This window comes from Coffea arabica, chromosome 8e, assembly GCF_036785885.1.
Source record: "Coffea arabica cultivar ET-39 chromosome 8e, Coffea Arabica ET-39 HiFi, whole genome shotgun sequence".
Lineage (NCBI taxonomy): Eukaryota > Viridiplantae > Streptophyta > Magnoliopsida > Gentianales > Rubiaceae > Coffea > Coffea arabica.
In genome coordinates, this window is record NC_092324.1 from 48667862 (window position 1) to 48788486 (window position 120625).

The following is a 120625-nucleotide window of genomic DNA, read 5'->3' on the forward strand; positions in this document are numbered from 1 at the left end:
GAAATTCTTCACCTAACGTTTATGGCAGACTTTGCCGTCTCGAGGGAAGACTGGAATTTTGGTTCTTTCCAATCCTGAAGTTGGTTTCGAAAACTCTGGATTGACTTTTACGTTTCAAGTACTAAAAAAGCATAAAAAGGAAAAAAAAAAAAAAGGAAGAAGAAGAAGAGGAAGAAAAACTACGCGCTCAACACAAATTGTGAGATGTTATAATTTAGCACTAACCACCATTTTCTAATTTGATCCTGCGTTTTACTAATAAAAATAGCAAGGGAATCGAAGTTCTTTAAAAATTTTCGATTCATCAAGTCTTTTTCTTTCAGTTTTCCCCTTCGCCTTCAACATTCATGCCCAAAAATGAGGAATTGAAAATAGAACAAAAAAGTTAATTGGATATCCAACAAAATTGCACCACAAGAAGACAAAGTACAACTAGTTGAGTAAGACTTGTCCAAGAAAAAGGTTGATCTGCATGAAGGTGAAGGATTACCACTTATTTTCTCGGCCGAATAGTCAACTTTAAACTTTATAAAACAAGTCAAGGATTGGAAACTGGATCCAAGAAGGGGGAAAAAAAAAGAAGTAAAGGATTGCAAACTCGATTAAAGGCGTGCCTTTTTGACAACGTAATAGTAAAACACAGAAACGCGCCTTCATGGAAGAGTGCGCATATTTGTAACTTCTAATTGAAAGCTAAATTTGCATTCATGTTATAGTTCGTTCCGCTATCCTTGGTTGCTATCCGTTTTAAAATTACACAGGAAGTAGATCGGTTTGGTCTATGATGCGATCTTCTGGCATCGGAAGCAACTGAACTGAAACCAGTGTTCGTGCAATTACTCCAGGTGCTGTACTTGTTTGCCGCTGAAGAAATTTCCTGACAATAACTGCTCGTAGCCAGTCCCATATTTTCTTAATCCGGGCTCCAGGTAATCGAAAGAACATCAAGAAAATGGCTAGTGAATACAACACTGGAGAAAGTGATTCAGGGACAAGAAGAGATAATATAGACGCCAACGACAGCGATCCAAAAAATGCCATGCTGCTGTTTACTAGGTAGCAGTAGTAGGTATAGTAGTTTGAAGTACTTTCGGGATGCTGATGATTCTGAGAGATTCTCAAATCAGCATGGTATGAGAGACAATATAGGAGCAGACTTGCAGCGGCTAAGAAGGTGGTCTTTGGATTAGTTTCAAATGGTGATTGATGGTTGCCTTGATACTTCACTTGAAGAAAATTAAGCAACACTGAAACAATGAAGGCAAAAGCGGCCTGGCTAGAGGACACGATCAATTCTCGAGACTGAGGAAAATAATAGTAGTAATAATATCTCACATCTGAATTCGAGTTTGTGTGTTGTTGGATGTTGTAGAAGTTTGAGGTCGTAGCCTGTGCCATGGGGTAGATGACTAGAAGCAGAACAAGAAGAGAGCGAGAACGTACGATACAAGAGAAAAACCTGCCTCTTTTTGGAGATAGTTCCTGCTGTCTTTTAGAACTTCTCCTTTTATAGAGCCTAACAACGAAAAGGCTATGAGTCTGAACCTGTGTTACAGCTTACAACAATTGACCCATTTTCATTGTTTAATTGAAGCTGACCCTTTCATTATTTAATCACAATTGATGATGAGAATAAAAAAAACCCGGTTGGCGGGTTTAATTTGATCTCAGGTCTGCTCTGCTATAGACTATAGTAGGTACGAGTACGATTGATCTATTGCGCTCTAACGTAGGCAAATTTGTACCTAATGCTCCATCACAAGGGCCGGGTTACTTGCGCTTGCTAACTCGGCTTTGACGAATTTCATCTCGAAATCTGCTGGCAGTGGTAGGTAGGACTAGGACTGTTAATATTTGCTTGAATTCAATTCAAGGGAGCCAAGAAAGGGCAGCATTGAGCTTAGGCCATGCTTAGCTCGGCAATCCCAGCCAAGACGTCATGGATCCTTTCCTGACTGAACAACTGGATGGCAACCAACTGGCAAATTAAGCACCTAATTACCCCATGAGGAAATTACTTAAAAGTCATTGCTCATAATCACGTATAACCTCAGCATCTTACATCGTTGATAACCTCATTGACAAATTTTTTTTTCTGTTGCTCAGAACCTCATTGGAACTTTGATATGGTTAAGAAGATTTCCCACACAAAGTAAGTTTATTCTTTTTCGTTTCTATTTATAATAATACTTGCATATATTAATCGGCAATTTCTTAGTTATTTAGTCATACTTAGTGCAATTATGGTCAATCGTACGTCGGAATAGAATATTTTCAGGTCTTTGATGAAAATCACGTAGATCATATGCAAGTTGGTATAGTTTTAAAGAATGTATTAATTTTTGGATTAGTTTTTTGTATAAGAAATAACTTGGCTAAAAAAGTGAGCTCAGGTAATTAATCCAAACTCAGCTTGAAATCCAATTTATTATGTGCGCTCAATATTGGCCAATAAGGCAAATATATCGTCAGCTTTCCTAACCAAAGTTAGGCAAGGATTTGGGGCAGGAACTGTTGCAATAGCAACGGTTCGTGATAGGTTTACGGTCAAGATTTGTTAAGAAAAAGAAAAATGTGCGATTTAAATTAGAAATTGTAAATCAATTTTAACAATATGTGTTGGTCCTATATAAGAAAAACGTAACTTACATCATGTTTAAAATGATTTACATCCAAAACAAGGCACATTTACTTCTTATTGAGATTCAAATAATTATTATTCAAGAACTATCACGATTACATTGGTAACCGTTCCAATTCCTGGTTCATCTTACAATATCCGGAGATCAGATTTGTCAGTGCCTGGTCTACAGAGATTGATTGACATCCTTAACGGTAGGAATGACATGGATGTCGATAAAATCTGGTTCCTGCTGGCTGCTTGTCTCCTGTGTCAAATAAAGTCCTGCTCAGTTTCTGTAGCACAAGCAACAAAGGTAATAAAATGATTGAAAAGAATGATAAGGGAAAAAAAAAAAAAAAAAAAAGGTCTCCCTGGCCGGCCATGGCACCATCTAAGTAAGTTGAAAATTTTATTATGAATTTGAAATTTGACGGCATATTATTCTATTGGTCATACATGGAAGTTTAGCAGTGAGCGTGCGTGGAAGCTTTTTCATTCAGGGAGTTGACCGTGTAATTAAAATGAGTTTTCTGTTTCAGGAAAACCCTCCTTAATCTTCCCTGGATGCATCAACTAATAAACATTTCATTCATCCGATCCGTGTGAACTTAACCTCTGAAAGCAACATCAGAATTCAATTCAAAGGCATTTTTAATCCTCTTTAGTCTGATTGGTGAGTCACATGATATGGTAGGGTTGGCCGTTTGGCCGGTTTGTGATCAGTGGCGTAAAAATGATTAAGCAGAAGACATGCCATCAATTTGTCCAACATTACATGGTTGACTTTCCATGACAAAGGAATGGGATACTTGATATTGTAAATAAGTTAAGACTTGAGAATAATTTGATTTTGGAATTTGAGAATCATTAATGTTGCATTTGAAGCCATTGCAATGCAAGAAAAGATTGCCAAAAGAATTGAACTTTTTACGATTCTATTTCGAGTAAAAATAACTTTTACTAATTCAAAACAATAAAGCGTACCTCGAGATCAATTACTATTTACTGCTGAGAGTGACAAAAGGAGAATGGAGGCAGAAGAAGAAAAAAAATAGTACCATCTGCTTTTGGAAAAAAATTGCTGCCGAGGATATGCATGCAGGGTGGCAACCTACTGCCTTGCGTTTTGAATTACTAATGAAATACGCTACAACCTCCTTCATGGGGGATGACTCCGGGGTCAAAAAACCTCATTGAAAGAAAATTAAAAAAAAGAGCAGATATAATTGGCTTGTGCTTCATTCCATTCGTTGACTTGAGATGATTTTTATGGGCTAAGTGACGATTGTGAGCTCTTGCATGCATGAAAGAGATTGTGGAAGTACGGCAGAGCAGATGAGTTCAGTACTCTTCTTCTGTTTGTTTTTGTTTTTTCATTGTGATCCTCTACGACTGATGCTGTGTAACCACATAAATATTGTTCGTAGATTTCGATTGATGATGTGCGAGATTATGGAGCAGCAATTTTTTATGGGTTTGTAACTTCAGTGCATAAAATAACCAAGATAATAATTTATGGCATTAGAGAAAATACAATAGAAGGTGGAATGAGACACCCTTAAAGTACAAAATGTCAAGAACCAAAGTTCACAGTGCAAATAGATACTTGTTGGAAACGTCCAAAGTGCAAAGTGAAATTAATCCAAATATAAGGTATATCCACTCCTTGTCTTCTTAAACTTTAGATTATATTATATATTCAGCACAATTTTTAAACGCAGGCAGTCAGTCATCGAATTGAGTAGTCACAATCCTAGTTAATTAGTAAAGCTCATTTATAAACTCCTATTGTAGAGCGTAGTCCATGCAACGTAGTAGATTGATTACATTGGCAACTAACTGGAACTTCTCCAACAGCAAATTAGTTTATAAACTAGTACATAAAAGTGCACGGTTCACATGTCCATGCATGACGAAACTCGCAAATGGTTTGTGTTTTCCAGTTGAAATCCTCCAAAAAAAAACTGATGGCTTAAAGGAAAAAGAATTTAAACTGTATAGAATCTTTGGCAGTGTTTGATTTTTGTAATCTTCCAACTCCGACGAAGCATGCATTACAATTTCATGGGTGGACTGACTCTGGCATTATTCAATTGAGCGGTCAGATGTGTTCTAACATGTGTTGTGTTTGGAGACGGGGATGACGTTCAATAAATTTGATTTATTCTATAATACTTATTTTATAGAGATTCATTCCTGAATTTTTCTTTCTCTCTCTCTCTCTGTTTTATAAACGATGAATTTTATAAACATTCCTTCACGTAGTAATTTTAACGGCAAACTTTGCCAAACCTTGGGTCCTTGCCATTCGTTGGAATCCTCTATGTCATTACTCGGTATCAAATCCAGTGTCAATCCCATTTATCACGTGATGGTAGAAGAAATTTAAATAAATAATACAGGACAAATTAAATAAACATGACACTTGACATAAATATAGAAGTGACACTGAATTGCCACTCAAAAAATGACACTGAGGATCCCGTATGCCTTGCCATAGCCCAGAGGTGGTGCTGCAAGAATGTTGAAAATGGTGGTGTTCACATTGAACAGAATTAGGAGTATTACCCAAGAAATGTCTCCAAAAGTCAAGCATCTCATGAATTGATGATACAAAGCCTAGTGGAAAATCGTTTTGTTGGTTGTTAATCCTGATTGATTATTTCCTGGAAGCAGCGTTAGAGGTCAATGCGAGGGGGGGGACAGCTGATGGTTTAATAAATTTGGTCGTTTGTAATCAATGACAGTGAGGGACAAAAGATTAACAATCAATTTTCACAGACTTAATTTTGTTGATTTTCGTGATCAGAGACCCTTTTTTAATTCATTCTACATTAACTAAGTACGGGTCTTAGATCACGTGACAAAGATAAAATGTATTGTAAGCGATAGATTTTGAATTTAAAATCTTATCGTAAAAAACAAAACATGGAGGACCAGATGCAGGCTGGCGTTTGGGCCAAAAAGACCAAATAAAAGTTATGGGCTGCTGAGGCTTTTAAAAGCCGTGCAGGCTCAGGTCGCAAGTGCTAGTTTTACAGGTAGGCGGGGATTTAGGCATTCCCTTTTGTACAAAAGTGAGTCGATCATTGAGTCTTAAAAAAAATAGCTTTGCACATCTTTATTGCGATGATGACAGAAATTTCGTTTCATACTATCATCTTATACATTATTTAGACAGCATTTGTTTTAAATCTGAGGCTATGGTACCCCAAAATGTTCTTAAAACTGGTGTTGCTTTTGAGCGAAATTCGATTGGACTCACTTAATTTTAGCAATCCAAAAATCGGTTAATCGAAATTTAATTTACATATTGTTGAAACTACACTAAATTTCCAGTTTTCATGGAGCATTCGTCCGTGATTGTGAGATTTATTTACTCTACAGAGTCTGTGCATTACATAATTTACATTCAAATTCAGCTAAGTTACTAATGAATAATTGAGATTTGATGTAGGACAAAGACTCGTTACTTTTATGGATGCATTATTCTAGTAACAGGAATTTAAGATGCTTTTTCGGGCTTAATGAAAGTATCTGTGGGGGAAATCCCAAAAATCCCGTTTTAGTCAACAACAAAATATGATGATCATATCATACCTTTGCAGTTTCTATATTTGCCCTTTTCTTCTCTCTCTCTCTCTCTCTCTTTACACAGACAATTGGATGAGTTACTTTTTCTACTATAAGCAGAGGGCTGACCTGTTATGTATGTACCATACTTTACCCTAAAATCGCAAAGATAATAGATTACGCCCAGGAAGTGTTCCTTTGAGAATGCTGTTCAAGGCACAGGTGAATTTATTTATTTTTTGAACGGCACAGTTGAATTTAAAGCTTTCCACTTCTTTTGTGTATAACTCTACTCGTTACTTGATTAAGAGAACCTACCATCGATGGATTGTTAGAACCTACTTGATAAGATGCACTTGTTAAGTAACACGACAAAAGAAGAAAAACCCTATAAGCTCCGGGAGGGTAGGGAAAAATGAATTTTGAATCAAATCGAGAAAAAAAAAAAAAAGAATTGAATCGTCATACAACAAGAAAGGTAGCAAAATGCTGCCATACAAGTTTGATTAAAAATGAATGCGAAAGTCGAAGAGACGTATACATTGAAAGACGCTGGAGGCAATATCAACACAGGGTAATACACAAGTTTGATTAAAAGTGGAGGTGATCATATCAAAAGACGCTAGAAGCAAATATCAACACACATTCCACTGCACATGTAGTTTTACACGATAAGGTAGATTTTATAGGAAGGGGTTCAGTGGAAGAGGGTTTTTTGTGTCCATTGTAAAGTACTTGCTCTAAAGGTCCATGTAGACTTGAATCATTTGTTACGGAGTCATTTCCACCACCTCCGTGCATTATTTTTCAGCTAAGCAGGATGTTGCTGCTCCAGTCATTTCCACCACCTCCGTGCATTTTCTGATATGATCATGATCTGAAACATGATCTGTAGCTTCAGTGGTCGTTGTTGCTGCTGCAGTTCGGGGTTGATTAGTGTATCTGCTCATGATGACTGCTTGTAATTTCTTCCACATTCTTTTAATTTGGGATAGCAGCAGTCGAGAGATTGCAATCAGAACCCACAGTGAAACTAAGAGCGAGCAAACCGGCACAGGGACAAGGAAGGAGAGCAAAGATGTCACCGAAATGAGCCCAAAAATGAACGTGATGCTTTGAACAAAGCAGTAGTAAATGTTCTTTCTTGGGGAAGAGGGAAGTCCAGCAGAAATCCTTAACCTGGCGTAAAATGACAAACAGGAAATAAAGAAGCTTGAGATAGCCAACTCCATGGTCTTTGGGTGGGTTACAAATGGGGATTTAACTATTCCTTGGTACTTAATTTGAAGAAGACCAAGCAACGCGGGGAAAATGAAGATGAAAATAGCCTGTGGAGCATAGAGGTCTCGTTTAGTACTGATAGTGGTTTCCTCGGCGTCCATTAATGGCATGAGATATAGATATGCGCCAGCAGAAGAAAATAAATGAATAAGCTAGAGTTAGAGATCTGAATAGGGTAGGAAAACTTCGAATCCTAGCTTTATTTATAGCCTAGCTTTGACGAGGAAAACCATTCTTGCTCTTTTGTAAATTTGCAAATTTTACTACTGTTATTGATTTCGTTGATTATTGTAGAGACTATATTAGTGTTTTTTTTTTTTTTGGGTTTGTAGGAATATTAGTGCTTTATTAATTAGGAAAACCCTAGATTTTTAGATCCAGAAAAACCCTAGAAGTAGAAAGTACCCCTTCTTCGACATGAAAGAAGTGGGTGCACTTTCTTTGCGGGAAATTGAGTACAAATGTACAATGAGAAACATACAAGGAACAAATCGAAAATCCATTCCATACAAGTTTAGTTGGTAAAAAATATCTGAATTTTAATTACACAAACTGTTATAGTTTGCAGTATGCCTTAACTCGTACAGTTTTCTTTTTGCACATAAACTAGAATATCTTAGCAACCATTTAAGAGAGAGAGATGTATATATGGATATACAAAATAGAAAAAAAAAATCTCTTTTTTAGTATAAGTGAAAGATCTCGACCCGAAATCTCTCACTTACACCTTCTCTCTTCATGTCATTTCACACAACTTTCTCCCCAAAATAAAAAAACTTTGTAAAGTTTTTTTTTTATTATTATCTATATAAAAGTTGGGGAAATTTTGGGTGATGGTAATAGGAAGAATTGAACCTTTCTATTACCATCACCGAAATTGTCTGAGTAGAGGTCTCACACTAAAATGCACTTTGTCGTTTTGTTTTTGGGCACTTCCAATGCTTTTCAGGATGGGTTCCAAAAACAAAAGTTGTACAGAAGACCTTCACGAAAATGCTTTTTTGTCGCCGGTCCAATGCCTTTTAGGAGGTGTTCAGAACAAATTTGTGATCTTAAACGGTCATAGCTGTTTGTCATGAGATTGGTCCATGAATATATATAGAGTGCGGGTTTCTATTGCCAACTTATAATAGTCTATTACGCTTGTCCAAACAAGAGAAACACTGATTACTATTATTAGTAGTATAAATTGTTTTTATATGCCTTCACGGGCACCAATCTGAGAAATAGATTGTCATCTTAGTATTTTGCTCTTTCTAAGTACCATCAGAAAATTTTCCCTAAATTCTAGGTGACCTATTTCTAAGCCTTGAATTCACAATCTTTCCTCTGGGATGTAAATAATCAATTAAAACATTTTTCTTCTAGTACATTTATATACACTTAATTTTGTCATGTGATGTGAGTGTACACATTATATAATAACTGTTATTTATATTTATGTAATTTTTTTATCTAATAATTTTTTTTAAAAAAATATTTAACACCTGAACTACATTTTAATGAGACACTCATCAGACAAATCAATAATTACATGCACTAATCCTAATCAGTTGATCTTCACAAAGTATAAATGTTTCTATGAACATAAAGTCCCGGTCGGAAGTCGGAACAAAGTCCATACGAAGTCTTCCTAGGATTCGACCACATGGTCCTCCTCAAACTACAGGAGGGCTTTGCCGCAACTTGTGCTGTGCTACGTGCCTTGGATTGGAATGCTCAAGGTTCAAGGATCCCCTTTTTTTTTTTTTTTTCTTTTTTGGGTAATAATCGGATTACATAGATAATAAAATAAGAAGACAGGAATTTTTTTTTTTCTAGGATCCAAATGGAGCAATTATTTTTCCATATTCCATCGAAAAAGAAAATTTTCTCTAGCTAGATTTTAAATGAAATCACGTCATATATTTCTTTTTCCCCATAAATCGCGTACATCTAGTTACAATTTACAATAGTTTCATCATATCTTATCTCTACAAAAGCATTGAAGTTTCATATCTTATCATTACTTGTACAACCTGCCGCAACTTTTAGACATATAGTCAAATTGGCATTGGGAATTGGGAATTGGAAGCTCCATTTCCATCTCAATCTGGTCAAAAGGAGTATACAACTAACAACCAACAAAAAAGCCGATTTGACTATTCAGTTCAATTCGGGAATTATTTGGATTTCCTTTTGCATTTTTCATGTGACGATTCAGTAGGCTCTATCTTGATGGTCATTGCTGTCGAAATGATGAGCAAAATAGATATGATTCTCCATTTTATGTCTAAGACATGGGACTAGCTATTTATTAGTATTAGTTTTAATCAACTTTGAGCTGCATTCATGCTTCTCTTACCAATAGTTCCCTACCAAGTTCAGATGGATTGAACATAAAAATGAATTACTTCAAAATTTTGGTGTGGACTAAGAATTATGATGTTGCTACCACGAAAAACCCAGAACAAATTGTTTAATGGCTTTAAAGTTAAGATTGCAATACTCACAGCAAATGGAGCAATCAATTAAGGGTCTACTTTCCTGGCTTTTTTTTTATCCAATAAAAGATATATATTCTTTAATTAATTCAGAAAAATTCTTCCAAGCATATCTCCTCGCCATGAGGCCCATGACAGCAATGGCTATTTTGGAGAACAGAAAGGTAGGAGTTAACTGGCGCAAGGGAACAAGGCGGCAAAAGAGGGAGCAAGGAGAGAGAGAGAGAGAGAGAAGGAGATGGGTAGGTTGCAGAGGGAGAGAGAAAGAGAGCAGGTATAAGCAATGGCGGGGTTAGCATCTTTATTCAGGGGTGCAATAATATTAATTTAGATTTATAAGATGTTTGTTTGGCTTGTAGATTTCTAGGACAACTAATAAATATTTGTTATAGTAAACCAATGCTATAGTTTGAAATTTATTATTTTTCGGATCATTCAATGATATAAAAATATGCATAAGAATACAAGATGTATATACTAATTAACGTATACGGTAGGCAAATAATTTGTACACAATCACTGTTTGGTTGGCTTGTAGTAATTCATATAAACAGGAGAAAAGTTAAATACGAAATAAATAAATAAATATTTGCTTACAGAATAAGGTAAATTACATTTAATAGAGAGGGGAAAAAAATAGCATCATGTCATATACTTCAGTTCGAGATTCACCATTGTAGAAATAGTGAGGATAATTGTAAAAACATCTCAGCTATGTTTGGAATTAGGAGTTTCCCTTGCTGCATTCTTTTGTAAACAATATAGTTTAGCAATAGTGTTGGATTACCGTTCAATCTGTGATGTAAATTGGTACGGGAGCCCTCAATCCTTGTGTAAACTCATCAGCTTAATTATCAATAAAAGTATGAAAGCGTAAAAACAAATTGTAAAAACATCTCGACACTTTTGGGGACAAGTGTGAGTTTGAAGAAAATACGTACCACCAAAATTCAGGAGGACAAGACTAGAATAAAAATAATGCTCTTTGCCTTTTGTTCTTCGGCATCATCTGATGGTGAAGCGGCCAGCAATGATCACCATCATCGGTATCCTATGTTTACGATCAGTTAGCATGCTAAACTTCACTTTCAATCTTATGTTTTGTAGAGAAGAGTCTAACAATTTTCTTGAATGAAATCAGTACAACACTTTTTTAAGACCACGGCACGCATAAAGAATACAATAATATTCCAATGTTTTTACTTTGCTGAGTTCGGTGGCAGTGGTGGATGACGGTAGCAACCACACCCTCGCTTCTGGTTGCTTTTTCACTTTCCAGTTAATTTCCTCTTTTCTTTTTTGCCTCGGTGATTATTTAAAAGTCTATTTAATGTTATCAACCGATGAATGTGCAGCTGACATGTTGAAGTCAACCGCTAGTTTTCCAAACAGTGTCTGCCAAAGAAAGGGTGTAAACTGCCTATTAATTGTAAAGTGCAATTCAAGTAGAAGTGCGCAAGGGTTTTCTGCAATCAACCCAACCCTTGAGCAAATTAAGCAGGGGAAGATGATACGCATAACTATTGACGGTAATTAGATATGTCCGTAATTCTAAGAGAGTTGCGGACCGTTGTATTTTCCATGTACAGAAGACTTATTAAGGTTCTTGGATTGTTGTTGTGATGTTTTTTCATTTGATTAGGATGAAACTTTTCTATTTAGTTAACGGGTAATGAATGATAATTAACTGGCCCAGTTCCAAATTCTCTTAAAACATTTTGGTCCAAGAAACAAGCTTGCAGGTTCCAGGAAAGTCTTCGCGAATCAATTCAGTTTTAGACAATGTCCAAAATGATTCACTTTTGCCATTTCCACAAAAAGATGCAAGAGGTAACTAACACCAGTCTTGGTCTTTTTGGCTTTCAAGCCTCAAGTATTCTTCTTTTTTGAGTTTTTGTCGATGGATAGCCTCTTTTCATCTTTTCTTCTCGTGTGTAGAGCAAAACAATGCCAAAAGGTAACATCAGTAGTATCATTTCATCTTTTCCCCTTTTCACATCTTCTTCTCGTGTAAAGCAAGGTATTATTTTGAATACATATCCCCAGTTATTTCTTCCAAAGAAGATTAGCATCTTGGCAGCTTAAACTAGATTCTTCAATCACTTAAATTGAGGAGTTTTCAGGCTCTTGATTAGAGAATCAAATAAATCTGTCGTAGCAAGAGGTGGAGAAACCTTTCGGTGCATTGTATTTTAGGCTTCTTCACACTTCATTCCCTTTAATCAGGCTCTTCATACACTCTGTTGTCTGTCCTACACTCCTCTATGTTTTACTGTAGCCCAGTGACTGCCAAAGACATTATTGAAGTTTCGTGGAAATAGATGTTTAGGCCAGGGAAAAGACCCGTATACAAGCATATATATATACACACACACATACAAACGAAAGTTACAAAAAAACCCAAATTAAGCTAAGCGAAGCCAAGTTTGTCTGTTATAAATTTTTTAAAAACTTTAACTACAGTAACCTCAAAAAAATTTTCAAAGTTTTTAGACTTTGTACTTCAAAATATTAAAAAAAAACACACTTCAAAATTTTTTTAAAAAACTTCTACAGTAAGGTACAGTAAAATTTTAGACAAACACTCGTAAAATTCACTTGTCAAACGGGGAGTGCAGGGCTTAGGTGTCAAACTTTCAACCGTCTGCGGGCTGTCTCAGTCTGTTGAATATATCAAATTTTGCGGCAAAGGCGCACGTACTTGAAATGATGTTCTGCTTCTGCCACATCTCATGGAACGAGTGTGCAATTCTTGTATATGTCCCATATATATTGGAGTATCTTATTGGAATTTCATTTTTTTTTTTTTTTTGCATTTGTGGTTTTAGTTGTGTATAAACGTTTAGGGTATTAACACCATTTCAGTAGAATAGGATGAACTGAGAAAAGCAGAATAATTTTCAAGACAATTAGCAAAAGTCTTCATCAAAGAAAGTTGTACATGTCCCAAATTCAGGATAGGTGTCCTCTGCCAGGTAATATGTTTGTCATCTCTCTAGTGATATTCATCTCGTTTAGATCTGGTTAACATATTTTATGTGCACTAACAGTCGTAGCATATTGGTATTTAGTTACATTTGGAGTGTATTTAGATAGGAGATTATTTGGGATAATTTTTTGGAAAAAAAAATATTATAGCATTTTTTTGATATGACATATGTAAGATAAAAAGATGACTGAAAAATTTGTTTATGTTGCAAGGAATATTTTGTTCTCACATAAATAGAGATTCTTCCAAAAAAGAATTATCATTGGCTCCTTGAGTTTTCGACGTCCTCTTTGCAAATCCCACGAATATTTGGGCGATTAATGGGTGGAAAATTCTATTGTCTCTTTAGGGAATCATTCTCTTCCCTCAATGTATGTCCCTCAATGTCAATGATGATATTGGTTAGGGCGGAAATCTAGATCCAAAGGTTTTGAGTTCAAATTTCTCTTCTCATTTTCTAGATCCAAAGCCGAGCAAGATATATGAGGACTTTTGAAAAAAAATTGCAATTATGTACCCTTCTCAATTTTAAATTGTCAGAACATGGATGGCTATTCAGTTTCTCCAATTCTTTTGACAAGAGAAGGCAAAAGTAGGGCTCAAAACTGAAGAATCCAATTGATTATTCCAAGATGATGCAGAGCCTCTTTTTGTGTGTGTGGATGAAATGTAGCTTAACAATACCGGTTATAAGGACGTCGACTTCATTTGCTAGCATTCGGATACACAAAGCCCGTATAAATCTATGTAATGAATATTTGCTCAGTATTTTTTACCAAAAAAAAAATTGATGGAAAAATAGGCAATCCTTTTACATTAATAGGAAAGCATTAAATCTTAAAATTAATTCATCAACTTGATGATAAATTCACGGTCATCTATCTAAGCGGACAATGATCACCGGCTACAACTTGCAGGAAGGACAATCGCTCGGAGAAATGGAGCTTGGGGTATATGCTCCTAATTTAACAAAAAAAATCTATATATATATATATATATATATATTTTTCACTTAGGAGTATTCCAGTCTTTCGATCAGACCAATTCTTTAATACTGTGTAGAGTTTTTTTTCAAGAATACACAGCGAAACAGCACACTGGGATCGATTACGAAATTTGCTGGTAACTACCAGACTACGAAATTGGTCGAACTACTTGCGGATGCACGAGGATATCAAGTGTGTGGACTTCTTGGCATTACAAAGCGATATTTGACATATACAGTTCATGAAAACTTCCCCCTAATGGCTCCTCAATTGATGTCCCCGTTAACTCAAGTTAGGAGCTGTTTGGTTGGAATTTCACAATCGCTGTCACTATTGGTATATGATAATGGATTTTAATAAAAAAACCTGCAGCATATTTGTTAACGGCACAGGTAAATTTATTTATCTTTTAAACGGCACAGTTGAATTTAAAACTTTCCACTTCTGTTAATTCACTTTTTCAACGAACCAGTGTTGAAAGGACTAAAAGGCTGGGGAAAAAAGAAAATGGAATAGAGCCAATCAAATTGGAAGTTTTTTCCTTTTTTAGGGAAAAAAAGGAAGAAAAACGAGATATTCAATTCATCCAGAGCACAATAAACGAGTAAAAAAAAAACGAAAAAAGTATACCACAAATGAAAAAAAAAAAGAAAAAAGAGTGCGCTGTTGTGTGTGTTTTCAGTTTCACATTACAGCGTGTGTATTCCTATACGTATCTGACTGTATAGGTGTGTGTATTTGGGCTAGATACAGAGACCCAATTGACTCTCAAAAAAAAAAACACACACATTCTACTGCACATGTAGTTTTACACGATAAGGTAGATTTATACGAAGGGGTTTAGTGGAAGAGGGTTTTATGTGTCCATTGTGAAGTACTTACTCTAAAGGTCCATGTAGACTTGAATCATTTGTTACGGAGTCATTTACACCACCTCCGTGCATTTACTGATATGATCATGATCTGAAACATGATCTATAGCTTCTGTGGTCGTTGTTGCTGCTGCAGTCATTTCCACCACCTCCGTGCGTTTGCTGATATGATCATGATCTGTAGCTTCAGTGGTCGTTGTTGCTGCTGCAGTTCGGGGTTGATTAGTGTATCTGCTCATGATGACTGCTTGTAATTTCTTCCACATTCTTTTAATTTGGGATAGCAGCAGTCGAGAGATTGCAATCAGAACCCACAGTGAAACTAAGAGCGAGCAAACCGGCACAGGGACAAGGAAGGAGAGCAAAGATGTCACCGAAATGAGCCCAAAAATGAACGTGATGCTTTGAACAAAGCAGTAGTAAATGTTCTTTCTTGGGGAAGAGGGAAGTCCAGCAGAAATCCTTAACCTGGCGTAAAATGACAAACAGGAAATAAAGAAGCTTGAGATAGCCAACTCCATGGTCTTTGGGTGGGTTTCAAATGGGGATTTAGCTATTCCTTGGTACTTAATTTGAAGAAGACCAAGCAACGCGGGGAAAATGAAGATGAAAATAGCCTGTGGAGCATAGAGGTCTCTTTTAGTACTGATAGTGGTTTCCTCGATATCCATTAATGGCATGAGATATAGATATGCGCCAGCAGAAGAAAATAAATGAATAAGGTAGAGTTAGAGATCTGAATAGGGTAGGAAAACTTCGAATCCTAGCTTTATTTATATCTGAATTTAGAGATCTGAATTTAGTAGTTAAATATCTCAGACAGATAAATACATCAGCAATACATCAGCTAATTTGATATAGGTAGGTACACATGAGGATTGGGAATATTCAACTAGACAAAAGTGTCTTGTGTTGTTGGTTTCAGGCAAATAAATTCCTGATCATCTTTATTTCAGGCAAGAGTTTTATCTGATTTATTACTCACAAATTATGATTTTTGTTGAGTTTATAGTCAACATGGCGGTTTCCAACATTGAAAACTGGTCATGCACTTGACTGATTCTGAAAAAGAATTGCTTTTACCGAGTCTGGTTTCCCCCTTGTTTAGGGATGAAAATTATCACTCAGTTGTCCTCCTGAATGGAGGTTGATAGATTCTAGTCAACTCCTTTTTTTTTTTTGCCCCCTTCAATTTTAAGGTACAAATGAATATCGAGTTGTGAGTCTTGTGACTGCCTGCTGTTAATGACTGTTGGTGGCTCCTCTCAAGTTGGGGTAGGCGGAGAATAGCAGCATTTCTTGTTATGTGTTCTTGATATTTTTCCCCCAAAAATTAACAATCGGAACAGGGCCGAATTATTTATGATAATTGCATATACAAGACTTCTAATTTCTGAACTGAAGATATAATTTTTTTTTTGTAAACTGAAGACTTAATGAAGTGCAATAAACATGATTTAGGAAATTTAAGTTGACGAAAAATATATTACGTTGCCAAACGATATATCTTCTAAATGGTAATTATTTAACCCAATTAACGAGCAAGGTATCCTAGCCAAGTACATGTTAAATCATTAATGAAGTCCACGGCGCGTAACAAAAGTCCGATACTGACCAGCAAATTTCACGGCCATTTCCTAAACAAAAATTGTAAACTTTCTTGCATCATACATGATCTGTTATATTGAAAAATCAACTGTTAGTTCACCTCAGCATAAAATTGATGTTTCCTGGATTCGTATCTATTTTATGCGATGTTGATAGAAAAAAATTGGCATGCATTTTTTTATAACTAATTGCCCATCAACATCAGCATGATCATGCTGATGTTGATAGAAAAAAATTGGCATGCTTTTCAGACTAGAATTAAATTGATGTTCTATCATGTTTAAACTCCTGTACACGTACGGAAGCTAAATGAGAAGGGTTCAAACTCTCATTCCCATTATTCCTTAGGAGTCAAAGCATTACAAGGTAATGAGATTTTTCAGTGGAATAATAATATTACTAGTTTTATAATAATATGCTTTAAGGCCAAAACAAATTTCAACAAGTTTGTAAATTTTTTGACAATTTTTATTGGATAATAGGAATGTTACAAATAACCATTACTTTGAGGTGAAAAGGTATGGCCTCTGTTGGTTCGACCATCAAATTTGGAATTCCTTATAATATCCGAACGGTATTTTTTTTTTCGAAATGTTTTTTGGCAGCCCGAGAAAATTTTGCATACCCGACTCAAGTTCAAGAACATACCCGAGGGGGTCTTAGGCCCTGTTCCGATTGTTAATTTTTGGGGAAAAAATGCTGCTATTCTCCTGTACAGGTATATTTTCCTTTATGTCTTGTCTAAAGCAAGTTTATTCTTTTCTATTGTCCTGAATGGAGGTTGATAGATTCTAGTCTACTCCTTTTTTTTTTTTTTTTTTTTTGCCCCCTTCAATTTTAAGGTACAAATGAATATCGAGTTGTGAGTCTTGTGACTGCCTGCTGTTAATGACTGCTGGTGGCTCCTCTCAAGTTGGGGTTGTCATAAATCCCATTATAGAAAGTTCAGTCGTACGAGTAAAAGGTCCTTTTTTGAATAGCAACAAGTCTCAATTTGTACACGTTTTTGTTGGCCCGCTAAGGAGATTCCTCACAGCTCATGGCTGATGGCACTCAAAAAATAAAATGCCGCTGGTTCACAATACTCCGCAGGGGAATACAAAAGTCAACAATACAAACCGCTGATTCACATTTCACAATACTCCGCAGTGCATGTGGAAGTCGGACTGACAATACAAACCGCTAACAATACAAACTGCCGATCGCTCATTCATCATTCATCAATAGGATGGGAGGCAAATGGCAGTCAGTCAGTAGCGTGTCTCAACTTCAGCAAGCTTCTTTGTACCATGGACTGCAGCTGGATCATCATTCATCAATCTCATGTCTTTTTTTTTTTTTCATTTGTGGTTTACTTTTTTCGTTTTTTTTCCGGTTTATTGTGCTCTGGATGAATTGAATATCTCGTTGCTCTTCCTTTTTTTTTCCCTAAAAAAGGAAAAAACTTCCAATTTGATTGGCTCTATTCCATTTTCTTTTTTCCCCAGCCTTTTAATGATTGTGGGAGTGTGCCATTTGGTTTATCATACAACTTAATAAATTAAAATTATATGATTAAAATGATAGTGGGAGTGTAATTAATAAAAATGAGAGTGCAAATAGCATTTTTCTTTGATCAATTAACATGTTCTAATTTTTTTCATCAAATACGTCTAAATATATTGAGGTCCAAAACCATTAAATTTAAATAGTGAATTGAGCTAATAAATAGGGTCTTAGTTTGCACGATCGGATCTATATAGAAAAGCAGAGAAAGGAAGGGAAAAATCTTCACTGATTGGGGAAGAAGGCATTTGCACTTAATGAAAAGAAAGCAAGAAAGAAGGAATAATGAGTTCGAAGGATTTTGATTTGGTAGGACACTAAATGGGGCGTTTGGTAAAAGAGTATCGGAATGAGGGAATGGAATGAACTCCATAATTGGTGTTTGGTTCACTGGAATGGAAATTGAAATCTTGGAATGATTTCTAAAAATTTGGTGTCTCTCCATTCCTTAGTAGAAGGGTGGGTTTTGTTCAAAACCCAAGTGTGATTCCAAGATTTCTTTACCGATTACATATTATTTAGTATAATTAATATTTATATATATTATATATTATAATATATACATCAGCGTCAAATTTATTTTAAGTTTTTCAAATTATTTTTCTAAGTTTTTTTAGTTTAATACAATTCTGGTGGCATTCATTTTTTATAACTAAATAGAAATTGTGGCATGTGGCTGTAATTGCCCATCAACATCAGCGTCAAATTTATTTTATGCGATGTTCTATCATGTTTAAACTCCTGTACACGGAAGTTAAATGAGAAGGGTTCAAAATCTCATTTCCATTATTCCTTAGATATATTTTCTACTACTAAATTATCGAACCAAAATTCAATAAGTGTCACGGTGGATTATTTTCAGTGATAATTTTTGACCATGGGATTATGGTGGAGCTCCTATCTTGAGTACATTATTCTATCTAAATCGTCCAGTTGCATAGATCCATTCCATCTCCAATTTGGATATAGACGCAGGTTCCCAAGTAATGATAGACTTGGTTTAACTCGAAGAAATTGGGAGAAATTTCGAGTGGCCATTTTAGAATTTTTCTAACATTTTCTCAATTTGGATAATTTTTCTAACATTTCGAGTGGTAAAAAATTTTAGAATTTTTCTAACATTAAAAAAGAATTTGGATATAGACGCAGGTTCCCAAGTATTGATAGACTTGGTTTAACTCGAAGAAATTGGGAGAAATTTCGAGTGGCCATTTTAGAATTTTTCTAACATTTTCTCAATTTGGATAATTTTTCTAACATTTCGAGTGGTAAAAAATTTTAGAATTTTTCTAACATTAAAGAAGAATTTGGATATAGACGCAGGTTCCCAAGTATTGATAGACTTGGTTTAACTCGAAGAAATTGGGAGAAATTTCGAGTGGCCATTCTTGTACGTAATTGCCCTCATCCTCTCCGGATCTCTTCTAATTGGTATTATAATTTTTCTCAACTACAGGAAAGACGGTAAAAAATTTTAGAATTTTTCTAACATTAAAGAAGAATATCTCAAATGAAACCCAAGGGCGCTTTTTTTTTTTTCCTTTTCTTTTTTTGCTTCGTTGCAAAGTCCAAACTGAAACAAAAAAAGCATAAAAGAAATAAAAATTCAGTGATGATTCACTAGTTTAATTTAGTCCTCCTTTAATACAAAAAAATTGGGAACCCTAAACGGGAAAACAAAAAAGAAGGTAATATGGTCATAGGTAGTAGTCAAAGGTTCACTCAATAGAGATATTGGTCTAATATAGTTCAATTAACAACAAAAATATAAACAATCTCAAATACAACTCGCAAAAATAAAAATAAAAATAAATTATCAAATCCTTAAAATTTTTCTTTTTCACTCACTACCACCACCTGCCACCCACCACCTCCACCACCTCTCCTCTCTTCTCTCCTCCACCACCATCCATCGTCACCGCCCACCGCCACCGCCACCACCAAATCCTAAAACATTGCATGCTCATTTTCTTCTCTTTTGGAGGAGCAGTAGCATATTCTGAGGAAAAAACTTGCGTAGAAGGATCTTTTTTATTAACAATTTATTTCGATCCGTGAATTGACCAATCATTGAGGATGTCCATCTTTTTGATCGAGCTACATGTGAAGAATATGTACTTCATCACCAGCTGGATGTTGTGACCGCCTCCTAGGGAGTTAAACCGGAAGGAGGCGTCTTCTTCTTCTTATTCTTTCATGCAGATCAGGAAGCAAAGGTTTCTGATCAGGAAGCAAAATTTGACAAAAGAAAATATTAAATAGTACATACTAGAAAGAGATGGTAAGAGCAAAAAATCATGAATCATGACAGGTGCCGAACCTGTGCAATAATAAGTACCTACTCGAGAAAAATACAGATTTTGTATATAGCGGTGAGTAGGGTCGAATCCACAGGACTGGGGATAATTCGTTTCTTCTAGAGTCCAAGATATGGGGGGTTTTGGATTAAATGCTAACTAAATAAATTAAATGCAGAAAATAAATAAAAGGAATAATTATTGGAGAAACTCTAGCCAAGGGTACACTTCAGAAATGGTTCAGGCACTGATCATTGATTCACAGATAATTCCACATTTATTAATAGATTAGTTATAGTTGTCATGCATGCGATAAACAACCAACCCTTCCTTAATTTGTCGATAGCCAAGGTACGACCGTTGACTATTTCTCTAATCAGGAAACAACCCTAGGTACGACCGTAGGATTTAATTTCTAGATTTGCATTAATAATTAGAAAGGCCCAATCCTAACTAACAAACACGCTACGAGGGTTTGTTTAAGTTAGATCGTATGTTCCTCTGTCATAAAACCAATTACGCCAGTTGCTACTGAGATAGGGATAGCGAACAATTACGGATTCAATTACCCCTATTTAGCAAAATAGCCTATATGAATAATTAAATATTGCGCATCTATTCAATCACTCACACGAGCTATAGCAATTAAAAGCAGGAAACATATAAATACCAATAAATTAAGGAAGCAATTAAAATAAATTAGATCTCACAGTAATTGTTGAACCAAATCTTTAGTTGTCCCCTTGACTAGAAAAGCTTAACCACGCCTCATGAGAAAATCTCCCCGTTGGGGAATATTGTCGAATACCTGGCGTGTGTCAGAGGCCAGTCCAAAGAAAGAAAACTATAACTAAACTAAAAAACTAAAACTAAAGCCCTAATATCTTTTGCTTCTGTACGTTGTCCCCTTTTAAAGCAACAAAAGAAAGATGAGTAAAAGCTATCTAGGTGGTCCCCACACATGTGGACAAAGCCTCCCAAGTACTTCTTGTTCCAAGTCTCTCTACGTTACTTTCTTTGAAGCCCAAATGACCAAATGCCTTTCACTAGCTTGTGGTCCCCCACCAATTCAAGGGCCCAAGATTGAAACCCTTAGAAGTCTCCATATTTTTCACAAAGTCCCTCCTTTTTGGTAGTTTTCTGCTTCATTCCTGAAATTGATTCCAAATACCAAATATGAGTAAATATCAGCAATTAACACAATATTTGTCAGGGATAGAAGGGAAAATTAATAATAAAAATACTAACAAATTATACCCTATCAAATCATGATTATTAGACTAAGCAAGAAAGGAAATATCAAATCCATCCTTGATCTCCAGCAACGAAATCATTCATTTAGTTAATTACAAACAAAATTGAAAGAAAATGCATCAACTAAAACAATAGAGAAAAAAAAAAGAGCACATAATGGAAATTAACTGAGGAAATTGCAATGTAGATGATGGTTTGTTTAGTTGTCTTTAACCAAAAAAAAAAGAGAGAGGAAATAAGGTAAATAGAAAAAAAATGAATAAAGGAAAAAATGAAGATAGCTTTCTCGAATGAAAAATATGCCACGTGTCAAATTGAATGGGAGCCACTTGATAATCATTAGAACTGTTACAGTAACTCCACTTTTTCTTATATAATAAGTTGAAAAAATTCATTATGGTGAAAAAAACAACATAAGAGTCAAACTTATTTGGTTTGGTATGAACAAAGAGGGAATAAAAAAAACGATGTGCAAGGGATAAAAAATATTAGAGTCATACTACTTGTCAAATTATTAGGAAACCATATGACAAGAAAAGAGCTAGAGGCAAATAACTACACCTCCCTTTTTTCTCATACACAAGGTAGACATATAAATATATATATAAATATATATATAAACATCCATCAATCATCACTTGTATGTTTTAAAATGTTAAAAACTCATAAAGTGTTTAAAGTTTGCCGGCAAAAATATTTATAATATAAATAATAAAAGGATAATGATAGATTTAAAATTTTTAGTGGCGAAGAGTAGCCTATTGCACTATCTGTAACATTCCTATCATCCAATAAAAATTGTCACAAAATTTACGAACTTGTTGAAATTTGTTTTGGCCTTAAAACATTATAAAACTAGTAATATTCCACTAAAAAATCTCATTTTTCGGCAGGAACCTTGTAATGCTTTGAATTCTATTTTCTTCTCGTCGCAAAATTCAAATTTTCTACTATCAATTTGCCAAATATTGGTTAACGAAATATCAGAATATCTGATAAGCATTAAAGAGGTTATGTTATTGAACTTGAAACAACCTCGACCATGCCAAGAATTAAATATAGTTAATTTACACCCAAATTTCTTAAAATCATTCTTAACGTCTTACTGTCTCTAGCACTTTGCTCCAAAATTCCATGTTAATGATACACCTAAGTAATCGAGCGTATCTTTCCAGGGCAACAATTAGTTTAATAAGCACTCAAGCATCCTCAATAATAAAAAAAAGAGTCCTTAATTTAATTAAGAAATATAAGTAGCAATTTAAGGCCCAAAATTAAGTCGAACCTTCCATGAAGATATCAAGAGTGTGGACTTCTTGGCATGACAAAATGATTATTAACTTGTACAAAACATGAAAACTGCCCGAACAGGAATGACCTTCTTTCTTAATTTTTTTTCCTCTTTTTGTTGGGACCTACGCCCTTTTATAATAGCATCATAACAGACTAGCAACCCTACTAAATTAGAGAAACATTCGCTTATTACAATTGAAATCTATACCAATTAAAGAAGTCTTGCTACTTCCTTCTCGTACCCTATTCTTTTCCCCTTCCTTCTCATACTTTGTTTTTTTTTTTTTTTTCAACACTGTGGGTATCTGGATTCATGGACTGGTTACCGTACAACCCAACTAATCCCACAGCGTGGTTGGAAGAGGCCTGCCCAAGCATCACCAACCAAGTCAGTACCGGGAGTCGAAGCCGCGACGATGGTACTCATCCAACTGGACTACTACCACCAAGCTACAACCCCGGAGGGCTACTTCTCATACTTTGTGCCCTTGCAATTAATTATGTACAACTGTGCAAACCGTCACACATTGCGGGTAAAGAAGATTGTGATTTTGAAATCACATGGGCCAATAGTTTGGATTTATGTTGGATCAAGTTGCTTCAATCTTTTGTATGTTGGACCTAAAAAAATAAAAAATTTTAGAAATTGAGGGACCAAATGAACAGAGGATTTAAAATGCCCAGGTCCAGGAAAGGGTGTAGGACTTAGAAGTTGAAAGTTCTCTTCTGATCCAATTTTCTTGATCCGACTTGTATGAACTTATGAACAGCTGACGACCAACCCAAACCTTTTTGATTCTTCCTAGATGGAAATATGGAACCACTGAATCCCATCAGAACCAACAAATGGAGAAAAAGAGAGAATCAAAATCAGTGTCCTACCATGTCAAAATCCTTCGCACTCATTATTCCTTCTTTCGTGCTTTCTTTTCATTACGTGCAATTGCCTTCTTCCCCAAAGTGCTTTCAACAAATGTAGCAAGGAAAGATTTTTCCCTTCCTTTCTCTGTTCTTCTCTTTAGATCCGATCGTGCAAACTGAGACCCTATTTGTTATCTCAATTCAGTATTTAAACTTAATACTTTTGGACCTCAATATATTTAGATGTGTTTGATGACAAAAATTAGAACATGTTAATTAATCAAAGGAAAATGTTATTTGCACTCTACTATCTTTTTGTTAATTACACTCTACTATCTTTTTAATCATATAGTTTTAATTTATTAAACTGTATGATAAAACAAATGTCGCACTCCCACTATCATTTTAATCATATAGTTTTTATTTATTAGACTGAATGACAAAACAAATGGCAGGAATGTAAATAACAAAAAATGGAGTGCAAATAACATTTTTCTTAATTAAGTGGCTCTAAATTGTCCAAGTAAAACTTATTTCAAAAAATAAGTGATAAACTATTCACTTATCATTTAATGCAAAATGTGCTCAAATGCTAACAATTCAATACTTAATAATTTAGCAACTTAAATTTCAGATTCCAGTTTTCTAAGCCTAAATGAGTATGTTAGTGCGGTTGTTTGTTTGGAAATGAAAAAGAAAGAGTATATATATATATATATATATATATATATATATATATATATAAACAAAAAAAAAGGAACAAAGTAAGGTATGTTATCTTAGGCTTTTAGCAACGGAGGGAAGCGAGGGTGAAAGCCAAAACCCACATTGAACTCTCTTTGAGGGCTAACCGCGGCATTTCAACACTAAGAGTAGAAACAGCGGTAGAACGTGTGAAACAAAGAATGGTCGAAGCCAATAAAACCTTTCAACGAAAAAAGAAAAAAAAAGTGTCTCCTTCTTTGTTTAGTCAAATTTATTTTATGCGATGTTCTATCATGTTTAAACTCCTGTACACGGAAGCTAAATGAGAAGGGTTCAAAATCTCATTTCCATTATTCCTTAGATATATTTTCTACTACTAAATTATCGAACCAAAATTCAATAAGTGTCACGGTGGATTATTTTCAGTGATAATTATTTGGCGGTGGGACTATGGTGGAACTCCTGTCTTTAGTACATTATTCTATCTAAATCGTCCAGTCAAATAGATCCATTCCATCTCCATTTTGGATATAGAAGCAGGTTTCCAGGAGAAAAACTCCTAAAAGAAAATAAGAAAACAAGTGACAAGGGTTCACTCTCTGTATTTTTTTCATTATTGGTTGAAACCAAAAAGATCCTAAACATTAATTAAGCAACAAGAAAAGGGAACGCTAAACCGGAAACAGAAAAGACAGTAATGTGGTCATAGGTAGTAGTCAAAGGTTCACTCGATGGGAGATACTACTATGTCGTGCTCGTTTCCTTCTGTTGGAGGATCTAATGGCACGTTCTGAGGAATTGACCAATCATTGAGGATGTCCATCTTTTTGATCGAGCTACAGGGGAAGGATATGTACTTGATCACCAGCAGAACGTTGTGATAGCCTAGGTAGTTCAACTGAAAAGCGGCTTCTTCTTCTTCTTCCTTCATGGTGGCGTAGCTGACTGCAGAAATTGTCCCTGACATCAATGGCTTTTTTTACTAGCCAGTCCCAGATTGTACTAACCCGGGATCTTAGTAATCGACACGGTGAAAACAATATAGCTAGTGAAAACAGAAGGGGGCAAAGTGAGTACGGGAGGAGGACGGATGTTATGGATGACAATAGCAGGGGAGCAAAGACAACCATGCTGCCATGCAAGAAGCAGGTATATCTTGAGGAAGTAGAAGATGAATGCTGATGATCGGAAGAAATTCTCAACATGGCGTAGTAGGACAAACAATACAGAGACAAACTGGTAATAGCTGCCAACGTGGTCAGTGGATGCGTTTCAAATGGAGATTCTACCTTCCTTTGACACTTGAGTTGGAGAAAGTTAAGCAACATGGTGAGAATGAAAGCAAATAGGGCCTGGTCAGAAGACACTGCTCTATCATTCATGTGATTGCAAAAAATGTTCATGTTTCTCGTGTAGCTCAAAGTGTTGTCCCTGAATTCAGCATGAAACTGAATGACAAAAGTTGTCCTTGCGTGCTCTCCCATTGGGTTAATCACTGATGTCCGTACCTATATATATAGGAAAGAAATGGGCATGAGATGATGAGCAAGCAAGATTGAATTAGAAAATAACCAAAAAAAAAAATCTGCCACAAACCAAAACTTAACAGCCAAAAATGAATAGCAAGAACTATGTCGTACTCGTACCTGTGTGGTTTGAGGCATTGCGAACTTTTTTATAGGGTTACTAATTAACTAGGGTTCCACTCCAAAGGCCGTGCAACTCTACCAGGGTTAGGTGTCAAAGTGAGAAAGTTCTGAGTAAAGAGTGGTCGAAGGGCGGTAGTCTGCTGTGTGCACTGTTCACTAATTAATGCTTGTATGTGTGTAGCAAGTTTTCGATTGCTGTAAATGTCCATAATGTCCATAACATATTGGAGTATCTTGTTGTGGATAGATTTTTCATTTTGACTACAATCGAAAGAATTCTGGGAAAATAAAAAGGGTAAATTACACTTTGCCCCCCTATGGTTTAGTATTTTTGTACATAATTCCCCTATAGTTTCAAAAGTTATACATAACCCCCTCATGTTTTGGATTAAAGTGTTAAAGTGACGTAAATAGTCATTCGTAACGGAACCTTTGAAAATGTTGAAACGATCTTGTTTAAAAATTAAAATGGCTGAATTGATCAAAATATATAAACATAATATACACAACACACTAACCCCATATGATTTTATATTTTACCATATAACCCCCTTATGATTTTCAAAATATACACATAACCCCCCCTGGTGGTGAATAAATAATTTTCAACTTTACATAGGAGTATTTTTGGCATTTTAGGTGAATCAGTTATGGATTGTAAATTCCGTTATTTTGACATTTTAATTCAAATCATGAGAGGGTTATGTATAGTTTTTGAAACTATAGGGGGATTACGTACAAAAACACTAAATTGGTAAAATGTAATTTGCCCAAAAAAAAAAGAAGAAAAGCTTTAAAATGAATTATTACATAAATGTAGATTTTTCCTTTTTTTTTTTTGAGAAGAAAAGAAGTAATAATTCTTGCATTATGAAATTCTGGTTACATTTGCAAAGGCATGAGCTTTAGCTACAGTCTTCCTACTAACCTTGACTATTCGAACTAAAGAGAAAAAACTACAAAAACATAAGTTATCTTCCCCAGTAGCCCGCACTAGCCGGGGAGACTTGGCCGGATCCTCGATGTATTGCAATAACAAAAGGGAGTCAATTTTAATGTCCACGGAAGTACAGGGAATAGTTCGAAGACAGCTGAGAACATGTAAACAGGCCATAATGAATTATCGCTGGCTTCTCTAGTCCATGAAGTGTCTTCCCTTTGCCGATCCATCTAAAATCATAAAGCTAAAAGAGGTCGACAGAAAATTTATGTACATGCACCAACTCGAAGCCTATTTTTATTATTACATAAATGCAGATTCTTCCAAAATATCTCCTCTGGTACAGCAAGTGTCTTGCCGATCCCACTAAAATCACAAGGCTAAAAGAGAATTTATACAAAGCAAGCCTATCTTATCATTAATCTATTAGGGGGTCATAGATGTTACTTGGTAGTTCTTGATTGGTCGATGGCTAAGGGAGGATGTGGTTTGTTTAGTCTTGGGTCGTACTAGCGCCTAAAAAAAAAAAGTCTTGGGTCATTGTTGTTACTTGGTAGTTAATTCTTAATTGTTCCATGACTGGGGGAGGATGGGGCTTATTCAGTCTTGGGTCATAGTTGTTAGTTATTTGTTCTTGATTGGTCGATGAATTAGGGGAGGCTTTGGTCTATTTACTTGCACTGGTTACTTGTCGATGAATTGCTAGTTACGTGTTCTTGGTTGCATGCGATAAAGCTTAGACAAGGTGTATGATTTGTTGCTGTTCAGTGTGCAGGTGCAGCCGCAATTCCGCGTAAGAGCTTTTCTTCCGCAATTCCGCGGAAGAGCATTTAGGAAGAAGCGGAAAAACTTGAGTAAACCCGGCGTATGGCCTCACTTATACGCCTTCTTTGGATGGTTACAAGCCGGCCTGGTTTGAAATGCAAATTTTCCTCTTAGTGGACTGGAATTAGTATCCATTGTCCTTGAAGAAAAGCAAAATTATATGGATTTGGTTCCAACGTCCGATTAGGGAATATGAAGGAGACAAGGAGGGGATCCGTAGCTAATAGAGGATATTCAATGTTCATGCTCCTCAATTCATGTCCCGCTAACTCAATTTAGGAGCTGTTTGTTTCCAATTTCACAATCATTATCACTATTGGTATCACAGGATGGTCAATGATAATGAATTTTGATGAAAATCTGTAGTGTATTTGTTAATGTACAATGGGTTTTACAGTTTATTATTTTCTTTTTCATTTTTTCTTTTTTCTTTTCCGTTTGTTGAAACTAGCAAAAATGGTGGCATTTTATTTTCTTATGTTTTACATTTAAGGAGAATAAGATGGGTAATTAAGATGGCATTTTGATTTCTAATTTTTACATTTAAGGAGAATAAGGTGGATAAATAAGATGATTCCCTAGTAAAGGTGGTTAATCAGAAAATCCATAGAAGAGGCCTATCATTCCCATTGATTTATTCCTATTGGCCCTAAGCGAGCATCATGTATGAGCATAATTGAATTTGAAATCTGCAGTAAGCGTTGAAACCCCATTTATCAAACATCCCCTCAGTAGTTGCTTGCCTGTGGCGGTTGGTAAAGGTCTTTGGTCCTTTTGGACTTGCTCGGAAAATAGTTACATAGAAGTCTTTTTGTCCATTAACACGTTTTATGTCAAATATGAGGATACAAATAAAAGTTTATATTAATTGCTGCAATTTAAAAATCCTGCACATGGAGGTGTAAGTATGGATGAAACTCTGTATTTCGCCTTTCACATATTCTCATATTACTTCATTAAAAGTCCTCAATAAAGGTAAGGGAGGATGGCGATATTACACTCTCACCTAAAACAATAGGAAAAAAAATAAAGATATAAGCAATCTAAAATCTATATTGACCTTTTTTTTTTCAATTATGAATCGACTAAGGGGACAAAATCAATTGAACTCAATTGCAAACTCCCAATTTTAGTGTATGTAAGACTACGTGGCTCCGTTTGGATTGATCATTTTTTGAAAAACAACTTTTTTATATACAATACTACAATAATATACAAATAAAAATAACTTCAAAAACAACCTCAAAAATACCAAAATCTCATCTATCGTAAAAAATTTTCACCTACATTGCTAGAGTAAAATATTTTATAAACACCCTAAAACAGTTAATCCAAATGAATGTAAAACCTAACAACCGGAAGCCCAACTGTATTGTTGGGGCGAAAACCACGGATTGGTTGATATGTTCGGGCGTCTTAGGAGAATTGAATTTCATGCTAAAACGCCCAACTGTACATGCTTTGCACTTTCTGAGTTTTGCTGAGAGGAAGCTTGAGACAATTTTGGGCAGGAACATTTTCCAGGAAGGAAAATCCGGGCTTACGTACGTGATGTGACTTTTGTGGGATCGATCGGTGGGCATGGATATTGCAGACGCCCCCTCCAGTCCAATCCTTATTAAGAATTCGATCCCTCTTTTGAGCCAAAAGAGAAAAAAAAAACTTATTACACTCCTGCAGTCCAACGACAAACAAGAAGAAACGGTGTAGGTCTGATAAACGGCCAGCCACGTGTTTGCCGATAGGGCGAGAGGAACGAAGTATTTTGTACGACGAATTGACAATGACTGACAGAGTCTGTAATACTCCCTCCCTTTTTTTATAACTGACGTTTAAGGTTTTGCACACCAATTAAGAAAAGTTTTTCATTGTTTAAATCTATACACTACTTTCCTTTTGTACCCTCATTAATTATCCAATTCACCCATGTTTTCTCTCACTAGAGTACTAAATGGTGCTGTTTTACTAGGCCAAAAGCAATGCAAACTAACTAGGAGTAGTAATTAAGAACCCTGTATTGGAAAAGAGAGATAAAAGGGTAAAATTGTGAAAAAATAATTAATGCTGCATGGGGATAGTAAAACGACAGATAAAAGTACTTAAGAGCAAATTTTCTTAAACGTCAGTTATAAAAAAAGGGAGGGAGTACAACTGCTCCTAGAATAGTTGCTCACGAGTAGGAGCCTTAAATAATTTCTTGGATGTAGGTCTGTACTCTAATTCAGAATTTCTTGAAAATTTCACCAATCGGTGCAAAGATACCTGTCGTGGCAATTCAGCTCCTTCCGATTCCCTATTGATCTCATTGGATCCACTCCTTCCTCTTAATGTAGAGTAGAAGTACCAACTGGGGTTGGGCCAAGTTGTAAGCAGCTTGGTTCCGCTTAAACAGGTCTCGGGTTCGAAACCTGGCATATGCAGTTACCCTTGTTGGGAGACTCACCCACCACAGCCAGGTGTGCGACCCGGGTCGACCAACGAATTAGTCAGGGCAAAAGCCCTGGATACCGTGGCAGGCAACCAAAAAAAAAAAATGTAGAGTAGAAGTAGGTTTAAAATAATATTTATCATATCTCGAAAAAAAAAAAAAGACAAAGTCTATAATAGTCCACACCTGCCCATGGCACCCATTCATTTGGGAGGGCTAAGAATGCTTGTACCTGGGGTTCGAGAATCTTCGGAGTTCGCCTCCGAAGACATCATCTTCAGCAAATACTACATAGTATAGTACTGATTTGATTAGAAAAAAAAAGAAAATGATCAGCCTCATTGGCCATCTCGATACTGACAAAATTGGTAAAAAACCTCCAAGCTGCTTGAAACTGGTTTCGGCCTCAAAGAATACACTATAAAACTAGGATTAATGCGTCCTCCAAACGTCATGATTTGCTCCCGTGTAACCTTGACAATAATTATAAAAACCAAATTGATCATAATTTAGCAGCGCATACAGCGGTTACGTGGATTGCAAAAGAAACAAGGATACAGAAATCTCATGTCATGGCACTTGCTTCACTTCTTTTACTATTAATTTAATGCGTAAATAACAAGCGTTCGCATGTAGAATTGTTAACATGGCTGTTATTGGTCGGATATCCAAACATGGCTGTTACTATCAGAGTTGGAATAGTTAAGCAAAGTTCTTTAATCCCCTTTTAATGAAAGGCTGAGCAAGAAACCGTTTCCACCAATCCAAGCTCTATCCATCTCTCGGTCGATTATGCAAATGTAGAGGGGACCACTACGGTTAATGGGGTGACAGTTGGCCACGAAGAGAACCGGCAGATGAAAGAAAGGAAACAGCCTACGGCCCAACAACCAACTGCCCTTTTAGTCGTTGGTCATCGCCAAAGTCTCTGATGAGATGGGAAGTTAAAAGTTTAAATTTTATTTTTCATCAATGTATCGTTATATGTATTTTTTTTAAATGTATACGGATGCACAGTACATCCATCTAATTCGATGGTGATTCAATTCCATCGGTTTCTCTAGGTCCCATCGGATCTCTCCCTCACCTAATGTAAGCTAGAGCAAAAGTATGTTAGACTAACTATTGCCGTCTGATAAAAAAACAAAAGACAGAAGAAAGGAAACACATTTTGAAAGATAAGTACGTGCTAGAGTCTCTAGCAGCCATACACCAAAATGAAGATGTTCTAACTTTGAAAGTTAAAATTAGCTATAAACTTAGTGGAATACATAGTAACAAATCTTTTTGAAACAACTAAAATTTGCTATGAAGAGAAATTTCATTTATGGAATTAGACCCCAATTTATTCTAATTTAGACAAAGATTTTTTAATCAATATTATATGTACGTAATGATACCCAAAAAAAAAAAAAAAAAGCAAATCCATTATGAGTGCATTGTCGGTATAATAGCAGTATAGTTTTAGTTGTAACTAAACAAAAAGTAGTCGGAATGTTTTTAGCACTTTGATAATTAAAAAAAAACTTAGAAAGCCACCAAAATCTGTCGCAATTTTCAACATCAATATAACATACAAACTTGCACATTTTTTCTTTCTTTGTGAGAGAAAAAGTGAGTCAATCCATTCATTTAAATCCTGCCTAATAGCGTTACAAATAGGTGAGAACATTATTTTACCAAACAACTCTAAAATACAAATAGCAATTTTAGATGAAAATATGAACTGCCATGTTTTCATATCTACATATATAAATTCGAAATCAACAATTTGTTTGATTGCAAAAATGTCTTCTTAATTAAAATTAAATTTTCTAATAATATTTTGTCAAGTGACATTCAAGGTTGAAAGTCTTGATGCTAACTTCCACCACCAATTGCAATCCTTTGATAACCGCAATCATTTCAACTAGTTAAATCGACAAAGTATTACCAATTCCTTCAGCCAAATAGTAATGATATGTCCAGTTACATGCCAAGCAATCACCTCAAATTCTAATTAAATTATCTATCATTAGGGACAATAAAAAAGGATAAGAACACAAAACCATATAGAGCCAATTTAAACAAAAGATTCTAAAATCTAATTTTACATTTCTTTTATTCTCAAGCTATCATTTGCTAAAATTAATAACCATGAAAATAAACTACCTATCATGGATATAGGCTAGTAATTCAAAACGAATAGATATGAAATATTTCCTTCACATCCTAAATTGTTGGTCCCAAATATTATTTTACACATCATCTATCTTATCCAATAAATAAGCACTTTTCACTATTAACAAACTTTATATAAATCAAAAGATCAAAATATAATTATCTATCCATAAAGTAAGAGACTTTGATTAATTTTAATTCAACAGGCCTCACCATTTCCTTCCTGATCATTGTTTATCTTGGATCTTCACATCTCAGATTCTTCCTTCTTTACTTTAACATTATCACGCTATTATTAAATAAAAATTTTAATAAATAAAAAATTAAATTTTGAATGAATATGTATAATGGTGTTTATTATTTTATGGGAGGAAAGTAATTACAATTCTTTCATTGTCAGCCTAAAGATTTTTCATATAATCACCAGTTTCACCACCCATCCTCTTGTCAGCCTTAGGAAATTTCTTTAAAAAAATAAAAATGGCCAAAAAATATTTTTAGAATAAATAGAATTTTTTAAAAATTTGAAAAAAAACACGCTTCTTTAGATTTATGGAGAAAAAGTATTCACAACAATACATAAAACTTCAACTTGCCTCTTTTAGAGAGAAAAAGAAAGCGAGATGAAGGAGGAAACAGCGAACAAAGGAATAAGCAAAGGTTTCTGATCAGAAAGCAAAATTTGACAAAAAAATTAAATAGTATATACTAGAGAGAGACGGTAAGAGCAGAAAATCATGAATCATGATTATTAGACTATGCAAGAAAGGAAATATCAAATCCATCCTTGATCTCCTGCAATGAGACCATTCATTTAGTTAATTACAGACAAAATTAAAAGAAAATGCATAAACAAATCCACTAGAGAAAAAAAGTAGAGTAAACAATTAGGATGAAGGAAAAAAAAGAAAGGAGTACATAATGGAAATAAAATGAGGAAACTGCAGTGTAGACGAGGGTTTGTTTAGTTGTCTTTAACCAAAAAAAAGATAGTGAATAGAAAAAAAAAAGAATAAAGGAAAATTTGAAGTTAGCTTTCTTGAAGGAGGAATGTGCCACGCGCCAAAATGAATGAATGCCACTTGATAATCATTAGAATTGTTACAGTAACTCCACTTTCTTCTTATATAATAGATAGAAAAAATTCATTGGGGTCAAAAAAGACAACATAAGAGTCAGACTTATTTGATTTGGCATGAACAAAAGAGAATAAAAAAAATGATATGCAAAGGATAAAAAATATTAGAGTCATACCGCTTGTCAAACTATTAGGAAGCTACATGGCAAAAAGAGAGGCAAAGAACTACACCTCCCTTCTTTCTCATATATAAGGTAGACATACATATATAAACATCTATCAATCATTACTTGTACGTTTTGAAATGTTAAAAACTCATAAAGTGTTTAAAGTTTGCAGACAAAAATATTTAAAACTAGTTAATTTATGCCTCGCGCGTGGCATGAGGTTGCCCGGATATGACAATTGGTATATGCTCAAAAGCATGATGATAAATTAAAAATACAGCATTGCTGCAGTTCAATGCATTAAAGTTAAAAAGAAATAGAGATTATCCAGGCTAATAGTAAACTATTATATTTACATACATAAGAGTCTTTCTACGTATACTTTCACACTAATACTTGCACTAATGGAGCTTTATGATTCCTAGTATAGACTTTTAAGTAGGCTAGTAGCCTGTTTGTAGTAGGTGGATTTGCACCACGCGCGCAGCAGCGAGGATGCTCAAATTTAGATTCATAGCTATGGAATATCCACAATCATATAAAAGGAATATTTACATATATTTATATTCATACATAAGGAATATTTACTTCATAGCGAGTATATGAAATAATAATCAAGTGCAAGTAATAATAGAATCAAGATTATTAACTTTAGATAATGATTAAAATGAACACTAAGTGATTGCCATGATATTAAATTTATGAACAAATTAACTAACTGATACCAAATGACGTTAGAGGTAAAAGTGAAGGATAATTTTTTATACTAAATTTAAGAGCAAATAAGTAACTAATTAATATTAAGTGTACTTAATGTTAGAAGTGAACACTAAGCACACAAACTTAAAAAGAAATAGATAAAAAGAAATACACAACACTATTAATTAATACTGACCATGCTGATAAGATAAGACTGAAAATCACACTTCTTTTTCGTATCTAATCAGTCAATGAATGGCACAATTGGCATTGAACGGCACTATAGTGAAAACACAGTTGAGAAATAAATTCCAGCCATTCAATGCACCAAAGGCACCGCTGCATGGAATTGGTTATTGTTCTGAAATTACGATGCTGCCCACACAATCATGGTGCCAATGAGGGACGAAATTCACTGTTCATTTCTTCTTTCGTATCTAATCAGTGAATGAATGGCACAATTGGCATTGAACGGCACTATAGTCAAAACACAGTAGAGAAATAAATTCCAGCCATTCAATGCACCAAAGGCATCGCTGCATGGAGTTGGTCATTGATGTGAAATTACGATGCTGCCCACACAATCATGGGGCCAATGAGGGACGAAATTCACTGTTCCTAACTCCATTCCCGCTTTTATTCTTTTATTAGGAAGGATATGAGTAATAAAAAGATAGGATAATGATATAGATTAAAATCATTAATGGCTAAGAGTAGCCTATTGCACCATGTATAACATTCCTATCATCCAATAAAATTTGTCACAAAATTTACAAACTTGTTGAAATTTGTTTTGGCCTTAAAACATTATAAAACTAGTAATATTATTCCACTGAAAAATCTCATTTTTCAGCTGGAACCTTGTAATGCTTTGAATTCTATTTTCTTCTCCTCGCAAAATCCAAATTTTCTACTATGAATTTGCCAAATATTGGTTAATGAAATATCAGAATATCTGATAAGCATTATAGAGGTTATGTTATTGAACTTGAAACAACCTCGACCACGCCAATAATTAAATATAGCTAATTTACACCCAAATTTCTTAAAATCATTCTTAACGTCTTACTGTCTCTAGCTCTTTGCTCCAAAATCCCATGCTCACTAATTTTCATTCAACAAATAATGATACGCCTAAGTAATCGTGTGTATCTTTCTAGGGCAACAATTAGTTTAATAAGCGCTCAAGCATCCTCAATAATAAAAAAGGAGTACTTAATTTAATTAAGAAATATAAGTAGCAATTTGAGGCCGAAAATTAAGTCGAACCCTCCAGGAAGATATCAAGTGTGTGGACTTCTTGGCATGTCAAAATCATTATTAACTTGTACAGAACATGAAACTACCCCGAACAGGAATGACCTTCTTTCTTAATTTTTTTTTTCCCTCTTTTTGTTGGGAGCTGCGCTCTTTCATGTTAGTATCATAACAGACTAGCAGTCCTACTGAATTAGACTTACATTCGAGTATTACAATTGAAATCTGTACCAATTAAAGAAGTCTTGCTACTTCCTTCTCATACGTTGTGCCCTTGTAGTCAAATATGTCCGACCGTGACAAACCGTCACAAATTGTGGGAATAGATGATTGTGATTTTGAAATCATATGGCCTAACAACTTGGATTTGTGTTGGGTCTAATTGCTTCAATCTTTCGTATGTTGGAAATAAAAATATATATATATATATAATTTTAGAAATTGAGGGACCAAATGAACAGGCGATTTTAAATGCTCCAGGTCCAGGAAAAGGGTGTTGGACTTAGAACTTGAAAGTTCTTTTCTGATCCAATTTTCTTGATCCAATGTAGTACTACTACATCGCGACTTGTATGAATATATGAACAGCTAACGACCAACCCAAACATTCGAGTATCTTTTTTTTGTTTTTTTTTTTTGTCAAAATGGTGGAACTGCTATCTTGAGTACATTGTCCATTCCATCTCCAATTTGGATATAGAAGCAGGTTCCCAAGTGTTGGTTGACTTGGTTTACCTCGAAGAAATTGGGAGAAATTTCGAGTGGCCACTCTTGTACGTAATTGCCCTCGTCCTCTCCGGATCTCTTCTAATTGATAGTATAATTTTTCTCAACTACATAAAAGACAGTCAAAACTTTTCGAATTTTTCTAACACTACAGAAGACAATCTCCAATGAAATGTGTTTTTTTTTTTTTCTTTATTGCAAAGCCCAGACACAAAAAAAAAAAAAGATAAAAGAAATAGAGATTCAGTGATGACTCACTAGTCTAATTTAGTCCTCCTTCAATCAACAAGTTCTTTTCCTTCTTCTTCTTCTTTTTCAATTCGTTGAAAGCAAAAAGATCTTCAACAACAAACAACAATGAAAGGGAACACTAAACCGGAAACAGAAAAGACGGCAATATGGTCATAATTGTCAAATAGCGTGTTCTTTTTCTTCTTTTTGTGCTACACGTGAAGGACAAGCACTTGATCACCAGCAGAATGCTGTGGCAGCCTAGGTACTTCAACTGAAAGGCGTCTCATTCTACTTCTTTCCTGCTGGTATGGCTGATAACAGAATTTGTGCATGATATCTATGGCTGTTTTCGCTAGCCAGTCCCAGATTGTCTGAACCAGCTGGGATCCTAATAGTCGACACAGTGAAAACAATATAGATACTGAGAACAGAAATGGGCAAAGCGAGTATGGGAGGAGGACGGATGTTATGGATGCCAATAAAAGGGAAGCAAAGACAGCCATGCAGCCATGCAAGAAGCAGGTATATCTCGGAGAAGGAGAAGGAGGATGCCGATGATTGGAAGAAATTCTTAACGTTGCCTAGTAGGATAAGCGATACAGAGACAAACTGGTAATAGCTGCCAGCATGGTCAGTGGATGTGTTTCAAATGGAGATCCTAGTTTGCCTTGATACTTGCGTTGGAGAAAGTTAAGCAACACAGCGAGAATGAAGGCAAATAGGCCTGGTCAGAAGACACCATATCATTCATGTGAATGCCAAAAGCATTCAAGTTTCTCGTGGAGCTGAAGGTGCTGTCCTTGAATTCTTCATGAATCTGAACAATATAATTTGTCCTTGCGTCCTCTGCCATTGGCCTACTACTAACTGATGTCCGCACCTATATTTAGAAAAGAAAGGAGATGAAGAGGCAAGCATCAAAAAAATTCTGTGACCAGCATGAAACTGAAACTAAGATGATGAATACCCAAACTTACAGCTTAATCAAGTGTGTAGCAAGAACTATCGAGCCTGGGATGTGAGCTCCATATACTTGTGTAGCTAGCTGTGGTGAAATTTCTAATTTTGTGATGAATTTTAAAAAAATTCTACAAAAGGAGTGATTTTGGTAATGGATTCCGTCTGGGGGGTCTTCGCATTCGTGAAATGCGAGCTCAGTAGAGCTCGCATTTCACGGATGCGAGGTTAGAATAGAGCTCGCATTCGCGAAATGCGAGCTCTACTTATTGAGCTCGCATTCCACAAATGCGAACTCTAATTTAATGTTTCTTTGCATGAACTCCTAGTTTGCTGGTTCAGACTTGCGGCTTTGAAACTTTATCTACTTCAGTTGCTGTTTGGTTGTCTTTGTTTGGCCGCAAGTTCTGATCTGCTGAGATTTGTGTTTATAATCAATAACCCTGGTTTCATTTGAAGTGTTCAGTGTTAAGGGGTATTTGGGGTGATAGGTTCACTAGTTTTGTTTGAAGCTTTGCATGATTTTTCTGCATCGAAATTTGCAGAAGCATTGTTGTTGAAGAAAAAACTGTTCTTTGATGCTCGCATGATCCTTTCGTCTAATTTGTTTTGTGCTTAAACATAAGGATTTTTGCGGCTAAAAGATGGAAAATGTTTAGAATTTTTATTACTATAGTCTAAGTGTTGATTGTTCAAGTCATTAGTTGCAGTCGGATGAAAGGAAACTACATCAGACACCATAAAGGCTGTGCCGCGAGCCTGCTGCCGAACCATCTTGCATGAAGTATTTTCAATATTTGCATGATTTCCTGCTTGTCTTGGCTCTCAGTGAACTCGCATTTCCGGAATGCGAAGACCCCTATTTGCAGAATACACTCCAAGAATCGCCCTCGTTGTAGAATTCTTTTTTTTTTTTTCCATCATAAACTAAGAATTCACCCGCTAGCTGTGTGGTGCCATCATATTGTTTCATTTCTTTTAAAGACGTCGAGTACCTGGATTTACGGAACTAATTAACTAGGATACTGGTTTAAGAAAAAAGATAAAAGTAATTTGAGGCTTAATTACGGTGCCAGTTAGGTTTCCACTGCAAAAGACATAAAACTAAACCAGGGTTCGGAGTCTGAGCGTGGGTCTTCGTGAAAGTTCTTGGCCAAAATAATAATGCTTTTGCACCTTTTTATTGGCACTTTTTTGAGTTTTGCTGCAAGGAAACGTGTCAACGGAATCACTGAAGTGATCGAGGTAGCTCCGTCAGTTTCAGTTAAGTGTGTAATAGACTTCAAAATTTTCTTTTTTTTTTGAAGAACTGTGTAATAGACTTCTAGCATCAAGGGAAGCACCTGAGTCAGAGAAAAAGGTATGATTGGAGGGGCATTTGGGAATGGTTATAGTATGATTTTTGGTCATTGTTCTTTACTCTTTCCCAGGTCTTGAAGGTTTTAAGTCATTACACATCATCCTGAGTCAGACAAAAAACTTCTGCTTTGTTCAAAAAGAGATGGTCCCTGAAAGTGCCTAAAGAGCTTAAAAGTACTAACCTACTTTTGGAGGATGGCCAAGCACAACTTGGTGGTGGAAACTCTTGCTGCTATTTATTGAATTCACATTTAATTGATCCAAAGTTGTACTTATTGAAGGGCCATGTAATTAAATGGGATCAACCAACTAATAAAAAGGTTTAGCAGCTAAAATACCGAGTTGATGTGATGGAACTACCTGGCTTTTAAACTTGTACAAAATGGTATAAAAGAAAGGGAAATTGTAGTAGCCATTCTCATCATGGTTTTGTCTTTTGTGAAGGACAGCAAACCCCCTTGGGATTTTGGAGATTTTAAGCAGTGCAATTGCAGTCCTAACTTGGTACTCCATTAGGTGGTTAAAATCCAGTCATGTCTTCAAAACTTCTAAAAATTGCCCAAAGACAATAATGTTCTTACAACCCACTACTTTTGGCCCCCATGTAGCATGAGGATCATGGTCAATCTAAGCCCCCATGACAGCGATGTCCTTTCTTATTCTTGCAGTAATATAGAAGAAGCACTTTGCTTCGTTACTATAGGATTAAGCTTCATTTTGTAACCAAGCTGGAAATAGCCGCCTACGCTGAAGCAATATCAGGTGATCTTCTTAATTTTTTGTACTTCATTTTTTCTAACCTTCTGGTGTTTCTATTAACTTCGGCTGTTGTTAAATCTTTGTATCCTACTTTTGCTGCTGTTAAGGATATTTTTAGCTACTCTTTTTTTTTCTCCCTGTTAAGGCCCTTTTTTAGTCTATTGTTTTGTTAGCTGATTATACAAAAGATATTCATTGATTTTGTTTCGGTTCTGTTATATCATGTTGATATCAGGAATTGTGATCGTGTCTCCAAACTTGTTTTCCACTTAGTTGTTGTTCAAGTTATCTTTTGTTCACTCTACTTCTTTTTTCTGTTCTTTTTTTTTCCTTTTTTTACATGCATGCATTCATTTTTCTTTCTTACAATGCATGCTCATGCATTATTCAAGTCTAGTCGTTTGTTGAAAGGTATTTAGTTCTTTCGCCTTTTTTTTTTTGGCCCCCTTTTTCTGTTTTTTACGCTATTGCTTTGTAAGTTACTTGTATAAAGGATGTTGTTTCCTTTTCCTTTTATTTTCCTCCTATGGATTTTTTACTTGCTGTTTTATGTTTTTTACATGTGTCTTGTTGGTATAAACGACTGCTATGGTGATTTTATGTGTACATGTTTACCCGCTTAGTTCTTCTTTAAATAACGTCTCCTTCACTCTGTTGTCTTCTTTTTGGGGGGCTTTTTTCTTTTAATAATGCTCATACGTTGCTCATGCTGCATGTTAGTATGAAGATTGTTTCTTGCTCTCATGATCTTCAAATTTATGCTTGGTAATTACTGTTCTCATATTCTTCAGCAGCTATTTCACCTTGTTCTTTTGGGCTTGCTTGTTTCATCAATGGATATTCTGCTACATTCTTAATCACTTATCGTTGCAGTTAATAAGCCATCCTTAATGGTATATCAAGTTATATTTTGATCATGCTTTGTAATTTACTGCTGTGTTTGTTTTTGCATCTTCTTGTGTGATCATTGCTTTGTATAATTTGTTTGATTGACAGTCTCAATCTCACGTGTCTTTATTTTTTGAGCTGGAACCTTGTGATGCCTTGAGTTCTATTTTCTTCTCCTAGTAAAATCCAAAGTTTCAGCTATCAATTTCCCAAATATTGGCAAATAAATATCAAAATAGCTGATAAACATCATGGAGGTTGTGTTATTGAACTTGAAAAAACCTCGACCATGCCAAGAATTAAAAATAGCCAATCTACACCCCACATTTCTTAATGACTTGTATAATCTCTAGCACTTTGCTCCAAAATTCCGTATTCAGCAGTTTTCGTTCTGCATATAATGATAGTACACCTAAGTAATCGTGCTTAACTTTCTTAGGGCAACAATTAGTTTAATAACCACTTTAGCATCCTCAATGAAACAAAGCACTTGATTTAATTAAAGAAACATAAGTGGCAGTTAAAGGCTCATAACTAAGTCAAACCTTCCATGAGGATATCTTCTTCTTCTTCTTTTTTTCACTTAGGGGTATCCCAATCTTTCGTCTAAACTCATTCTCTAATATTATGTAGAGTCTTGCCTCAAAAATACACAACGAAACAGCACATAAGGAGATCAATTACAGAACTTATTGGTAACCATCAGACTATGGAACGAGTCGAACCACCGCGGGTGCACGAGGATATCTAGTGTATGGACTTCTTGGCATGACAAAGCGATATTTGACATATACAGTTCATGAAAACTCCCCCGTAATGGCTAAGATCTTCTATGATGGTATCATAAAAGATTAATAATATGTTTGAATTGTTATTTTTTAAAATTTTTATAAAAAAAAATATATTATAATAATTTGATATATATAAAATAAAAATATAACTGGAAAATGTATTTATAAAAAATATAAAAAAAAATTTAGAGAGAAATTGCGATGCTAACAAGGCCTAACAGTCGCCTAAAATTAGAGTTACTTTTGCTTATTACTATTGAAATCTACACACTCAAAGAAGTCTTGCTATTTCCTTCTAATACTTTGTGCCCTTGCAATTAATTATGTCTGACTGTGACAATTGACAAACCATCACCCATTATGGGGGCAAAATGATCGTGATTTTGAAATCACATGGGCTAACAACTTGGATTTGTGTTGGATCAAATTGCTTCGATCTTTCGTACGTTGGAACCAAATATATCAATTTAGAACTTGAAAGTTCCTTTCTGATCCATTTTTCTTGATCCAATGTAGTACTACTTCATTGCGACTTATGTGAATTTATGAACAGCTAACTAACGAGTAACGACCAATCCAAAACCTTTTGATTCTTCCCAAGAGGAAATATGGAGCCACTGAATCCCATCAGAAGCAACAAATGGAGAAAAAGAGAGAATCAAAATCAGCGTCCCAAATCAAAATCCTTCTCACTCTTTATCCTTCTTTCTTGCTCTCTTCTTCTTTTCATTACGTACAAGCGCCTTCTTCCCCCATCCGTGCTTTCAATTTCAGGTAATTCCGAACAAGTCCTCGTTCCTCCACAATGCACAAGTTCAGAAGAATTCAGGGGAGAAAAGTTCCTCTGGTACGCACCTCACAGTGGCTTCAGCAACCAGTTGTCGGAGTTCAAGAACGCGATTCTAATGGCTGCGATTCTCAATCGAACGCTAATTGTGCCTCCCATTCTAGATCACCACGCTGTTGTTCTCGGTAGCTGCCCCAAGTTTAGGGTTTTAAGCCCTAGTGATCTCAGATTTTCTGTCTGGAATCACTCTCTCGATCTCTTACGAAATCATAGGCAAGTTCGAATTTTTATCCAGATGAAAATGTGGGATGACGTTTTCTATTATTACAATTACTATTATTTAATGATAGTGCCTTTTTGTTTGAGAAAAAGGATTTGTGGGTTTTAGTTCAAGTTAGAAAAAGAAAAAAAGAGTAAATTCCTGTTACAATTGCCTGTGGGCTAACGTTTGTTTTCATATGATTTTTTTATAGGAAAATGTTTATTGGTTTAGCTTGAATTAGAGAAAACAAAAAGGAGGAATTTCATTATATATATTTCTGAACTGTGCACTATATGCTTTTTGTGAAAAAGGGTTTTATTTATGGATTTAATTTATGATTTTGGAAATACCTTTTTTAAGTAGAATATGTATGTTTGTTGTGATTTCTTCCTAATATGTACTAGTGATTAACTGGAGTCAAAATTAAATGCGGTTGTTGCTGAAGATGGTATCGTATGTAAAGATAGAGTTTGGCCATTTGTTGACTGCTAATTCGAGTGTTTAATCAGCATCTTTGTTCTATTTCTCTGGTTTTTCAGGTATATTTCCATGACTGATATAATAGATATTTCATCAATAGTGTCTGATTCAACAGTTAGAGTCATTGACTTCAGAGTTTTTGTATCTAAGTGGTGTGGTTGGAGCATAGATGGTGTGTGCCATGAGAGTTATCGGACTCGCCAACGTGGTGGGAACAATTTAGGTCTTGAGCGTACTTTGTTTGAGGATATAAGGAAATGTGGGTTGTTACTGTCTGGTTATAATGGTAGTATGAGTAATTGTGTGTATGCTGTAGATGAAGATTGCAGAACAACAGTTTGGACATATCAAAAAGATGTTGAAGATGGGATTTTGGATCCATTCCAACCAGATGATCAACTTAAGAAGAAAAAGAAAATTTCTTTTGTTAGGAGAAGAAGAGATGTATATAGGGCACTTGGTCCTGGGTCTGAAGCAGAATCAGCCAAAGTTCTTGCATTTGGAACCCTCTTCACAGCCCCATATAAGGGCTCTGAGTCATATATAGATATCCATGAAGCTAGAAAAGATCCTAGGATACAGTCCGTGATGCAGAAGACTGAGTTTCTTCCTTTTGTCCCTGAAATTTTAGAGGCTGGGAAAGAGTTTGCTCTTCAGAAAATTAAGGCTCCTTTTCTTTGTGCACAACTTAGATTACTGGATGGGCAATTTAAGAACCACTGGAAAGGGACGTTTCTTGTGCTGAAGCAAAAATTAGAGTCTCTGAAACTGAATGGTCCTCCACTGATTCATATTTTTGTGATGACTGATCTTCCGATGAGTAATTGGACAGGAACCTACTTGGGCGATTTACTCAAAGATTCTGATGCTTTTAAGATATCTGTTCTAAGAGGAGATGATAATTTAATTGTAGAAACTGCTAACAAGCTCATGGATATTGCTCGAGGGAAGAATTTGGAGTCTGTTTCTAAGAGGTCATATACGGTAGATAATCACTGTGATCCCCAGTCATTTACTGATATATTGTTATATGTAGAACAAACAGTTTGCAGCTGTGCTTCTCTTGGCTTTGTCGGCACTACTGGATCAACAATTGCAGAAACTATAGAGTTGATGAGAAAATATAAGGCATGTTCAGGCTGAATCTTTTTTGGGTAGGTATCAGGCTGAAGCTTTCCTATCACAATTGCTGACTTCCTATTAATTGGATTGAGATTCTTTGAGAACTTCATCAGCCTACCTGGGGGTCAAGTGTCACATCATGCATTCAGTTCACCCTTGGAAACCAAGTTGCACTCCTGGGCATTGTTTTGTTTTTATTCATAATTTGGAATCTGAGCTCTTTCATTTGGTTGTGGAAATGGAGGATGAAATTTGACAATCCTGCTGGTTGGACTTAATCGAATTGAGTGCGGAACTGGGAATTTGCAATATTGTAGAATTTGTGACATATTGATGGAGTGATACCCACATGGGTTATACTTGTCAGTTTGGTGAAAAAGTTCTCAAGACTGCAGCAAGTTTGTCTTTACCAAGCATTATGGTGCTCAATAGATTTGAAGTTTAATTTTTCGCCTGCACACATGATAAACTCTTAGATGCAAATGTGTGAAGAATACTTTCTTAATTCAACAATCGTACCTGCTCCTTGATACTAAGTATCATGTCTTGTGACTTCAAAGGAGATAACAGATGTATAAATAAGACATATTATGTGGGAAGTGGGAACTATGGTTCATTGACGATGTTCTTTTTCACAGTTTTACACATTGAGGGCAGCCAAGGGCTGCATGATTCATTTTTTGGTGTACTTTGTATTAAAAGTGGTACCCTCCGTTAAAATTGAAGTGGAGAGCTGACTATTGTTGATTGTTCCTTTTATCCATCTTCCTAAACTTTCATAGATTAGTTTGCAGCAAACTTGATTGTATCTTTACTTGATGTTTCCTTTTCTGAAATGAGGTCATAAATAGTGGCTTTGAATATTTATGTTGTAGTAGGATGTATTGTGCCTTATTGTTCCTTATTTATATGGTTTCTCATCTCAAAATCACATTTACATTTAATTGCTCGTGTTTTAGGTTGTTAATATGTTGTTTCAGATGCAGTTAATTTGCCAGCACTGTAGTGTTCTTTTGCTGATGTTAGCTGCTTTCCTGTTTCCTAATCTTGGACTCTTGTTTAGGTTGGTTGTGACTGTGTCATGTCCTACACTCGCCTCCTGTAGTTTGCTGTCATTCTAGGAGTCCCCTGATGTTTAGGAAATTTCAGTAACCTCATTTCCTTCTCTTTTTGCCTGTGTATTCTATTTTCATGACCTCCCTCCTCTATGATTTCCTGAACGGTATTTTTCAACGAGGAATACAGTTGGGTAAGATTTACCTAACGTGCAAAAAATTGTGGAGAAGTCATTCTAATTCAAAGGAAGACTAGCATTTGCTGTCATGGTTTATCATATTTGAAGAGCTCGGAATGTTGCTTTGTTTCAATTGAAACCAGTGATAAATGTGGGTATTCTGATGGAAATTGTGGATGAAATCCAACATGTGATGCATCCCTGGGGGAAAAATTCCAAAGAACTCAAGAAACCTGGAAGTTGGGCCTTGAATGGGGCTTATCCCCAAAATGTTTCTCCTAGTTCTTGCTGTACATAGTTTGCGTTCCTGTACTTGAGGTTCTTATTTCTCTTTTAAAGCTAAAATTTCTTACATCAATAAAAGTTTGCAATTTTGCCTTAAATAAAAATTCAAAGGAAGACCTTCTGGGGAGGTCTTTTTATATTATGGCACTGTTTGATTTACCTTATTCAATCTTGTGTTTGTGTTTTTTTGGCATGCTTGGTTCTATCCAACTCCTTGTGTTTGTTTGGCATGGTTGTAGGGGCCTATGTTTGCCTTGTTTTGTAAATATTAAGCAATTATTCTGTCTATGCACTGCCTTTCTTCCGGGAAAAAATGAAAAAAAAAATAGCTTCAACGAATTCCTTGTATATCTTACGAAATCGAAGGATGTATAGGAGATATGCTTTTCAAATCCTTAGATGAACAATGAATAAACCCAATGGATAAGCAATCGATGTGCAAACTGCAAAGTTTCATATACCTTATCTTCAACAAATTAGCATCAATCAATCCTTGTGTTTGTTTGGTATGCTTGGTTCTATCCAACGTCTAGTCACATGAGTTGGTTGCTTGGTTCTATCCAACGTCTAGTCACATAAGAAAGTAGTTCAACTTCTGGCAACATGAAAACGAACTTCAATTTATTGAGGATGGTTGTAGGGGCCTATATTTGCCTCATTTTGTAAACTCTTAACCGGTTGTTCTATCTATGCACCGTCTTTCTGACCCCTAGGTAGGATTATAAACCATCCGTACTCTTCACGAACAGTTCAGACTCAATTCTTAAGACTCGTTCGTTAAGAGTTGGACTCGAGTTCAAGTTATTCGAGTTTGATTTTTAATGAACTTGAACTCGAATTCAAATTTGAATCAAAATTATAATTCATTTATAATATCAAATTAAGTTCGAACTTGTAGATATTCGACTTGTTAAAACTCAATTCGATTGGAATAATTTTTAATATTTTTTTATTTAAAGTATGTGTTAATACTTTATATAAAATTATACACTTATTATTTCATTATATAGATATTATATACGTATTAGTGATAATTTAATATTAAAATTGAAGAATTAAATAAAATTTTGACCTTTTGAATCGAGTTCGAACTGTGGAAAGTTCGAATCGATTCGATTCGTTTAATGCACTACCCCACCCCCCCCCCCTCCCCTAAAAGAAAAAGAAAAGAAAAAAGACAAACTTCAACGAATTTCTTGTATATCTAATGAATACGAAGGATGTATGCTTTTCAAATCGTTAGATGCAGTGAATAAACCCATTGTATTTGTTGATAAGCTAGAATTTTTTTACAACTATGGGTTTATTGATTGCATTTATCAATAAACCCCTTTGGGCAAGTCACAATTCAACTACCATCCGTAGAAACACATAGTTAATTAAAAAAAAAATTCTAGCTTACCAACTAATATAACCTGCTATTTTGTTGCTTCCATCCTTGAGATGTTTGAAGTTTCAACAAGAAATCTTGATTTATTTCGACAGATGGATCTCCTAAACGTCCCTTCTTTTGTCAAGTTTTGATTAGTTGAAAGAGGGCTTTGCTTATGCTCTATGTTTTTGACGAGGAGCATGGCCATTCCAACGCAAACACGCAGAAAACTAGAGACAATGACGGCTCTTCCTTTGGTTGGCAACATAATAAATAGGGAAAAATCCACTTTTTCGTCTTTAAACTTTGAGTTAGGAATATATTTCATCCCCAAACTTTTAGACTCATTCAAAATAAACGGCCACGTAGGCCTCCTCTATTCAAATTGAATATTTTATCGTTTTTGGACTAAATGTAGCTCAAAATAATTAATTCATGTACTAAATGTGGTGCGTCTAAAAGTTTGGCGACAAAATGTGTCCCTAAAGTTCCATTGTTTGATAGTATGAGTGACCTAATTTTGTCTACTTTTGTTCAATGAATTTCTTCTAGACTTACATCCAGCTTTCTCTTCTAGTTCTATTGGATTGCCATTTTCTGCCAGAAAATTGCATCGTTTTTCGTAATCATATTTCCCTATTATCTTTTTCCCTCACATATATCAAATCGCTACAGTAATTTTCTCATGAAAAATGACGGAAAATGCAATCCAAATGAGGCCTTAGATGAACTCCCAAGCAAATCAAGCAAAGCCGCTAGCTATGACATGTTTCTCCAAGTGCACGAACGCTTTCACACTCTGTCTTTGTACGTTAGATTTTTAGAAATAAGGGTCACATAATCATCTAATGTGACTTGCCATCTTAATTAAGAAATTGTTGTTTTGCCCCAGTAACTTTGAGAAAACAATAGTCCGACAAAAGGATTTGATTTAATTGGATGCTCAATTAAACACGCCTGCTAGCATTATTGTAATTTGGAATCGATTCTTTATCGAGAATTAAAAAAAAAATTTGGTTAGAAACACGTAAAAGTCGTAATTTTAGTTAGCTGAGTTTCTTATTTTGCAATTCATAGTAACATTAATCTATCATATTTGATATTTTTTTTCCAAGTTTTTATTGATTTTACGATTTTATCCGGTATGAATGTATTTTCTTGATATAACAATAAGTTATTCAATGGAGCAAGTCACCATATCCACAACCCAGTGCGTGAATACTTCTGCCAACCCAACTAAGTACAAAAAAATTACTTCACTTAAATGCCCAAAACCTCAAGCATATAATTCAGGATTCTTTAATTAATATGTCTGATAAATGACAAGAATAACAACAACAAAAAAAGAAAAAGAAAACAAAAGCACCAAAACAATGCAAAAACACAACGAAATAATTGAGCATCATTTGATGGTCTCACTCGCTATCCATTCGCCGGGGCAGTCGGGGCAGAATTTTCACGTGTCAAATGTGTTTGGAAAAATGAATGAATGGCAGCCCTCAAATGGCGACAATTCCTTCTCGGCAATTTAGAGGTTTGAAACCATATAATACGAAATAAACACTTGAGGGAAACAAACCAATCAATTAGGGGGTAGGATCAGGGAACCAAGCAAGAAAGAAAGTTCCAAAAGAGTTTTCCTTTCCTTTTTTGTAAGTAGGGATTGTTCCCGTTGAGTATTTGAATTGATTATAGATTCAAATTTTGGATAATCAATTTTTAGGACGTTTTCAGTTGATTTTGTATTTATGATTATAGATTTCTAAAGATTAATCTGAATCAGCAAAAGCTACTCCTTAAGTGATTATAGATTTTAACTTTTTAGAACATTAAAGACAGTTTATAATTAGAATACAAAATCAACTAAGAACGCCATGAAAACTGATTATTCAAATTTAGGATTTGAAATGAGTTAAAATAATTAACTGATAATAAGCCTAAAATTTATAATCGCCTAAAGAGTTGTCTTGTTTTTGCTCATTTGATTATTCTCTATAATTAGTTATCAAATTTTATAAAATCTAAAGCAACTGAGAATAAGGCCACAGTTAATCTACAATAGCTCATTTTTAGAAGTTATAATAAGCAAGTGCTATTAATATTTTTCTTTTCATATTTTGTACATTCAATGGACAAAAGAAGTTATCATATAATCACGCCATTATCTGCATCTTAAGTTTCAATATTCTTTCAATGCACAGAATAAATTATAAAAATGTTTATATATATATGTATGTATATATATATATATATATAAGCAATACAGGCAAGAATGGTATAAATACATCAATTTATAAATAAAAAGAAAAGAAAATCCAAATCTTCTTTTGTTAAAAACCACAAATACAAGTCAATGCTGACCTGTCTGACGATACAGATCCACCTAAGCGTCCATATGTCTATCTACATGAGCGGGATATCTAAAATAATTCATCGGCAATTACCTTCCTCGGGAAGTGCGATTTTCCTTTACTTTGGCTCCTTATCCCTAATTAGTAATCACAACCGAATTTTGTAACACGGAAATTCGCCGATTATACGATCACCAATAGATTATAATTGCAGCAAGATTTCTGCATCTATATCTGAATTGGGTCGTGTTTGTTTGTACAATAGTTGGAAATTTTTTTTTCTAGAGGGAATGGAAGGAGTAGATTACTTAGCTGCTGAGAGGAAGAAGACGGAGTTCGATGTGGAAGAGATGAAGATTGTGTGGGCGGGCTCCCGCCACGCCTTTGAAGTCTCCGATCGCATTTCCAAGCTCGTTGCCAATGATCCTGTATTTTTTCTAGTTTTGAGCACTTTTTCTTTTTTGGGTTCTTAATTTAGATTTTCTCTACTCTTGAATATTTCACTGCAGTGAAGTAGGAAAATAAACCGGAAAAAATTTTAGTTTTGAAGTTACTCTAATTGCTTTTGCTGTCTTTTTTTTTTTTTTTGCTTTATTTTTTGGAAAAGAATTAGTTGCATTATAACTGAAAGGTGTAAAAGATCGAAACTTTTAAAGCATGTGGTAAAAGACGATGAGCTCATGCTTTTCAATCTTTTAGCTTTTCTTGATAAATGGGGAAAGAAAAGGAATTAATTAAAAGTGGACGGGTAAAGATTCTGTTTTTTAATCCCCTTTTATCTTTTTGTGTTAATGCTATGTAAGCAAAGTCAAAATGATGGTATCTTTTGGTTTTAGCTGATTATATCAGTGGCTTTCTATGAATTTGAGGAATTAATACTGTAAGATGGCTAGTTTGTAATTAACTATGCAACAATTGATTAGGCCAACAATAAAGAACAGCTTTTTCTTTTTTAAACTGAAACAAAGTGGCCCCTTTTATCGAATGAAGTGTATAGTTGTTTAAGCGAGAGAAAGTAAAAACAGATGCGGGAATTCTGTCATTTCGGCATTTAGTTGTGTTTTAGAATGTTGTCTTCTTATTGTGTTTGGTTTTGGGATTTAGGCCTTCCGGAAGGATGAAAGAACTATGCTTCCTAGGAAGGAGTTGTTTAAAAACACTCTTAGGAAGGCAACTTATGCATGGAAACGAATCAATGAGCTTCGTTTATCCGGTATTCATTCCTGTGATTTTTTGGTGAACTGTTAGCAACATTGGTTCATTTGTGCAATCATGTTTAATTTATATTTGTCTCTTTAATTTTACATTTGCAGAGGAAGAGGCTTCAAAACTCAGGTTTTATGTCGATGAACCTTCCTTTACTGATCTTCATTGGGTAACATCCAATTCTAATATTCCACAATTACACATGATTTTGTCTTCCCTTTTTATCATTTGTGATTTAAAGTTATCACGAGATGGACCTTAGGAACTTAGATATTTGAATCATCGAATGCTTCCCAGATATTCTTTTGCTTTTATTGATGTTTGGGAAGAGCTGAAGGCTTGCTCTTTTAAGAGGGCTTATTATTACTGTTGTCATTTTAGGGTATGTTTGTTCCTGCAATCAAAGGTCAAGGTACCGATGAACAACAGCGGAAGTGGTTGCCTTTGGCCTATAAGATGCAGATTATAGGCTGTTATGCACAAACTGAACTTGGTCACGGCTCTAACGTTCAAGGCCTTGAAACTACTGCATCATTTGATCCTCAAACAGATGAATTTGTCATTCATAGTCCTACATTGACTTCAAGCAAGGTAATTAAAATGGCTGACAAGAGGTTTTTCTTCATTTGTTTTATGTTTTTTGTTTATTGCTCATAAATGAAATAAAAAGCGGTTTTATTGTCATTGTACTGTGTGTTTGTGGTTCAAATTCAGTAACTACAATCTTTTGATACTTGTTAGCATAGTATGAACAAGAGGCTTTATCCTTGTTGTGGTCAATTGTGTTTGAAAATTGTTGTTGTTTTGCAACTGACTGTTGGAGCTGTATTCTTGAACTATTACTTATTCTCTGCCTTTATTGATTGTGAATAGTGGTGGCCCGGTGGATTGGGTAAAGTATCAACTCATGGGCTGGTCTATGCTCGTCTTATAACTGATGGTCAAGAACATGGCATTCATGGTAAGCACAGTTTTTTTTTTTATTTTATTTAAATCTTTGTTGAAATGGCCAAACTGTTTGCCTGAAGTATGAAAATTGAGACAGTAGGAATACTTGTTAATTATTCCTAATTTACAGGTTTCATTGTCCAACTACGGAGCTTGGAGGATCATAAACCACTCCCAGGTATCACAATTGGTGATATTGGAATGAAATTTGGTAATGGAGCATACAACACTATGGACAATGGAGTGCTGAGATTTGACCATGTGAGAATTCCAAGAGATCAAATGTTGATGAGGTGTGTTACCATCCATACCTGCCACTTTCTAATTCATTCTTTGTCTGGTCTGCCAATATTTTTTTTGGTTCATTGGGTAATTATCAAGAGCTAGATTAGCTTTTGATGGCCAGTATATGTATGGTTTTCTTTTTGATATGACTGCTTACTGAGCTGACAGTTAACTTTCAATATTGTTGCCAGTAGTTATCATAATTGTCTCTCTATGCTTCCATAGTGAATCAGAACTCTTTGAACGGCACTGTTACTGTACTTGTCTTACCTGTCAATGTTCTTACTGTCTAGCATTAATAGATTAATCTGGCAAAACAATGGGAGCACGTTACATATATTCTTGTTCTGGACTTATTTACTGGAGTCTAGGTGCAAAATGTGATTGGTGTGATCTGCTGACTTTTATCTTAGCCTTTCATCAATCAATCTGAAAAACTGTAGAGATTCTGCATTCTAATGGTTCTGCACCTTGACAGAGCTTTATTTTGTGAAAGTGGGAAGGCTACAACCAGAAAACTGAAAAAAAAAAAAAAGAGGACAGTGTTAAACTTCTCTAATTTTTTGAGCTTTTAATTGGAGTATCATGTAATGTGGGGCTTTTCTAATTAAAAGCATGATGTAGTTTGGAGCATTTCTATATTCTACATTTTTCCTATCAAAGAGATAGGAGGATTGCAGTTGATGCATTATCATGGAGTGATTCTCTTGAGCCCCCACTCATTGCTGAAATTTGAATGTAGCTGTAATATTTCATTTACTTCCTGTATTAGTATTAATTCCTTCAATTGCTTTTTGTATTAGTAGCAACTTTCAGTTGTAACTAATTGACTTCTGAATGTCACAGGGTTTCCCGAGTTACCAGAGAAGGGAAAGTTGTTGAATCGGATGTTCCTCGACAGCTGGTTTATGGTACTATGGTGTTTGTCCGGCAAACAATTGTACAAGATGCTTCTTGTGCCTTGTCACGGGCTGTTTGCATTGCAACGAGGTATAGTGCTGTTCGTAGACAATTTGGCTCACAAAATGGTGGACCAGAAACCCAGGTAATGAAATGAAAAGTTTCTATCATTTTAAGTATTTTGAAATGAATTATTCTGATGACGTAGGTGTTAAATGTCCTGTAAATTAACTACTTATGGTTGCTTGATCTTGATTGTTGATGTACATTTTTCTCAAAGTTACACTACTCCCCTATAAATGCATTTCTGCTTCTGTATGATGGCGGTTTTATCCTTCACTTAATTTTCTTTGGGATCAACAGTAAGGGAATTTGTAATGAAACTAAATAAGATGACCGCTGGTCTAAGATCAAGAATAGGACTCTTTTTGTACACTATCTCTAGCCTGGTCGACATATTACATTCATGTAACTTTATGAGCTAAGAGTGGGATCTTTGTTTGTCAAGTAAATGACATCGATTTGTTGTTTCTTTCATGTAAAACATGCATTCTTGGTCATCAAAAAGAAAGCATCAGTTTGGGTACTGTTAATCTAACCAGGCTTGCTTTGCAGAACTGAGATATCCTCTGGTTGCGATGGGATTTTTTGCTTCCCCTGAAGCAAATTGGACATTTACTAACATGTGCTTCATCATTACTTTTTCTGCATGAAAATTGAAATTGCTTGCAGATCATGCATAAATTTGGGTTTGTGGCTTGGCTTGTTCATAAATCTTGTGGGTGTATGTCGCAAAAATGATCCTTATGCCTTTTTCTGATATAGGTGATTGATTACAAAACTCAACAAAGTAGGCTCTTTCCTCTGCTGGCTTCTGCTTATGCATTCAGATTCGTTGGTGAGTGGCTAAACTGGTTATACACGGATGTAATGCGAAGACTGCAAGCAAATGAATTCTCAACACTGCCTGAAGTTCACGCATGCACTGCAGGGTTGAAGTCTTTGACTACTTCTGTCACTGCTGTAAGTAGCAAATATTATCTTTGTAATTGATTCTGTTTTCGTGTGTGTGTTCATGTTTGTGTTGTTCTAATTTTACTCCTGGATAGGTTGCTCATGATGTGTTTTTCAGATGGTTTATAAGGTTGAGGATTGTAGCTTAAGATCTCTACGCTTTTAGGACAGTAATGAGACACTTCTTCTGACACAATTTCAGGAGATTTTTAACTAACAGGTTGCTCTAATTTTGGTAATATAAAGACTCTTATCTGAAGTAGATTTGGATTGCATTTCGTTGTAGTACAGCACCTTCCAGCTTGATCCATCTGCCTATAGCATTTGCTTTTCTGCACTGATTCCGTGGATGCTTATGTTTATTAGAACTCAGGTAGTTATAAGAATTTGCATTTTGAAAAGATTGGTCTCCTGGACCTAAACGATGTCTGCCCAGGTATCTGCACTTGGTTGTATATGATGTTTGAGAATTGTGTTTTTCTACAATTTTATTTCCAATAAGCATCATTTTATGTCTGATTACGTGTGCAAGTTGCTTATTCATCATATATGTCAAATTGTAGGATGGAATAGAAGAATGCCGAAAGTTGTGTGGAGGCCATGGTTATCTTTGCACTAGTGGGCTTCCAGAATTATTTGCTGTTTATGTCCCTGCTTGCACATATGAAGGAGACAACATTGTGCTGCAGCTACAGGTATGAGATGTCAATCTATGGGATTGACAACTTATGTGGAGTCTTATGATCTGTTTACTAGTTTCATTTTTGTTTTGCCGGAATGCAATTTCATGTTGTTTAAATGATTGAATGTTGCTGTACTGCATTAAGACTCTGGCATGTTAACTTTTTTTTCATTCTTTTTAGGCTACTTCTTGTTTGTAAACTAGGTTCAGAATGATAGAAATTTTAATATGTAGTGGGATAGTTAATTAGGATAGTTAATTAGTTATATACTTTGCTGTGAGGATGTCCAAACCAATTTACTCTTTGGAATCTCAAAATATTAGCTGCTCACTGAAGATGACTGCTGCTTGACATCTGAATTTGCTTGGATGAGGAAGCTGCAACTCAGTTGTAGTACTGAGCTGGTTATTACATTTTTGTTTTAGCCATCTTTTCCCAGAAAGAGGTTATTTAAACAATTTTGCTATTTGTTTGCCACTTACTTTCTCTTTGTATGTTGAACTCTTGGTTTTCTTGAAGTTGAAGTGGTATTGTTATGCTGTAGGTTGCCAGAATTCTCATGAAGACTGTTTCTCAACTGAGTTCTGGAAAGCCACCAGTGGGAACAATGGCTTATTTGGGAAGGATTGAACCACTGATGCAGTATCGGTGTAATGTTCAAAAAGGTATATTTTCTTCTGGATCATAATTAACTATGCTGGTTTTCTTCAAGTTGCTTCTGGAAAGTCCACAATGAAATGTTGAGATTTTAGTTCTGAAGATAGAATTTCATTTTTCTTGACTAATCACATCTATGATTATGTGGTTCTGGCTGACAATTTGTGAAATTTTTGTCCATTTGCAAGTCAGAAGTATCAAGTAACATAATCTTTTATTAGTTCATCTTCCAGAATTGGAGTTCTGAACAAGTGGAACTAGTTTGCTGATTTCTGATTGATTTTATGTCCTGCAGCCAAGGATTGGTTGAATCCTAATGTGGTACTGGAGGCATTTGAAGCGAGGGCTGCTAGAATGTCTGTTTCCTGTGCTCAAAAGTTGAGCCAGTTTTCTAACCCAGAAGAAGGTACCTTATCTTTTGTCTGCCATGGTGGTCAAGCTTGTTCTTCCTTAACAGTAACTAACTCGTTTACATGTTTCTATCTTACCTTTCTTGGTTAAATATAACAAATTTTAAAGAGCTAGTTGCAAATGCCCTTTCTTTTTTAAAGTCTTATCATCTTAAATGATATGATTTTGGATTCTTTCATATGAATGGGCAAGTGAGGTTGGTCTCAAATGGAAGTCCTGAGATTAAAGTTTTATTCTTAAATGAACTTGGTTGGTGCTTGTGCATTTAGGGTAATTTTTAAAATAGTCCTACTCACACCACTTATATTCGCCCTCTGTCTGCTTCATATCAGGCTTTGCAGAACTATCAGCTGATTTAGTTGAGGCATCCGTCGCTCACTGTCAATTAATTGTTGTCTCCAAGTAAGCTTTTTCTTTTTGCTCCTTCCAGTAAAAGTTTTCTACACATACTATTGCCTGTGCTGCAGGTCTTCCAAGTACAGTTTGTGTTGGGTATATCCAACATCAGTTATGGAAACACCAGGGTGTTAGGTTATAGTTGTGAGGAAGAGCCTCACCCCTTGAGCTAGCTTCTGGGGTGATAGAGCCCAACAACACCGATCAGTTAGTAACTAACTTAATAGCCAGTACAATCACTGATAATGTGTGTTTAACATCCTGAAAATTACTAGCTTGGTTTTTTTAATCTCGAAGTCTTGATGGGCTCCTGCAATGGTGTTGCAGAAATTAAATTGTCTCTGTCACCATAGTTTCTGTTGTATTTGATGTTGCTTTTATGCGCTTGAGAATTGGGATCTTAAATCAACATTTTATGATATCGGAAGTGATAGGAGTTGAGTCAAAACCTCCAAACTTTTGGTTCTTAGGCTCATACCCTCAAGCTGGTTGATTCACATTGGAATGGTTTATCATCACAATCTTTTCATGTAAAGTTTTAGTCTCATGTCTTCTGGAAAGATGAAACTCAACTGACAAAATATGACATCATTTTTCATTTAGGTTTATTGAGAAACTGCAACAAGACATTCCTGGCAAGAGGGTGAAGCAACAGTTGGAAGTGCTTTGTGGCATTTATTCCCTGGCCCTCCTCCACAAACATCAGGGTGATTTTCTTGCCACAAGCTGCATCACCTCTAAACAGGCTTCACTTGCAAATGACCAACTCAGAGAGTTGTATACCCAGGTTTGTTCCCAGAAATATCTGATCTTCACCTTGTTCATTGAAGGACCTTCGACTGATTGATATGTGACTTCTTGATTGTTTGTTAGGTTCGGCCTAATGCTATTGCACTTGTCGATGCATTTAACTACACGGATCACTTCCTTGGTTCAATTCTTGGCCGCTATGATGGTAACGTGTATCCAAAACTTTACGAGGCTGCATGGAAGGATCCTTTAAATGAATCCGTTGTACCTGATGGCTATCATCAATACATTCGGCCCCTTCTGAAGCAGCAGCTTCGTGCTGCAAAGCTATAAAGGACGTTCAAGATTCCACAAGCATTGAACGTGAATAATGTTGTAACTCCAGTAATAACTCTAGTAAACTTTATCCTGGAATTAACTTCTTGGAGAGTTCCAGTTATTTATGATGCTAGAAAACAAGATTTGTCTGTTTCAACTGTAAGGAAAGGCAGGTTACTGAGTTGTGTGCTTGGGAAGGTATGGTTTCCCGCTTGAACCTTCGACCCTAATAAATATAAACCCATTTTTCCCATTCTTGCCACATATGATTGGGATGATTTCCTGGACGGTATTTTACTTGGCTACTTGGCTCAAAATTGAACTATACACTCTGCAATTTGGATATTAAAAAGATGCTGCTTATTCCAGATGTGTGCCCCATTGCAATAAGAATTAGCTGCTCGCACGATACTACTTGAAAGAGTCCGAAGTTAAAGCCACAGAATTGTTTAGCTTCAGGTTGAAGTCATAGGTGTCTATTTCCAAGGTTTCGATTGTGGTGATTCTCTTCGTTGAAAGGGCAGGAAATGTTAGCAGTTACTACCACAGCATTTGGCGCCAAAGTAAGTGGGAAGCATTATCCAAGCGTCATAGACTCTTAGGTTACTTGAGTCGAACTTCATTGGTATTATACGCTCATAACAAACAACGCAAAGCTTCATAAATATGCTATGGAACTCCCGATAATAATATCCCCGCTTTGTATTCTGATCACTGTTAACTTTTATGGATTCTACCCCTCATTTCGCTGACTGTAAATCTAACATGGCTGGAGTAGGAAACCTTGTTGATCTTCTCTTATTCTATACACTAGAGAGGGTATTGTTTAATCGAATCGTAGGACCAATGAGAAAAAACCCACAGCTTGTTAAGATGGCTATGGCCTTCTGGTTGCTGTTAGAGGAGATTGGCTATCATGACCTAACTCGAAAAATCCATTCATCGGACAATTGCACCATTGATGCAATATTCAACGAGACGTTGTCCTGTTTAGACCGCATTCAACCGGGAGGAAATGAACCGACTGGGGCGAATGATTCTCCTGTCTTTGTTGGCATTTTGGATGAGCCACTAAGCCAGAGGTTCTTTTACTACAATTCTGAGTTTATGTTCAGGCGATTTACACACATAATGGAGACAGTTTGCAACAGAATATTTGGAGAAAATGCTGCCATTGAAGTTGATGGAAATGTTATTCTAAGGCCTATGGTTAGACCATTTGCGGATGGTGGCAGCACCAGCAATTCTGGGCAAGTGGCGGCCTGTGGTCGAATGAGGCCATCTTCAACCTTGAATCCAAACGCCAGTGAGTTCGTTCCGAGACAAACGAATGAAGATTCAAGAACCATGTTCTTAACTTTCTCTAAAGGCTATCCCCTTACTCGTGATGAAGTGATCAACTTTTTTACTTCGTATGTACCCATATAAACCCATCTTTTCCTACTGCTTTTTCCATGCACATGCATGCACAAACACTACAACACACGCACGAGGACTTTCCAAATTTTGTGGGATTTTTTTTCTCTTCAGGAATTGGGGAGGCGTGGTTGAAGATGTGGTGGTGGAGCAAGCTGCAGGGAGAGATCCACCTCTTTATGGAAGAGTCATTTTTACTAGGCATTCGATCATCAACACAATTCTCAATGGACAGTCCAAGGCAAAGTTCATGGTGGGGCGAAAACATTTGTGGGCACGAGTTTATGTTCCTAGGCGTAGGTGAAATTCGATTAGCTGAGGCTACTATTATTTTTTTTTTTTTGGACACTAGATAATGTTACTAGATTAGCTGAGGCTACTAGATCATGTTAAATTTGTTTACTAGATTATATATGAGGTAAGTATATATATCAGGTTGTTCTTTCATGTTTTTGAATCTCGAGGCAAAACATGAACATTATTCTGATGAGGCTCTTATTTTGGATCTGACAGATTTGACCTCGGTTAGTGTGATTGACAACCTAAATGGAGAAAATTTTTGTGATTTTGAAACGCGTTCTTCTCACATGTGACTGCAAACAAATCAAGTCACTCGCAAATGCTCGTAATTCTGCTTGGTTAAAGCTTGACTCGAGTTCAAGTTGAATTTGAGTTTGAGTGCAGAAAAACTCAACTTATTAGCTCGCAAGCCAAGTTAACGTAAGCAATATATATATATATATATATATATATATATATATAATTTTTTATTTTTTAACCTCGAGCAAGCTCGACCTCAAACTCGATTCGGCTCGAATTTAAGATTAAGTTCGGAATCGAGTTTTACATTGAGAAGTCGAACTTCAGTTCAAATTTTGATAAAATTGAATCAATGTTCGACTCGATTAGACTAAAATTCTACTCAATTCGATTCGTTTGTAGTTCTATTTTCGTATATAAGAGATTCATACAAAACTAGAGTCAAGATCCAGATGTTATTTCTCCAAATAAACTTTAAATTACAAGTACATTCTCATAATGTCTTACCTTTCTTCTTAATACCGCACTACGAGCTTTCTTTTGCTTTGATTATTACGTCCTAATAACATTATTTAAACGTGGATGCTTAGTCTCCTTAGCGACGGACTTGTTTAATAAAAAAAATTAGAATTTTCGTTCCCCTATACATTTTCAATTAACAAAAGTTTTCCGACTGGGATTATCTGCATGATATATCTACGCACACACGAGCTTTCTTTTCATTATTAATTAAAAGTTACAATATGTTTTGTTGTAGGAATGATTGAACAAAAAATGCTAATAATAAACTATTTTGAGGTATCAAGGAGCAGCAATGGGAAAATTCACTGGAGTCGTTTCGCGTGCATCTGAAGTTCTGATAAAGGCCACTATTTATAGGCCACCGAAACATACCGTTAGAAAAGCTTCAAAGACTTTTTGGATAGAACACTTGATAACAAATTTGAATGTTAGAGAATTAGATATGATTGGAACACTTGGTAAAAGTTTTATGGATTGGGAGGCTGCAGTGGAAAAAAATTGGCCTATAGAAGACTGGCCGGTCAAAACTTATCCGTTGGAAAAAATGAAAAGTAAAAGTAAAATTTGACTATCTTCTGATTAAAAAAAATATATATTATTATCTCAAAACAAATTTATCTTTTGGAATATTCAACAAATACAACAACATTTCATTCATTCCTTACAAAAAAAAAAAATGGTTACGCGGGCTAATGAGGGTCAATAATTCACAATTCATGCACTGTGAGAGGAAATAAAGGAGGGGCTAGGCTCGAGCCCAGGTTAATCCGATGCTTAAGTCAGTAAATAATCTATAAATACTTAAAGTAGGCAAGCATAGGTAGGATACGATTTGAGTGTGTTTTTTCATTATCATATTAGTATCTGAGCAGGGATAATTATTAGAGATGTAAAAGGCAGAATGCACCTTGTAGCAATGTGACAATCTTGCCCACAATGAGTGCACTGATGCTCTGTAGCAGATATTGCTGGTTCGTTCTTACCCTGAATAGGATCCTGCAATCAAAGTTGTGGTTGTAAAGCTTCTTGGACTATTCCCAAGCTGGTGGAAGCTCCATTAGATCCTGCTAATCATGAGAAGTGAGTTCAATCGTTCAATTAGCTCAGTGGAAACTCATTTAGCCATGCAAATGATGGAAAAAAAAAAAGAAGAATTAAAAAGGGGTCGACATCATCCTACGTGTTGGCATTGTCTTGTTTCACGACTTGTTTGTTCAATGAAAATCCATGACACCTGCTCTGATGATTGATGAGCTGATTGCTCTAACTGTGTTCTCATAATTCAGTTGTAATTATTTCCGCGACTAACTTAAAAAGAAGCCCATCTCAAGGAATTTGTGACATTTTCTTCTTTCCTTTTTCTAATTGGTGAATCGTAATTCATTGCTTGGAATGATAAAATTTCTTACTTGAAACCTAAACCGTTCAGAATTTTATAAAGTTTTATTGCAAAGCAAACAAAAAAAAAAGAAGCATTTATGCTTGAATTGTGAGCCACTTCTTTTTCACCTTTAATATTTCTTGATCTTTTTGGAATCGGGAAGAGGATTTGCGTAGCTATTTGATGTTGCACTTGACCAAACTCTCTGCGCTTGGGTATTTTTCAGATGTTTACTCATCTGATCATCATCTTCTGCATCACTTGCTATAAACTCTGACAAATCCATTTCTTTGAATTAATACGATCCCTTTTTTGCGTTTAGGACAGTGAAGTGTGGAAAACAACAGCAAAAGCTATTAAACCTTTGTTCCCTGATGCTCAACAAGTAACCTCTTGGCAGCTGTTAAGCTTTAGCATTTATACGTACCATTGGCCTTCGTTCAATCATTCATCTTCTTTTCTAGACTCGCTTTTACCAAGAAAAACCAAATAGTTGCAGTCAAATCCAATGATAGCAGCCGATCATGGATGAGCATGTCCACCACATGAAATTGAAATCTCACACGTTTGTGTTCATAAGCCGTCACTGTTCCAAGTTTGGCAACCAAGCCACCGCCAGCCTAACTCTACTACTGGTTAACTTGCAAACTCTGCAACTGATGCCAAACTCAAAGAACCCTTTTAACTAGAATTGCTATCAAATCCGAAATCAACAAATCAAGTGCCTGCCCATAGCTTATTTTTTTGCCAAGTAGGAGTGTACAAAAACCTACTCTTGCCTAATGTGCTTGATCATGGATGAGCAGGAAGAAGAAATATTTAATGGTGGTTCTTCATATCCACCGAAGCACAAACTGGATATACATCTATTAGTACATCTTTAATTACATAAATTTGGTTCATCAAGGTTTTGCTTTGCTACCAACTGTTCGTTTCTCTCTCTCCCTTTTTTTTTGTAATTTTTACTTTGGAATGACTGGAGAAATCTCCCCATACGGCCAGGTCACTTATATATGAACTCAAGTGCATCTAATTGCATTTGCTTCTAAAGATGATATCTAAACTTACAAACGGGCAATATGTCAAGATTTTTTTTCCAAGCGAATTAATTCGACATAGCTAGCAACCGATGATAATTGAGAAAATATTTAGTTATAGTAGTAATACATAATTCACACTCACGATATGCCACTGGAAACCATTCTAAGTTTTTTTTTTTTTTTGCTCTTCCAAAAATCACCTTTAAAACAACACTAATTAAGCCAAGCGGCCTTGGAATCTCACGCAAGAGGAAATTAAGAGGGCTCTTGTCAATTCAATTGATGTAGAAACTAATGAATTAAGCCAGGCAGCCTTGGGTACTGATGACTGATAATTAAAGATGGATTCAACAATCAACAGTTAAGTGCGTGTGTGTGTGTTTTGCATTTGGCTTCCAGCAAAGATTTGCGTTGTAGCGCATTCTGATTCTGCAATCTAAGCGGTGGGCTGACGGAAAAAAACGACATTTTTTTGGTTTGATGTAAAAGATAGAATGCTTTTAATATAGCGACAAGATAACTAGTAGTACAGTGCTTTCCAGATTACGCCAAGCATCAAGTGCTTATGGCAAATTACCTTTCATTATTTAATTTAATGGCCTGGGGAAAAGATACGGATCAGTAGCAACACCAAATCACTTCATATAAAGATGTCTACAGCACAATTACTTAGGTGTTAAATCAGCCCTTTTTGAACCGAAATGATTTTGTAAAGGCATAATCAGTTAAACCAAAAAAAAAAAAGTTAACTTTTCATTTAGATAACTACCATAATCTTTACTGCCTTTGGGTTTAAATATAACAACGTGATTTTACTAGTTGATCATGTTATTCCAGTGATTACCTCTACACGCCGCCGCTCAGTTAAAAAAAAAAAAAAAAAAAGAGTAATGTTGAAATTACAAGTGTATGACCTTGCCTTGCTGATATTGATGTTTAAGAAAAAAAAAAACTAACGAAAGTGTGATTGCATTTACAATTTGGAAATACAATAAGTATGATGCATTCTCTAGGAAGATATGGAAACAGTTTACACCATTCTAAAAAAGTTTTTGTCCTGATAAGGGGATTTGATTATAAATGAAGTGAAAATTCTGGCACGATTGATTAGGACGAAGGGTTAAAAGCATATACATATACATCACAAAAATGTAAATGAGAGGATTCGGGTAATGAACCCTCCCATTTACCCTATAAAAAAATGTGCGACAAAATTGTATTATTTTGCATGAGAAACAAAAAGAGTATTGGAATTTTACGGACTCAAAAGATTAGAAGTATTTATAACGCCCTTCCAGACGATCAGACATGCCCATTCACTCTTTCAAACTTTTGTGAATAGACAATACAATTTTATCACTCATCTATAATTGTAATTCTTTATTTATGAAATTCTCCAACATAGCTACGACAAATAGCTAGTGGCTGAAAAAAAAAAGTTGGGGGTCATACGGACGTGTAAATATTATGTCATGCAATTCCAAATCTAACAAGTCACAAGAATTCACGAAATAGAATAATCACAGCTAGCGAACTTAATTTTGTAAAAGTTTTTTTTTTTTTTTTATCAAGCGGCTTCACTGTACAGGTTAACATGCCCATTTATTCATAGGTCCATTTACATTTAGACACCTTTTAGATTCAATTTTATGATTTTTCTAATAGGTGTCCAACGGACATTTATTTATGTATCCAAACAACTCCTAATTTACCATGACCGCACATAGTAACACTGGTTGTCCATTTTCTATTTAAACATTTTCCTAAATTAATTCACTATTGTAAAAAAGAAATTAACACCTAAGATTTTTCATAAGGAGGGCACAACCATTAGTCAATCCTTTATGGTGATTGGTGGAAAAAAGTAACATTTGGAACCCACTTACCCTTGTCATTTCACATGGAACGGGACAAACCATTTTAGAAAACTAAACCTTGTCGAATCTATATGTGATTCTTTTACAAGGCATAGATTTGAGTAGGACCTAAGTTTGAGAATGCAAATTCAAACTCAAGAAAAATATGATAGATCTAGGTTGAGTGTGGGTAATCCCTGATCCGTTGAATTGCTAATTTGACATTTTTTTTTCCCAGAAGTTCTTGTGAAATTCTTTAAAAGTGTAACGTACAAAAATTATATTCAAATCTACCAGTTAAAATTAAGCTCATCATTTCCCTTTGACAATGAATCTAGATGTTACTCGTCTTTGGAAATATATATATATGCGGTTAATCATGGGGCCCGAAACCTGTGATTAGCCAAAAATTGGCTTCCTACGGTGAGGATTTAATGAGGTTAAGAAATCGAGATAAAACGTAAAAACGACAAACAAACGTTGTAATGTGATGAGATCAATAATGCATCGTCTTAGGATCGATCGAAATTAAGTCCGCTAATTGATTAGTTTAAGAGAAAAATGTGGATAATTATCAGTGCTGGCTTAGATAAGCGGCCCAAGAATATGCTCTCTTTTTTTTTTTTTTTTTTTTGAAGGACCCAAGAATATGCTTTGGTGTCTCCACATCTCCTGAGTTCATTATTTTGATCTTACTTTCTAGTACAAAATTCGACATTAATCAAAGCAACCAATTGAAACTCGAAAGCTGGGTGGTTGGGACCTGAGACTTTGGAGTGGGGTTCTATTCTATACGGAAGACATGTTTCTAGTACTACTACTAGCTAGCACTAATATTCATGGGAAGAAAATTGACACGTGAAATTTGCTTAAATTGCAGTGCCTGCCTATCATTGAGTAGAAAGTAGACAACTATGTAAAGCCAAAGTATTCATAATTAAAAATAAGCCAGGCATATTTTCGTAAATTTAGAGCAACCAATCAGTCGCCATCGTGCTTGTTTATTTGTCCGAACTTTTTCGTTGTCTTCCCGGCCAAGGCAATTTCACTGTGTTGCCATCAATAATTTTTGTAGTTAAATTATTAGCATTAATCTGGATATTCAATATGTTCAAGAATTTTATCATGGTTCTGCCCGTTTGAACTGCTATTTTTTGGAGTTTTTGTAGAAAAATATACTGTATCGATTTGATGTATGTGAGATAATAATATGATTAAAGATGATATGTTCACAGAAAATGTAAAAATATTATTTTGAAGAAAAATAACCATCCAAACATGTTTAATTTGATATAATTTGATAGTAAAATTTTTTTGTGCCATTGTGAATTTGACAATATAATTTAATATATTCATTTTAAAACTGTTTAACTTAGAATATGTTTATTCACTCAACGATGATCGTCAATAATAATGTTATAGCTGCATTTATCTATTTGTATGAGAATTATTCAAACTAGTGATGGGGCAGACTCATAGTTAATTCTTAACATTTTTAGCACTTTACTTAATACGAAGATGATAAATTTTCAGTATAAAATATCAAAATTAGTTCTTAACATCCTTGGCAGTTTACTTGGGCAAGAAAATGCAAATTTTGAGTACGTAGGAACAGAACATTACTTCCATACATTGATTACCTTGCTTAGCAAGAAAATGATGAAAATTTGAGTATGCAAAAAGAAAAGAAAAACTAGGAACTTAAAAAACATAATTCACTTATTGATTGAATCACCTTTGAATTGTTCTGTTTAGTTTTTTGTGTATTTTAGTGTACTACTAACCATTAGTTTGGTTCCCATTCATACTTTGGTGCTTGTGTTAACCACTCAGAGTTAGTTACAACATAAAGTACGGGAAGCTTGTACGAAGGAAATAGTAGTTTGGATAGTGAACTTATCCCAAATAATATTTCGCTTGCATCATAAACACATTTTCCAACCTACTTTTTTTTATCTCACATACATCACATTATAAAAAGTGTTACAGTAATTATTTGAAATAATATTTCGAGTGAAATTAGTAGAGAAGAACGCAATTATTGGATTGAGATAGTCATTTTGTCAGGGTTTTTGGATTATGGTAGTTATTTTGTACATAGTGTTTAAGTGTCAGTTGAACATTTGTAGTGAGGGTAAATTTGAAAATATAGAAAATGACAGAAAAAGTTTACACCATTCAAACTAAGTACAGAGACTTTATTATTGTAGAAATATTTATCGATGCACTTAATTAATTTATTTATTATTGATCTACAGTGGGAGAGAAAAGGTTGCTGATGGGTGATTAGGATAAAAATGTATTCTAAAACACAAAGATAAATCTGAGCTGGTGGCATAATCTATACATCTATGTATTGCAGGGAAGGTTTTAATGGAGGCCCCTGGATGATTTCCAAATCTTTCATACTTTTTTTCTGGATTTTTCATTTATTTTAATACATAAAGTCAATTAAAAAGTTTGAAATAGTGATTTACAACTAACCCTATGTCAATTCAAACACTTGAAAAGCGAGGTAACGAATACTAAATAATAAAAGGAATGGAAAGATAGGAGTTTAGAGCTATGAAGGAGAGGGTTAAAGTCAAGAGAGTTGTAATTGTGGTTTGGGATGAAACTATCAAAATGGGTGATTTATGTGGGTTAAATGGGTATAGTTTTGCATGATATTGGTTATCTTACCCATTTACAATCCACTACAAATTTTGTTTATTTTTCTCCCATATTCTTTGAACAACAAAATAAGATATCATTGTAATCAACAAAAAAAAAATACACATTATGTTAATAAATAAATATTTACCTAAAAAATAAAAAATTACATAGAAGAACCAATAGTGATGAGTCTCAAAATTTGCACTCTACAAAAATCTCAAATAATTTAGGTGTGAATGTAAGAAATTAATTAACATTCAATGAGTTAATTAAAACTTTGATGGAAAGGAGAAAGGAAGTAGGATGAGATTTTAAAAAATAAAAATTAAAGAATAGGAAAAGAAGGTTAAATATGTCTTTGCAAAAAGTAGAATATAATTATTGTATCAATAGTGATTTAAATTTACTTACTAATGAATTTGAATCTATGTCTAATTTAATTAACTCTAAACAAGTAGTCCCAATCTATCAATTTAATAGCCACTAATTAATGAGTTTAATTATGCTATGCATTTGAAACTAATAAAATAGCATACCGACACTCATTTGTTAAAGAATGAGTTGAGAAATTGGTCACTATTTACAACTATAAACGAATGGAAAAAGTAGTAAAATAGAAGGTAAATAAGTTGCGAAATTAAATAAGAGATTGCGTAATTTGATAGAAGCATGGTAGGGTGAAAAGGAAGGTATAGTTTGTTGGAGGAGAAAAAGTTGGATAGATGTGGGAATTTTGGGTTAGAAAAATAAGGAAGAGGGTAATGAAGAGTAGGGGAATGTTGAGGAAAAGTAACGTAAAAAGAGAGAACGTGGAAGGAAGAGGTAATAATGTTGTGCTTAATGTGCTTTTGGTATTTCTTAAGGTATTTTGGTGATCTTTGTTCTTATTTTTTTAATATACTTTAATGTTTTAAATAAAATATAAATTAGATACTAAAATAGCACTTTTTTTAAAAAAAATTTTCATGTAACTAATATAAATAGTTCATTTACTATTATTATTATATTAAACATAAATCTGTGCCTAGCACGGTTACAATACTGGTTATTTTGTAAATGCTAGGAAATGAGCAATCTAAAGGTTAATTTACCTTAGCTAGTTGATTAATGAACACGTGTACAATTACAACTCATTTCATTCCTTTCTTTTGCTTTTACTGTTTGATCTTTTCGCACATGAAAATTAAGAATAGTTAGCTTTAGCATCAAGTCCCGGGAACAGAGCTTGAATTGAGATAGATCTCCACAATACTTGTCAATATTGTTTGGAAGGCTGTCTCTCAAGCTTAAGCAACAAGCATTTTAATTAGGATGATATTTAAACAGCCCATTCTTGAACCTGGATTTAAGAAAAACAAAAAACCAAATATAAAAGGAATTCAGAACCAAAATAGTTAGGCATAGCAGCCGATTATAATGTAGTCATGGAGACCTCACAACAGCTAGCAAAAATAAAATAGTACAGATACATCTATTTCATACATTATTTGGCTTTTAAAAAAATATATTTTTTATTTGTCTCCCCCTCCCCCCAAAAAAACATATCTGTTTGGATTGCTATTTTTAGAAATTTTTGAAATAAAATTTACCGTAACAATTTGATATATATAGAGTAAAAAAATAAGAGTAATTGAAAATATATATTCATGAAAAAAAGTGCTTAGGGAAGGCCTATTTGTTTCAAGAAGCAAATGTTATTATCCAACACCACCCCCACACGGGTTTGGTACAGTGATTAGATTATTTAGGGGAACGTTTTCATACCACGTAAAATAGACAGACAGATTATGCGTGTTCTAAGTTTCTAGTTAGTCTTGAAACCAAAAATAATGGTGCAGCAGTACGAAAATCAGATCATCTTTTCTAACCTCTGCCATTCTATTTGACTTGACAATAAAGTTTGCTCGATCAGCTGGAAGAGTTTTGGTAAATTTATCATATTCCCAAATTGCATCAGTCAGTAATGTGTTGAGAATTATTATTATTATATGCCCGCTTCCGTCTCAATCATAAAGCTTACAAGGGGCCGCCATTATTCATTATTGGGAACAGCTTCTTTAATCTGTAGCGAGCATGATTTTTACTTTAGTTTTGGCAGTAAATAGAGCTGCTTAATTCGTTGAGGTATCCAAGGGAGGATTATGCTTATGCATGGTCCAACTTAGAGGGACCATATGTTCATTGACGGAATAAAATATCCATAACATGACGCGGTATTCCATGTTTTAACCCAAAAGAATGGCCAATTGATCTACATTACTAACACTCGAACAAGATTCACAGTTCTAGTCTTGAAAAATTAGCCTCCTCAACCACCTTATAGTATTTAATAATGGCAATAACACAGATGGAAAATGAAATAGAAACTTATTTCCAACCACGTTACCTATGAAAAGTAAGAGTACTGAAAGGAGCCTATTTTGTTGTTTTCATTCTCAATTTTATGGTCAGGGTCAGGATAGTATAGGTATTTAATGAGTACACAAAATAAGAATTTCATTACTATGTACTAATTCTTGACTACATTACACTGAACTTCTTGACTTATAGCGTATTATTTAGCGACAGAAACCAATGTAGAAGTAAGGGTCGGATCCCATTCTCACCATATCTAATCAACATAGCCATAGGCAACATGATAGACCTCTGCTATGGCACTTTAGAGCTTTGGCCTGGTCTTTAGCTCCCCCCCAGACCCCAGTTCTTTATATATATATTTTGACTTTATTCCATTTTGTGTCAGAATTATGGGAGCCAAGATTGCCATATAAAAATTCCCTTACACGTTCCCTCTAATCTGCAACCCCCACCAGTTCCAAAGCCAAACAAATTTACACCTTCAAACCATGAAGGGCAATGAGCAGCAGACCTCTTCAACATCGTATGATCCTTCAATCAAACCAGATGCAGCAAAAGAAGACACCAGGAGCAAAAGGGCCAAGAAAAATGACCATCTTGATGCAAGAAAAGGGGAGAATCCCACGTATCACGGCGTCCGAAGACGCAGCTGGGGCAAATGGGTGTCCGAAATTCGCGAGCCCAGGAAGAAATCAAGAATCTGGTTAGGCACTTTTGCAACTCCAGAAATGGCAGCTAGAGCTCATGATGTAGCAGCAATTGCAATAAAGGGCCACTCCGCTTTCCTCAATTTTCCAGACTTGGCTCATCAGCTCCCCCGTCCGGCCTCAAAGTTGCCGAAAGATATCCAAGCTGCAGCGGCAAAGGCAGCTGCATTAGCAGCTCCAACAAGCCATGATGATCGAGAATTGAGTCCGGACAAGCTAGAAGAGCCTTATTCTCCCGAGGGTACAGTGACATCTGACTCTTCAGCTTCTCCAGTACTAAGCCATAATGGTAGAGATGATGACCCTTTTCTTGACTTGCCTGATCTTTTCTTCGACCTTAGTGATCACCAATTCGATGAATTCTGCTACAAATCGCCCTGGCAGCTCGCTGGTTATGAATCTACTCAGGGGGAATTGTGGACTGAAGATCTATTCTTGTGGGATCATTGCTAAATATATAAATACCAATAATTAGCGCTACTTGTGAAAATAATTTGTTCGTGTAACTAGCTAACCTGATAATTCAGATAAATTTGGTGGATGCCTTGTCTTCAAGAATTCAGCAGTGATCTTGCTAAATCTCTGGAAATTAAACTTGCTTATTTGCTGAATTGTGGCTTCAATATCTTTTTTTTTTTGTGGTGGCATTAATTCCTTGTTAGTGTCCCCCTGTCATGTATGTCGTATAAAACTTACACAAATAGACCAAAACCCATTAATATTTGTAGTTAGTTTTGGTAGTGCTAGTAAACAAATTGGCGTCTTCTTCATCTGTTTATTCTTCTTGACAGGGATATTGTTATGTATACTGGGTGCCTCTATGGATAAAAGGAATCTATTGATTTGCTGACCAAGCAAGAAATTGTACCATGTATTCAATGATGATAACCCGTGTTAAACCCGACGGCCTTCAGAGCAATTTACTTTTGCTTATTTTATTACTCATCAAAGCTAATGTTCAATGAAAAGAAGCACACTTTCGTGGAATTAATTCGCTTTTTCTATCTATATAATAAAAAGAGTTCTTTTTGGCTTGTTTGTCATGGAGGAAATACCCAGCAAAGCAACCCAAGCATACTGTCACGTTGACATCATACTTGTGACCAAATTTTATATCCATGTTGTTGGATTATGAAAATTTTCTTTGACACATGAATTTAGGCTAGCCCATGCAAATCACAATGCAAGAAAGGTCAATGCTAGGAAAGCTCGTTGGTCTAATATGTGCTGAGTAAGGTTTCATGCCAAATGCTCACTATCTCGAGGAGACCTTTCATTAAAGGAAAAATGAAAGACTAATCCTTTATTCCCTTGTAGAGTAATATATTAGATTAGTTTCACTTTGCACCCTTCATATGTACTTAAATTTTCATTTTGATATCTAAACTATAAAATGGAATACTTTAGTCTCTAAAATATAAAATTTATCCCATTTAAGTAAATTATGTGTCAGAAGCAAGATAGATTTTATACTTAAATAAGACAAATTTAATACCTTGAGAATCAGAGCGGGACAGATTTTACACTTTGGAAACTGGAATTGGAAGATTTTATATTTTAAAAACTAAAATCGAACAAATTTTATGCTTCAGAGATTAAAGTGTTACATTTTGAAGTTTAGGTAACAAGTTAGAAATTTAGATATAATCAAAGGGTACAAAGTGAAATTAATCGTAATATATTTGGCTTAAAGGTCTTATCATTCTTAGGAGATTACATTGGACATTCTACCGCTGAGCATCTAAATGATTGTTCACAGTTTGAGTTTTATCAACATGTTTGATTTGATTACCTTAATTTTTTTTCTTCGTTTACTAGAATGGTCATTTGACTCATTTCAAATCTGTACCATTTGACAGACAACCTCATTTTATCAATTTGCTGCCTAAATTCTTCTTCTTTTTTTTTTTCGCAATTTGCAATTAAATGCCGTGGCGGTTACCAGAAAGATGAGAACAGAAATAAAGTAGCCTCCCACAATGGTTGGAACAGGGAACATGATACACCTGTTCGTAGCTAGTTTGGGTTAAACAAAGAAAAAAGTAGCCAGTTCTTATAAAAGCCGTAGTAGCAAGGATTAGATTAAATAGGTAAAGAAAAATTGAACAGATTAAATCGGTATTGCAAATTGACAACTTTCGAAGAAGCATATTGCTATTTACCGGTGCAGTATCTTAAAGGGAAAAGGAAAGTGAAGGAAGGCCCCAAAAATTCAGACTTCCAATTTAAAGGTCCTCATCAAAATAAAAAAGATGAACAAGAGCAAGAAAAAAAAAAAAAAAAAGAAGTTCAGGGTCTCAAGGAATAACTGTTAATTATATAGTCATTCATGAGCCAATACGAGGTTGAAAGGGGTCTGGATATTAATACCAAGAACAAGAAAACACGATCCTCACGTGAAAACTGATACATCTGCCGACTGATTTGCAGTGGTTAGTTGTCCCATAAATTCTTTTTTCGTCCACCAAATTTCTTCTTTTCCATTCGAGAAGGACATTGAGGATCTCAGTGGCTGGCAATTTGACCGAAAAGGAAAGAGATGGGCCACTGGCCTTGGCTACAAGAATGAGTAAACGAACAACATCCAGACAATTTTTTTTCCCCTCTCTTCTCATGAGTTGGAAACATATGTCTGCAATTGCTTTTTTGTTTAAATGATTGAGATACCATTATGCTTTTGATGCATTGCCACTTTTCTTCTAGCTTCCTTTGCAGGCCCCCGGAACCTGCCAAACGGGCTCATAGAACATAATTACATAGAGCACGTAATTTTTTCTCTTTTTCACTTTCCTTTGGTTGATTTGCTGTTTTGGGTTTTTTTTGTGTGGGGTGGGGGGGGGGGGGGGAGAGGGGGTGAGAAATATGTGTAATAAGCACGACCAAGAATCACAAATTCATAATTGATTATTGATTGGTAATGTATCTGAATGAAGATGGTGGTGGACTCCATGATTATTCAACTTTCTACTATTGGCATTGTATACCTTGAACCAATATAATTGCAATTAGTACTGGGCCATTATTGATTAGGCCTCGTGCCTCTTAAACGTAGCCAAAAACCCTCCTGGCAAATTAATTGACTATTGCAATTCATCATGACTTATCTCTTGAATTTGATGTTGAAACTCATTATCTTTGTTCTTTGTCCTATTCCAAAAAGGATGATCCCAACAGAGGAATAGGAGAGTAAGCAAATAAGCATTAGTCAACAGACTGAATGATGTTGATGATAAGGAACCTAGCTGCCACTGTAATTAATTTAAGGGTTTATCTTTTCCCTTTCTTCTTTATTCTTTTCTTTTCCACTCTTTTTTTTTTTTTGATTTATTCTTTTGCTGATTTTGGCAAACACATGGTTGTAAAGAGCCATCAGAAGGCATTTTCTTTTAACCCCACAGGGAAGGTGCAGTTGATCTAATTGGCTACGTAAAGCTTAGGTAAAGAAGAAAAGAAATGAACGTTTTTCATTTTCAAAGAATATTTGCTTTACGAGGATCAAGAGAGAATTTTAACCACATTCTCCATAGTGCTTTAACCCCTTTACCCGTCCGGATGCATGAAAATGTAATTTCAACAACATATAATCTTCTTCTTCTTTTTCATCCTTTTTTTTTTATTTTCTTGGTCGATCTTATGATTATACCATGGTAAGGATTTAGCGCGAAAATATCAGTTTAAATTCCATAAATTTACCTATACTCGCATCGAACTGAATTTCTCATGTAAATTACTCTGAAAATATATGTCTAGGAATTATGAGAGGATACAAGATCTAGAGGCATCTGAAAAAAATGTTTAGACAATATCCAAAGCCAAAGCCAGATGGGGAAAAGTTCAGAAAGGAGCATAAAGAAGGCAAAGCTCCAAGAGTCAAATCTTGGAAGCCAAGCTAGAATCCAATCAGTAATATGTATCACGTTCAACCTTCTCCCAGTCAATCTAATGGTCAAATTTATTAAGCATGTGGTACCTCGTGCAATAAGCCAACAACCATTCTCGCCTAGAGCTTGGAAACAAATTGAAGAAAGTGACCACAAAGATATTGCTTATTGGTCCATTGCAATTTTGCAATGTAGACGGCATCATGCAGGCGTCATGCTAGGTATGTGGGAATGAAGGCCAAAAAAATGGAATAAGTTAGATAGGCATGCAAGTACTTTTTCTTTTTGGACGGGTAGGAATGAAAATTTAAACTATAGTTTGGACACCACCACCACCACCACGTGTTCAAGCATACTTTCAAAATACCATAAATCACTTATAAGAGGAGTGTTATTGATCATTCATCAATATAATCCTCACGTCGGGTATTAGAATAGGATTCAAACACACGATCGATCATTCGTGAGAAAGTGACCGTTTCTACCAGTTGAACCAACTTGTGTTGGTATCAATTGTTATATATATGTCTTTTCTTGTAAAGGAGAGTGATGGATGGATCCACTTGATCACTTCTATATTCACAAATTAATTTCAAATCCTGCCAATATTCATATTTACATTTTGTGGTCACTTAATTTAGAAAACGCCCTTAAGTCAGCAGTTTTTTTTTTCGGGGGCACTGAAACTTGATTAAGCTTTGCCAAAATTGAATCAAATAAAACCAGTTAAACTTGCAAATCGATTTCAGTTCAAAATATTCTGTTTCCTCTTTGTTGAGCATCAAAACTAAATTTTCAGCCAAAATTTGACACATTCCACATATTTATCTTTTGGCCTCTTTTGTTAGTAAAACTTTAAAGATATACTTCAAAGTAATGAACCTAAAATATTGGGCATACAATTAATTTTTTTTTCTTGAGGTCAGTGATATAATTAACTAAGCTCTTTTTCTTTTTCAGTTCTACAAAACAGAAGTTTACCCCAGTAACCAAATCCTCTAAAACCTTCACCCAAGCTCTATATGGATTTTGTTCGAATTCTCCAACCATCTACCACATGGTTACGTTATAAATGCATATTCGGACCACATAGAAGCATAATGCTATGACAAGCGTGGCTCCTACAACATTCAGTATTTTCGTAAACTTTACCTTAGCCACATTTTGCTTTCTCAATCTCGATCTCTTTGTAGTACGTACTACGATTTAAGACTCGCACACCCTTTAAAGAAATATCTGGCTTTCATGTGGTACAGGAAAATCAATACAGTTTCATGCGGATCATATAAAAGGGCAGGTCGTTGAACAAGAATGAAAAAGAAGCATTGAAAATAAGGGATATATGGAATGAAGCTATAGTTGGCATCGTGGACCATATAAATCTTTTTGGGTAATAAAATTATTGGAAATTATTGTTTTTCTATTTTCAAGGTAGGCAATGTTTTGAAGCTTATAATACCTTCTTCTTTTTTCCTTTTTTTTTTTTTTTTGGATCTTTCAAAAATATATATATCTCATTGACCATATGGGACACTGCCACGTGGCTTTCATAAATTTGCATTTCTGGTAAAATGAAATGTTACAAAATACAGAACACAGAGCATATGTGGAGACATTGGTGACTTAATTTAGTAAATGTCTGCTCTTTTATTATTACAATTAATCGAATTGTTAGACAATAGATTTTTAGATAAAGAGAGGAGTAAAAAGAAATCTATACATAATAGGGAAAAAGTATCATTTGATAATGTCTAATAACGAGGACATAATTATCTTTTTGATAGAAACATACATTTGACTAGTAGGTAATTTATAAGTTTTGTGAATACAGGGGATAATTTGCTACTTGATCCTAATTACAGGGAGCGATATTTTTTAAATATTGCGTCTTCGATTCGTAATACCGATGGGCCGTGGGCTGCAAAGCCTGGTAAGTCCAGTTTTATCCAATTGGGCGCAGCCCCTCTAAGACAATATAAGTATGAGTGATGTACTATTTTCATATAAAAATTCTTTTTGGAGAGAATAATTGGACAGACAATAGGAGTCATTAGACATGTCCCATTTACTAGACGATATCCATAAAAAAATTTCAATTATATAGGGCAATAAATTATAAAAGTTTGATTAATAAACTTGTTACATTTAGATGTAAAGTTTGAAAATAAATTGTAAAATATATTTTTTCAAGTTAGATGACCATGAGATACTTGATTCGACTCTCAAATTGTAGTAACCTGATATTTATTAGGCCCAATGAGCTGTACAGTGACCAAGTTGGACCAAGCCCAAGATTTTTGCAGCAATTAGAAGGATCTCTTATGTGATTTCTGACATTATACTAGCATGCATATCTTCAGATTTTACCTTGTCATTGTGTCATGTACAATTCTTGCACAAGCTGATAAATTACGAGAATAAATATTACTCCATTGCTAAAAGAACTGATTTAAAAGCAATTGGACTGGGGATTGTCAGTTTCTGGCAAAAGTTGTCGTATTGAAAAAATTAAGATAGAAACAGGGTGAGATTAGTCAATGACAATCTTTAAGATACTTGCATTTGTTCTTTGAAACACTGACTTTTAGGATGCGTTAAATAAAATTGAAATCTAAAACTTGAAATATGATGTTTGAATCCATTAAATTATTAAATTGTTGAGCACTAATCTGATATATTTGAGTGTATGTCATATTGAATGATAAGTGAATAGCTTATCACTTATTTTTTGGAGCAAGTTTTGCGTAAAAATTTCAGTGTCACTTAATTAATTCGGATATTCAATTTTTGATTATCAAATGTGTCTTAACATGTAAAGATCTGAATCTATGAAATTTAAATGCTGAATTAGGTTATCAACAAGGGCCTTACTTCTGTTAAAAAAAAAAAACCAATTATATTATATTGATGAAATATACAGTTTTCAAGGACTACCATAGAAGAGAACTTTATACTTATCACCTAAATGAAGCTGTCATATGCATGAAATCTCATTATCAATGTTAAATCAATTTATTAATTCCGCTCTTCCTCTTTTTGAGCTTGCTAAATCACAGCCAGCTGGTACAATAATAATTTGTTCACCTTTATAATCATGTTTATTATGTTGACACGGCATTAGTCCCTCTCACCATTTACTTATTAACATTTTGAGAAAGAAAGAGCTAGTAAAGAGACAACTTGAGTAAATTTTCAGTCAAAGAAGAAGAAAAACTTACACATTTTCCTTGTTTTAGGACAAGTAATAGGATCATGTCAACGACCGAGACAGCGTGAGAGTTTTAAGGATGATGAGGAATAGGATCATCTAGACAAATGGCGCATTCATTAGTTTGTTTTAATTAAGCTGTCACGACAATTGTGGTGATTCACAACATTAAATCAACACATTACGTCTTTATCAAACATGATTCTTTATGTTCTTTTTTTTGTTTTGTTCTAATCAAATATAGGTTCCATCTAGATTTTATTTTCAGGTACTGTAACACTTTTTTCATATGTAATATACATATGAGATAAAGAGATAATTAGTAAACTTATTAAGAAAAATTTTTAAAAATTAAAAACTCGATCAACTCATAACTCTTTGTGATTTTTAAAAATTTCAATTTCACAATTTGTTTTTACATCAAGTGGATAAAAAGTAGAAACCTCTTCTACCATTCCATCTATTCATTCTCAAACGAGTATAAGACTGGCAGCTATCTTTTTTTTTTTTTTTTTCGATATGATAGATTCCTACACTAAGGGAGGGGAGGATCTGAAGAGACCAAAGAATAATCTGGAAGGGTTTGAGCTATCACCGAATCATACGGATGTACTACGTACCCGCCTGAATTTTTTAAATAGAACTACTATTTAATACGGCGAATGGGTGAAACATTGCCTCCCATCCCACCAAGTTTTAATGTTTTAATGTATTGGTGATGGTTTTGGTTTGGTAGCTATCAGTCTATGTCCCCTTATCTTTTCCCTCGAAATTTTCACTTCTTCCCCTCGAATGTAGCAGTCCACCGTTCATTCATCATAAAACCTTTTCAAAGGTTTCTTGACGCCTACACTAAATAGAATCAGTCCAAGTCAGAAAATGTACTATTAAGAATGTATTTTGAGAAGCGAGATGATAATTTTGTTCCATAAATGTCTTTTTTTTAATTATCATCATGTTATATTAGTAAAGAATGAAATAACTAACAAAAATCAGGGGATATAAGTGAAATTCAACCGGATGCAGCAGCAACAACAACACAAAGCAAAAATGATCTTTGCAGTGAAAACTACAAGAACCATATCATATTTTTTTGTTCCTTACAACTACATACAAAGGACACAACTAGCTTTAGTATAAGCACCTAAATATAATAAGTTGATAAGGTGAAAGTAAAATATTGATATACAAAACATACGAATCTTAATCAACAAATTATCAACAAAGGTATGAATTAATTTTGTCTAGACATAAAATTTAACAGAACAAGCCAATTAGAAAATCATTCCATTTCTCTTGCTCATAAAATCTTTTTATGCAGATTATATAAGCAATGGAGCTCAAATTTCTGACAAGGGAGATTAGTGTAATTTGCGATAGAACATCGGGAAAGGTCAGGTTAGTGAAAGTGTTGAAAATCATAAGGGAGATTAGTGAAATTATACTAATCCAATTCAAAATTTCCAATTTCTTATCCTTTAATTAATCAGTGGGCCCATTTCCTCCACACACCCAAAAAGACAAAACACTCCCTCACCGCCACGTTGGCCCATGCACCGCCCCAACCCCCACGCCCCACTCCGCGTGGGTCTTCCCTCTCGTCTTCTTTCATCCTTCCAGTACACCCTTTATAAACCCGCCATTTGCCCTCCAACTTCCCTCATTTGAATCCCGGCCTCTTTTCTTAAACCTTTCCCATTTTCCCCTTTTTCTCACATACAACACACAGTACTATCACCACATAAACTGCACACATACCCGCAGAGCACACACTTACTCTGTATAATTACACACTCGCACCCTACGGTATAGACGAAGACGAGAAGTTTTATGAGCGATGATTGGGCATTCGTACGGTATGGATGCACAGGCGAAGGCGACGGAGCTGGAGACGACGATCCTAGCTGCGGCGTCGCCGCCACAGATAGCCGCTGCGTGTAGCGGTGTGGAGGCTTTCTTACAAAAGCATACGCCGGACCAGTCCCGGTGGTTCTTCTCCATCACTTTTCCCACCCTAATTTGTAAAACTTTTGGCTTCGATGAGTCGTCTTTGCCTTCCAAATCTCAGTCCCCGAACGGTTGGATCGATATCGCTATGCTTTCTAGAGATTCTGAGCTCGCTGGTTAGTGCGGACCGTTAATTTTGGGAATTTTGTGTATTTATCTGTTATTTAGATTATTGCGCGTTTATCTGATTCATATATTTTTGCTTATCTTCGCCTAGGTTCTTTTGGTAAGATTCAAATTAACCTGCTAATACAGCTGCTTTTTCAGGTTTTGGGGGGTTTTGGCCGTTTCTATAATCTTGTTGTTCTGTCTGCATTCTTGGGAATTTTTCCTGACGTTTTTAATTTGATATTGAGATTTATGACTGACTTGCAAATGAGTTATCAATCATTTTGCCTAAACATTTCTTGATATTCGTGGGTGTTCTGTCTACGTTGAGATCAATAGCTACTTCTAAGTTACCTGGAATGTTGAAAGACCCTATGAAGACTCTTTCCCTTGTGTTGCCTTAATTTCTGCTGGTGTGGCTTTTGCATCAGTTACTGTTTATATGCAGATATGAATGTATTCTAAGCAAAATCAATATTACTGTTGCAGGTAAAATTTTCGGCTTATTATCACCAAATGGAGTGTTGATGTCCTCCATTTCAGCTGTTGATAGACTCTCTCTAGTAAAATATGTGTTTCCAATTGAAAGATTACCTGAATGGGTTCGGTATATGCTTCAGAACAAGCGAGACTGTCAGGTTTTGATGGATTTATGTCCATTATTCAGGAACAAGGTTAAGGAGGATTCACTTAAGGGCTCGCCTTGCCAAGTTCAGTTGAATGTTTTGGAGTATTTCTTGTTTTGGTTTGTTTACTACCCTGTCTGCAAGGGCAGTAGTGATGGTCCAGATGGTGCGAGAGTTCGGAGAAGTAGGAAATTTAGGTTGGAGAATTGGGCTTATTCTATTCCGGGGTTGTGCAGCAGTAAACGTGGAATGGAGCAAAAAAATGATGTCAATTTGTATTGTCGTCTACTGTATGCTTATTTTCGTGCTTTTGTGCCTATGGTTGATTTGAGTGCTCATCAACCTTATCGCAGTTCTCTACTTCATTATTCATGGGGACATGATACCTCAGTTATTGAAAGAGCAGAGTTTTTGGTCAATTCCTTGATACATTTTTGGTTGGTTGATAATGATTTCTCACCTCTGCCCGTGAGTTTGTGCAAGTCATATGGTGTGACTTTACCTTTCCGGTCAATTTTTGGTGAAACTCCACCTACTTCCGGATTGGGTGAAGTAATTACTTTGTTTGTTAAGTATCTCACTCTTAATTCAGTTCTTTGTATTGAGGGGCATGACAAGTTTGGATGCAATGGATATCCTCCACGGAAGGTTTCAGGTTCTGTTGATGTGATTAATTCAAAGGAAATTACACTAGATTTCACCTCCAACAATTCTTGGAACATATGGGTTCAGAGGCCATTATATAGATTTGTATTGAGAACATTTCTATTTTGCCCAGTAGAAAGTTCTATAAAGAATGTTTCTCAAGTATTCACTGTCTGGGTTACTTACATGGAACCTTGGAAAGTTAACTTGCAGGAGTTTGCAGAGCTTGATGCCACACTGGGAATGCCTCAAAAGAGTACATCTGAGGTTACTCAAACGTCTGAAAATGGTTATTCAACTGCCTGGCAAACTTATGTGCTGGCTAATTATCTGTATTATAGCTCTTTGGTTATGCACTTTTTTGGTTTTGCACATAAGTTCCTTCATACAGATCCAGAAGTCATTATACAGATGGTTTCCAAGGTTTGTTTCATTGCTTATTTTGCCCTAATTGTTTTTGTTGCCTGATTCTGCTCTAGTTTTCTGTATCTGATAAGCCTTAATAGTTTTTTTTTTTTAAATAATACTAATCTCAAATCGAGTATCTAGCGATGTTAGGCTCGCTAGGAGTTTTGTCAAACACTACTGTGCCTTTGTAAATACTAATGGTAGATCCCTTCTGCTGTGAAATGTTTGCTTATGTAGATTCCTTTGTAAATTGTTTTCTTATGTTGTCAGAAATCGTCTGTTTGGACTAGCTATGTGAATGAAGGAACACCCTGAGCATTTGTTTAAACTCTTCATGAGATCTCTTTTGTCAAATGTGCTGTTAAGATGTTGAAGCATCTTGAGATGAAGCTTTTCTTATTAAAGAAAAATGATGCTTCATATTATTCTGTTGGAGTCTCCTGTCTATGTACCTTGTCAAGTATCACAAAGCTCAAAATATCAGATTGCAGGCCTTTTATGTGTCAACTTTATAATTGTGCATTGCATTACATAACGGAATAAACTATTCTGAGACTGTTAATATGCTTCTTTAGACAAGATGATTGATTACTTGAGAGAATATTCATTTTAGCATAGTTGAGAATTTGTTTTGGTGATATGATGATATAGCTGATAGTCATATCATGTACTTTGACAATATGATTTTTGAAAGCCACTAGACACAGGGTTGTGGTTTGTTTTAAGGGCTACCTATGAAGACATCTGCTGCTTCTCTGATCACATCTATTTCTATGCTGTAATGTTTAGGAGATATAAATTTGCGGTTTTCTCGGTTACTGTAAGGCATCTTAAGATAAATCTTTTTCTCCTTGAGGCAAAGCAAGGTGAATACAGTTGCACGGATGTCATCCTACTTTTCTTTCTAAATTACTATTCCGGCAACCGGAAAATGGAGGCTTCTCACATAGGTTATTATGAATAGGGGAGATACTGGATGAGAATACTAATGTTGTCAGATATTCAAGAAATGATCATTTGCATTCTTAGTTGATGTTAATTTATAACATGAAGCAGAAAAGGATTATGTATGAATAGGGGAGATACTGGATGAAATTAGTAACGCCATCAGATATTCAAGAAAGGATCATTTGCATGCTTAGTTGATGTTAATTTATAGAATGAAGCAGCAACGCACTTTTGAGAAGGCTGCACATCCATGTTGCCAATGACTGGGTAGCACTCTTTCAATGCTTTTGTATGTCTGATTTTTCAGGCAGTTGTATGACTGTCGCTGAAAAGTTTACTATAATAATGTTGCTGAAAAGTTTACTCTATGGAGTCGACAATAGGCAAGCACTCATAACACTTAGAGCACTTGTAAGATGCCTGACATCAGTGATGAAGGTTTGAAGGAGTACTTCTTGGAATATTGGTAAATGAAAAGATTATTTGGAAACAACATTTGATATTTGATTTAGGGAGACTATATTTATGATATGATATGGCTTTTGAGATTATTTCTGCGAACATTGCTTTCCAGCTGTATTGTTATCAAAATAGTTATGTTTGTAATATCACTGTATAGATTCTACAATTGATAAAAGCACAATTTATGCAAGTTTTGTTAATTGTATGCATGTATCCTGATAAATGCTGCATATTGATTGTTCTTTGTGCATTGTTAATTGTCACACCTGCATATCTAGTATTCAGGGGCACCCTTGTTCTGTGTTCTTGTCTTTGTTTTTGTTCATTAACCTTTCTGTTTGTGTTTGGTACAGGTGATAAACCTTTTAACTTCATCGACAGAGCTGATGGATCTCATAAAAATTATGGACACTGCTTATCATTCAAAACCAACAGGGTCATCCAAATTAGTGCCTAATGCCTTATATAGTTTTGTTCCAGCAATCCGCGAGCAATTACAGGTACTTTCTTGGTTAATTGATAATAATATTTATAATCAAGGGCATAGGGGACTTCCAAAACTCTTTCATAGCTTCTATTTTTTGGACTCTCAGCAAGATATAACTGACCTCTCATCTGTTGTCACTACTATGTCAAGAAAGCAAGTGACTTGGCAGCCAAACTTTATCATCACTCTGCCCAATTAACTTTTATGATTGCCTTGTTGAACTGCTTGAAGTAGAATTTGCCAACTCCTTCTGCGCTTGTTCTGTGACCCCTTTGAAACGCTTTGGACATGAAAAGCTTTCTAATTTAGGCAAATGAAGCTGTTGGATGCTTGTTTAGTAGAGCGATATTTTCAGACCTAAAGTGTGTGTGTGTGTCTTACACCCCCAACCCTTTCCCCCGGGCGCCCCTGTGGTGGATTTTTTTAATGCTTTTGGCTAGTTAAGTTAATTCCTTGCAGTTGCTTCTTGAGAAGCTTCGCATAGCCTTTTCATGGCCTGCATGAGGATTCTGATAGTGACACATTTTAGACATAGAAAATATTGGTAATACAATTGGAAATACGGACAATTATTGTCATTTTTTTTTTCACTTTTTTGATAGTTGTATGCAATTTTTCTTGGTCTGGCTTCTAAATCTCATTTGTGTCTTGTCAATTTTATTGTGCTAGGACTGGGAAAATGGTCTATGTGAGACAGCTGCGGATGGATCATTTTTGCATGACAACTGGAACAAAGATTTACGACTTTTTAGCGGGGGTGAGGATGGTGGACAACAATTACTTCAGGTATCTTGATCTTGCTAATAGGTCTACTTTACATTGCATCTACTTACATCATGTTCTTACCGTATATGTTGTGGTACAGCTCTTTGTGTTGCGAGCAGAGTCTGAGCTACAAGCTATATCTGGGGACAATGTTGCACAAAGCCTCAAGTGTCTAGACTCTCTCAAAGCCCAGCTAAGCTGCTTATTTGGCGGGCCAATATTGGGGTCATCTTCCAGAACGCCAGAGAAAAGAGAGCATGTTCAAACTCGTGATGAAATGTTCCGACCCAGAAGTTTTGGCCACCATATGGTGTCTGAAGTCAAGTACAAGGGTGATTGGATGAAGCGCCCCATATCTGATGATGAAATTGCATGGCTGGCAAAGCTTCTTGTGGATTTATCGGCATGGTTGAATGAAAGTCTTGGCTTAAACCAGGTGAACAGCAGCCAAGGGTGGCCTGCTTGGTCTTATGTGGATTTGTCAGGTAATGCAGGAAACGTATCGGGATTTATGGATACCATGAAAATTGTGTTCCTTTCATTGTTCTCCTGGTTTACTGCATTAGGCAAGGCAGGGTTAATGTTTATGCGAAAGCGTGGTCTGAAGGTGAACCTCCGAATATTAGCTTCAAAGAAGATAGTGATGGTGCTTCTTATGGTTGCTGCTTTTAGCATTTCGCGTAAAGCTTTTTCCTAGGTTATATACATGTATATAAGAGGAAGATGATAATCACAAAGAATGAATAGAATATGCAAGAAATTTGTGGAAGGTTTTGTAATCTCTGTGCAGTTTGTAATTATAATGTGAGGTCTGTGTAGCTTGAAAGTTTTGTACACCGAATACGGTTGCTGCTTATAAAGTTTTGCCTTTCTTTTCCGTTAAGAATTCCTTGCCTTTTACGTCGAAGTAAAATTTGTTATGGTTGGGCCTGAAGGTGCTAGACTTGGTAATTGGAATACAAGGGAAAACTGCTGCAATCATAAAAGATTGTGCTCAAGCCTCGAGCCAACATTGAAGCAGCAAAGACGCGAGGATATTTACAAGCCTAGGCCTGAGCTCAGACGAGGTGATGCTCGTAAAAAAGTACAGCGGATGTTGGTCACAATTTACAAACATACGGTCACTTTACAAACTCTTTTAGTTTTTAACTAATTTAAACAATACGAGGCACATTAATATTTAATTAGTATATAAGATACTAAAGTACTAACATTAATAGTTAGGGGTACAAAATAAATCGATTATTGTTTAGGGGTGCAGAATGCAATTTAACCCTACAGTAGATTGGTTGGCTGGAAGTTGCTGTCTTCGTCCGCCGGCCTCCAGGCCCTCCCCGATTTCCTTCTTCAAAAATTTCAGTGTATTCATCAACCATCTGTTTTTATACTATTACACTTCCGATTTCTCAATGATAACTTCCCTCCGAAGATGTCCCCGACAATATATATTTTGTAGGTTATTATTATTTGGGTAAAAAACAAAAAAGTCCCCTGTGATAAACCTAATACACATAAAAGTCCTTCGTAGTTTCAAAATATATAATACGACACCCCGTGCTTTGAACTAAATTGTAAAGGTGACGGAATCCGTTAAATTTAACGGAAATGGACGAAATGACCAAAATGTCTCGATATAATTAAGTAAAAGACAACTCAGAAAAATCATTTGTTTTATTCTCTAAATAGAGAGAATTGAGGGTTAAGGGGTAGAACAGGTATATTTGTTAAAAATTAGGTATAAATTTTTTTTTTTTTAGCTTCCAATAAGTCATTTCCGTTAAGTTTAACGGATTCCGTCACCTTTACAATTTAGTTCAAAGTACGGGGTGTCGTGTTATATATTTTGAAACTACGGGAGATTTTTCTGTATATTAGGTTTACTACAGAGGTTTTTTTTATATTTTGTCCTTTTTATTTTACCCTTTTAAATTATATCACTATTATCAGTTTACCCCCTAACGTTATCTTTTAATCGCTTTACCTCCATAAGTAATTCAACTCAATATGTTAAGAAATTTTGGACAAAAATATCATTTTATTTTATAGCATTACTATATTATTATTATTATTACTTTATTCATTTAGATTACAGTGATACAAATCACTTTAGTTACTTTTGTCACCATCGAAGTCCTGTAACTAACAATTGATCGGACTGGTGGTTGGGGATTGTCATTGTCAATATCAGCATCATTCAGGGGACAAAGAACTAGCAAGAAACATTCCTTTTCCTTGTCAGTCACAGGATTGAAATCACAGCGTAGCAAGTCAGTCTTGTCTAGATAAATGCAAAATAAAGCGGACTAAATTTATATATCGATTGAAATTATCCACTTAGATAGATATTAGTTTCTCCGCCCAAAAAAAAAATGCTTGTTTTCTCTTTCTAATAGTATTTTATCGTAGTTTTTAATCTTAAATTAATACCAATTCCTCCCACCAAGAACAAAAAAAAAAGGAATGAAAAAGATAAATGTCAACTTCAACTTAGCCAGTCCTTTTTCCTCCCACTAAATAATTAGCTTTGCTGCCAAATTAAACTAGTGCGTTGGCCATGCATATCTGAATAGAACAACACATGCAGTGGTGGTAGTTGGGAAATATGAAGAAGGTTAGATAGATAAATGAAGTCGTACATTGCTAGCTGTCACAATTCTGTGTTCTATTTTCATCTCTTGCAGACCAAGCCCAAACCACCACCCCAAGAATTCTATCTTCCTTGCTTATTTAAGCGCTTCCAACTTTCACAATTCCCTTCAATCATAGGAATATTATAGTCATTCTCCAGCACTACTTTAAACATTTCCAAAAGTTTTTATCATAATATTTTACACCCTTCCCTCATTTGACTCTCGAGGAAAGAGAAACCTATAGCCGTTGCAAAAACTAGCGGCTGATGCATTCTCTTCCATCGATCACTTTGTTCAAGTTCTTATTAAAGAATCTCTTTCTTGATCATTTTCTCTCATGGCCCCAAAACAGGAGGGCTCTGCTATAAGGTTTTGCAGAAAAGGAGCATGGACTGCTGAGGAAGATAGGAAGTTGGCCGAGTACATTGAAACACACGGCGCAAAGAAGTGGAAAACGGTGGCAACGAAATCAGGTCTCTTTAACTTTAAGTAATCACTTGAGGTTTTGAAAATGTTGTTGGCAATGGCACAGTCTGATTAACCGTTCTTATGTTTATGCAAGACTTTTTAAGTATCAATGGTTGTAATTTTTTTCACGTTCTCACAGGTCTCAATCGGTGTGGCGAAAGTTGTAGACTGAGATGGTTAAATTATCTTCGCCCAAATATCAAGAAAGGCAACATCTCTCCTGATGAAGAAGACTTGATTGTTAGGCTTCATAAGCTCCTAGGGAATAGGTTAGTCATTTCATATTTTTCATCTCAACTGACGCATTGGCACCAAATTTGCTCCATTGATTTATCCCAATTTTGGGGAGTTGGGGAATTGCAATATATATTCACAACGCTGCGAAGGTAAAGTAACATACTCCATAATGGACTGAATCAAGTAGTAGTAGTAAAACTAGAAGCGCAAAGGAAAAAAAATTTTGAAGGCATAGTTAACATTAAAGGAATGCTGAAAGATAACGGCTGAAACTGAAAGATAACAAGTAGTCTCTTTGGATGAGCAGGTGGTCCTTGATTGCTGGGAGACTTCCAGGACGGACGGACAATGAAATAAAGAACTACTGGAATTCTCATTTGAGTAAGAAAATATATTCAACAAAAATAACAGATGGAACAACTGGAGCTCCGGCTGTACCACCTCCAACAACCATGGCTAAGGTACAGGTGGAGGTACAAGCCACTCATCATCACGAAAGCCAAGCAGACAATGCTGGGTTAAGCTTCGGTGTCGGTGATTCTTTGGATGATTCTGTGGAAGGGACTTCTGCAATGGATTGCATAATCAAATTTCTTGAACTTGATGAGAAGCACCCCCCAAACCATTGAGATGAGAAAGAGAACTACATAAGATTGTGTAGCTTAGCGTCTACATTTTCCAGATGTTCTTGTATTGCGAAAATTATTCTGTAGAGTGTGAAATTATGAGCTTAGCCTTATTTTGGTGCAACTGTGAAATTATGAAGAAAATGTTTGGAATTTTCTTGAATTCTAATGGTCATGTCTTGCGTTAATCTTCGCCTGCAAAATCACAGTAGATAACAATCTATATTCAATCTTCCACCATCCTTGCAAAATTGAACTATTATGTTAAACATAAGGTTTTTTTCGGGCTAAACAAGCCCTATTGATAGCCCTACTTTCCCTAGAAGTAATTGAATGCAGTTGCTACACGAAGACAAGCATGCCTGCAGCAATTCAACGGGTAATCTTTTACAATGCCAATAAATGTGCCCTCAAAATTGTTATCTACACGTATACCATCATCTCTTTGCACAGACTCTACAAATTTAGGTAAAAACCAACTATAGCTCAAATGATATTTGTAACAGATGCATACAAAATGGGTGTGAGAAGAAGGAAAAGAAAACCTATACATCTATTGTGCTGACTCGTGTACCTGAACCTGGTTCAACCTGCTTAACCATATAGAATGCAGTATCATGTGGAATAAATCGTATCTTATAGGTCTAGAATGCCAGTGAAAATGCTTTTGCAACATCTTTACGTTGGTTTGCATGACGAGGTATCGTTTCAAAGGTATCTCCAACAGTATCTTCTTCAATCTGGGGATGTCCTTCTCGGCAACAATAACTGAGAATGCACTCCAATTAAGCACTTCGCTAAATGGGAGGGCAAAATTATCAGCTATGATCACTGGTACACATTCGTAGTATATTGCCTCCACAATTCGTGGACTGTTTACTTCATAACCCATAGGGCAAATGCAGTATTTGCTTGATTTCATGTGATCAGGATAGGACATTTTTTGAGAAACTCTTTTAGGCAAAGGACCATAGATCCTCAAATCACCATCTTTGTCGCCCCAGTACTTGAGCAGTTTCGGACGGACCCTGCCGTGCATGTTTCCGGCGAAGAAAGCCAGAATTGGGCGCTGTGAAACTCTTTTCCCACCAAGGTTTCTAAGAGGCCTAGTGGGATTCTTTATGGTGGTCTCCGGAAGGGACACATCCTTTCCTTCAATGAAGATTTTTTCAGAGACGTCTGCATTACAGAGAGCCTTTATGGTGTTTCTTCTAAGCTCCTTGTGAGCATTCAAAGTATAAGGACCCTGGAGTAATTAAAACGCAACGAGAAAGTAGGAGGAAAGAGTTAGATAGTTCAATTATTATTCCAAAAAAAAAAAAGGGAAAGGATGGAAAGATTAGGTGAGAGTCGGAGATCATAGGAGCTGAAAAAATGTGCATCTCAAATAACGTATAGAGTCTTATGCTAACTAGCAGAAAAAAAAAATGAGTTCAGTTCTTGCAATTTGTGATATATTATTAATGTAGTGAGTGTTCCCAAGTTTACAGCCAAAAAGAGAAAGAAATTAAACGTTCTGATCAGAATATATGCACTGCAAACCGCAGAACATTATTAAAAACAATCCAACCAGCTTATAAGAAAAAGGAAAGAAAGAAACTAAGCCTTCAGTCAAGTTATTGCCTTAATTGTGCCAAACGAGAATTTCCCAATACTATCAGAGAGAGAGAGAGAGCAATTGCTTCATTCAAGAATGAATATACACATGCCTAACCAAGAACGAATAATTCCCATTCATACCATTTAGAAATAATATATGTGTTTACATGCACTAAGTTAATGTAAACACATAATGCCCACACAAGCCAGGAAACAAGGTCACCTAGCAAAACTGTAACTCCCTTGGGAAAATTTCATAAATTTGAGTCCCGTAATACCCGAGTTTGGTCTTGAAATGTATCGTAGGATTTGCTGAATCATAATCATGCTGTCAAGTTAAGATCATAGCAATTCTGGCACCCAAACTGTTCTGTAACACGTGTTATTGCATGTACACACGCCTAAGTAAAACAAATCCATGAGCTACATCAGGAATACAGTGATTTCATCTCTGCAGGCTACTAGTCATGGTACCTAGGTGAAGTAATTGCAGAGAAGCTTAGACTTTAGGTCCAAACGACATAAATATTTATGTAGTGAAACTCGCTTACCCAATCATGGCAAGCAACTAGAAAATGATCTGATCCATGAGACCGATTCCAGAAAGGGTATTTTGCAGCAAGCATGTTAACATGGTTGCGCAGAAAAATTGACAAGGGTCTAATATTATGTGAATTAGGCACATAAAGAGCCCACTGCAACTGGCGTACACTATATGGCAGATAGAATAAGTGTGCCTTTTCTGGGTCCATGGTGACGAACTCTCGATTTTCCTCCATCAACTTCATAAACCATCCTTCAGATGAATATATTCCTTGCAAATGAGGCTGATGGAAAATTGGTCTTTTTCCTTCCTTGTAAATGTATACCTTAAGTATGAGTTCCATCATCTCATAGCTCCTAAACACATATGGGATTATGTCCTCAATCATGTTAATGCCAATGAATTGCAATAGCAAGAAATATAAAGATGATAAAATATAGATATCAGTTGACATTTGACAAACAAATGATAGAAATGCTTTAGTTGCAAAACATTTAGAGAAACTAGAAGCCCAGAACCTAGCCATTTATAGATTAAAGTAACTTTGAATTCAATAGTGAGCATGAGGCACACCCATTGTTTATAACTTCAAATCATACAATCGAGTTTTTTGAGATATCCAAAGATAAAACAGACAATACATCTAATAAGCCAGCTAGCCCAAGCTTGCAATGGATGTTAGTGGTTTGTGGCAAGATTTCACACTGCAGTGGTTTTCGGCTTTTGTTTTTGTCCTTTGTTTATTTTCATCCTTCAATTTCTTTTCCAGAACCATGCTTTCTGTTTCCAACTAAAGTCACAATTTGCATCTGTGGAAATTTAAAACCCATAACTATGCAAATTTTGCTGACCTACTAGCTTATTTTATGGCTGCCTGTCTCTGATCCTCCATCCAATTAGACTAAAGAAATTTACTAGGATCCAATTTAACTAATTTAAAATTGGCTCCAGAACCCAGATGTTCTGAAATTTTATGGAGCCAGCAAACTGTCGCTCAGACAATTGTCTTTGAACTGGAGCATAGACAAATTCGCCAACCACAATGAACACTCTTACATTCAAAAGCAACTGCTCAGTATGAATCTAAACGAGTATTAAAAAAAAAAAAAAGCAGTCAGCTATTGCCAAAATCTCTCATCAGTAAACACATGAAAAGAAGATCAAGGAGGAGGCTTCTGTCACTGAGTTGTGAAGGTTTAAAATATGAAGCCTGTCCAGATCTTCTAATAGCCTTTTTTTCTGCATTATACACATTATCTCCTGGACTAAATGCAGGAGCCTTCCACACGAAAGAACTTATATACTCAGCCTCGCCTTCCACAAGGCTGTTACTGTTGTACACCAATAAAGCAGGTAGTTACAACCGCAATGCACTTACCTCTTGAAGCTAGACACATTGTGGAATAAAGGGGCATATAAATCTGGATCATCCTGAACCAGAGGGGCATTCTCAATTTCTTTTCTAGCATGTACAAGGCCCTCATGTGGTGTCAATGACCAAATTTGTCTCTGCATGGTGCAAAGTGTGATTGAGGGGGAGTTAGACAAAAGATGAAATTAGAAATTAATTCAGCAAACTTTTCTGTGGTGAAACACTTACCAGAACTTCTTTGGACATATTTGCATAAGAAGGAGGTGAAGGTGGAGTAGTTATTTCATCAAATGGCTCAACATTCTTCCTGTGTCTTCTTCCTCTTCGCCGATGGGTAGTAGTTCTATTCTTTTTCCTGCTTCTGGAAGACAACTGTTTTATTTCACCTACCTCTGGTACTGATTGATTCTGTTTGGCAGAAGCAGAAAGATTTACGGGGACTATCTGAGCAACTGCCAACTGGTTGTGAGATGCAAAATGAGAATTCCTGCTTGTAGCACGACTAGTGTTGTTGTATATTGCACTTTCAACTATTGGAGGAACAAAAATCAATTCACTCAATGGATAAGGAAGTCTAGGAATTTGAACCATAACAGTGACTATGGTAAGCAAGGAGCTAAAGAGCAACAATACTCTCCAATCAATTCTGAACAACAGGATAATAAAGATTTGCCGCCATGACTTAGTCATCTCATGATCAAAACCGAAGAACTCCTGGTATTACAAAAATCTAACCTTCACAGTCACAAAAGGGATAGATCAAGAGACTGCCAAATTGAATCAACAGATATCCCACTAAAGTCACTACATACATCCATTACATTCTTTGCAACTGCCAAGCCCTGCATGTCTACCACAAGAAGAGGGAAAATGGTCATTACCTCATACAGAAATGTAACTGCATCAAAGATAACTGAAGCATAAATCAACACCAGCAAACATAATCCAGGATAAGATTTGGTGTGAAATCAGTTAAAATGCGTAAATACCAGGATTATCAAATTATCTTTTCAAAAAAAATGCTGATTTATCATTAAACCATCTCCAACTGCATTTACATCTATCAGAGAATACTCTGAGTATACACATGCAGGACATAGATATAGGTTTGCATATCAAACTTCTGCATCCCATTTTCAGTGTCAATTTGTTGAAATGGAAATCAGGCACTAAACTAGCCAAAATTTATGCAATTAATTTCTGCTTGCGTGCAGAAAACCAAGGAAAACAAAATTTAATTGTGTAATCAAGTCTATATGCCATAACATAAAGGCAAGCTCCCCATCATTGTTTGGGTTACGAGGCAAACTGTCTCTCACTTGCCACTTTCCTACACATGCGAAAAGAATAAAGAACCAAACTTCCAAAATATAAAGAATAGCGTAAGAGAGTTAGTGGAATTTGTATGATGGAACTCAATCAACTGACAACTTCTACACTGATTTAGACCAAACCAAAAGTACAAGTCTCCACTAGTTCAAAATCCATCAATGGGTTTGACAGCTGTAGCTCTATACAATTATAATTCTTCCCCCCATCCGGGCCACCCCACTAACTGTTTATTAACAAAATTTTGTTGCACTGCACAGAACCATTGGTGATACAAACTATTGAATTTTAGAAATGAAAAGTATAGCAGAAAACTTCTTACGGTCCAATTTTTACCATGGTAAGTTATCTATTAAAATATTTCTCTTTAAACCATTTCCAAGGAACAGTGTTCAACCATAAATACTTGTATAGGTCATTATCAAATAAAAAACTAGAAAAGTATACAAATACATATATAGGTGTCAATAAAGCATGAAATTGGATAACCTTTGATTACAGCTAAAGAATCATGAGATGTTGTTAATTTCTTTGTGTATAGGCACAGAGGACTAGAGGTGACAAACAAGAGTTTCAGAATTTAAGGGTCCTAAACCTTTTTCTTGATTTAATACTTTTTATCTTCTCAGCTAACGGTCGTTAAAGGAAGCAAATTCGCATTGATTTCGAACCTCTAACTCAATTAAATTAATCAAAGAACACGCAAGCTGATAAACCAAGCATATATCCATGTCCTGGCCAGAAACAAAGAAAATTCAATGAAGAAAACGACAATTAAATGAAAATTCAAGGTCAGATAAAACATATATAAACAAAACAGAGATGCATGCATGTTTTATGAGGTCTGGACGTATGATGGCAGTAAGTTATCCATACCTGGCAATAGGAATCTGGGAAGGCCGAAAATGGATGGAGGAAAGGAAAGGAAAGGGAAATGATCAAGAAAATTAGAGGAAGGAAAGGTCGTGGAACAAAAACAAAGTGGGCGGGGCGGAAAAATGAAAAGGAAAGAAAACAACAGAGGGCGCTGGTTCGCTGACAAGTTGAGACAGGGACGGACAAAGGATGGGCGGGGGACTCCGGTTTCCATATTTATGTGTTTGATCGTTGCTTTGGCGTCTTGGTTGTCAGTCTTAATCCAACAACTTTAACTGCTCCTCTGTTTCTTTATTCCCTTTTTACTCTCTTACTTCCTTCTGTCTTAATACCTTAGTCAAGAATAAACAAGCAAAAAAATATATAAATATTTGTGTTTTAATAGTATGAAATTTATGCTGTGACTCTTGTCATAAGTAGATTCACATTCACATAGTCATTAGTGTAGTGTAATTTGAACTAGTTAGTTAAAGATTCACTAGTATAGTTTAATTAGTGTGAATATTTTGCTCTTTGTTTAATGAAACATCTTAATTACCAAGCTGAAAAGAGGGTGCTATATCTAATGGAATAAAAATATGTAGGCTCACTCAAACTTAAATTTAAGGAAGCAGCATAAATGTACGAGTTAATCTTACATATACTGACGGACGGCATATATATTATCATGATTGTATACATAACACATCTGCAAAATTTAGATTTCAAATTAACTGTTTTGCATCTAATAGTAATATGGTGTATATATTAGTAGTAATCGTAATGAAAATCTTTTTTGAAGAAAAAAATTTGAGACCCTGGTTTAAAATTTAGTTGTAAAAGAGTATCTAAATTTGGAGATGAGGAAATGATCTGTTTGTTTTCCAGAGTATGTGATGCCAACTAATATGGCCCATTAAGGAGGTGATAGGAACATCTTTCCTGCTTTTATTTTGATATTCAAGTATAATATTTTTTTGTGGCTATTAAAAATACATTAGTTGACCGTTCATTGGAAGGTTGATTTGTACTAAATTTGGGTTAAATGTGATTAGTTACACGTCATATGCCACCTGTCCTGATCAGTAAGGTTTCAATCCACTCTGTCTTAACATCTCAAGCCCCCTTCCAAATGGATGCTAATTTATTTCCTTACTATGAACTTTTAATTAGTAATTTCAACTGCAAACTGCGTTAGTCAGTTCTTATATTTAAGTCTCATAAATTGTCAATTTAGTTTAATTTCATACTTTTTTTTAGTAGTTGAACTTTATGTTGATGTTTAATTATAATATTTGATCAGTATTGATATGACAATTGTAGCTTATTTATAATGTTATAAAAAAAAATTTGGAAAAAGGGTTCTAATATGTCCTTTGGTTATAGATAGGTTAATTACTGCTTTAGTCATTTTCTTGCTTCCTTTTTTTTTTGTGTTTGACATATATATAGATGTGTATTATTTCTTTGTGGTAGAATTACATTACGTTCACGAATTGTAATGTAATGTAATTATTTGATTTCAAATACTACATGATGCCATGCCCTAGTGTCTTATAAAGTGCATGCTTTCTAGCAACTATATGATTTTCAATATCAGCCCATCATGTTTAGGCAAAAGATGAAAATTTTAATCAAGTACCAATAGAATCATAGTGATAATAGAATCAACAAATGCTTTTGATCGATGTTAATGTCTTATAAGAATTTTGAGAGAAACTTGAATAAACTCGGATATTATTGAGAAAATGACATTTTTGCACCATACTAACTCAATATCTTAACATGGTTGCATGTGGAAACTGCAGAAGAAAATATGCTCATATCCCTCACAAAAGTGAAGTATACCAATTTGTCCCAAGGTCACAAGGTGATGAATTTCAAAGGGGTGTAAAAAGGTTATGTTTGGGATTTTAACCTTAAGTCACATTACTCGATCCATTTTTTCCAATCCCAAATTATCTTTCAAGTGATTTCAGTCTCTTCGTTAGATGAAAAGGTTAGAGAAAAGAACTCACAAATTTGGCAAAGGCATTTAGTGTTCATTTATCCAAAAGTACAATTGACAAATCGATGGAGATGGCAGCTAATCGTCTTTGTGGCAATCTAGTGATGGTAAGGATGTATTGGACATTAAATAATTTGGCAAAAAGGTTCCATGGTTGGTAACATTACTGGGCAATTTCAAAATATCTTATTTGCTAAAGAATGCATAACTGGTTGGTGTTGTTTAGATTGTGTGAATACCGTTTTCTGTGAGTTTCTAAGATCCAATTTAGTCGGTAAGAACATTAGTCAGGTAACTGTAAGGTCCCTGATGCGACACTCAAATCCTTTCCTTTCTCCCTTTTTTCTTGTAAGATTTGAAATCTCCCCTTCGAATTATAAAAAATATATACATATTGTATTTGAGCTAGATCAAGAATAGTTAATGTTTATGATATTCTTAATTTGACATTTTCACTGTTTAAAGTTCATCACATGTAAGATCTCGTGATGATTCTAGAAAAAAGTGATCATAATTAGAGTTTGGAATCAAATCGGTGCGTTTTACTATTATAAGAGGGATATAAATACATCATTTTAAGAATAATGGACGAAACAAATCAAATTGCAAAATATTAGAAATGTCTAATGCAAAAAAAAAAATTATCTTATATGAAAACGCAGTGTGATGGGTGTCTACGTGTTCGAATCTTCCTAAGTTCACCTCAATTTTAAAGTGACAGTAGTGTAGAACACAAACTCACGTGGGCTGAAGTCCATTGGGCTGTGTGTTAATAGATAAGCACAAAAAGACACTATGGATTGGGCCGACAATGGACATGATCAGGTGGCCACGTGCGCAGATACATCATCCTATCAAATTCCGCCATCCCATTTTATCTGACGTGTAATTCGCAGGTAACCTCCGTACACAGTTTAACAATGACGTCGATATTGAAACAGTTTAGTATTTCTTTTTTTTTTAAAGACAAAAATGAAAAAGTAAAAAAAATAGAAACGCATAGCAGAAACCAAAAAAATAAAAAATTAGTTGGCGAGAGACTTAAACCTCTGCGGAAAGAAATCCCATTTATAATCTGTAATTGAAACTGTCGCCGGCGATCTGAAATTTCCAAGCTCTGATCTTTCGGTGATGGTGTCTTGAAATCTGTGCCCCTTGATCTCTTTCACCAGTCATCAACTGCTTAATCTGTCGGCATGGCCGCCCCATTCTTTTCAACGCCTTTTCAGCCTTTTGTTTATCAGGTACTCATTTGTTGAAATTAAACTAAATTCAATGTTATTAAAGTTTAGGTTTTGATTTTAAACTTTGATTCTTAGCGCTTTTGTGTTTTTTCTTTTGGCTTATCTGATTTCTTTTTCTCTTACTTTTTGTGTAGTTTTTTTAGTTTACTGATGCTTAAACTAGCTAAGAATTTGACTGGGCTTTGCAAAATTGTTAAAAGAGGAAATTTAATACTATAAGCTATGAGACTGAAGCAGATTGGAAGCAGAATGATGAGAATTTTGGAGAATGATCTGGATTGAGGTTTAGTGTGTGGCCTTGTGATTATGGTTTATTAGGAGGACCTGAATGGAAATTATGTTTCTTCTTACTGGAATGTGTTTTGATTGGTTAAAGTTCATTACTTTGTTGATCTTTGGTGTGGTGGTTTGTTTAATAAATTTGAAAATGAAGGTAATTTTGTTGTAGTTGGAGATGAAAAAAAATTAAGCAAATTCGTTAATGAAACAATGAAGTCAGTGATAGAAAGGAACTTTTTTTGTTTTTTTTTTTCTACTAAAAAGTTGCAAGCTTTCTTCTCTCTCGCTCCCTCTCTCTTGATAACCATGGAAAGCCAGATATGCGGAAAAAGTGGTTCAATATAGCAGAAAACGAGTCATTGGACACCTCACTTGCAAAAAAAGATTGCTAATAAGTGCATTTGGTCGTATCAGCAAGTTTCCCAGGTGCTAATGGTGGTAAGGAAAATTCGTGTATAAAATTGATTGGACATGGAGAGGAAAAGTCAATGGTAATCCTAGAGACCTGGAATGTTTTTAATTACAACTAACCTCAAGGGAACTCAATGAACTTTTAACCTTTCTAAATTGAAGTTGGGTATTGACCTCTTAGATTTTCCACAATCTTGAACTTGGACTTGTTTGAAGTGTTACAATCTTAATATTTCATGGAAGTGATACTAAAATTCTTTTGCAGAGTCCCCAAGATGCTTTAACACCTTTTCAGATTTTAGGTGGTGAAGCTCAAATAGTTCAGGTATTTAACTTGGTCTTTTGATTCTTTTCTTTTTGCATTTGGGTGTGGTATGGGGGGGTTTTTATTTTTATTTTTATTTTTTTGGGGGGCGGGGTGATTCTACCATTTCATTGTTATAAGTTATTCTTCTTATTGACAATTCTTGTGCTTCGTCTGACTGATTTTTACGTATTTTTTCTTATAGATTATGTTGAAGCCCGGAGAGAAGATTGTGGCAAAGCCTGGTAAGTTGCTAATTCATCTTTATTTTATTGAGTTCCATGTTTATTACAATCATTTGATTTGAATCTTGCTCAATGTCAAAATTGGCACTAGTAAATTGTCTATGTCCGTATCCATATCCTAGTGCTTCTGATTCGTATAGAAAATTTTGTTTGGCATTAGTTTATCAGGCTGTTGGACATGAGTTGTGCAATCTCACGTCATGATACTAATCTCCCTAGCTTCCTGCTATTACAGTTCAATTTGATACTCTCCATGGGTACATTCAACTTTGTACATCCAATTTCAGATTTTTGGTACATCTCTGCAAGCGGATAGGATGAAAATATTAAGTAACTTGTGAAAATAAACTAATTTTTCCATCTACGGTCACTAGTTTTGGTAAAAAAACACAAAATTAAGCATCCGGGAGCTCTTTATTAGCAAGGGAAAAGGCTAGCCTACTATCGCCATTGTCCAATTCCATGAATCTAGGCTCCCACTAAATGGCCATGATCTACCTACTCTTGACTTTAATAGTGGATTTTAATGGGGTCTCTCTCTCTCTCTTTCTCTCATATTTTCTTTTTAGTCTACTGGTTTCTTACAGCCTGTGTGGGTTTAAATGACTTCTGCAAAGCAGCACTTTTTGGCTTTTAATGACAGAGGTGGGTTTTCTATCCAAATTGGAAACTTGACATACAAACAGAAGAAATGCTAGCACGTTTCAAGCCATTGGGCCTGCAACGGGACTTATTATAATTATTATCTATAGAGGATGATAGTGCCACTGTACCAGTCATTTTTTAGTGACCAATCTTATTGATGCGATTCATCTCCACTTTCTGTTAACAATGTTGTTTTCATACCTTGAAGTAAAGCTAATTTCCAAGTAAAGCCTGTCCATCTGATCAAGTTCATATAACCACGCTAGAGAGGGGATCCTGGTCAACTGTTCTTTTTTTGGTTCAGAGCTTACTGATGGAATTGTTATGAATATGTAATGCTGTTATTGAATGGATGTTAACTGTGATGTGATTCTTTCCTTTCAAGAACTGCAGTCTGAAAAATAAGGAACTGTGTATATTTTCCAGGTTCGATGTGCTATATGTCTGGGTCTGTCCAAATGGACAATATTTATGCTCCTGAAAATGAAGCTGGTATATGGCAGTGGCTTTTTGGAAAGAGTGTCACCAACATAGTTCTACATAATACCGGTTCAACTGATGGATTTGTGGGGATTGCTGCACCTTCTTTAGGAAGAATCCTCCCGGTTTGTATTGTTATCTGAAATATTCACTCAACTGTTTTCTCATACAAGATAGTCTTGCTTATGGTTATATGTTCCACATAGAATGTTAGCAATTTTCTTATTCTGATTCTGATTTATTTTGCAGATTGATTTATCAATTTTTGGTGGCGAAATGTTATGCCAGGTATAAGTGAGGCTTTTTTTTTTCAAGAGATTCTAATCTCCTGTATGGTTTATTCATTTAAGTTTATTAATTGATACAACTTTCTTAATTTTATTTTGTAGCCAGATGCATATCTTTGTTCAATTAATGATGTAAAAGTCAATAATGCCATTGATCAAAGGCCTCGTAATATTATTACCAGTATAGAGGTGAGAGAATGCAGTTTTTTTTTTTTTAGTGTTTCTTATTCTCTGGCTTCTCCTTCTTGTCTCATGATGATTGTGCATATACATGGAATTTTATAATCCTCCCACTGCATGTTATCTACAGGGGTTTCTGAGGCAGAAGATATCTGGCCAAGGGCTTGCTTTCGTAATTGGTGGTGGTTCTGGTACGTTGCCATCTCTTTGTCTATACTTTTCATATAATTTCTCCCTTCACTTTTTGAAATTTTAAATTTTTCTTGGAAGTTGGTCCTTTCTTTAATTGTTGTGAATGTATGTGCACATCTTTATTGCTGCCAAGATACGCTACAAGGAGATCTAAGTTATTGAAATAAAAGTGAATTTTTATTGGTCTAACTCAAAACTGGATATTTCAGAGTATCCTAGGAAACTTGTTTAATATATTAACTTCAATGTAAAACCCTGCAACTTCTAGTTCGAAACACCTTTTGCTTTTCAGGTCCCTGATTTTCCTACTTATTTATGCTTACACGGGGATTGCGCCCATTTTCACATGTTGTATCACCTAGACAAAGGGAGCCTATTCTTTCTTACCCTACTTTCTTTGACTTATCTAGATTGTAAGGTTATGTGATACCTTTTTATTTTGGTTCTTTTCTAGTTGTACAGAAAAACCTTGAAGTGGGAGAAGTACTTTCTGTTGATTTGCCGAGCATTGTTGCATTATCATCAACAATCAATGTACAGGTCAAATATAATGGTCCTGTTAGGAGACTGGTATTTGGGGTAAGTTTATCAAGTGATTTCTCGTTTCCTTTATGAGCATTATCTTCTTTGTATTCCTCGATTGTAGTTGCTTATTCATGTCTGTTAGTTTCTCTTACTTGGTCGTTCATTACATTGATGTCTTGGCTTGTTTGTTTGTTGCAATTTTAAACATCAACTCAAAAATTTCCTTCTAGCCTTTTAGCAGCCAATCAGTTTTGTCTCCACATATCTTTGTACCTAGGCTTCCATTCCTGCACAAAAGATCAGCTTTAGTCTATGTAATTCTTCTAATTTCTTTTTTTTTTTCCTGAATTATTTCATTTTCCTAAATGGGTATGAGGAGTTCATGTTTAAGCTGGATAACCCTTCTGTACATTTTCCGTGAACCAATCGTAAAAATTGCATTGAAATATCAGTAAATGTTGGAATAACAGTAAGATTGTCTGAAAAGAATTAGACCTGAGGATGTGCCTTAATAAAAGTGAATAGAACTAAGCTGTGATAGAGAAGCAACACATGCTTGTATAGGCTTTTCCTTTGTAAATAATTCATTTACCAAATTTTGCTTTTCTATTTGCCATATTCTTATGGTCAATGCCTATGTACCTATCTTTTTCTTGTCTTAATCATTTTTGACAACATGCAAAATGCAACAAGTATTACAATAAGAGAATTTTGCAGCTGTTTAGATGGCCTATTCCCTCGTCTTTTTGGGCATATTAGTACTACCATCATCCTGCTCCACCTCTCTTTAACATTGAATGGCTTCTTTGAGATTAACCTGAATTTGGGCCGACTTTGGGAAGGGGGTGCATATTTGGCTGTGGTAACCCTGCAATGTGGTTTGTTTCCATGCTCTTGTACATTAGTAGGTTAGCTTACTATTTTTACCCAATTTCTATTGCTGTACACCATTTGTTTCTCTTGTTTAATGTCATGGATCGTAACCAGTTTCCCATTTTTTTTCTTCTCCACTTTTACCAGCAAAGGAAAGTGATTATTCTGAACTAGAATTTCTGTGATAGGCTATGACGGCTTTTGTTCAACGTAAATTCTCAAGTCACGAAAGTAGCATGATAAGAGGCACACATGTAGAATAAATGGCATTATGAAGTTAATTAGCAGCGAGTACAGTTCATGCATCCTGTATGTGGTATCTGATACTAGATAGATCATCCAATGCATCACTGACTGTGACAGAAGTCCTCAGTATTAATTTTCCCATGGCTTAACCTAGATAAGTATACCCTTCCAAGTTGTAGGCTTTTAGCAACTCCGAAGCTAACAGTAAAAGAGTGCTTTCTCTTCTTCTGAACCTCATCGTGCGATAAGCTTTTAAAGAGTTAAGCTTTACTGGTAGATCTTGGCTAACTTACTTCAACTGCTCTGTCAAAGTTTGATTTTTCTTGATGCTGGGACTTTCTCTGCCAACATACTCTTGATTGTCAATGATTGCTTGGTTTCTAGACGGCCTGACTTAAGAAGTTGTGCGCCCTTGCAGGGTGAAAATCTTGTAACTGCAGTTCTCACTGGCCCTGGTATCGTTTTCATTCAGAGTTTGCCTTTCCATCGACTTTCCCAGCGCATTGCTAGGTAGTCTTAAACTCTGCGCTTCTTTGGGATTCATTAGATGAATAAAATGTTGCATTTGCTGACATTTTCCCACCGTGGTTTATTCCCTTCCAAGCTTAACAAATGCATGGTCTACTTTGCAGGGCTGTTACGTCACCAAACATGAGAGACAATCCAAAGTTCTTCATTCAGATAGCGATCTTCTTCTTTCTAGCTTATGTTGTTGTTGTGTCATCATTAATCTTGACAGATATATAGTTGGTTTTTGTTTGTTTTAATTTTGACATTCCTGTAGGTGGTACTTGCCTTCCCTGCCTGTTCTTTCTATTTTTGGTTTGGCTAGATTTATTTACAATTACAGGAAGCATTAGGAAAAGGGTTACATTAGTTTCAGAGGATTGGTCTATTATGTTTCCAAAGTGTATAGACAGCCAAACTAACTTTATTTGTGAGCGTCGTCCTATTCCAAAGTTTGTTCACCACTCTCTCTTGTGATGCAGTTCTTCTTTTCAAAGCGCTAATAGTAAAGTTGGTGCTCTAGAAATTAAAGATATTGGGTTCAAATCTCTCTCTCTCTCTTTCCTTTTTTTCTAAATCCCATTCTTTCTTGTTAGAGAAGGGAGAAAAAAGAATAACCTAAGAGGCATGGGTTTAACGACTAAGATTGAGTTCTCAAGATTTACAAGTCTTGGGTTTAGATCTCTCTTCCCCCAAGTAGAGAAGGATTGAAAATCTTTTGAGGATGAATTCTCATAATTTTATGGTTAATTCTGCTAAAACAATGATTATGTCAGATGAGTTATGGATTTAAATCATATCTAATAAGTGTAATTGATAGTAGAACTATGTAAATTCGGATTGGTTTGGGCCCGATCCGATAAACGTATACGTTTAAAAAAACACATACGTAAAACATAATATGAAAAATTGTTTGAGAAAATTTTTTGCTGCATAATAAATATGTTTTTTTAAATACATCTACAATATTGTTGTACAAAAAATTTGAAATAATATTCAATCTAACTAGATTCATAACACTACTCAAACTACTAAAAAAGAGAGTACATCTAATTTTATATACATCGATAATGTATTCATTATTATTATCATTGGATTCATGACATATATACAAAAGTTGAATTTTAAATTCAAATTTTAAATAATTGTCATCCATCCAACGCTGAGTATTTCAAATTCAAATTTTGTATAGTTGTCATTTATTCAATGCTAACAGTGTATACATTGTCAATATATGAAAGATTCACCTACTCAAATTCAAAATTCGATTCAATTGTGATTTAGTTTTTTTTTATTTATAAAACATAAGTCAGTATTATTAATAATCTAGTTGGAAATCGTCCAACACGATTTGTTTGATAAAGTAATCTGCACTAATGACAGAAGATACATTAAACATGTCACAGATATATTTGATTTGAAAAATCATAAGATTTAACAGAGTTACAAATTATAAAAGATTATACTGTGAATCACAAATCATCAAATTTGATCAATTGAACGAATCATGCCATGGATATCTGTGCATGTCTATTCTCTCAGATCTATTATCCAACTGATTCAAGATCAAAACTGATATTGAAATTTGACGAGAAGACCGAAGAAATTTTAGATCTAACATAAAAATATGAGAAAATAAATAACAAAAAAATAAAAACTAAACAAAACTCTCACCAGGATAGTGTGTGAGAGACGAAAACTCTCACTAAGACACCCTATAAGAGACTTTATTAAATAAAAGTAAGAACAAAGAGGAAAGGAGACCTTGACTTAAAGCCAAGATCTCCCTCCTACGGAGGAAGAGGAGTAGATAGAGGGGACCATGAGCAGGGTTAAGACCCCACAGTAAGTGATCAAATTTTAGTACAATAAAATATATTTTTAAAAAAATAAAAACTACTAACATTATATATAGGTTATAATTATACCCTACGAGTATTGTGGGGTCAAATTTTAGTGCAGTAAAATTTATTTTTAAAAAAATAAAAACTATAACATTGTATACAGGTTATAATTATACCCTACGAATACTCTTTTTATAAAAAAATGTTACAAAATCAATTCATTATCAATTTTGATAAATGCATCTTTTTCAATAAAAGTAACTGAACCTCTTGAATTTTTTAAAATAATCTGCAAATCACCAACAACTTGATCTTCTACAGGTTTCTTTTATAAAATTTATCTTTACCCTATTATAAATAAAAATCATAATAACTTAATTTCGTATTATAAATAAAAAATTTACCATCCACTTGAATAATTCTTGTTTTTAAAGTCTTTGAAGTTTGAAAAAAAATGATTTGAAGAATTGATTTTCTCACTCCACTCAAGAAAGTTCACTCCTTGTGTTTGGAAATTTTAGATGAATTTATTCTTGAACTAATTTCCATAGATAATTTGAAATAAATTCAAAATTATTGTGATGGTAAGAATTATGAATTTTCAATTTTTGGGGGGTCAATGTATATAAAATATAATTTTCAAATTTTTCAAATTTCCTAAGCTTAACCCCACTTGCTTGTATGTGGCTCCGCCATTGGAGGGGAGAGACAATAGAGGTAATCCTAATACCTTGTGAGTTACCAAATTTAGAGAACGAAATCAATATAATCAAGACAAGCTCTAGTAATTTAATTCATTCATACATCTAATAAAAAAATTATTTAGTTTAAGTTCATCTCAATTGGGTTCAAGGCCTCTAATAAAAAAAAAATTATTCATACATCATTGACAAGATTTATAACTCTAACAGAAGCAAATCTTATTTGGACATATTCACTTCATCTACCAATATATGTATTTCTATTACGTAAATTTGGCTTGAGCCTAACCAATACATGTGTACGCATATACATAAAACATCTTATGAAATTTTGTTTGTTAAATATATTTTTTAAATACATCTATAATATTATTCTTAAAAAATTTTCAATCTAACTAGATTCATAAAACTACTATAAAAGAAATGCTACATAGTTGAATACAAGCTCACTTCACCTACTCAAATTTGAAAATCAATTCAATTATGATTCAGTTTAAGTTCCATCTCAATGTAAAGGTATAACCAAGTGTAATTAAGATGAGATTTAGCAGTTCAATTTATTCATATACAAATGTAAAAATTTAGAACTTGGGTAAAATTCAGAAAACCCTCTGTGCTATTATCGAAAATCGGGGAGTCCCATATCATTTAAAAATATTCGAAAAAGCCCTCATTAGTCAAACTAATACGAAATGGTGATTTATGACCTGCTATGTTACAGATAATAAGTCATACCTCATTTATTTAATGGGTTTTATACATGGACAAAATATTAATTTTTTAATCGTATATATAATATTTGCAAGTATCTTAACAAGTCAATTTTTTAGATCAATTTGAATTATGAGAGAGTTTTAAAAAATATTTCTAAATCACATAAGGCTTCTTTGATTTTTGGCGAAATCACAGAGGATATTTTGAATTTTACCCTTAAAATTTTGGATTTAATTGTAAGAAAAATTCTAAAAACCCTCTCCTAAGTCACAACCAAATCTTACTTGAATATTCATCCAAAAAAATTCTTTTATTATTTAATCTGATATGAGCTTTTATTAAAAAGAGTTCAATGTAAGTATTTGGTAACCTGATTTATCTTTTTTCCTTTAGGGTAACCTGATTTATCTTCAATTCAAAATGAGCTCGAGGCAACCCCCGTTTAACCTCATTTATTTAGCAATCAAAGTATTATAATCCGACAACATAGGCAAAACAAAAATTGGAAAACGCAAAAATCCTAAACTAGGCCAGAGCCGGACGCGTCCATAACCGCTTGATGGCAACGCAACGCTGTCGTAAAGCACAAGTAAAAATCTTTCTCACTGCCCCTCACTATATAAGGGGGCTTCGACGACCTTCTCGACAGTATCCTTGGATAAATAAAATTAAAGAAGCTTTCACTCGTCTGCTTCTTTTTCTGTCTCAATTTTCCTAGCCCTAGTCCTTAAATTCCCCTCTCCCTTTTTAATCAATCCAATTCTAGGGCACAGATTGTTCCAATATACGAACTTTTCATCGAAGTTCGCTGATCGATTCATGAATTTTACCATGAATTGCTTTTTGTAAATATTTATCGTATTACAGAGAAGAAAGAAACAGAAACTTTCTCGAGTTTTATACGAGTTTCCTCGCTCGCCCGCTTAATTTCTTAGAAGAACGAAGAGGCGCTAGGATCGGAGGTTTCCGAAGAACTAAATTGAATTTGTTCTGTTTTGGCTGTTCAGTTCGAGGTGCGGCTGTTGATTTTCGAGATCTCAAGTATTCATCGGCGTTCGCTGCGGTTCCGGTTGTGTCAAGGAAGGGGCAAGTTCGTGTCTTTGCTGATCTAACAAGAGTTTGATACTCTTTTTTGCATCGGAGGCTGGGTTTACGGATTGAAATTGAAGATATTGATTACCGTAGCTTGACTGAGAGAAAGTCCTGAAGTTATTGAGTTGTTCGAGAGAAGAAATTGGTTTGATCTTACTTGGATTATTGAGGAAAAGAAAAGAAGAAAAATCATAGATATTTCTTCAATTTTTGTACTGTTGTTATCTTGTTTTTCGTTTTTGAGTTCAATATCAGGCCATACATATATTTTTGTCGTTTGAAGGCCGTTATTTGTGTTTGTTATTGATTTCTCTCAGAGGGGGGAAAAAGGAACTTTAAAGAAAAACAAAGAAAGCAAATATGGCTGTATATTACAAGTTTAAAAGTGCTAAAGATTTTGATTCAATTCCAATTGATGGGCACTTTATAACAGTCGGGAATTTGAAAGAAAAAATATTTGAATACAAGCAGTTGGGCAGGGGTACTGATTTTGACCTCGTGGTCACCAACGCCCAGACTAACGAAGGTTGGTTTGACTTCCTATTGGTCAGCCTTTTTTTATCTGATTACAACAATGTGCAAGCTGTAGATGATCAGTATAAAAGTTTCTTCCTTCAAGCAAATATGTTCATATTCTTTACAATTGTTTAAACAATTTCTACATTGACGCAAGCATGTTTATATTTTTTGCAATTTTCTGGTCATACTGTTCTAGATTTTAGTTTTCAGTCAAAAGGAAATACCTTTGTGAGTATTTTATGGAGTTATTAGCAATTTCAGGCTTGCGGAAAGAAAGAAGTCATCCAAGGAGACCATTTGTAATTCATCTTCTGCAATTCATAGTTGGGATGCATAATTGCATCCTAGATAAGGTGTCACGTGAGAGCTTTGGTCTGTCCACTTCCTGTTGCACGATTGGCACTGCATATGAAGTGGAGAATTGGTTTTTCTTATGTGATTCTATTACTATAAGGTCAAAAGTCTTTATAGAGTTGTTTCCTTGAAATTGGACCACTGATGGGTATTGTGAGGTAGTTGATGAATGGTCTGTTTGATGACAAACTTTTCAAACGGAATTCTAGTTTGAATGATAACTCTGAATGTGGTTCTTTCATTTATCACCCACTAGTTTTGCTTGCGTCCAAGTTGTCATTTCTTCTTTGGTTCAAAATTTCTGAAGGAAATCTGACAAGTCTTTGTGAGAATATTTTCTCTTTCTCTTTCTCTGTATCTGATTGAATTTTAGTGAGCGAGTAGAATTCTCAGTCCGAAGATTTAGGGCTTAGGGTTAAGATATAAAACCTGCAGACATGCTTTTAGTTTGGGGTTTTCTTGTGAGCGTCAAGTCTTGTCACGTGTTTGAGTAGGAGCAGGAAAATTGATGCTGATATTGGTTTTGGTGAATCAATTGGTTCCCAACATGAAATGTGCCTTTTTTGAGGTTTAAATTTAGTTAGAGCTATGTTTGGTCCATATGTTGATTATTTTCAGGGTTTATATAGAACTTTGTTCTGTTTTCAATTTCAGAGTACCTTGATGAAACAATGTTGATTCCAAAAAATACTGCTGTCTTAATTCGTCGGGTTCCTGGACGACCTCGAATGCCTATTGTTACAGCACCTGTTCCTGAATCTGAAGAGTATAATCTTGATCCTTAAAACTTCTCAATTTGATTAGGTTGAGCTTGATTTAGCAAAAAATTTTGTCCTTGTTTTCAGCTTAGTGCATTTTCTTAAGTCTTATTTTGGTGATGTGAAGATCAGTTTGTAGTGATTTGAGAGTGGGTGAGTAAAATCAATTACACTATAAAAAGGAGATTCTATGAGGGAGAGGATGATAGATTTGGACTAGCATAGACGTGACTTTGAGAGGCTTCTTAATGTTGGTTGAGTTTTACTATGTGCTCTCTGATGCAGGGTAAAGGTGGAAAGTGAGTCTGGGGAAGTTCAAACAGTAAAGAGCAGCTTTTTAGGGGTAGAGTCATCTGGAATGAAATATGTAAGCTTCTATAAGCAATATGTCCTGAAAGACTATTATAGATTAATTTTGTCTTTTAAGTGTTGATAAGCACACAGACGCAATAATGAGTTTTTGACCTTTGCAGCCTGATGAGTCAGAATGGGACGAATTTGGTAATGATTTGTATGCAATTCCTGAAACTTTGCCAGCTCAACCAAGCAATCTTGTTCAGGAAGCTGCTCCCCCTAGTATAGTTGACGAGGACAGTAAGATTAAGGCTTTAATCGAGACACCGGCCTTAGATTGGCAGCGGTGAGAGATCTTCTGCTACTGCTTGCTGATTTGAACATTCAAAACTGTTATTTATTTTTGTTTTTGTCTTTTCCTTCACCAAAAAGAAAAAGGTTTTGTTTGTCTGATAGGCTTATCATTGTACATTTAATTTCAGCCAATCTGCTGATGGTTTTGGTCCTGGTAGAGGTTTTGGACGTGGTATGGGTGGAAGAATGATGGGAGGACGTGGTTTTGGTGAGCGCTTATACTTGTCTTTGTTTAAATCAACTTACCTGAGATACGTAATACACTATTAAATTTTTTTTTCCTCCACTTTGTTTTGTTTCCTTTCCTTTTTCCAGTTTTTTGTTGCATAGGACAATAGTCCTCAAGCAAAACTAGATTTAGACTTGCGTGTGTAAGGAAGGTTTGAGGTGCTGTAGTGGAAGGAGATAAATGATTTTTTATTTTGTTTTAGTTGTTTAGCTTTGCTGTTAATGAATTGTGGTCAAAACTGAACACCACTTCTTCTTTTTTTGAGGTCGAGGAGGATTGGAGCGAAAAACACCACCTCAGGGTTATGTATGTCACAGGTGCAAGGTTCCTGGTGCGTTTTCCTATTCTTGACATTTGAATTTGATTTCTTTGGTTAAAATTAGGTTTAAGAGTTCTTAGATAGAATATTATTTTTTCTGAAAGGAGAAAAAATAAAATCTCCCTTCTACTAGTCCTTTTGCTAATTTTTCCAATCACTGATTTATAGGACACTTTATTCAACATTGTCCAACAAACGGTGACCCTAATTATGACATTAAGCGGGTTAAACCTCCAACTGGTATCCCAAAATCTATGTTAATGGCCACACCAGATGGCTCGTATGCATTGCCAAGTGGGGCTGTTGCAGTTTTGAAACCAAATGAGTAAGCTGTTTCTCTCCATTTGAAACTATTGGTCATTATTTTTGGGCAAGATCATTTGTTTACTGTCCATATATGTTGCAGGGCTGCTTTTGAAAAGGAAATTGAAGGGCTTCCATCCACGCGCTCAGTTGGTGATCTTCCGCCTGAACTTCATTGCCCGTTGTGTAAAGAAGTTATGAAAGATGCTGTGCTTACAAGCAAATGTTGTTTCAAGAGTTTTTGTGACAAATGTATGGCTCACAGATGGTGATTGAACATTCTTTTCTTTGTGTTTCTATGTTGCTTTGCCTGGATTGTTGTTGTATCTGTGCAACAACTGTTATTCTATCATTTAGTTTGTTCTGTTGGTGCTCATTATGTACCAACTTTTTTTTTTTACATGTTATGAACAAGACCCCACAAGGACAAATCATAATTGAACCAAGACAAGTAGGACCAATAATATTTAACCTTGAATATGTAGTTTGCAGTCTGGCATAAAATTATAAGTTTGGTGCTTTAAACGCATATGGATTTTTTTTTTGGTTTTCTTTTTTGAAACTAAAGTTTAGGAAGTTTTAAGAGAACTGAAATCTGTAAGATCACCCCAAAAAAAAAAAATCATGTGGACAACATGGTAGCACGTTGAAATTTTCTACTGAATTTATTATCGGAATATGAAATCATATTGCCTTATTGGAATATCTAGGTGGTTTCATTTGAATAAATTTTGAGTATTCAACTTAAAACTCACTGGTTCTCTAATAAAAATGAATAGTGATATACTACATGTATGCCAAATGGCAAGCATTTCTATGGATGACTAGCTGGCTCTCCCTTCCCTCTCCTCCTGAGCTTGTTCTGAAACAAAGAAAAAAAAAAAACGGCTCTTGTTGTTTGGATTTTTCCGTCCTGTAATTAATTTCATAGTCCTCATTTGCATAGCTTGTAGTTTTGGGGTTCTTTCTCTCTGATAACTAAGTGTTACTTACAGGCATAAGAGAATATATTATTTCAAAGTCAATGTGCGTGTGTGGGGCGACAAATATACTAGCAGATGATCTTTTACCAAACAAGACATTGAGGGATACCATTAACCGAATACTGGAGTCCAATAACAGCAGTGGAGATAATGGTGGCAGCACTTTCCAGGTTCCAGGTTTGTGTTGTTAAGAAGTTTGTTGTCAGTACTTTGGGAATAATAATCAGTTCACTATAAATACTTCTATTCTACAGATATGGAATCTCGCAATCCACAGCCCAAGGCTCCATCTCCTATGCAGTCTGCGGCTTCAAAGGGAGAGCAGGTCATGCCACCTCCAGCTCAAAAAGAAGAGACTTCTAAGGTGCATGAAGTTGTAGAAGAGGTTAAGGCTGTTGTTGCTCCACAGCAAACTATGGAGAAAGTGAGATTATCAAAAGTTGCAGATGCTTCTGAAGCTACACATGAGTCAGTAAGTGTGAAGGAACCAGCATCTCAAGGGAGTGCACCTCTGCCTGATGAAGAAGTGCAGCAGAAACCAGTTTCCAGTGAGGCAGGTAATTACCCAGATATCTTTCATACCTGTGATATGTTTTTTTGCATTCCTTTCACATTTGTGGTAATATCCTGCCACGATTTCCCACCCAGAGGCAGTGTAGGGTTCGTCTGCAGGATAGTTTAATGTTCTCTTTTTAGTGAAATCTTGTACTTTGTCTGGAGTCGAACAGAATATATATGATCAGGGAAAATTTCCCTTTGGTATAGAATCATGATGGCATCTTGGAGTAAGGGCTTATATTTGTTTATGATTTTTAACTGATAAATTTCTGTCCTTTCAGCAAAAAAGAAGAAAAAGAAGAAAGCTCGCTTGCCTTTAAATGGTATGCTTTTGTAAGACCTTGTCATTCTGCTGTCCTTGTACACATTAAAACACATTTTAGTTGAGCTTTTTGAACTGTGCCACTGAATCTTCTGTTTAATGGTTAATCTTTTAAGGAGTTGCAGCTGCAGAGATGCAGTGGAGAGCCCAAGACCTTGCAGCTGAGAACTACATGATGCCTATGGGCCCTGCTGCCTATAATCCTTATTGGGCAGGAATGCAACCTGGAATGGATGCATTCATGGCCCCGTATCCTGGTGCTGCTCCTTATATGGGTTTTGGTCTTGGTCCACTGGATGTTCCATTTGGGGGTGTCTTACCACAGGACCCATTTGGGGGACAAGGTTGCATGTTGCCTTTTGGCCCTCCTCAGAGGTATTGATTCTTGTTTTATGAACTAAAGGGAGTTCTTGTTTCTCTTGCTTCTGGGGGATTGTTGTTCCTATTATATCTTTTTTGTATCAAGATGGCTTGTGCTTTTTTGCAACCTATCACAAAGTTACTGATTCTTGTGTTATCAGCTGACTGTTTTTACTCTCTCTTCATATGTGTTTGGTTTTTTGGGGTTGGAGAGAGAGAGGGGGGGGGAGTGGTTTGGAGCACTGTTCCTTCTATATACTTTTCTTGAATCTGGTGACGCACTGTGATTTGCAGCCTGTGCAACTTGAGGCCTCTGGTTAGAGGGGTATATATAATGCTGTGTATCTTGGTCTCTTGCAGCAGATTACAATTGGTGTTTTATTTTCATATGAATGTCCTCTTTTTCAGGGATCTTGCAGACTTTGGGATGGGATTCAATGCTGGACCCCCTTTGATGAGCCGGGAGGAATTTGAAGCTAGGAAAGCCAATTTGAAAAGGAAACGTGAAATTGAGAGACGTGGTGAGAGGTAAATGCGAGGATTTTGAACATTTCATAATTTTTAATTGTGTTTTTATGCTCTTGTATCTTGTATCCTGGTTTCTGGATGATCTTCATCTGGTTATGTTTGATTTACTCTTACACAATTATTTGCTTATTGGGTCTGCAGCCGAGAATTACCACCTAAAGATCGGGAGTTTGGCAGGGAAGTGAGCAGCAGTGGTGACATTTCTTCAGGGAAATCTAAATCTGTATGTACTTTTGTCGTTGAAATTTCCTCTTCCCTCTTTTGGTTTTGTGAACTATTGGGCAAAATGGACTTGGCAACAGAGTAATCATTGTGGAAAGAGGCCCCTCCCCTCCCCTCCCCTCCCCTCCCTCTCTTTGAACCATAACCTGGGTGGGATTTCATCAAAGGTTTTATTGGAAAAGGCAGAACCGAAGGGCAACCGTGATGGTCTGCACTGCTTCCCTCTTGTGCTCAATTTGATTGCCAAGGCTGAGGATGAGAAATTTCTGGGTTTCTTACAGGTCTTTAACGCATCACCCAGCCTTGGTCTTATTTCAGTGGGAAAATGCAGTGTAGTTATGCATCACAAATTTTACCAATTTGTCTGCACGGCTGCCGCCGCCCCTATTCAACCCCCGCTTCTTGTCCACCTTTCGTGCGAGTGAAATTATCACTACGCATTGTTTTCTGGTGTTCCATCGCTAGCGGATGATTGTCCAAGTTCCTCCCAACATCCATATCCGTGCTTAATCCTGGCAATTTGAAGTTTCTTAATGTCGTATTTTAGGTGGCGTATATTATTATTATTATTAACTCTATGTCTTTTGGGGATGCGCTATGATCACCACTCTAAACCAATAATAGAAATATGCATTGTTTGACACGCAGGTCCCTCAGTGTGGTCTGGAAACCATCAAACCAATAACGAAAATAAAATTGGGAAAAAGAATAGTGAAAATGAAATGTATTTGACTTTTTAAAGGAAAATTGCAACGAAAAACAGGCTTTAACGCGGGATTTAGAATGCGAGGAATGTATGTACTTTGATTTAGAATTAGCTATTGCTATAGCTTACCTGTTTTTATTTCTGTTCGTAGAAAGCTGTTCCACCGCCATCAAGCTCGGATAATCACCGTCCTCGCCATCGCTCAGATAGGCCATCCCCTGATCGCCGCTCTCGTGATCCTGAACTTCCACGCCCGTCTTCTAAGAAGAATTTGGATCACGATTATGACGACCATCACCGGCATCGTGACCATCGCAGTGAGCATTACCAGGACAGCCACCAACACCACCGTGATCACAGTGATGACCGCCATCACCTGGACAGTCGCCACCCTCGTGATCACCCTGATGACCGCCATCGCCGTGACCAGCCTCAGCGTAGTAGCAGTAGTCACCACCGTTCAGAGTCTGCTGCTAGACCAACTCCAGAACCACTTGCAGCGCCTAAAACCGTTTCCACTGCTGACAAGAAACAGAAGATCAGCGTATTCTCTCGCATCAGTTTCCCTGCTGAAGATCAAGCAGCCCCAAAAAAGCGAAAGCTGACGTCTTCAACTGAAGCACCAGCTAGTGGCTCGGGGAGTCACAGGGGCCCTTCTTCGAATGGCTACTATGAAGATCACAAAGCAGGATCAACCACAAGAAAAAGTTCTGCTCCTGCTGCTGTAGATCATGAGAGTAGTGACGACGATAGACATTTCAAGAGAAGGCCATCAAGGTACGAGTCATCGCCTCCGGTGGCTGCAACTAGAGAGTGGGAGGAGGAGCCAAGGCATTCGAAGAGGGAAAGAGAGAAGGAACGTGGGAGCTATAGCAAGCACAGGTAGGTTGTAGCCCTGAGGATTGGAGGGATGCTGCTGAACGGAAGAGCCCATAGAACAAAAAAAGGGCTGTGGATCCATCTATGCGGTAGTTGACGTGGTGAAGAGCAAATGTGAGTCTGTAATTGGGCGAATTGCTCTTCGTTTTCTGCAGGCGTGGCCGGCTGCATGCTGGGGATTGGTGAAGGGCAGTGATGAACGGGATGGATGCCTGCTTCATTTTCTTTTTGATTTTGTTCATTTTTCCGTGTCCATCTCTTTGGTGGGCAAATTGGGAAAACAGTAGAATTTTGTGCTTAGGTTTCTTGGAGCTTTCAAATTGAAGCCCACGCATGTTCTCGTTATGTACAACCAAATGCAATGATACCAACTTTTTATTTGAATAAATAATAAACCTTCCTCCATAACTCGTTTATCGTGTCTCTTCCTACTACATTAGTTTCTATTTCGTCCTTTGAATTTCTTTTGTTTATGCTGCCGTGAATTTATCTGTTAACAATTTTTCTTCAAGACAGCAATATAAATGGGCTTTTGTTTTGGTTTGGGTACACAACTCCAAGCTTTAAAAGTAGTTAATTTGAGAGGAAGGAACTTCCAATGTAGCCTGTAACCTTTTTTTTTTTTTTCCTCAACGGCAACACTTTATTTATATACCAAAACAGATTACAAACTTTTGGAGCAACTGCCCCTATAATTTGCTTGAAGCAATTTAAGCAGCCAAGCTGAGAAGTCAGTCATCCATTCAGCAGTTCTTTTCAAGCTTAAAGTTAATTTTGTAAAATAATGACTAACAAAGTTGTTAATCCTACTCGTGAAGGAAAAACAACATTCATAAAAGTTGGATTTCAAGCTAACTATATTCGACAATACAGTTGCAATAGTTGAATCTCCTTCCCCACCATTTATTTTATCAATGAGTTGCTTACAATCTGATTCGAGCACCACTCTTCTCCAGCCCTGTTGTTTTGCCATAAGCATAGCAGCTCTTAAAGTTAGAGCTTCCTCCTGTTTTGCATTTGAACAGCTTGTATTTGGCACTGCCCGAGCTCCCAGAATGTTTCCTTGACAGTCCCTTGCAATCATCCTCCATCCAGCTCTGTCTGTCTTTTGTTGCACAGTTGCATCAGAATTTATCTTAACTCATCCCTCTTCTGGTTCGTTCCATCCACACAATTCCTCCTTTCCTTTGTTCCTATAGCTATTTGTTCCCCCTTCCAATTCCTGAGCCTCCTGGAACTCCCTCCACTCCAAAGTTGCCTTTTTTACTGTTGTCATTGAATCTTTCCTTTTGGCCTCAAACTGCCTCCCATTTCTTGACTTCCAGATTTGCCAAAGTAAATTCACAGTTAGCTCTATTCTCTCCTGACCACTCTCCTTAGCCTTGGCTTCGTTCAGCTCCTCTCACCAGTGCCCAAACCTATTCATGTAACACTCTAAGGCTCCGTTTGATAACACTGAATCTGAATTCTGAATACTGAAATAATTAATTTGCTGAATTTTAAGCACTGAAAAGAGATATATGAATGTCTTAATCTTAATACTGAATCTATTTATACTGTTTGATAAATATTCATAATTTAATGCTTAATAAGCTAGATTGTACAATGTTGCCCTTCTATCTTTTAATCCAAAAAGGAAATAAAACCTATGATTTAATTAATTTAAAATTGTTAGGTATGAAAATGACAATGATTGTGAAGAGCAATGCATACAATGACAATGTTTCTTTGTGTGAAAAAAGGGTATGGTTTCATCGTTTTGAGAATGGAAAAACGAGCTTTTAATACTCTAAAAGCACGTTCAATTACATTTTTCAATCTTGCATGTATTTGGTTAAAGCGTTCTTCTTTTGATCTTGGACGAGAAGCATTTCGAAAATCAGACAACCAAAATCTAATATTTCGATATAGTGTCATAAAGCCACGTGTGTGTGGATAAGCTGCATTACATAAATAATATTTATTTGTACAAAAAAAATATATATCAAAATATAAATGTTTGTGGATGAAAATTACTGCAAAAAAATACTATTGTTAAAAAAAAATTTTGAATAGAGAATATCAGGTTGTTTTGTTTAATTAGATAAGGATTTTGAATAAGAAATGTTAGATTGTTTAATTAGATAAGAATTTTGAATGTAATTAACAAACAGGGATATATTTGGTAGATAAGATAAAGTAGTTGAAGTAAATCTCTTGATTCTTATCAAATTAAGCATTCAGCTACGATTCTTGTGCTGAAAAAAAATACATACAAATTCAGCACCACTTAATAAATTCAGCAGGTGAATTTTTATTTATCAAACACCCACAACATCTGAATGTCTGAATGAATTCAGTTTCAGCACTTTTTTATGTTATCAAACAGGCACTAAGCCTTCCCAACTTATAGGTGTTGTCTTCCAGAAATCTTTAGCATTATCACAGAAGAAAAGCAGGTGTCAATAGTTTCCGGATACTCGCCACAACATTTGCAAACAGGACCCCCTTTTAAGCATCTTTCTTTAATAACTGCATTTACTGGCAAAACGCCCTGTAAGCATTTCCAGATGAAATGCTTCAACTTATGTTTCACATTCAATCCCCAAAGGAAGTTCTAACCTTGAGATGAGTACTTTCCTCTGCAGCTTGATTCAGCACCTACCCTCCCATGATCCCTCTTCCCTTTAAGACCTTTAGCCAATCTGTAACCTGATTTTACAGTGTACTCTCTAGTGCTAGACTTACTCCAGTATACTTTGTCCTTCCTCTCATATACACTCAATGGTACTCTCAGAATTTCCCTCCCTTCATGTTCCTCAAACACTTGTGCAATCAACTCCTTATTCAATTTCCCTTCTTGTATGAGATCACTAACTCTGAGTACACTCACCTCATCCTTTCTTTGAGTTTTAATTTTCCCATCTTCAGAATCAGGAAGCTACCTATCCTCCCATATACTGATAGATTTTCCATCCCCCACCCTCTTCCTTAGTCCCGTTTCTAAGATCTCCCTTGCCCTCAGTAGACTTTTGCAACACCATGAATCTGTGCCATTACTTTCCATCTTCCATATAGAGACCCCCTTGAAGAACCTAGTTTTTATTACCTTACTCATTAACAGATTAGGCCTGGTTAAAATTCTCCAAAGCTGTTTTGCCAACAAAGCCAGATTGAACTCATAAAGATCCCTAAAGCTAAGACCTCCTTCTCCTTTCATCTCTGATAATTTTCCCCAGCTCAACCAATGTATCTTCTGTTCATTTCCTTTTTGCCCCCACCAAAACTTAGCCATTTCTGAGCAAATTTTCTTACACAGATCCTTTGGCAACAAACAACAAGACATTACATACATGGGCAGGGCCATTATAACAGATTTAAGCAGAACCTCCTTCCCTGCCTGACTCAATAATTTCTCTTTCCATCCTTGCAATCTCTCTGTTGTTTTATTCCTGATAAACTCAAAAGTCTGCATTTTGGATCTTCCAATGGGTAAAGGTAATCCCAAATACTTGCTTTGCTGAGCAAGTTTCATTCCCTACAGCTCCCTCATAATCTCTTCCTTCAGTCTACATCCTACATTTCTGCTAAAGAATAGAGAGGATTTCTCTACATTAATCAATTGTCCAGAAACTTGTTTGTACGCCTCTAGAATCCTCTTTAACTGACTAGCCTCATCGGCATTTGCTTTATAGAAGATCAAGAAATCATCTGTAAAAAACAAATGACAGAGGTTAGGTGCCCCCTGTGCAATCTTCAAGCCAGTCAACCTATCCTGTACCTTTGCTTGTTTCAGTAGGGAGGAAAACCCCTCAGCACAAATAAAAAAAAAGTAAGGAGATAAGGGATCTCCCTGTCTCAGCCCTCTTGTTGGCTTAATGTATCCTTTTTTCTCTTCATTAAAATTAATAGAATAGGTAACACTAGAGACACACTCCTACACCCACTGGATCCACTGAGGACAAAACCCCATTTTCATCATTATTTTTGCCAGAAATCTCCATTCTACTCTATCATAAGCTTTTGACATATCTAATTTAATAGCCATATAACCATCCCTGCCAAACCTCTTATTTTTTAAGAAATCAATGCATTTATGAGCTATCAAAACATTGTCAAAAATCTGCCTTCCTGGAACAAAAGCAAACTGGGATTGACTAATACATGCATTCAGAACGTATTTGAATCTGTTTGTGAGCACTTTAGATATGATTTTGTAAAGGACATTACACAAGCTTATAGGTCTAAAATCTGAAATGGTGCAAGCAGTGTTAGTTTTGGGAATTAGGTTGATTAAAGTCTCATTAATAGATTTGAGACGGTGACCAGAATGAAAGAAATTGTTAACTGCACAGACAATGTCAGACTTAATGATTGGCCAGAATTTTTGAAAAAAAATTGGAGACATACTATCTGGTCCTGGGGACTTGTGTGGATGCATCGAGAAGACTGTTTTGCTGATCTCTTGCTCTGTAACTTTCCTGGTTCGCTCCCTATTCATCTCCTCAGTGATGGTCTGTGGAACTCCTTCTAGTATCTCAGCAAAGTCCTCAAGCTCCTATGTAGTGAAGATCTGCTGGAAATAGTCAGTTATTTCCTGACATGTTTTCTCCTCATTCTTATACCAATCACCAGACCTACACTTCAATATACTTATCCTGTTCCACTTCCTCTTACGTGTCACTCTCGCATGAAAATATTTGGTATTTTTATCCCCTTCTTTTAACCATCTAACTCTAGCCCTCTGACTTGAATATATCTCCTCTTTTTTATAAGCCTCAGCCAGCTTTCTCTTTAGGCTAGCTAACTTGATCCTATAACCATTACCTTTTAGTTTCTTAACCTCATTTATTTCCTACTTCACCTCTTCTATCAGTTTTTTTGAATTACATAATTACTGCTTACTCCAACTAAGTAAATCCATCCTAATTTGTTTGATTTTTCTTTGTACCTTAAACATCCTAGATCCCCCTCTACTGCCCTTCCCGTGCCTTTTCAATAACATCCCCTATATCCCTTTGCTACAATCATCTCCTATCAAACATAAACCTCTTCATCCACCTCCTCTTTACAGGTTTAGTATCCAACACTAATATACAGTGATCAGAAGCCTCAGTTTCAATATGAGTACACTTTGCCTTCTCAAACTTCCTTATCCAGCTTTCGTTGCCCAAAATTCTGTCAATCCTTTCTTTTACCCCTCTCTCACTATTCCAGTTATTACACCAAGTCCAGGGAACTCCTTCAAAACCTATGTCCAATAGTTTATTGCTGTGTATAAAGGAGTTAAAATCCTGGAAACTCACATCAGCTCTGTGCCTCCCTCCCCACTTTTCATTATTTGATGTTATATCATTCAAATCTCCCATAATAGCCCATGATTCACCCCAAATACAACTCCTCCTAGCTATGACCTTCTACTACTCTTTCCTAATCCTGGCATTTGCACTAGCATAAACACAGACACACCAACACTCTACATCTGCTTCCTTATCAACAATAAGCAATTCGATGGTAAAACTTGTGAACAACACTTTTTTAACCTGGAATTCCCTCTTCCAGAATACTGCCAAACCCCCAATCAATCCCACAGGATCAACAACAAAAAGGTTATCAAATTTTATCCATTGCTTCACATTATTCAAATAGTTTTTTTTCTTTTTTGTTTCTGATAAAAACACCAAGGATGGAGAGTGGAGCTTTATAAACTCCTTCAGTTGGGAAACTGTCAAGGGACTCCCTACACCTCGACAGTTCCACACCATAGCTCTCATTGGGCATATAGAGCCCTATTTAAGGTGGACTCCATCCCCTCACAAAAGTTTGTCCCTTTACAACTCTCCACTCCAGTTTTGCACTTTTTCTTATTTTCCTTCCCTACCTATTCCTCCATTCCTTCCCAATCCATCAGCTCCATTTTCCTTTTCCCTTTGCCATAATCACCAACATCCCCATTGACCTCCACTAGTGATTTTCTTCTACTTACCTCCAATACCATCCTTTTCCAACTCTTATTAACCTTGTGATTCCCTTTTCCCCTCCCCCTTTTTTTCTCCAGTTTTTTTTTTATCTACCACTGCCTCTTGTACCACCGTACCCTCCCCCTTTACCCTATTTCCACTCTTCTCACCATCAATCCGCATTAAGTCTACCACCTCATCTACTGATTTCTTCCCAGGCCTGCCCTCTATCTGCTCCTTCTGCCCTCCTCCCCCCCAAGCCTTCTCCATATCTGTTTTGTCCCCTCTTCCTTTCTTCCCTACTCTCTCAACCCCCTGCTCCCTCTCTATGCCTACTCCCCCATTCCTTCAATTCTTTTCTCCTCCCCTCTACTCCAAATCTCCTCCCCAGTCTCCTCTCGCTCCCCATTATGTCTCACCTCCTCCCTCTTATGGAAGGCATCCGTGTAAGTTAGCAGTAGTTTGTTGCCAGAACCACTGCCATCACTCATTTCCTGACCTTGAGGCTCCTCACTCTTAGCCCTCTTGAACTCCCTCCCATTCTTATAGTTCTTATTAGGATTTCGAGGATAACTAGCTCTCATCCAGTTCCCATACTGAGCCTCTCTATCCTTATTAAAACCTTTACTATTGCAGCTTCTCTCATTATGCCCAATCAAACCACAACAGAAATAGAAATCTGAATATTTCTCATATTTAAACTCTATCCATCTCATCATACCACAACTCTTAACCATAACCCCTCTCGGTAAAGGAACAGTTAGATCTATTTCCGTGAGAACTTTTATGTGTTTACCTTCTTTCCCTCACCCCTGTGGAATGATCACATTCTCCACTCTAGTGAATATGCTTCCTATTTTCTTACCAACCTTCTTTGTGACCCAATGTAACGGGACATTCCACATCTGGACCCAAATAACAATTTTACTCAAAGCCTCTTCATCCTCCTCCAGTCCTGCTCTCTACTTCAGCAGGACTAAAAGTTGACCATCATATATCCACGGCCTCTTGTTCAATATCCATTCCATGTCCTTCTCCTTTTCGAAAATAAATTGAAACAAGTTGCGACCGATCTCTACCACTCTCAAATGTAGCCTGTAACTCTATGCGGGATTTTTTTGATTAGATTCTGACCTGCGACCATATCGAACAATTTCTAAACAAGTTGGTGTGTTGTGCATTTTATCTTCATCTGAAAGAAACAATAATGTATTATCATGAATGATTACATATGATTTTTAGTGTATTACTCAACAAAAGCTAAAATTAAATAGTATAAAAAATTAAATAATGAAAACTTGTTAAAACTTGACGAGGTCATAATCAGGTCAAGGTAACTCATTCAAGCAAAATTAAGGTACCTAAACACGGATCAAGCTCAGGTATATCAGAGGTTTGTCAAAGTTAATTGGTTAGTATCAATTAGTTCTCAAATTAGCAGTAAAGTATAAAACTTGCAAGGGTGAATTTAAATTAGGACCTCCAAAGTGGATAAAGTGTCAACATAGCCCCTTGAAAGAGAATAAGTGCTACCTAAGCCCTCTAAATTAGAAAATTTGTCTCACATGAGCCCTCAAATTCAAACATATATGCGTGGTCAATAGTATTTGACCGAACTATAATGGTAATGGAAAATCATACCAATTCTTTAGGGACTTTGAAGTAATTAATGTCAGACCTAAATAAACTAACAAGGATAAAACCATTGTTCTTCTAATAAGATTTCGAAGATTTAGAATAGCAGCTAAAACTATTTAGATTAAAAGAATGAATTTCATTCATTTTAGCACATT

The 120625-nt window shown here is 35.6% G+C and overlaps 9 protein-coding genes across 15 annotated transcripts; 8 read left to right on the forward strand and 1 right to left on the reverse strand.

Moving 5' to 3' along the window:
- The first annotated feature begins 41619 nt into the window (after positions 1 to 41619).
- Positions 41620 to 44701, forward strand: LOC140004097 (O-fucosyltransferase 30-like). Of its 2 annotated transcripts, XM_072062076.1 has the most exons (3): positions 41622 to 41729; positions 41841 to 42347; positions 42876 to 44701. In XM_072062076.1, exons 2-3 carry the CDS (start codon positions 41896 to 41898, stop codon positions 43957 to 43959), a joined length of 1536 nt encoding a protein of 511 aa, XP_071918177.1. In that variant the 5' UTR covers positions 41622 to 41729; positions 41841 to 41895; the 3' UTR covers positions 43960 to 44701. The 2 variants fall into 2 exon arrangements, with proteins under 2 accessions (XP_071918176.1, XP_071918177.1); XM_072062075.1 differs by having other exon boundaries at positions 41620 to 42347.
- A 4533-nt stretch (positions 44702 to 49234) lies between these two features.
- LOC113703135 (peroxisomal acyl-coenzyme A oxidase 1) lies at positions 49235 to 57001 on the forward strand. The gene is made up of 14 exons (XM_027224401.2): positions 49235 to 49608; positions 50285 to 50393; positions 50494 to 50555; positions 50768 to 50977; positions 51260 to 51347; positions 51465 to 51627; positions 52466 to 52664; positions 53345 to 53542; positions 54097 to 54228; positions 54761 to 54881; positions 55169 to 55279; positions 55617 to 55686; positions 56284 to 56467; positions 56554 to 57001. The coding sequence occupies exons 1-14, from the start codon at positions 49471 to 49473 to the stop codon at positions 56761 to 56763; spliced, it is 1995 nt and encodes a 664-aa protein (XP_027080202.1). The 5' UTR covers positions 49235 to 49470; the 3' UTR covers positions 56764 to 57001.
- Positions 57002 to 57513: 512 nt separating this feature from the next.
- LOC113704971 (uncharacterized) lies at positions 57514 to 58468 on the forward strand. The gene is made up of 2 exons (XM_027226835.1): positions 57514 to 58160; positions 58279 to 58468. Exons 1-2 carry the CDS (start codon positions 57514 to 57516, stop codon positions 58466 to 58468), a joined length of 837 nt encoding a protein of 278 aa, XP_027082636.1.
- Positions 58469 to 68728: 10260 nt separating this feature from the next.
- LOC113703520 (ethylene-responsive transcription factor ERF039) lies at positions 68729 to 70252 on the forward strand. Its single transcript, XM_027224917.2, has one exon. It carries the CDS (start codon positions 69005 to 69007, stop codon positions 69674 to 69676), a length of 672 nt encoding a protein of 223 aa, XP_027080718.2. The 5' UTR covers positions 68729 to 69004; the 3' UTR covers positions 69677 to 70252.
- Positions 70253 to 77934: 7682 nt separating this feature from the next.
- Positions 77935 to 83654, forward strand: LOC140012928 (uncharacterized). The gene is made up of 5 exons (XM_072061515.1): positions 77935 to 78435; positions 78917 to 80121; positions 81870 to 82016; positions 82673 to 82789; positions 82869 to 83654. The coding sequence occupies exons 1-5, from the start codon at positions 78150 to 78152 to the stop codon at positions 83463 to 83465; spliced, it is 2352 nt and encodes a 783-aa protein (XP_071917616.1). The 5' UTR covers positions 77935 to 78149; the 3' UTR covers positions 83466 to 83654.
- Positions 83655 to 85442: 1788 nt separating this feature from the next.
- Positions 85443 to 86892, forward strand: LOC140012922 (transcription factor MYB114-like). Of its 2 annotated transcripts, none has more exons than XM_072061500.1 (3): positions 85443 to 85871; positions 86006 to 86252; positions 86411 to 86892. In XM_072061500.1, exons 1-3 carry the CDS (start codon positions 85736 to 85738, stop codon positions 86730 to 86732), a joined length of 705 nt encoding a protein of 234 aa, XP_071917601.1. In that variant the 5' UTR covers positions 85443 to 85735; the 3' UTR covers positions 86733 to 86892. The 2 variants fall into 2 exon arrangements, with proteins under 2 accessions (XP_071917601.1, XP_071917602.1); XM_072061501.1 differs by having other exon boundaries at positions 85458 to 85871; positions 86006 to 86135.
- Positions 86893 to 87092: 200 nt separating this feature from the next.
- Positions 87093 to 92693, reverse strand: LOC113703952 (probable glycosyltransferase At5g03795). 4 transcript variants are annotated; one of them, XM_027225497.2, is made up of 6 exons: positions 92450 to 92693; positions 90980 to 91086; positions 90473 to 90774; positions 90251 to 90381; positions 88880 to 89228; positions 87093 to 87975 (listed from the first exon to the last, which is right to left on the reverse strand). In XM_027225497.2, the coding sequence occupies exons 2-6, from the start codon at positions 91056 to 91058 to the stop codon at positions 87283 to 87285; spliced, it is 1554 nt and encodes a 517-aa protein (XP_027081298.1). In that variant the 5' UTR covers positions 91059 to 91086; positions 92450 to 92693; the 3' UTR covers positions 87093 to 87282. The 4 variants fall into 4 exon arrangements, with proteins under 4 accessions (XP_027081298.1, XP_027081297.1, XP_027081296.1 ...); XM_027225496.2 differs by having other exon boundaries at positions 90980 to 91094; positions 92450 to 92692; XM_027225495.2 differs by having other exon boundaries at positions 90473 to 91086; positions 92450 to 92692.
- A 2770-nt stretch (positions 92694 to 95463) lies between these two features.
- On the forward strand, positions 95464 to 101318 carry LOC140012967 (uncharacterized). The gene is made up of 10 exons (XM_072061729.1): positions 95464 to 95680; positions 96636 to 96695; positions 96880 to 96919; positions 97991 to 98169; positions 98294 to 98332; positions 98434 to 98520; positions 98642 to 98702; positions 99158 to 99282; positions 100766 to 100857; positions 100980 to 101318. The coding sequence occupies exons 1-10, from the start codon at positions 95633 to 95635 to the stop codon at positions 101092 to 101094; spliced, it is 846 nt and encodes a 281-aa protein (XP_071917830.1). The 5' UTR covers positions 95464 to 95632; the 3' UTR covers positions 101095 to 101318.
- Positions 101319 to 104739: 3421 nt separating this feature from the next.
- LOC113702675 (E3 ubiquitin ligase PARAQUAT TOLERANCE 3) lies at positions 104740 to 113301 on the forward strand. Of its 2 annotated transcripts, none has more exons than XM_027223793.2 (15): positions 104740 to 105731; positions 106733 to 106844; positions 107122 to 107203; positions 107310 to 107476; positions 107613 to 107692; positions 107979 to 108044; positions 108201 to 108357; positions 108439 to 108587; positions 109331 to 109495; positions 109573 to 109875; positions 110158 to 110199; positions 110315 to 110573; positions 110967 to 111086; positions 111228 to 111309; positions 112166 to 113301. In XM_027223793.2, exons 1-15 carry the CDS (start codon positions 105566 to 105568, stop codon positions 112898 to 112900), a joined length of 2685 nt encoding a protein of 894 aa, XP_027079594.1. In that variant the 5' UTR covers positions 104740 to 105565; the 3' UTR covers positions 112901 to 113301. The 2 variants fall into 2 exon arrangements, with proteins under 2 accessions (XP_027079594.1, XP_027079595.1); XM_027223794.2 differs by having other exon boundaries at positions 110324 to 110573.
- The last annotated feature ends 7324 nt before the right edge of the window (positions 113302 to 120625 follow it).

What these genes read in the sequence shown, in the direction of transcription:
- LOC140004097 (XM_072062075.1), top strand. Translation starts at nt 41,896, where the DNA reads ATGGAGCCACTGAATCCCATCAGAAGCAACAAATGGAGAAAAAGAGAG. An exon ending in GATCTCTTACGAAATCATAG is followed by an intron (nt 42,348 to 42,875) that starts GCAAGTTCGAAT and finishes CTGGTTTTTCAG; the next exon opens with GTATATTTCCATGACTGATA.
- LOC113703135 (XM_027224401.2), top strand. Translation starts at nt 49,471, where the DNA reads ATGGAAGGAGTAGATTACTTAGCTGCTGAGAGGAAGAAGACGGAGTTC. An exon ending in CTACATTGACTTCAAGCAAG is followed by an intron (nt 50,978 to 51,259) that starts GTAATTAAAATG and finishes GATTGTGAATAG; the next exon opens with TGGTGGCCCGGTGGATTGGG. An exon ending in TCAAGAACATGGCATTCATG is followed by an intron (nt 51,348 to 51,464) that starts GTAAGCACAGTT and finishes CCTAATTTACAG; the next exon opens with GTTTCATTGTCCAACTACGG.
- LOC113704971 (XM_027226835.1), top strand. Translation starts at nt 57,514, where the DNA reads ATGGCTGGAGTAGGAAACCTTGTTGATCTTCTCTTATTCTATACACTA. An exon ending in GTGATCAACTTTTTTACTTC is followed by an intron (nt 58,161 to 58,278) that starts GTATGTACCCAT and finishes TTTTCTCTTCAG; the next exon opens with GAATTGGGGAGGCGTGGTTG.
- LOC113703520 (XM_027224917.2), top strand. Translation starts at nt 69,005, where the DNA reads ATGAAGGGCAATGAGCAGCAGACCTCTTCAACATCGTATGATCCTTCA.
- LOC140012928 (XM_072061515.1), top strand. Translation starts at nt 78,150, where the DNA reads ATGATTGGGCATTCGTACGGTATGGATGCACAGGCGAAGGCGACGGAG. An exon ending in TAGAGATTCTGAGCTCGCTG is followed by an intron (nt 78,436 to 78,916) that starts GTTAGTGCGGAC and finishes TTACTGTTGCAG; the next exon opens with GTAAAATTTTCGGCTTATTA. An exon ending in TTATACAGATGGTTTCCAAG is followed by an intron (nt 80,122 to 81,869) that starts GTTTGTTTCATT and finishes TGTTTGGTACAG; the next exon opens with GTGATAAACCTTTTAACTTC.
- LOC140012922 (XM_072061500.1), top strand. Translation starts at nt 85,736, where the DNA reads ATGGCCCCAAAACAGGAGGGCTCTGCTATAAGGTTTTGCAGAAAAGGA. An exon ending in AACGGTGGCAACGAAATCAG is followed by an intron (nt 85,872 to 86,005) that starts GTCTCTTTAACT and finishes ACGTTCTCACAG; the next exon opens with GTCTCAATCGGTGTGGCGAA. An exon ending in ATATTCACAACGCTGCGAAG is followed by an intron (nt 86,253 to 86,410) that starts GTAAAGTAACAT and finishes TTGGATGAGCAG; the next exon opens with GTGGTCCTTGATTGCTGGGA.
- LOC113703952 (XM_027225495.2), bottom strand. Translation starts at nt 90,934, where the DNA reads ATGACTAAGTCATGGCGGCAAATCTTTATTATCCTGTTGTTCAGAATT. An exon ending in ATATGTCCAAAGAAGTTCTG is followed by an intron (nt 90,382 to 90,472) that starts GTAAGTGTTTCA and finishes TGCACCATGCAG; the next exon opens with AGACAAATTTGGTCATTGAC. An exon ending in AATGTGTCTAGCTTCAAGAG is followed by an intron (nt 89,229 to 90,250) that starts GTAAGTGCATTG and finishes ATATGTGTTTAG; the next exon opens with GAGCTATGAGATGATGGAAC.
- LOC140012967 (XM_072061729.1), top strand. Translation starts at nt 95,633, where the DNA reads ATGGCCGCCCCATTCTTTTCAACGCCTTTTCAGCCTTTTGTTTATCAG. An exon ending in TTCAGCCTTTTGTTTATCAG is followed by an intron (nt 95,681 to 96,635) that starts GTACTCATTTGT and finishes ATTCTTTTGCAG; the next exon opens with AGTCCCCAAGATGCTTTAAC. An exon ending in CGTAATTGGTGGTGGTTCTG is followed by an intron (nt 98,703 to 99,157) that starts GTACGTTGCCAT and finishes GTTCTTTTCTAG; the next exon opens with TTGTACAGAAAAACCTTGAA.
- LOC113702675 (XM_027223793.2), top strand. Translation starts at nt 105,566, where the DNA reads ATGGCTGTATATTACAAGTTTAAAAGTGCTAAAGATTTTGATTCAATT. An exon ending in CAACGCCCAGACTAACGAAG is followed by an intron (nt 105,732 to 106,732) that starts GTTGGTTTGACT and finishes TTTCAATTTCAG; the next exon opens with AGTACCTTGATGAAACAATG. An exon ending in CCGGCCTTAGATTGGCAGCG is followed by an intron (nt 107,477 to 107,612) that starts GTGAGAGATCTT and finishes ATTTAATTTCAG; the next exon opens with CCAATCTGCTGATGGTTTTG.